The 144179-nt window shown below is 30.1% G+C and overlaps 3 protein-coding genes and 1 long non-coding RNA gene across 4 annotated transcripts; 2 read left to right on the plus strand and 2 right to left on the minus strand.

Annotated features, from left to right (window-relative positions):
* The first annotated feature begins 41066 nt into the window (after positions 1-41066).
* Positions 41067-43359, plus strand: LOC111028054 (KRAB-A domain-containing protein 2-like). The gene is made up of 2 exons (XM_022306583.1): positions 41067-41301; positions 41720-43359. Exons 1-2 carry the CDS (start codon positions 41173-41175, stop codon positions 43280-43282), a joined length of 1692 nt encoding a protein of 563 aa, XP_022162275.1. The 5' UTR covers positions 41067-41172; the 3' UTR covers positions 43283-43359.
* Positions 43360-51228: 7869 nt separating this feature from the next.
* Positions 51229-101200, plus strand: LOC111028051. Its single transcript, XM_022306581.1, has 4 exons — positions 51229-51871; positions 71178-71316; positions 95655-95967; positions 100903-101200. The coding sequence occupies exons 1-4, from the start codon at positions 51380-51382 to the stop codon at positions 101021-101023; spliced, it is 1065 nt and encodes a 354-aa protein (XP_022162273.1). The 5' UTR covers positions 51229-51379; the 3' UTR covers positions 101024-101200.
* LOC111028053 (52 kDa repressor of the inhibitor of the protein kinase-like) lies at positions 74137-75087 on the minus strand. The gene is made up of 3 exons (XM_022306582.1): positions 74986-75087; positions 74609-74889; positions 74137-74525 (listed from the first exon to the last, which is right to left on the minus strand). Exons 1-3 carry the CDS (start codon positions 75035-75037, stop codon positions 74181-74183), a joined length of 678 nt encoding a protein of 225 aa, XP_022162274.1. The 5' UTR covers positions 75038-75087; the 3' UTR covers positions 74137-74180.
* A 33539-nt stretch (positions 101201-134739) lies between the features above and the next one.
* LOC111028047 lies at positions 134740-140115 on the minus strand. Its single transcript, XR_002603871.1, has 3 exons — positions 139748-140115; positions 139585-139670; positions 134740-135913 (listed from the first exon to the last, which is right to left on the minus strand). It is a non-coding gene; the product is annotated as an uncharacterized LOC111028047 (long non-coding RNA).
* Positions 140116-144179: the final 4064 nt, after the last annotated feature.

The raw sequence follows: 144179 nt of genomic DNA on the forward strand, positions 1-144179 counted from the left end.
ATCGTTTTAACTTAACTATTTTAATATGCTTAAAACAACAACTTAAACATAGTACAATTCAAACACATATCCCTCAGCCTTACGAAAGTTTAAGTTTTGTAGGAATATTTTAACAATTATAACTGCAAACGTAATTTAATTAGGTCATTTTTAATAACAATGGTATCTTGAGGGTATTGGTTGGTTGATGGTCCAAATTATAATTAAATGATGCAAATAATATTTTAAATTATGCTGAAAGTTGTTTTTTTATATACGTACATAGAAATATATAATAGTAACTATATAACTTTTAATTAGTTTCCCTGTTAAATTATTTGAGTCGTACTGTTTTGTTGTGTTTGTGTCAAATAAATTGAAAATATTAAAAATAGTTTTCAAATGTCAAATACCGTTAATGTAAAAATCAAAAAAAATGTTTAATGTTTGAAAAAATATTAATGAGACCATTTAGATACATATTTCGGGAAACAATTCATTATATACCAAAAACCTCTTAAACGCTATTGAAAATTCACGAGTTTAATTAAACGTTGCTTTGTAAATAAATAAAATTAAGTCTGGAATTAAAACTTATGAAAATGAAGAAAAAAATCACAGTGAACAAACACATGTTGCCAAACACGTGTTGCTTAAAAGTTTTTGTTTTTAGCAGTTCTCCGTAATTATGTATGGAGATGTACAAGTTTTCAATAAGTTAAAGCACCTTTTGAAAACGTTTATATATATATTTATAAATATTAAAAGGGTACGATTTTACGTTTTAATTAGTATAGAAACAAAAACAAAAATTGAATAAATAACATTTTACTATTATATATACTTTCGTATACGTTAGGTTACACCAATTTTACACAAACTTTAATCTGTTAATATACTTTTGTTTTTAAATTTTAAAAGTAAACATGCTTTCATAATATGGTGCTTATACAGCGAATGTCACCATTGTAAAGATGATTAAAGCTTACAAACTGTTCGTAACAATGCACTCACCGTGCAATTTGTGCCTTGGGTGTGTGTGTGTGTGTGTGTGTGTGTGTGTGTGTGTAACTGTACTGCACACAATATTAAGCCCCAACTGGGCTCAACATTTTCTTGGAATAATCGTGGGCTAATTTCGATTTAAGCCCCCTGGAACCCAATTAAGCTGGACATCCGCAAAATATTAGATTCGCCGACCAGATCTGCAAACGGTAATTAAGGCCGTGCGCCGAGTTAATCGCGTAACGTCCTCGGGCGGTCGCCGGCCCGGTAAATGAACAATTAATCGGCCGCGGAGACGAGCGTGTAATACTACACCTAAACATTATAAATGAGTATGGCGACACGTGATGACTTGTTGAACAATATTTCTAACAAGACAAAAAAAAAAACAAAATTCATATATATTATATATGTCGTCTCATTGAAACCGACATTGTACAAAAAGTCAATGAAAAAATATTTCTGCAACATAATAATATTGGGTATTATGATTTTGTAATAAATAACTCATGTTTTGTGGTATACAGATCAATTTTAAATGAGACACAGAAGGCAGGTAAGGACATTGCTAATTACACATGTTTGTGAATCGTATTTTAATATCGTAAACGTATACCTGTGTTGTGTACTGCAATGCGCATATGACGAAAATTAACTACGGTTTTTAATTTGTACTCAAACACAACACAAATTACTCAATAAAAAAAATAATAAATAAATAAAACGCGATCAATATTTGTAACAGTCGGTGTTCCTAAAAAATCGCAATTAGGTACTTTTACGCACGCCAATTTCACTTCAAAAGATATTTTGAGTTTAGTTTTGTTCAAAACGGTTTGTTTATATTCGTAATTAAAACAAAAACGATTCTACACTGACTGTTGACAAGCAGAATACTGATGTATTTTATATTAAAACGGTTTATCCAAAAGGTATATATTTAGTAAATATAATGAAAGAGATAAAACAGTTTTTAAATTTGGTCAAATAATCCAACATTTAAAGACTGTTATAAAGAGTAAACAATAGATTACAACCCTGGAACAATTGGCGTCATAATATATGAAATGAAAATAATTGGCAATTAAAAATATTATTATGGTATGAGTTATTAAAAATAAAATAATGGTCGGAAATGTTTTTGACATTTTTTCCCTAAACGTCACATATGTTGGAATAATTTTTTGAACAATAAAAATACTATACATATTACTATATATAATTTTTCTTTTCACGTTTTAACTTTAAAATTATGAAAAACATAAGGCAATTAAATGTTGTACTCGAGAAAAACGTACAATTCACAAATTAAATGTGCAGAATAAAATAATATTTTTTATTATATTAATAAAGTAACTACTTCTAGTCCTCTACCCGTATAGCTGTGGGAAGACCAATAAAATATTTTATAAAAAAACCTTTATTTTTATAAAACGAATTAAACATTTTTGTTTAAGTGTTTTACTTTTTGTTATGTGCAATTTTTATAATCAGATTTACAGGTGACAATCATTATACCACCATAGTGTATTGATTTTGCAGATTCTGTATATAAACTGATATATTTATAGGTCGCTCACTTGCTGGATTGGGCTTTAATTTTAAAATCAGAAAAATTATTATAGGTATTTGTTGATAACTCGGGTGATGCTATAGTTTGGTGTCCTGACATTCAAGTGATGTGCAATATGAGTTTGTATATAATTCTTAGGGCATAGTTAATCGCATCTTAATATCGTATAATATATTTTATTTCTGAACGTTAAATTATCCTAACTATACAAAGTTTATCAAATACCAACCGTGTTATTATATGGTCTTGACAACGAAGTTTATATAATAAGGACTTGCGCAATGACGAATGGATTAATAAAATCCGTTTACGTGACTCCTTGTGTTGGTACTTATTTTTTTCATCCGACCGTCTGGCGCATTATATTTTTTTTCATGTCCCCAAACACTTTGTCAACATTAAAGTTATGCAACAGACGTCAGCAATGCTACTTTATTAGCCGAGTTTATCTTTCAGGATGTGCTTTAAATCTTCGTTAACGTCCAGACGAAATGATACAACGTTAACAATATTTTACTCTATATTCTCGTGTCGGATTTATGGTTTGGAGAGAAAAAAAATGAAAATTAAGTGCTTGTAGGTTTTTAAAACTAAAAGGACACTTTTACACACCACATCCCGAATTATGGTTACCATATTATACGGACTAACGTTAGATTACACGAGAGTCGTATATTATATATTATAGTATAAGCTAACCTATGGAAAAAAAGTTAGTTACAAGATCTTATTTCAACAGGTAGTTATATTTAATATAAAAACTATATTATTATAATAAATGGAACTCTTGGAGAGTATTGTATTGTTGTAACTAGCTACCTGTGTGATAATTTTGTAGAAAAAAAGTAAAATTTAGCATTATGAAATTGTATACTTTGTAATATCACTATATTCGTAGTTTGTACCCATACTACTCAAAATATCCACATAAAAAACAAGTTTCCAATGCTAAATTCAATACTTACCTACTCCGCTACTCATACATTGTTAAACCTTATGACTTGAGAAATATTGTTCAGGGGATATTCGCCCTTAAATTAATTTACATTTTTAATGTTTTTTTGGTTATAAATTGAGTAGATATTCTTAAATGTTAAGATATTTTATTAAATTCAACTAATTACAAAAGTAAATCACTATAAACTAAAATTATATAAATTAACATTTCTGCTAGAAAACTGTTTCAAGATTCTTACAACAACATTTTTAAGATATACTTTGAGATGCTAAGTGGAGTTAAGTTATTTTGTATTTTACAAAAATGATTGATATTATACGGAAAAGTAAGAAGTCAGGTGCTGAATCAAAGTTGTCCACGTCTATTGCCATCTTGTTCACTTATACTAGGACTCCTTAATGTACTTTGTTGGGTTAATAATACAAATGAGTAAACGCACATCCGTTTGTCTTTCACCCCAATTCGAAATTGAGGTCTTATTTATTATTAACAATATACTAATATAATATGTAACCAATGTGTGAGCACTGAATTATACCCTAAAGGTTCGTTTACAAAAAAAAATCCTTATTATTCTACTACTGCTGTTATAATCTGTAAGATGTAACCACTGACTACCATTCATAAACATTCCTGTTTCCTATAAAAAAATTCTTACATTTGCGATAAAAAAAAATAAGGACTATTTATCGAGATAACAATCATCCTCTTTCTCAAGTTGGACCACGTAAGAGAAATCTCCAAAATTTCGATTTCTTCTGGTTTCGAAGATTATCGTGATCGAACATCGTGGCACGGGATTTATATATTCGACATATAAAAATATAATGTCTAATAAGACAAAATATTATATTAAAAACTTGGGATTGTGTTTTACTGTATGTATGGACTGTGGAGTCATTATCTTACAAATGTGTACATAACTAATTTCTAATGATATCAAACCTATGAAAATAAATTTTTTTTGGAAGTACATGATGTCTTACGCGATTTGTTACCAATGAAAAGTAACAAACTATTTTTGAAGCATTCTTTGTTTTGTTTACAAATGTTTTTGATTTAATTTTATGATTTAAGTTGAAATATAAATTATTGTTAAAATTCGATAATAAACATAAATAATAAGAACATATTTTCGTTATGACCAAGATAACAAGATTTAGTCAACTCTTTGTGTTACTCGATAGTCGACACAAATGTATTTATATTTAAAACGTATTTATAACGTTTTAAAATTTCTTCTTCAATATCTTGGGTACATGTTTATCAATATGCATTTTATAAATGTTATGTATTTAAATTTTAAGTACAATCATCATCGATGCATAAATTGAATAAATTTGATGTCTGATTTTCCACTTACCTATACAATATAGTATTTTACAGAAAGTAATTTAATTCATTTTTTTCCTACAAAATAATTATTTAAAAGATTTGTGTGGTATCCTTTTGTCTGTAAAATATTATGTAACCAAAAAAAAACTCTATTTTACTAAAAAAAACTGTATCATATTAAATAATACATTTATTTCGTCCTTCCTAGAGTTTTTGTTTTTTTCTTATATTTATTATTTTGTTTTTAAATAGACACATTCTGGTTCATCTAAATATTTCCATGCACAACTTTGAAAGCCAAACAACTGACATTTTCCTGTAGGAGACGTTTCCCGTCATTTGCAGCAACCTCGTATGATATTCTTTGCACAGTAATTTATCAAAACAACATACCAAAAATGTTTTATGTTTGAAAATAAGACTTAGTGACGTCAACAAAAAAAACAGGTATTGTGTCATTTCAAAACATAATAATTTCACCGAAATGCGATCTAGCCTGTAATAAAATTATATAGGTGCCTCTAATCAATTTAGAAGAAAAATCAACAAATTAAATGTAATTTTTAATAAATATATAATAACTGACAAACAACTGAATACGACAATAACAAATATTTATAAAATATTATGCCAATACAATATTGTATGAGTTTAGTTAGATAATAATTTATAGATCGCCGATTCTGGTCTATTATTTTTTGTTATAGGATCATTGCCACAAGATTAGAAAATATTCTAATTATATTAATATGACACATGTTTCTAAATTGTTGATGGCATAACTGATATAATTATTTTCAAAAAAATATACTATTTTATGAATTAAAGCAATTGAATTAAAAAAAAAAAAAATGATTTATCATTTATAACACAAATTGTTATCTACGTTTATATAAACGAAAAACGTATTAAATTTTAAAATTGTATACTCAAATAATATTACTTTTATGGTCTTATGAAAGAATTTTAAAATAAAAATACGAATATATTTGTTTTGGAAATGAAACAAACAATCATTTAACACAAAAGTTATATCATTTCAAGTACAAAAAAAAGTTTAAATTTAACATTCGTACTTTTAATTTGTCTTATATGTATATTTTACTACAATATTTGTTTACAATACATCAGAAAAAACCTTATTTTGAGTTTTTATTCGGGAAAGTGGCAGCAGAATAAAGATGCCGACAATTTCATCTTACTAAAATTTATAGTTGATTAAAAAAAATACTAAATTTATTATATAAGTGTTTTGTACAGCAGTTCTATTATATTCTTAATGAAAGCGATGGAGCAAAATAATTTGTGTTTTTTCTTTTAAATTCACCACCTTTAAAATATTTTATTGTTTGGATCTTTTAATTGAAATTCTTAAGAATAAAGTCAAAGAAAATGTTAAAAAATAATTTTCTGACGTTTGGTAGTTATGTAAGATAATTATTATCAGTACTCGGTACAATAATATTATGATTATTATAGAAATAAATGAAAGATTTCTTGTAAATAAAAATTGGTTTTTGAAAAAATGAAATATCAAAACATCAAATTACGATTAAATAATAAGAACGTTATTTTACATAATAATGCGAAAATATTATAACATTACACAATAGGAGGGCTGTTTTGTATCCATATATTGACGAGAAAAGGTCTAAAATGAATTGGTATAATACGGTCGAGTCCTATTCATAAGTTGCAGTCAATTGACATTGTAGTTAACTTGAAATATTTTGGAACTTCATAACATTGAATGTGACGTTATTTACTCAAATGTAGTATTTTAGGTAGGTACTTTGAAGAAGTTTCAAAAAATCATAGCTTTAAGCTTGACACACGTTTTATATTTTATTTACACGTATTCGATATAATACTTACACTTACCTATGTACATTTTTATACTGAATACAACGACAAAACCGCATACCTACAAATCGCAGCACTTATAGAATCTTTTTTTTTTAAATTATTTTTATTCATGCCATCTATTGCTGAGGAGAATCTTATGAAGTTTTCTTCGCCGCCGGATATTTTGATCTAAGTACATTTATATTTTTGCTAACATCCATTGTGTTTAAAGACTCTAAAGTTCATTGCATCTTAAGTTCAAAAGTTAGTTGCTCGCATACTGTATGGTTAGGTTACATATTATACTAACCGGATACAGTAGTCTGGTCGGATTTACTGGTAGTAACCGTATACTAAATGTTGTTTGATCTATTATAGTTTGACACTAAAGATGTCTTATTTATCTCATGTTTGTACAATTAGTGTTCCTCCATAAATTACCTCTTTCCTTATGAGACGGTTTTTGGGTTATCCATACTTACGGGTTTAACTAACATAGTAGAGGTATTGTGATCAATAATTATTCTGACCATCATGATTGTTCTCGTTAAGATTTTCGTATTAAGAAAACTAGAAATAAATCGGTTTAATATTATAGTCATTACAATATTTTAATCTGCAAACCATACATATCTTATGAAAAATGTTTTTTTCCCTAACTTTTGTCTCAAATTTACAGTTTTGATTAACGACAATTAGTTAAATAATTATTCCATAAATAATCTAAGCAAACATAAAAAAAAATTTTTTACAACCTTATTAATTTGAGTTTCACATTTCGGTAAAGCTTTTGTGACTTGTTACATAATTTTCTACAGTTTTCCACTTTTCTACCATGTTTTTTTTTCTCACCAAAATAATACTATTTTATCTTTATCTGAATTTAATTATACCAACCCTAAGCTATGATTTTATTAATTTGTTTAAGTGGGTACTTAGGCATTTTTTTTATCATGGCTAATATATTAGAATATTGGGGGAGGGAGTTTTCTATCTGAAATTCATGAGACCATTTTTAATGATAATGTTACCAGTTGCTATGATGACATCATTATTAATTTGTAACTTCGATGAACGCATTAATAATGTGTTGTTACATTTTTTTCATTATAATTCAAATAGACACAATAATGAATCAATGTCTTTCCAAAGGAGGAAAAAGTTGTTTTTCATTAGATTTAATATCTTTGTTCTGTTGTCCGGCCGTTTCTATCTTATTGCAATGTATCCGATTTCACTTGTATCTTTTCTACTGTCTTCTTTCAGTTTTAAATCTACTACTCAACTTGATGCTATCAGGTTTAAGTATGTTTATTTTGTGTTGATACGTCTTCATATCATTATTTCTCCCAGTAAGTTCTAAGCTGTACTATTGTTGCGTTAAAATAATAAAATGTACAATCATTATTGTACCGACGTCAGATACATTCATTTTAATTATTATTGTAAGCTCCTCATAAATCTATTTCCACGGGAAACGATACAATGACTTTCAAATAATATTGTTTACATTCTGAACAAACTGGTAGAATATAAAATACCATTTCAACCATATTACACTAGTGCGAACAACTATATGTAGCAATGCATATTAAACTTTTCCTAACAATTGACCTTTATCATGTTAAAATATTATTGTGACCGATTATTGTAAACTGTATTTATCACGTTAGCATAGATCTAAACATGTTTTTCATTATTATGGTTAAAGTGGCCATAATTAATTATATCCAACATTCAATAACCATCTGATACCATCAGATCCCACCACTAATATAATGGAGCTAAAAGAAACTTATAGTTTAAATATTTTTAAGCCATAAGTTATCATCATATATAGTGTTTAGTATAATCACATCATAGAATATAATTAAAATTTTTCTATTCGCCGGTTCTTTAAAATTGGTTTAAAATAAATATTCAATTCGCATCACTTTCCCTTTAATTTTACAAGGGCATTAACAGAACTTCCATTGCGATGTGTATAATTCATTTGTAGACGTGTTGGTATAAAAGCACGTGTAATACTCTTTTTTTTCACCATAGTAATATTACCTGCAGCATTAAACTTAATTGACGGACAATTTTCATCAGATTTTCCGGTAATATCAATGTAATCTCATTGCTGCTTAAATTCGTTACTGAAAAACTGCCACATTTCTGTTAGTCTTTTATAAATAACCTTTTACAACGAGTTGTATGAGAATCTAAATTAAATTCCTCTACTTTACAAATAGCAGATCAGAACCTCCGGGTCAAATTAAATCTAGCATTAATCTTTTTTTTTTTTTAATACGTATATCAATTCAACATTTCCAGGAAGTCACAATATTATTAAAACCTAATAGTACTATTACATTCTAGCAATTTTATAGCTGAAAAGCTAATGCTTATCATAATAAGAGTATTTTGTCGGGCATGAACCATTTTTGTTAAATATATTTTCTTCGTATACTGATTTTTATATGCATTGAAAATATTGTTTTAATGCTTTGTGATAAATGATAATTTATAAATAATTATAAACATAAAAAAAATGAACATTTATAATTTTTTTTATTGGACTGGAGATTTTCTAGCCATCGATTCGTTGATTTTAAATTATTTAAAAGTACATGCAAGTCAGCCTGTTGTATTACTTTGTATACAAACAAATACTTAATTGGTATCTAAAAATAAACTGTTCAATACAAATATATACAGTGTCTAGAAATTTTGGTACAAACACAACGATAGCTTAAAGCACTTTCATATTATATCTATGTGATAAATATAAAATTTGTTTGTCTCCATGAATCAATTTAAAAATACATATGTACGAAATATGTAATATTGCATATAGCACACAAAAAAATTAAGTAAAAAACATGAAGTACTTTTCATATTATCAAACCTATGCGTAAATCATCCTGAGAATATAAATTGTTATTATTTGTGCAACATATTAAATTTAAAAAAAATATATCATCTATATTATATAATTATTAATGAACTTGAAAATATTTTTTCACTTAATAGATTCTGTCAAACTTTTCAATTACAAATTAACATGGAATAAATAGGTTTATTTAAACAAATAATATCTATTTCACAATAATAAAGAATTTCATAATGAATATTATATTATTACAAGGCACAGTGATGTAATATATCATGATAATATATTTTCTCGTTTCATTCAAAATTTTGATTAATATTAAAATATATTAATAAGCATTAATTAAAAATCGATTTAATCAAAGCAAATTATAGTTTAGGGAAATCACTAAACAAGGAATTTGTATTGATTACCCATACAAAGGCAGTACTCACATTTCTTATGTTTTTGTGACAACGTTTTTTTCTAAATATAATTTCATTATACTACTTGCAATTAAACTTCATTCAATACTATAGAATAGAGGTGGAGAGCATAAGTATTATGATTAGAAATTGTATCGAATAATTATCCCAATAAACTTTTCAATAAACACTTCTACCATTATATTATGATGTTCCATGAGTGATACATGTTGTTATTTTATCATCGATTTGGCTCTTATCAATTGGTCAAACTAGTAAAAATATGTTTGCAATGTATTTCAAATAATGATTTAAATGCATTGTTAAAAATGTATGTATTATTTTCTAATGTATTGGATAATATTACATGTTTAAAATACGTTTAAGTGCTTACATGTCTATAAGACCTCCAAACATTGTTTTTATATTTCAAATATTTATTAGTTTATTCTACAAGAAGATTGTGTTTGTATAATTGATAATCTTAGTAACAGTAATTCAAATATAATATGTAAAACATATATAAACAAGTATTTCAACACTTAACAGTTTATTTTGAATGCGATTTTAACCCAAACTCTGTCTCAAACCTTAAATTGGCTGTAAATTTGTACGTGTACTTGATATTATTAAAACCGTGTTTACAAAGTATAGAACGCATTTAATTTAATAATGTTAAGTGGATGTGTTCCGGTTTAATGAGTTACCTGACTAAACTCTATGAAATATTACTTCAATAATTTTTGAATACAAATGCGTAAATGTGATCAACATCACAACAACTGCGACGTTTCTCAAAGATGATTACTCATCTGAATAAGACCGTCTTGATGATATAACTTTAGCCGTAACCGACGATAAGACGTGTAGTGTAGTATTCGAGGGGTAATTAATTACACTGTACACACTATATAATCGCCGGAAACCCATCATCGTGTAGCGAATTAAGTTCGAGTGTCCAAAAGGTAATTTGAATATTGAAAGTTCGTCGCTCGTTAATTTTAAGACGACATTTCCCGTGCCCAAGCTGATGTTTCTTCTCCTATTATTTCAAGAAGTTGTATCCATTCGGAGACACGATATTATAGAATCACCGTATGAAAATCATCAACCTGAATCATGAAATGATAATAATTATTGAGACACAATTATACTTCAAATATAATACTTCTGAATTATAATTCTAAACCATATTATGAACCTTATACATTGTGGTAGGTGTATATTTTTTAAGTTGGTATATGAACGTTATAATAACACTACTTCCATTGTAATGCATATTACTTTTTATCTTTTTAAACATGATTATTCAACTCACAAATTATGATATTTGTTGAAAAATGCCAATTAAATTATAGTGGACAATTTTTCTTAGAATCGTAGGCAATTAACAATGGTTTTAGTGTCTAATTGTCTACAACGTAAACAAAAATCTGAGAAGGAATAAAAATATGTTGTTAAGCATAACAATGTACAGTATTTAAAACAAAAAATAACGAAGGGAAATAATGTCTGCCGCATATAATTATAAACTTAAAATAAAAATAATAATCGCATTGGCTCGTTGGATGGTAATTTGTTTCCTTTAAATTTGTAGTCGCAAAGTTTACACAGATTCGGGTGATAAATTATGTGGAAACGAGATACCGGTCTGGCTGTTTGGGAAAAACGAATCTGTACATCGTTACCATGGAGTTGATTAAATGGCTGCTGGCGTTTACGTTGGAAAAAGAAATTCGAGAACATTGTGGCATATCTTGTTGCGTCTAAGGGGGCGTATTTTTTGTATCTACTCGGAGGAAATTATATTTTTTCAAAGAGAAAAAAAATTATAATAAATAATATCAAATAATATCTAATAATTTAAATTTATATTGAATATTTTTATATTTCTACAGACTATGGCTTCTAATTAAATTAATATTCAATTTGGTTGTAGTTACTTAGATTGATTATGCATGACCATGAAAAATCGTTTAGTCCATCATGGCGTAGACTTAAATTGGTATTGCATAGTTTTTTTTACATTTTGAGTGAAGCAGCGAATGTAATGATTTTATGATGTTTTTTTTTTGGTTCTATAGTACCTATGCACGATAAACAGTAAAAAATTTGATCCATTTTTTAGCTTTGTAGAAGGTTTCTGGTAGAAAATTGGATCTAGTGTAAATTTAAAAGGTCAGAATTCTCAATACTCTTAATAATAGGTAATTGGGAAAAACATAAAAATCAGAAAAAGGAAATTTTTTACTCAAAATTAGTTTTTGACAGAATCTATTTGATTCTTTGCACCCAATGTAACTCAAAGACGAATAACGAATAACGAATAACGAATAACGGCGGATACAGAGCGTTTCCACCGAATATTAATACTATCATTTTCTAAACATGATAAAATATTTAAAATATGTTGATTCCTTTTGTGCTTTTCGATACAAACATTTGATGTTTTTATTTAGTTTTTTACTATAGAAATTAAAAATATTAAAAATGCATTAGCAGTTGGCACAATACATTTTTTCCATTAAATACAAGTATTACCGCGAACAGAACAGCCTGTCATTCAACAGGAGGTTCAGCACATGAACTTGAAATTTCTGGTCGGAGTCTTTTCACATTGGTCATTTACACCGGATTTCATGCATTTATCTACAAGCAAACGTATTGCGTTCGACGTTTGGATAAAATTAATGATCACTTGACGACCAACAGCCACGACTTCTCTGGCCGCCGTCGATGGTTTCAACCATTCTGTTATCTCTTAACGATTCCAACGATTTGTCATCCGAGTGGTTTGTTAGGCTGGACTTTGGTTTGCAGTTCAGTGTCGAATATCTCTACAGAAGATGAGTCGACTTTAGTCTTCTGTAGAGGTACAACTATAAGCCACACAGACGACAAATCGTTGGAATCGTTGAGATAACAGAACTGTAAGAGTGGCCAGTCACAGGTTCATATTAATTTCATCAACCGCTCTTGGTCTTGGTTGTACGACATAACAATATTAAAATATTTAACCGAATTAACACAACTGCGAGTTGTGTGTGTGTATGTGTGTATGAATGCGTATGAGCATATGAGGAGGTGGTGTCAGGGGATAATTTGCCTCCTGACATTTTTGCTGGGGACAAAGTTGTAATCTTAGTAATCTTACCACTCCAAATATTCCAGCAGTGAACCTTTACTAAATTATTTTATCATTTCCTCCTTAGTTTTTAACAAGTAACGCCACTGGTAGTGAACAAAGAAATAATTTATTAGATAGGGCGTGAAAATTAAATTTAGTAGACAATGGGGACAATTTTAATTACCATGCATTCAACTATGTATAGTTGGTATATTTCAAATATTGTATAGTTTGTTATGTATATAAAAATAGCTAATTAAATGAATCCATGCATCTATGTGAATAAATTAAAATTAAAGGCTTAAGGCTTATCTGAACATCTATAAAGTGATTTCACCCCATGTCTTAATAATTATGACTCAAAATAACTATCGTCAAACAATAAATTGATTTAAAATATTGTTTATTACAATAATGGAGTCACCTGTAATAATACTATGACATCGCATCGGAACAGACGGCGTGGGCGACGACATTTTTAAGACTGAGTAGTCTACGGTCGATACAATTTTCTAAAAAAACTACTCGTCGAGTGGACTGGACGACGTGATCAGTGTGTAGGTGTTTGAAATTGCTTTTCACCGTCAAACCTAATGGAAACGCCATACTATTATTATCAGATATAATATCCTCAACGTTCCGGTGATGATTTTGGGTTGACGAAGCTTGTGATGTGCATATAAATATTTGTGTGGAAACGGCTCTCGCGAGATTATTATTACCCACACATGACATTATTATGTCTAAATAGTAATATAATAATAATAATAATAATATTAATGACGTGACACACTGACATGTATATTACTACAGATATACATTTTGGTGCATGCGGCGATCCGAGGAGTAGCGAACATCAGTTCCGGGGTACGTTTCCGCCGTGGGGATGAGCATCAGCGACTTGAGCGAAATTGTCATTATTCAAAATGCCACAGTCGGACACTTGAGAATATTGCAAACGTATATTATTATTATTATTATTATTATTGTTATTATTATTATTATTATTACTATTATGACGGTGGTGGCGATGGTAGGCAGGCCCGCGAAGGAATAATTAATTACGTCCACGGCCACATAATCGTTATTATCGCTTTGCGGCTAAGTCTAAATTATGTACATTATATTGTACCTGCCTATTAAACATATTAAATTAATACGCGGTCAAAATAGTTATTATAATATCATATAAGTGTCAAAAACCTTTTCCTTTTCCTGTCTACTCGTTTACATACGTATAAACATAGTCCATCATATTGAACATCCACTCGTGACCTGATAATCGTTATACATCGCTATGCCAAATGATTACAACGATATAACTTTTTGCAATTTAATAATTATTTACTGCCTAATATAGTTATCCTTCTACTTTTAAATATTATAATGAATAATCGAATGTATTGTGTTAAGATAATAATATCGAAATCTGTTTGAGCTGTTTACTATAAAACCTGCAGTTTAAGTATAAATATGCGTTATCCTCTACTTTTTTGTTTTAACTCTGATTAAAAAGCGTCTACTTTAACATTTTGTTCAACCTTCGTTGGCCTAATAGTAATAACTTATTTTGTTCAAATGTGCCTCTTACTATTATCAAACTGAGTTTTAAAAACAATATTTATAAACGCCTGCGATGAAGGTAATATAACAATATGTATAAGCATGACCATATATTTTGTGTATTTATTCGTTACAATTAGATTAAAGTGTCCAAGTAAAAACTATTATTTTAAATACTATAACAAAATTGTGGAAGGACCCTCATCCCTTGCCACCAGTTGCAACAATCCGATAAGACTAAATATTTTAGTAAATAAGAATCAAATAATAGCTTACTGATTACACGCATGAAAAGCTGCAAATAGTATTGTATAGGGATCGCACTATCACTTTATCGTCCTGTACCACTTTAAGCACTTATCAAAATATGTATATTGTACAGATCAATACACGATTGTTTATAATATTCGCTCTATAGGAATCAGCAACCTAATTTCTGAAAGAAACAATGATATACGTTTTATATGGGCCCCCGGGACATTTCGATGTTGAAGGTAATGAAAAAGCGGACGGCGGAGCGGCTCGTAACTCAATCACTGACATACGTTTTGAAGTTCTCCCTCGCTCGTCGTTAGCTGTAACATTTGCCATCAGAATATATGTGACGCTGTATTCTACCGAAGAATATAGGTGATGCCGCGAAACCGACTAGAGGAAATCACTGAGAAAAACGAAAAAGCCACAGAACACTGGCCATACAGACCATAGTAAGTTATACTTTGATTTGAAAGACAAAGTAAAAATTATTATTTTTGGCACCTCTATTGTTGCATATTAGTCGACCCGGTATTATAAGATAATCAGAACCTGATTACAATTTATAATTTTATGCCGAAATACGAGTTATGCATCTCTCGGACAGTGAATATGGACACTTAATAGCGTAGTAATTTATCGTCAGAACATGGGAGATATCATGACATTTTGTTTGCCCAGTACCTACCTAATTTAATATCACACACAAATAATTGTTGTTCAGTTATTGAACTAATATTTCCAATAACGCCGTCCGAAATAGTAGCCAACCCGGTAGTTTTACACTCTTAAAACTCTTAATATCGTATAAGATAAAATGATTACAGATTCAATGTATACTATTTTTATATATTTCACCGCGAAGTCTTTGTTATATTTTATAAGTAGGTACCTACTTATTATAATAGTTGTGTTGTCCAGCCGCTATATACCATAAATTATTTTTATCTAACACAAAACACGTTTGACACACACATTTAAATCGGATATCGGTGTACAAAAATAATTGTTCAGATAGGAAGTCTTTTAAAATACTATGATTATCACGGGCCATGATAATAATTATTCATCAATATTATCATTGTTCTGAATAACGTATTATGTCCATGCGGGTCGTGGCCCTTCTTTTTGGCTTGTGATGTCAATTTTGATGTTTTATGACGTGTAATTACTTTCCAGTTAATTAATATACATAATTTTACACTTAACCGCACCGCCCGAGACGAGCTAATGGTAGATTAGTGATATCCCTGTTTACGCAAACACACGCGGTTATCGTATCGTCACAAGGATGATCGGCAGACGTATTGTACAGTGACTTGTGTGAGCAAATGTAATTATTCAAAATGTTTTAAGTAGATGGAGTACTACAATAAATTGTAAACGTAACGGATGTGGTGGCGGTGGCTCATATATAATATAATGGCTATTCGCTTTGTGGCCCAGCTACGTGTAGGTAGGTGCGGCGGCACGCCTTTTCATAATGTGCACTGTATAATAGTCATGTAGATCTCCACTCGCGGTCGGATAAACTCATTTCAATCGTTTAGAAGCCTTAACGTACCATATAATTGCATGATATCATTATAACCCTGTAGGCATAAAGTCATTTTCGAATAACCTAAAGATTGTATTTTTGAAAATATTTTTTTTTATTATCAAACGATTTTGAGGCGATTCCAGCGGTGGTTTCATTTTCGAAAAACGACGATGCCTACTTCAAAGCCGGACATCGAACCAGCACAACAGATACCATAATCATAATAATATACAAAGCACGTATCATGATAGGTGTACCGGTCAATACGTACCGCTGAGAATGATGATTTCATGGAACACATGCAACAACATCACCTCTTGCACCAACCGTTACAACCGCGCCGCGAGGCTTCTTTGCCCACAACTTCAGTCAGTTATTTTACATCGGCGTAAAATCCACAGCAATAATAATATAACAATCCATAAAACATCTCTCCGTCCATCTCTATCCCACACACACACACACACACACACACACACACACACACACACACACACTCGAGCTCGCTCTCGCACAAAATAAACGACGGGGAGGATGTTGTAATATATGCGCTGGTATTTCGAATGAGTTATTGTTTTTTATCAGTCGGTTATGAACCGTATATACCCCCTCGCGTGTGAAACACATAATATAATATACACATCGGGCACGTATATGACATCGTTATACGCACGCATGTACGTAAAAAAAAAAAACTAGCGTTTATTAGGTCGTCTCGAATATCGTCGAGTTGTGATTTTTATTGAGCGCCATCCCGTTTATTGTAGATTCGCGTGTATTTATTTATTCGAAATAATAATATGTAATATGTTATTATCGTGGAGCGCGCCGGAGAATTCGTCTTTTGTTTTTATTTGCTTCCACCCGACCTCCCGCCAACCCCCGCCGTACCCGTAATCGATTTTTCTGCGTTTCGTCGTTTGCGTTCGATTTTCGTCGACGCACACCTAATAATAATAATATCTTATCGTACGGGCGACCGGGGAACGGTACGAAATATTGTACACGACGATTCGCACATGCGATATCAGTGCCTTCATCGCGGTCGCCTCTATTCTTCGTATTTTATAATTACATTCGTTCGTTCAAATTCTGACTTTCGAAATGTTCGTCCAGGACCGTTATCCAAAACTATCGGATTTTTCATACGACCATAATATGTGGTGATACGACTACTCGATTTCAAAATGTGACAACCGTTCTTTTTTAGTGTGTCCATTGTTGAACAGATGATTGTTACGAAAATGTTGACGCATCTAAATCGAAATTCGCTGTAGAATTAAAAATATTACTATTATAGGGAGGAATAATAAAAATTTCCAAAAACTAGGATGTGAGTAAATCAATTATTTAAGGGGAAAATGGGGTGAGCTTGCTTGGTGAATTATTCTATACGGGGACCATATTCCATCAGTGCATATCGATGCTACTTACGTACGAAACGTACTGTAGATTCACTAATGCGTCCCATATAATTTTCAGACAATAAGCATTTCATCATATGCACCTTAAATTTAAAAAAAAATAAACCATATTAACTACATCTCCGATATGATACGATTTTTACGTTTTATTTTTCGTACACAACACTTTTCATTTCAATTAACATTGTTTTTGCACCATAAAAATCATAATCGTGCAGAATATAGTGCCCAATATTCGTAATCGTAAACAATGGCACGAAATCGGAAATTTTTGTTTTGTGTTCATTATTGCAGCCATCTTAATATCTCTCTTAAATTATAATATAATATTCAGTTTGATTCGGTACTGACTGAATTTTGAATTCAGATTTTTTTTTTTTCAGTCGAAATCATTTTTTACATACCCGTGGTCTATAAATTATATTATTTGATTACGTTTCACTCTACTTGAATGTATTCACATGAAAATATATATTTACCCACAGAAAATGCAATTTAGTACTGTTAAAAATTGAAAATAATAACTGAAAAGAAAAATTGAAAAGATTTTCAACAAAATATCTGTTTAAAATCACTCATCAGTTATTATTACTTATTAAACGCAGTTATGTATAATCTATTATTTTTGAAATTGCCTAGATTGCGTTTATTATATAATACTACCTATGCGTACTATCTAAATACCATATAATATTCATTTTTCACTTACCAAATATACACTCGGAAAATATTAATTTATTTCGGAGTCGTTGCAGGCGTTGTGTCGGCCTTTTTTTATTTCGTTATTTTACGTATTTAATTGCCCAGATACCGCACTGTCAATATAATACGTCGTATTCGCTCAAATACTCTACAATACAAAAACAATTGCATTATGCTCCTGCTAATGAGTATAACCACATAGGTACTGAACGTACTATAATATGTACTCAAACGCAGCTAAAGACGAAATAATTGAACCGTGTGCATAATACAAACATACGCTTCAGATATATTGCTACAGACATGAGTCTCAGCAAGTGTTTGCAACAACTTGCTATAATATTTTAATAAACGATGTTATGCCGTCCACGTCGTATTTCATATGCATATTACGATATCTTGAAACTTTGTTCACGCCCGAACGCGGTTAAAAAATTCTGAAATTATATTCGTAAAATCATATATTATGATATAATAATATAATAAACCATAATATCATTGAGTGTACGTCTTATTATATAGGTATATAAATGTATATATATACTATCGTATGGGCCCCCACACGAAATATCCAGTGTATCTTCTTGAAGAATAAAATAAAAAAATATAGTTTATAATTGGCTTAAGAGAACATCGATTTCTTGCATCACTGTTCACGCATTCCATAGCATTAAAATATAGTGTAATAGTGTCTTACGGTTAGCATTCAATTTCTTGCGCACCGATTGATGAAAGTTTAAATTTACCGCTTAATCTGCAACCAAAATTAATTCCAATGCATTTTATTTTTTTTTTGTTATTGCGTTTCCCATATTTTCTCTCACATCGAAATGTTAACAAAATCTTTTTGAACGCTTTAAAATTGTCAGTGTCGACGTGAACCACCATCAACATTACAAAAGTCCATCTCGATTACAATATACTTCATGTCGACATACATTCGGTTTTCCGAGTCCTAATCGCATAATTAGATCGGCCGTATACCGTTAAAAATAGAATACGACCAAATTCCAACGTTGCGTGCACACAGAAATGGAAAATCATTGCTTCCAATCCCCTTAATATTCACCTTCGTTTTCTATAACTAGGATACTAACAAAATGTATTGATTGTTTCGTATAACAATAATAGTAATAATGACGGGGAAAAAAAACATTTTACGATAAAAACACACAGACAATACACTACAAAACGAACTCGTTTGTGGGGAAAAAAAAGCACAGAAACTGCAATTTTTCAGTTGTTAAACGCGCTGCAGCCCATTGTCGTTCGATGTAAGTAATGGTATCGCTCAGAATGCTTACGAACCAGCCGAGTGGAATGGAATGTAAAACGAATCGCGGTTATCCGAAGTTCGTGCGAGATGCCCGAAATGGACACAACTACTAACAGAAAACACAAGCATCGACGGATCCTCAGTCCTTATTATAGTCCTTACTCCGTATAGTCCGCACACAGTAGTTCCGTTAATAATTAACGCACAGACTGTAAAGTGCATAATATCCCGCGCCGACCTGTTACCGTATTTACAGTCTGCAAACATTATAGGTAAACGCGGTATACGGTGTTGTTTTAATAACCATGGACACGTGTTTATCATCATGACTCGGCCCAACAGAAACGATATACATTGCTATAAACACTTTAACACTTACCGTCTAAATAAATATTTACCGATGTTAAATATGCCAAGTATTCGCCCTTAATATCATACGCAATTATCACTGCATACTATACTATGCAATATTCAGTGGTGGATACTATTATAATTCTGTTTAATTGGGTTACATAAAGAAAAATTATATTTTTTAACTGTGTATCCGAGTTGCGGCGTTATTAAAATTATTTTTTTTTTTCGGCGAAAATATTGCACCAACTATAAATAACTATTATACTTTAATAAACGATGTTATGATATATATATATATATATATATATTTTTTTAATTTCAACTAACACAATATTTGCCCACTTCTGTTTTTATTTTTTATTTTTTTTTTGTCTCATTTTATAAGACTCCACGTCACACCCCGCCTGCGTTCACTTTGTAAAACTTCTCACTCATTGGTGAAAACCAGGGGCAAAACTAATTATTACTGATAAGGAACACCCGGGGTCTGCAGATATTAATTAACCGACCGACAGTTCGCAATTTAATTAATTTTAAAACACGAGATAACGATATATTATTATGGAACAATGGAAGCCAAAAATGAGCAATATTCCAAAACCGGGTTAATGGGTTGTTTTTGTGGTGGAATGGAAATGGTATGCTATAAAGGCTTTCTATAATGGCGTTTAACGATGAAAAAAAATATATTATACGTAATAATCATAATAATAACAGATAGGAGTTTATTTCGGGGATATTTCACAAAAACCTTTTTAGAACCCGCGGCGTGTTGCACGCGCATTGTTATTTTCTATTTTTGACTAATCGGCATTGCACATTATTTTGTCGATAATTATTTTTTTTATTCGACACGATTATTACTAATTGTACAGTATTGTTATTGCGCGATCGACGAGTTGTGTCGGTAAACCGTCGTAATGCTCGCAAAGCAAAGATCTTTAGATAGATCGTTAGTTAGTAAGACACCCGTGTTTTTTTTCTACACGGGTATGACATTTCAGGCACAACACACGGTATACACCTGAACGACGTTACCAAACGGATCATAGGTGCCTATAGGTGTCCGAAACTGTGGTGGGCTAGAAGCGAGTGGTGGCTGCGGCAGTGCGTGCGACCTTTGAAACGAGCCTTGGGCCGGCAATATCCATAAAATTACAGCGTTCACTTCCGACTGCCCACTAGAGGTTTGGCAAAAACAACAAATTATTTCCATTTCTTGCAGGTTCTATCCCCCGCGTGTGTTTGCGGGTGTGTGTGTGCGTGTGTGTGTGTGCGCGCGCAATAGATGCTCGAGCGCTGAAATATTTATTTTACGGTTTCTACATTCGGTCAACACGGTTCCCACTTGTATACTGCAGTGGACCACACATTATCCATTTGCTGTTTGGTAACGATAAAAACGAACCCTTGTGAGTATGTGTGTGTCCGTGTACTCGTGGAGCTAAAAGAAACCAGAAGGGGGATTACCGCATAACATACCGGACCCGGATATGTAAAGATACACAAGGGAAGATTGGTAAATATTCCGACCGTTTTGTGTCTAGCAGTCCGGGAGCACTCACAATATCGTTTTGCCGCACGATATAGAGTTCAACATTATATTGGACCGTAGTATCGAACGTTTTCAATACTCAATATTCTTTCCTACGTCGGAACTACGACTATTTTTATTGTAAATAAGGCATTGTTTAACACGTTTCCCATAATAATAATATATGATATCCATTTGTGCGTGACTGTTTAATATTGTTGTAATAATAATTTGCAACATAAAAACTGTTTGTTTTTTGTTTTCATTATAAGTACTGTAATAATGTTTAGTACCTGCCTGGCTGCCTATAGGTGCACTGTACACAATATAATAATATTATATAATATTATACACTACAATTTAGCTGCCCGGCTACACGTCGTATTCATTTGGCACCATTACATAATAATTATAAACTTCAAGTTTAAAGGTTTTAAAAGGGTTTTTGATTTACGTTGTTAATTAATATTCTGGCTTTTATGGAATCTTTATTGGACCTACTATTCAGCGAAAAGCATTTAAATTGTATTATTTTGGCTTCGTATTGTTGTTTAAACAACAATACTGTTACCAAGACGGTAACTGTTAAATTTGTTAACACGTTTTAGCTATTATTAATATTATATTATACACAATATTACACTTTCCTCGATCGTTATATTATATACATCAGCTACGTAATTCAAAGGTCAAAACCACTATATCATAACATTATATTGCCATGACGTAACGTCCAGTAACTTATATTGTATAATATTTATATTTTTGTTTTGAAATATTATTATGGATCAACTCTGAAAGTGTTTTAAAATAAAAATGTATACTATTGCGTAGTAAACAAATTCATTCGTTCGAAAAATATAGAGTTGGTACCTATACCTATAGCTGCAGACTTGCAGTAGCAGTAGACTGTTGGGTGATTAGTCCATCAATATAGTTATCATTAACTGGATATAGAAATATTTACATGTCTATTGAAACGCAAGCATGTGACATAATCGGTTTAAATAATAAAAACAAAATCATAAAAGAGAGACCAATACGTTCTTGTTATTAAAAAATAAAACGTATTATACTGCAATTTGGACCATTTCTTAGTATAGAGAAAGCTTTGAAAGCCTATTAAGGTACAATAATTCAAAGTATTTGCTTCTCATACCATATTATTGTTATGACAAATTCGAGAGTCGATGGCTATAGCATAATAATATACGATATTCGATTTTATAGTATTTTTTATAAATTGTTTAAAAAAATTATAGGAACTTGTCGAAAGGATGTATGGACATGAAGACACTTGAAAATTCGACGAAAGAAAAAAATTGTTACAATAAAGAGTTTCAGCGATTTTATGATTATGACTAATAATTGAGTTAGAAATTCAGATAGACACTACACGCACGAGGCGTATGCTCTCATCATTACCGAAATTGATTTACTTGCAAGTACAGTATGCATTTGTTGGTTCTGGTTCCATTTTTACAGGGAGATGAAAAAAGTTCAAGCAGGAATGATTGCCTAACAGTCATTCCTATCTCCCTGTAAAAATGGAGCCAGAACTAACAACCACCTTTTATACATTTATATAGCTACCCGATAATCGAATGTACTGCAAGCCGAACTTTTCCGCTTCAACTTTTTTCACCTCCTGGTAAAAATGGAGCCAGAACCAACAAATTCATACTACACTTCCAATTTTAACTTATTTTTTACGCCCAATTGACTATCGTCTAATCACGGTATACCACCTTGTCAAAAGTACCTCAGTGGTTTTGTAATACCGATTACCGCCCAACCGTGTAGAATTTATTTGAAATAAATATAGTTTATAATCTACTCTTCTACTCACTGGCCACCGCCGAGGCACTTACGACGACTTATCTTTACTTTTACCCACCGCATTGTTGCAGGAGCCTTCGAACCGTGTGGCCACGCGTTAAATCATCTACTTACTGCAACAACAGTCCATATAATATATTTTATTAATTCGTTATCGTGTGTCGTCTCTTTTTTTTTTTCATATTGTATGCGAGTACAAAGACCTGCGCTCGCGCACACACATCATTGATTTACCGTCAGCTCTGGCGTTTACGGGTAGCAGAAATAATAATAATAATATCGTGCCCTCAAGTCTGCGGGGAAACTTTTGAGGTGTTGCGAAATTCTAATTTCGGAGCGTGACAGCGGAAATGCGAATAACAGGGACGCGCATAACGATACACGTGAATATGCGATGCATAATTAGATTAGAATATATCGTTCGTGTTATAATCTCGTAAGAACGTACACAAATAACCGGAGTTAAGTGTGCTGTGTGCTGTGCTGGTGCGTCTGTTTAGAGTCGTCGGAGGCGAGAAATGTATCAATGTGTGGTGCGTATGTGTGTGTGCGTGTGTGTGTTCGTATACCCCGAATCCGTAGAAACGCATTACAAACCGCACTCTTAAAAATAAAAGGCCGTATAAGAGTGATCATGATAATAATATGGTGTTTGCACTTTTCAGGTGACCGCAGGCAGATACTGAGTATATGAATAATAAACATAATCGTGGACTCGTATAAAAGTATTCGTATAAACTGCGTATTACAAGCCCTGAGGTAAACACGGCCAAGTTATTATTATGATGAACATAAATACGGACAGAAATATGAAAAAAAAATGATCAGCTGACGCACTCCACTTAAATCACTTGGATTCGAAGTAAGCACATACAGTGTTAGGTTGGACATTATTATATTTGTCCAATTGAAAGCATTCGAAAAAAAGGCATTATCGTAAAACAAAGGACACCACGCCAAGAAGTTTTTATTTAAAAAAAAAAAAAAAATGAAAAAACCAATTTCATAAAAATAACAATGTTAATTGTAATTTAACATGTACTTAATAGGAATATAATAAAATATTTTATTAGTTGAAAATAGTGAAAATATTTTTAAAAATTAGAACCGTGTGCTAGCTTTAATACCGGTTTCTGTTATTTTAACGAACACAATATTAACATATTTACTTAAAAAACGTTTTGTCATTCATTCAACTGATTGGTTATTTTTCTTTTATAATATTATTAATATTTTTAATTTTTGTACTTCTCAAGCCGTTCTTATAAGCCCTCAGTTGTTTTTTTATAAAAATAAATTCAGTACATTTGTTCATATAATTTATAAAATGTAATACCTACGTTTTAGTTTAGTGCACAATTTTTCAAATACCTCTATCCTATGTAGTATTATGAACAAACATGGATTATTCTGGCATTTAAGTAGGATTTATAATTATTATGCACATCCAGTAGTTAGTTATTGTATTCAATAAATAGGTACCTACAGTAAGTTTAAAACCTCAAATTATATGATAGATTGATAACGATAGGTAAAATCGTTTCTTTTTATCGTTGCTTAACAGAAAAAAGCGGTCTGGTTATGGCGTAGTAAACGATACCTTTAGTTGAGTTAAGTTATCTTAGATAATATAATATTTTTAAAAAACGTCCTGTTCAAAAAAAAAAAAAATATATAAGTTATAAGTTAAAAATAATTTAGATTTATTTTTATTAGCTAACCAATCAATACATATGCATTTATGTAATACAAATATAATATTTTATGGGTATGTATATAATTATTACAATTAGATAAATGTATTATACATTAAACATTAATATTATTATTATATAAATATGTATTATACCGTGATAAATTCAGTATAGACAAATATTTAGGTTTCTAAAAATGGAATTTATACTTCTATACTACTTGTATAATGCATTTTTGTTTGTTTAAAATGCTTAAAGTATTTTTTTTTTTAATATTCTGGTAAAAATCGCAGATTATGTTTTTTTTTGGCCAACATACGATGTATATGACATAGGTATTATGAATTCAACTCTGACATAGAGGATTATGAGCGAATTGTTTTCAATAAAAGAATACATTAAATGAAAGTTTTTTATATTAACCAATATCATTCTAGCTTAGTAAAATGTGTTATACGATAAAATTTCAGTTTTATTTATCATAAGTTAGATGTCGATTCAGAGTAGTTATCAATCAGGTCTCAATCATGTGGATTGTGCCTGAAACTCAAGGACACCATAAAAAAACGAGCCATGTGCAATACACCACATAGACATTAAGTATGACATAATTCGGTACGAAAATATTGTATTGTCATTTTATGTGCTAAGGTAGTCAGGAAACGTGAGCAAGGTCTTATAAATATTGTAGATATTTTTTGTAAACAATTAATACATTTCTGTCATTTTGAAAATCAAATAAAACTATACATTATTGTTATTTCTTACTAAAAAAAGAAAAAATAATTATTTTATTTTATGTTATTTTACAGTACAAGTGGTTTTCAAATATTCTCTTAAACTTATCCTTGCTAATATATAGCTCACACATATATATATTAATAGTTATTCAAAAGGCTATTCAATTGAGTAAAAATTACACGGAAAATGTAAATTCTATCAATGTACAATTATATGTAGTCTAGGTATACATAAAAAAATTGAAACAGTGAGAAATAAATGAGAGAAAAATGATTACTTTATAAGCAAGTAATTATATTTAAAATAGCTTGACTTGTGTGGCCAAGTTCTAGTAAATTTTGTTTAAAAAAATAACAATCATTTAAATACGAATACAAGTCCTAATAATAATAATAATAATAAAATAAACACTTTAACTTTATAAACATACATTTTAGTGTTTGGTAAGAATCAAAACCTTACGGTAAGTTATTAAACGTGTTTAGTGGGGCATCATGAGTTTGGGTGAATTACCTTTTTACCCGCATAATAAATGTAATGTATTTTGGAGAGTTTCTAATAATGTGTTTGAACGAGTGTGATACAATTTAAAAGATGAAAGATAAAATTTTAATAAGAATATTTTGCGTGATACTAAAGTTTCAAATTACATAATATCATAATGTATGGAGGTAATATGCCACGAAAAAAATTGAAAAAAAAACAAAAAATAAATGTATTTTTTTGATTTCGATAATATTTTAACTTGATTTTTAATAATTTAATCTTTTCAAGTTTTAATCATATACACTTATTATATTTCACTAAGATATTTTTTAAAATGTAATAATATTTTTAAAAAGGTCACCCAAATACATTACAATGTTTTAAAATCACTCACCCAAACGCGTTGCAATGTTTAAAAATTCACCCAAATGTATATCACAAAGTAAATTTAACCAGTACGATAAATGTCGGTATATTTTGTCCATATTTTTATTTTAATCGAGTGACCTCTACATATTAATTATTTTCATGTATATAGCACGTCATAATAACATTTTTACATAATATTTGGTTCAATAGTGCAAGTTGACGTGTAACACAATATTATTATATATATAGGTGCCTAAAATAAACTAACATAATATTGGATCAATATGCGAGTTAATGTTTTTGACTCCAATGCTATCAATTTCTATAAATATATTACACATTATTATTGTTTCATGTTTACCTACTATGTATGCGGGCAAACACTACTAGGTACAAAAATAGTAATTACGTTAATTGACCGAAATTTTTTACGGTCAAATCACCAAACGTGACGTGAGGATAATTTAGAACATTAAACTTTAACAAGTAATAACTAAGCTTTAACTCAGTGTAAAATAAGTTTGTTGAAAATGTGCATAGTAATTGAACTGAGCAACATAGTGTTTAGTTTACTAACATGGGCTAAATATTTTAAGTACCTAATTGTGTATCAATATAGGTCCATAGGTACTCCATGGGTAATCCATGGATCATAATAATAATAATAATAATAATACCTATAGGCTATAATACATACATTGACAAACAATATTGGACATATTTTCTGGTGGCACAAAACGACAAACGAGTATTTTTTAATCGCTATACCTATCGATGTATATTATTAACATTCGCTCAAACCAAAATAAACCCATATAAAAATATACTTGTATAATAAATACCAATAATATATTTTTTTGTGTTATTTAATTTTTTCACCATAAACTATCTTATAGGTACGTGTTTTTATAACGCGTTTGATAATTTATTATTAATAATAACATTTTTCTAAATGTGTCTATGCTGTGGCCTAGGGTGTATTTAAGGATTTCAGGTCATTCTTTTCCGCGGCTCTAGTGCGTCTCTGCATTCCGTAGATATATTGTGTTTGATGAGTGTAATGCGTATTAACAATTCTTAAAATATTGTTTTTACTACAGTCATATCACATTTTTTTTTAAATATGCATAAGTATTCAATGACACTATTATGTTTTAAAAAATATAAATAATTATTTGGTCCCAATTTATAATGAACAAGTATTTTAATTTTTGTTGAAATACCTATTGATATAAGTACGAGTGATGTCTCATAAATAATATGCACAAATAAAGTAAAAGATGAAAAATCATTTAATAATTATATTATAAAGTTTGGGCTGCTATAAACTGCAGAAAGGCAGCTCATAACAAAATATTAATTATTTTGCACCTATACATTCTGACCTTCTTCCTCAAATTGTCGATGAACAATAATTATTGATTACCTACTGTTTTATCCACGAGTACCACGTGTACACAGTATAATTTACAAGACACATATTTTTTTTAAATTTGTAGAATTTTTAACTATATAGGTGGATATATATAGAATTACCTATATACACTTTAAAAGCAGATAGTCAATGCTCGCAAGTCAATTTTGAGCACATAAAAAGCAAAATTCTATGCATAGAAGGTGAAGCATAACAGGTGAGGCTATATCAGGTAAAATTAAATGCTTTCAAATAATACTTACTGCGTGTAAACGTGAAATAATGTTACATTATACGAACATATCAAACAATATTAAACGTACCAATAACACATTCAAAATATTGTTAAATCTATATAATATATAAAAATGGAGCCTAAAATGTATAACAATTCATTAATTGAGAACGGCTGGGCCAATTTGGCTCAAATTTTTTTTTAATTGATCGTAATTAAGGTTTTTACGAAAAACAATTTTAGAAAAACCCTTTTTTAAAATTTTTTTGGATGGTTTATTTTTGAGTTCCCCGGAATTGTTTATGTTTTTTTGAATTAAAAAAGCTACAGAGAGCTTTAGCTTATAAAATTGTCCATATGCCATAATTAATCGTTAATGGGGCCTCCGGCCAACACCAACAAAATGGATCAACACGGAGAAATATGTCGTGTATTGAATATTAGGTATTAATATTTTGTTTCACTATATAAAGTAAAGTTTACATTTTGTAAAGTGATCGTATCGTTTTTATTCCGTTTGATTTTATTTATAGCCGTAAATACCCTCTCTTTACTTAGAACGCAACAATCGGCAGAAGAGATGAAATTTAGATTTTATCCATATGAAATATGATTATTCGATTATCACGACTTCATTTTCCATTTCCCGTTGTCGGCGTTACCAGAAAAACCGCGCTAGTACAATTTTATTTTATTTTACTAATCTAACGAAACACAATCCAGGATGGTTTAGATTCACAATTGGACCCGATAGGTCCGACCCGGGGAGTTGCTCAAACAGAGATTTTAAGATTTACGAAGAAAATATTTGTTTATATTCGATTGGTATTGGTTAAAGGAGAAATATAAATACATTTAGTAGAAATGGTTTTTTTTTTTGTTCATTGGTTGCCTGCAGTGGTTCATCGGGCAGATCAGGTCTAAGCATGCATAAAATTGAATTTTCGCACATTGCCTACCAAGGTGGCTGAGTTGCACTTATAACCGCTCATCAGCTTGTGCTCAATCAAAATAAATATAAAACATATCATTTCAATAATACACAGAAGGTAGCTGGCATAATATATACCGCTCGCAATTATCGACATCTAGTCTCATATAGAACTGGAATTTTTGACGGGCAACAAAGTGCACGGGCTCAGCTAGTCTATATTATAATATTATATCCATTACTCATTATTTCTGAACTTACAATGCATAAAAATGTTAAAAAACACATAGTTCCTGTCACTTTGTTCTTAATAATTCTTACTCGGAACTTAAAATGGATTATTTCACCTTCATTAAGCAATAAGTTTTTGTTATATTTTCTTGTAAAGCTCAAAAAATTATCAAAAGCTCATTTTGTATGTTCATATACTTCGTGTTATTTCTTCGGTGACAAGTGACATCATTGTTTCTTTTTACTTTTGTTTTGTTTTATTTTATCCAAATATTTTTCTTTGAATTACTTTTTTGAGACATCTTCTTGGAGAAAATACGAGTTTCTATACATTTTTTTTTTAAATTCTAAGCTCAATTAAAGTCATGCAATCATCCTAGTTATGTTTGAAATTTCAAAGTTTATTTTTTTTTTACTTCTAATCGCTTCTACTAAACCTATGATTTGGAAGCCCAATATATTATGATTATTGGACTAATGTTGAGCAGCGCATATTTCACATACGTAATGATAAAATACAAACAGCTAAACACAATTATAACCTACAAAATAAACAAGGAATTCGATTCAATAATATTTTGGTGTGCTATCGTTTTGAAGTAGGTACTTCCAAATACCTTCAATAAAAATAATACACTAAGGCGAAACACCGTAACACATAATACCCAAAGTCCGGTATGAATAAAAGTATCTTACCAACTAGATTCGATTTTCGGTCAATGCACGTGGGCATTTGAGCTTTTAGAGCACTCCTGGCCAAAATGGTGTTCACGGGCAAATATAAAATCAAACGTCGTCGTAAAACTAATATATTCTTCGATTCACCCAAAATCTAAATAACGTTTTGTAAAACCATTTTTTTTATTCATCCATAGTCTTTTTTTTTTTTTTTACTAACCTCGACAATTTGAATACGGTTTCGATGCCTCGTAAGCCCCCTAAGCGTTTGGGCCCGGATGCCATCCACCCTCTGATCACTCGGTAGTTACGCCACTGGTTACAATCTTTTTTATCAATAAAGAAACATTATACTAGCTGTTATTTGAATCTACATTTGGGTTCTCCATGTATATCATTCTTGTTTGCATTGTTGAAATAGCAATGTTTATTACGCAATTTCCGGTAAGTTTCGGGGTTTGGAATTCATTAAATTTCCCCGAACCAGAAAATGGAACGAATTTATTATAAATCCTTTTCTATTGTTATCGTAAGTTTTGGTAGTGATTCCAATATAATAATATACATTTTATGTTTATTAAAATATCATGCGATGGTGAAATCAGTATCAAACTATTATTAGTATCCAATATCGTTATATAACAAGACCAGCGTAATAACACCTGTATAATTTTAATTGTTTCATTTTATAAACATAATTAGTTGCATTCAATTAATATGTTCAGAATAACAAAATCAATCATTATTTCTCCTTATAATGCATTTCTAAGCGTGATACAATATTATATATTTTACATCAAATCAAATCATATTATTGTTTACCTTCTTGAAATGTATACCAGATTGCAAACTAGACATAATCACTTAACAATTAATGAATCGATAGTGTGCCACTATCATGGTAGACTTTACGTCATGTCCCAATGGTCCATTAATAATGTTCATGAGCCATTGAATCAATCAATGTTTATGCAATATATATAGCATTCATTTAATATAATATCAGATCTTAAGTCAAAAAAATCTTTTTTTTTTTACTTTTATTATATGAATGCATATAATACAAAATACACTTACGTCCTAGTAACATGTTTTTTGTTTCTTCATTTTACATCAGTTTTCATCCTGAAAATAATGAATTTAACAACCAGATTATAGAGTATCGGTAATATAAATAGTTAGTACAAGCAATAGCTTTCTAATTTTTGTAAACTGTGTAAAATAGCGAAATTACAGTTAACTTGATATTTTTATTACATTTTTAAAACTTATCAATTATATGTTTTGCAAATTATTGTTATATTTAATTATTAATTACTATAGAATCATTCAGTATAATATTGATGTATAACATATTTCATTAAAATATTTTGGTTAATTATTATTATGAATTTCGTAATTATTTTAATTTTAATTTCATAACCAAATAAAAGTATCAATGCTCATTTAATATGACAAAAATCAATAAACAAAAGCATAGGTAATGTCATAAGTTCAATACAAAGTTGTATTGAAAATTGTAATTTTATCTTATAATGTGGTCTGAATAATTATAGCACACGATACAATTTGTTTTTCATATAAAACCAAATAGCTATTCGATTGCACAATGTCTGTTTGCACCATTATTGTATATTTGTATTTATTAATTGAACCCCAGTGACCTGTACAGGAAATTCTTGCTAGTTTGATAGAATTTGGACAGGTAGGATTTCAGATGGTGTCTAATGCAATTATACAGGTAACACAAATGTTCAAATTATGGCTCACATAACACATTAAATATTTCACTATTTCACCGCCAAAACCAACTATAAAATAGGATTACACCTGCTAAAAATGGATAAAAAAAAGGCGTACATGGTGGTTTTTATGGGCTTGATATTTGTTACCGGGTGTTAAAAACGTATAACCATGGTTGGCTGAAATAACTCAATACACCAATGTTTGTTACAACTGAATGTGTATATTTTTATGTTATTATAGGAATAAACATTTACTATTTTTCTATATTTTTCAAGAACCCGACCAATAGTATTATTAACATAGGTATGTACGAGACTTTTACCATAATAATTCTTCTCTCTGAACAATGCAAAATTCATTTTCTACGAGATTTAAATTTATTTATACCTACATACCAAATGTTCATATATTTAATAATGTTTCATCTTGTTAAAATTGAAAACAAAGTACATAATGGAAGCAAAAAATCACTTTAAATAAATTCTAAATACAGTTACCCAATTATTTATTAATATTATTATTTTGCATTCCGGTTTTGAATACCATAACAATATAAAATAATGGAAATCGGGGTCGCTAAAAATCATTTCTTCTCAAAGAAAATGTCTTATGCAAGAAAAGTAAAATAGAATTCATATTCGTTGCACGATAAGATTAACTTAGTCGTTGTTTATATTTCTCTTTACGCGCCATTAACATAATGCATGATTAACCAAAAGTCGAACTCAAAGAAAAAAAATCTAGACTTTATAGCCTGAACAATAACGCGAGAAATTATTATTACAATATCTTTTACCCTGTAATTTTTTTTTTGATTCCGCTTTTTTTTTACATCGGAATATTTTAATGTCTTAAAACACTGTTCATTATTAGCAATGCTTTTAGATCACGAAAATAAGTAACATTTTTTTACCACCCAACACTTTGTCATGCACTGTCGGAGTACATTAACGTGATAATTTACTCGGTACGTGGAAAAACATATTTCCATAATATTATGTACTATGTAAATATACAAAACTATTAATTATTTATACTGTTTCGTTATGTCATCATAATTATGCCATTACGGTGGTCGTCACTTTGGTTTCATCTAAATGGCTATTGTCTTCAAGTTAAAACAGTAAAAAATCAATAATAATAATACATTTATGGTATACGAATACGTTTTATAGCCATACCCCCCTCCCCTTTATACGAAACAGATTTGAAATAAGATGTAAATCCTTCGTTTGTAACAGCTTATATTTTGGTGATTGTATAATAAAGGGCAATTTTGGTTGGTACTACGCTTGAAAATATTTTTGATTTGCTATACAAATGTCAAGAGCCGAGTATAAATATTATGTCTCTAATAATTTTTAAATTCAATTTTGAAGTAGAATTATGAAATTATTCACATTAGTATAATATTTTTTATTGCAAAAAAGCCAATCACTATAACATTATATAAGTTGTAAGTATATAATATATAAAAAAAAAAAAAACATTTTTTAGTAAAACGATACATTAATGTTGGTCATCTCGAGGGTAAGAAGGACAAAAAAAATAATTAACAAAAATTGTAAAACTTCCGAAGTTCGTGGTAGGTCATGCATATTTAACAGGGTACGCATTATTATAATAGCTTGGTGTCTACCCACAGAAATGTCCATATCATTATATTTACACATTATTTCAAAGTCCTGACTTTAATAGTACCTTCTACTCAAACAATATTTAACATTTTCATATGCGTGTTAGATAATTAATATACATTATGTGTTATTATAGTTTGACAATGTATAAAGTATAATATCGTTAATGGTACAATTTAATAACATTACATTTAATTTATTTTTCTTCGAGAAAAAACATTTTATTTTAGCTGCACTGATATTTATAGTATAATATACTCTAATTATTAAAATAACATAAATACCGTGATTTTAATATCAAAAGAATATTATTATAGATCTTAGAGTATTTGCATTTAATTAATTTTATTCGACCTGTTACAAGTCTTTACGTTATAAATCGCGATATATGGAAAAAAATAATTCACTAATAAATGACAGTACAAGAGTGAATTCAAATTTTTAAGTCCAAAATTACTAACATCATATAATTATTTGAAACATACCAGGCCATCAAAATATAATATCATCATTTTAATAATTAATTAATAACAAAGATCGATATAGCTAGCTTTAAGAACTATGAAATATTTTAAAACTGTACATATATATTACAATAATATATATATTTTGAACATAATAATATAATGATTGCATTTTAAAATAAGTCTGATAATTTATGAAATTTAAGAATACTCGGAGTGATTCTCTTCGTTTCAATAATGCGCTTATTAAAATAACACATATTTTTTTTATCTCGTAACATTGTAGAATCAGTAAGGAAATATGTTATACAAAAATCCAAAGTGATGTTGTGGGCTTAAAAAAAATATAAGAAAAAATAAAAATAAATAAAATTTACAACATTTCAGACAGTGGACTTGTGTGAAGTGGAAGTCTATTTAAGGAACACCATAATATGTAAGAAAAATCTATTTTTACAATAATTTCTAATCACTTATAGACTTTTCATTAAAGAGTGTTATTTTGTGGGTTATTAAGACTTGTTTTTTTTTTATTAGACCCAACCTTTTTAAATTTAAATTATTAAAAAAATGACATTTTCGAAATGTACAATCCATCTATATCAAAATGCATTTTCTGATTTGTTAAACTTTATGTACTAGGGTTAATAATCCTTAATAATTGATATACAACAAATATAAAACAAAGATGTTCTAATAAGTCTGCTACTGTCTTATACTCAGACGATTTTTTCACTTTTAATTTTAAAATTATAATATTTTAATATTAATTAGTATAGTTTTCAAACCATTATAGCCCCACAATCCTCAAACCTATTTTAACGAACTATTATTCTTACTTATGAGTACCGATACACATTTCCCAAAGTTAAATAATTTACTAACTGAAGTTTAAAATTTCAATTTCAATTATTGTACATACGTAAAAAATCTAAAAATAAATAACATGCCTCTATAGTAACAAAAAGAAAGGTTTTCTCAACTGAAAAAATAAATAAAGTTTTTATCGACACGGAAACAATTAATTAAAGGGGAAATAGGAAGTTATGTGTTAGTTTAGCGGATTACCCAAATTCACTAACCTGCACCACTGCATAAACTAATCATTTTCGTATCATAGAGGAGTAACTATAATTTAGAACTAAAAATTAGAATACCTAGTTAAATTATAAAATATCATCATGAGTCATATATTCTAACACATTGTTAAAGTTGTAAGCTTTTACTATTTTAATGAATAAAGGATATCGAATACGTTTAATTAATTAATTTTTTTAATAAACAAAATTACAATAATTAATATTCAAGCAAAACATTTAATGGACAAACATGAGTAGATATCAAAAGATATTTATTTATAAATTTATTATAGAATCTGGTTCCGAGAACTAAAGCTGACACTTGTGGCACTTTTATACATGCAAGTTCACAATAACCATAATTTTTTCAAAACTTTTTTAACGGAATTAGTTAAGACGAAATTACATTTTTTTGGAGAACTTTAAAAACTGAAGAATCATTGTTACATTAGCAGATAACACGAAGAAACCACTAACGTGAACTTATGATATGATATACAAACTACACATTAATCATTACTTTATTACAATAATAATTATATGATTTTATCAATAAATTATGGGTCATACACACGTCATAATAGTTGAATATCAATATTAATATTTAAAATAGTTAAATATTTAAATATGATATGAAACTATTTCCTAGCATCTATTTCAATTATTTTGTTAATTTAATTGCAACTAACTGTAAGTCGCTATTAGCTCTTGATTTGATATTTAGACTTAAACCAAACGATAATGTTACACGCTGCATTTTTAATACCTATGTGATTGCCAAACTAAACTCAAACTCATCTTACTGGGACCATACAAACGTTAATTTTTCCATCAAATCAATCGCAATACACGCTATGATTATCGTTTTGCTTTGCCAGCCAGTTACATTAAAAAAAATATGACGATTTAACATGGAGTTTTTATTCAATTAAAATGACACCACTCAAGTCCACCCGGTGTATTAGTTTTGGCTTGCCATTCAATTGCTCGATGGCGTCAGAGACGTGTGTGCGGTTGATTTTGGAGTGGGTTTTCAACAGTGGTGAAAACACATTAACTACCAGACCGTTTACACGACTGCGTAGGCTCCGCGTTATTGCTGTTATTATTATTATTACCGTGGTCGTGGTCCTCAAGTGTTGTTATTGCCATCGGTCGGTTCGGTAATAGAGTCGGGACTCGGGACCTCCGTGCACAGGGATTGAGTGTCGGCAGGAATTATTTGGTCGTATATACGCTTGTGTGGGAGCGTCGGATGAAGGTATGACGGGAGGGTACAACTGTGGAGCCATTACACATTTTGCCCCCGCCAGCCCCCGATCGCCCGACCACTCACCCTGTCGAGGTCCAACCATCCCCCGACCCTTTCATACAGAGGCAAGTTTGTTACACAGCAGTAGTGATATAAACGAGCCATATTGTTACCAGAATTTATGATTTCGACCTCGTATCGTACCAGTGAAGTTATGCGTTATCGCTATCACTGAGCCATTTTGTGCACTGTTATTTTTCTATTATTATTTTGATACCATCCAGCACTATTCCTACTACTGTTTTATAATCGCTTTATTTTCGAACTGTTTTACAGTGCCATTTGATATACGCTTTTCGCACTGAACGCCAGAAATATTCGTTCGATTAAAATTATTATTATGGCCGTTTGTCTAGACCGCAGACCTACTAATAATGGATCTAATTTTATACGAGTCGGCATTATGTTGATATATTATTATGTTTGTGATCCCACATGCATGTAAATAATAATATATCCAAAACCGCGTGTGTGTTTATCGAGATAATAAAATAATAAATACACACACCATGCTCCTGTGAAAGTATTGTTATAGAGCTAATCCCTATTAAATAATGTTCATAGGATTACCACGCGTGAAATATATATACATATATATTAAATTATTCCACTACCCAAAAATTAGGATAACCGAATACGGCCAAACGAAATGTGTACAATATTGTGCTAAACGATAACTCACAGGCATCCGAACACTGAATTTCTACCACAGGTTCATTTGAGTTAGCAAACAATCAGTGATAAAAAGTTATGGCTTGTAACTAGATGTATACATTATTTGAATAATGCAAATTACGTCTAGGTATGCCGATTTTATATTTTAAACCTTAGTAGGTAACGTGAAATTGAAAATAAAAACTAATTCGTAGAATCCATTAAATGTAGGTCCACTTTTATTGAAGTTTCTTTATTTATATTTGTGGCTTTGTTCGACGATATCAAGCAACAGTTTGGTAAATAACAGTTTTACAAAAAATGTATAAAATACAAACACTTAAATTGAACTAGAAATCGAGAAAATGCGTTTTTTTATTAAAGCATAGAGAATATATTTTATTATCAAATACTAAGTGTCATTTATATTTTTATGGCAACAAACGTAGAAATAAATATTGTGTTATTAAAATGTTTCATGACACAAACAAAAATATTTCCAAGATAATTTTATGACATAAAAACATTTCAGTTCGAGCTTTTATTATGAAAGAAAAACGAAGGTTCATGTTTATATATCACAGTAAAAAAAATGTTAAGTATAATATTTATATATTTTCATATTTTGATTAATTGATTGCAATAGAGGCAGAAGTACATGTTGAGATATTTATCACAAATAATAATATAGTTTATTAGAGAGCAAAATATTTAAACCAAAATGTTTGAATAATTTTGAAATGCATTAGTAGGTCCTATACTGCCTACATTAATGATTAGAACTATTTTTTTACCATGATATTATTGCCATAAGGCATTATTGTATTAATCATATTGTCATTATACATGCGTAATATAATATAATGACGCAAATGGAGACTAAAAATAAGTAGTAAATAGTATAGTATTATAATAATTTTCTCTCGAAATTAAAAAAAACATATTCATGATCAAATGTCATTTTCAAAGAATATAAGGTTTAGTTTTTCTATTTACAAGAGCTAACAAGTCATAAAGAAAACATGACTACATAAAATGCAATTTAAACATTAAACATCAACTGACGGAAAAATATATCATGAAAATAATATTAACAAGGTTGGTTTTCCTATATATTTTTTTTACATTATTAGATTAAATATTAAATTAAATTATATAGATTTAGTGATTTAAGAAAATTATTATGCTCGTATATTGTATTTTGATTAATGATCCAAATGATTTTAAGTTCTATTGTGACTAGTGAATGTGACGGTTATTTCTTGAAATCTTGTTTATTTTTACTTTGTTGGCATATTAAGGTAATAATAATTAACAGCATGATAGGAAATTCTTGTCATTTTCGTAGACAGAGCACTCTAGTTTTGTCTTTTGTTTTTAGAACTGTAATGTACTGTTTTTGTATTTAAAGCATTTGGAGTCTTGGAATTTTTTACATTTTTTGCCATTTATATAGTTGAGTACATTTTTAAATTTACATATATTTTTTTTAATGTTTATGAATGAGTTTATGTTCAAGGGTGAAGGATTGGTAGAGGAGACCGTATAGTTGCTTCATGAAAGGTTTGTTCATTGACTCTGCGCACTTTTTTTCGTGGATTAAAAATACATACATTTAAAATAAATATATTTCCACATTATTTGGATTTTGGATTTTGTGTAAGAGATTGATTAGAATTACCATAGTAGAAAAATATATTTTAATGGTCAATAAATAATTCCGATTAAAATAGAGTGCCCGTTCATGAAATAACAAACATTTATACCTAAGTATAAAAAATGTATGGCAAAATAACATATTTTATTTGAGTAGCATATTATACAATTAAATATTGTATATATTAGCTACTTTCAATAACATCTAATATCAGTTCATGCTGTCTTATAACGTGAAATGACTTTGTGAATATGTGATTAAATCTAAATCTAAATAATTGATATTGTGCATTAGGTGATTAGCTCTAAACCGATTGTTTTAATAATTATTGTATTACATTTAAATCATAATATTATTATTACATAAACTTATAGTAGAATGAATTAAGCCTAATTTATTTATGTCTCTTATTAAAAGATGGTATGCAAATATATGTCATTAATCATTATGGTATGTGTACATTGATCCAAAATGTTTTTGTTGAATAATTATATTAATAAGCGAATATTTTTCAAGTGAAATTCCAACTTTGGGAAATAATTTTCATGTAATCTAATGAAAATTTTAAATAATTAGGTTCTATGCATTACCAAATATATGTTTGCAATATTGAAACAACTATATTTTTGATTTTTAAATCTTTTTTGAAAATTCAGTTACAACAATTTAAATTTAAAAATAAAGCGAAAATATAAATTTAAATTGACGAGATGTACGAATATTTTGCAAATATATATAGTACTAGGAACGGGGTTGTTTCGCGAGTAATTTTGCATCCCTATATATCACGATTTAGCGTACCAACAGTTTGGTATGGTAATTAACATTCAGGATGGGTTAATAACATGAGTTAGAAAGCTCTTGGTAACCGTAAATCTAAGGAATTCGGATAAGCCCCAGCTACCCGGGCCAAGGCATGATTTATTGCCGGGAAGAGCAATGCATTACTAAATCCATGTGCGCGAAATTTATATGTATATTTTCTATAGATACTATATATTATGCATGTAAATATAATATATTATAAATAACAGGGTACCTACCTCCTACGCAAAATATAAAATTAGGTACTAACATGTATTTATACAAATTAATACAACTAACAGTGATGACTTGTGTGAGGTATTCATATCGGACATTTGCAAAGATTAAAGTTGGATTGGAAACTGTCGAATAAAAATGTATTGGTATCATAGAAATATTTAAAAGTTTAGTTTTAATTTGATTTTTTGGTTTAATATGAGATTATAAACATATTAATACTATTTCAAATGCAAATATATGTGTTAGTGTTGCATCACTAGTTTCAAATTTAAAACACGCTTGGTTTTTATTTTATGAAAGCATGAAATATTGATATTTCATATTGAAAGTAATTCAACGTTAGACCAATAAATAATCATAATAGATTTAAATAATTAGGAAGATCAGTCAGATATTCAGAGCAAAATAACACTTTCGAGAAATGAGAAAACGGAAGGTTTACGGTGTTTTTAAAAATGAGGTAAGTGCATGAAAAGAGATAAGTGTGTACGTAGACTATATTCTGATATTTTTTTTCTTAAACCAACGAATAGCTGTTCATATTTTATCGAAAAAACAACTTTATAAAAATTACTGTCCGTAATTTACTTATTTTCTATATTGTATAGCCCAAGTTTAAAAACAAAACATTTTTTTAGCTTATATTATGTATACAGAGTTAATAATGTTGGTGGATTTTTTTTTATATACATGAATTATAGTACCATATCAATTTATCAAAATGTACTTTAATTGTAAAAAGTAAAATTCTATGATCACTATTTTTTTTTTCAATGATTTATGTATAAGTAGAATGCTTTATAAATAAATCAACTTGAATTAAAATAACTTACGGTAATATACTCTGCCTATACACTTAACACTGTTGTGTATATGTCGTAGGCATATAGTCAAATCAGGCATTTTATCAAATGCCTAGGCATATAGTCAAAAAATTTAATGTTTATGCAATTTCACTATCCGCCTAGACATTTAGTTAAATGCCTAGTCATTTAATTAAATGACTAGGCATTTGACTAAATGCCTATTTCATGCCAGGCAAATAATAAAAAAACATTAGCTGTGTATTATTTATTAATATGAAAAACACGTAGATACTCGTATATGAAATAATATGTTTAATTTTGTGTTAATTATTATTTAGTATTGTTTTAAAAATGAAATCATAAATATATTCAGGTAATAACTAATTAGATGTGATAGACATAAATGATAGTACGAGTATTTTGTATAGCATATATAGTCAATATAGTCTATAGTACGAGTAGTGAGTACTATATATTCTTATTAAATAAAAATAAAAGTTCCATTGGTTTTTACCTTGGAAAATTAACGTGGGTACTAGGTTGTATGAGAACCTTATCTATATTGAGTACCGTGGGACAAATTATAATCTTATCGATTATAACGACAAAAATATGACGTTACCAAAAAAGATACAGAACATGCGATTGAATTGTACAATAATTTAGTTTAGTACGTCTATTACGTTTACGTAAATCGTATGTAGTGTGATCGTGATTGCATGTAATATTGTAACATAGGTATACCAATTGACATTTTTTGTATATTTAAAATTTTGATTGTTTTTATTTGTATTTTAAAATATAATATGTCACACAGTGTATTGTTTTATGAAAAATTAAAATCAATTTACGACAACCAAGATAAAAAAAAGCCATGGAGTCAGGAAGACTACGACAAAGCTCTAAACGAAATCAATGATGCGAAATTGAATCCAGGTAAAACTAAAACTCAAAACCAATATTATTTATGTCGTAAATATGATCTGATTGAAGTAGGAAATGTTAAACATATTATTTTAAAACCAAAAACTAAAACCGAAAATATTATTTATGTTGTACCATATGAAAACTATTTTGAAAAAATCGAAGAAAGCCATAAAGCGACTGGTCATGGTGGAAGGGATAAAGTTGAGCAGAATTTAAAAAATAAATACAACATTCCTCGAATAGCAATCCAAATATTTATTAATTTGTGTACAACTTGTAACAAAAAAAAATCAAAACCTTGTAAAGGCGTCGTTATAAAACCAATATTATCGGCAGATTTTAATTCAAGAGGGCAAATTGACCTTATTGATTTCCAATCAACACCCGATGGAAATTTTAAATGGGTCATGAACTATCAGGATCACGCAACCAAATATTTATATCTTCGACCACTTACTTCAAAACGAGCCACCGAAGTTGCACACGAACTTTTAAAAATTTTTTTGAAACAAGGAGCACCTCAAATACTTCAGTCTGATAATGGGCGAGAATTTACAGCGAAAATAATTGAAGAATTGGCAGAATTGTGGCCTGAATGTAAAATAGTACATGGGCGGCCACGGCACCCTCAGAGTCAGGGATCTGTAGAAAGATCAAATCAAGATGTTGAAAACATGTTACGAGCTTGGGTCGTAGACAATAAAAGTACCAAGTGGTCAATCGGAGTTTATTTTGTACAATGGCAAAAAAACATTTCACATCATCGAATTTTAGGTCGTTCGCCATATCGAGCCTTGTTTGGCACTGAACCGAAGGTAGGTCTTAGTTCTACAAACTTACCTGCCAAAATTATTCAAAAATTATCAAGTGAAGAAGATTTTGAAAATATTTTACAAGACAATTCAGAACATAATTTTGACAATATACCTTCAAAGAAAAAAATATATAGTGACATAAATAATATCTGCAGTGTTTGTGAAAAATCAGGTAGTGAACTAAAATGTACTATATGTAAAAGAAATATTCATTCTGATAATTGCAGCTATTCTATAAATAATAGTAACGATATTGAAAATATTTGTCTGCTATGTAATAATGAAAAACAGATAAAAGTTAACCGCATTGAATCTTACAAACGGCAAACAATAGCAGCTAAAAAAATGACAGAAAATAGTGAAAAACTATTTAAAGAACTAAAGGTTGGTGATCAAATAGTAATTAGTGTTCCAAAAGTAGACCGAGGACCTCTCGATAGTCAAAATATAAATGGGTTAGTGATAGACATTCGGAACGGCGTTTACCAAATTGGTACAGAAGTTGGTATAATAAAAAATTGGTGTTCAAGAGAAGAACTTCAACTAGTGTCGAATAATGGTTTAGAAGATAGCAAAATACAAAAAGACAAATTCGTGTCCATACGTGAAGCAGTAGCAAACTTATCAATTTTCAACGGTCAAGGTTTTGTTAAATGTCAATGTCAAGCAGGAAAGCGGCAATGTCAAACCAATAGGTGCTTATGTTTTAAGAAAAATCTTAAATGTTCCAGCAAATGCCACCAAATAACAACATGTGACAACAAGCAATAGGTAACAAAAACTTGTAATTATAATATACCTTTTTTATTTATTTTTTATTATTTCATTTTTAAAACAATACTAAATAATAATTAACACAAAATTAAACCTATTATTTCATATACGAGTATCTATGTGTTTTTCATATTAATAATTAATACACAGCTTTTTTATACATAAAATAGCAATAAATAACTGATAGAAAATATATTGAAATTTTTAAAATAATACAAAATGTTTTTTTATTATTTGCCTGGCATGAAATAGGCATTTAGTCAAATGCCTAGTCATTTAATTAAATGACTAGGCATTTAACTAAATGTCTAGGCGGATAGTGAAATTGCATAAACATTAAATTTTTTGACTATATGCCTAGGCATTTGATAAAATGCCTGATTTGACTATATGCCTACGACATATACATATTTTGATTTTCGAATTACTTATTTGTACGGTTTTTTTTTCACGATACGCCAATATTCCTAAAACGATTTAATACCCTGGACTAAATGTGTTTATATATAAAAGTGAAAAAGTGCTTGAAAGGAAATAGGTAGGTTGGTGCACCATTGCGTTTTTGTTTGTTATTTTTTTATCATCAAAGTATATTTCTCATTGAATTCAATTCATCGATTTAGCTTATATAAAAAGAAAACACATTAACCGAAACTCTGTTGTACACAAGGAGATTATAAATTGTATGAATAATTTGACTTCACTTACAATGCGATTTTCCTATTACAAATAGGTATTGAGCAATTTGATTTATCAAATGAATACTTTGTTTTCAACATTTTGCTTCAAAGGAATTAACTTTGCCTTTTTTTTTTGTCACAATAAAATGTTTCTAATATAAGTAAACAAATGTAAATTGATTCTAACAGTATGACAGTCGGTTAGTGTTTTACTTAAATCAAAAAACAAACGTATAACTAAGTAACTATTACTTTTAAGTCCTCTCGAACTACTTTTGCAGGAGATTAATATTAGATACAGTATTATTTATAAATTATAACTTGTAACTGCGATGAGAAATTAGTCAATCAAATTGTGGTCGTATTAATATTAGAAAACTTCGAAAATAGCGTTTTGTATATTTTAATTGGTAGTATTTAAAAAAAAAAAAAAATACAATAAATTTACAATGAAATTCCTACAACAAACTCAGACATTTCAAGATTTATAATATTTGTTTAGGCAGGCGTATTAAAATAGAGTTCAACAGGCCAATATGATATACTTTTTATGTTTAACCATGGTATAGTTTCGTGGCATACATATTATGACAATATAATATTATAAAATATATATATGAAATAGATTTCAGCATTACATTATAAATATCAAATAAGTGCTTCATATGTGCCTTATCGCAGTTACACAGGCAATGTGATAATGTAATATCAAACCATAATTTACTTATTGCATTATATAATATAACATCAAATAATTCTGTTAATTTTTTTAATTGTTTTATCACTAAAAATAATTATGACAAATAAAATTAGTAAATATAAGAATAAAAAGCAAGATAAGATACTATAAATTAGTTATATATTGATGCATCAAAACAAACCTTATCCTGTGAACGGACAATTTTATTTTGAGTAATTTATTATCTCATAAAAGCAATCAACAATGGCGAATTATTATACATGTATAACTATATACTATATTTTACAAAATTATAGACAGTCTAATATTATTATTAACTATATTTAATATTATTGCTATCGTAATTGGTAGTACTCATTTTCAAATAAATATAATATCATTGTTGAAACTAATTATTTATCTGTTTATTATTATTTAACTAATATAATATTTTGTATTTGAGTTCTTTAATATTTCATGGTGTCATATCAGATTTTTTTGAATTTAAATACCGATTGTGTTATAGAATACAACAGCTTTTTCAAGCTCATGATAATTATGATAGTACTGTTTTTGTGTTTTGGTAATCATAATACAATATATGTATGTATATTTTTTAAATATTTTTTAATGCTTAGATATACTAATAATTACATATTAACGTATTATTGTTCATCATAAGAGCAATAACAATACTTTATTAAATGAAGTGATATATTTTTCATTAATTGATATTGGTATGCCTTGACAGTACTATTAATAGTAGGTATACTGTTATATTATTTGCACCGGTGGATTTTTTTCCACAAATCTACTGCTGTATACTGTTGTCCTGCATTATGGTGGCATGGTTTATTTTTTCCGTTTTTTTTTTTTTTTTGAAAGACATAGTAACATAACCGCGTTGAAGACGAATTATACGGTCATTTGTTGTACCGGAAAATCTAATTTGGTACCCGCGGAGAAAAAAAAAGAAAACTACTGTTTGCGCACAGGCAATATTTCCTCTTCGTTTTGGACAGACGAAATGGCGGCAAGTGCTCTTACTCGGTAAAGTTTCTTCTCTCCTCGGCTTTTTTTCTTTTTTAAATTCCCATCGGTCTAATTCTCGCCTCAGACAGTAATTACTTGAGGAACGTTTAGTTTACGGGTCTTCTCTCTGCAGACAGTTTTTCTCAATTCTCTTTTGTCCACCACCCAGCCAGTCGAACCGGGAGCGCGGAGTGGAAAGAAAATGTCTCTCACCCCCCAATCCACGATACTTCTACGGGCGAATTTAAAAATAATTAATTGCTTGCGTTGCTTACGTGCTTTGCCTGAATTACGTTTGGTTCGGTCCCGTAGTAATGAAAAATTTTAAAAATATATATTTAAAAAAACCCTCATTGTGAATGTCTGTCTCATAATATTGATGGTTCTATGTACCTATATAACATTAAACATGTCTACATGGCTGGCCATGTAAATTCGTTTGAACATATTTTATGTATTGAACTTATTGCAAAATATATTTGACTTAGTTAGATTCTGGTCCATGCGATGCAACTAAATTTGTTTTAAAATAATTATGCATGTAATATTATATTTATTTGCGGCTACCACTTATTATTTTGTCAAATTATCAGTTTAAGTCGGTTCCAAATTAATTAAAAAATAAAACTATACGATATGCCAATTACTATATTGATATTAATAATTATTAAGTGTTCAGAGCTCTATAATAATTGTTAATAATTTGTTGTGAGTTACTTTGTTTTCAAATTCATACATTTATCAACTAATTATAAAAACATAAAAGTAATGAATAATTATTAATAATTATAAAACACAATTCGAAAAAGATTGTTTTGAAAATGTCATCAAAGGAAATTCACGTGAGATAGAATAATATCCAAAGTTTTTTAAAATATATCGAAAGATACTATTAAGTATTAACTCTTGTTTACTATACCGTCTAGAAGGTAAATAGACACTCCTGTAGTAATATGTCCATTGATTAGACTAGATCAGTATTATGTTAATTAAATATAAAACACATTTAAAATTCAGTTTGTACAACAAATAGCATTAATTTAAACAATTTAAAAATACAAAAAAAAAATATATATATATATACGGTGTACATAACACTATAACAGAACAGTAAAGTTGTAAAAAAAAGTAATATGAGTGTTGATGAAACATAAACGTTAAATACTGCATTTTAGATTAAATCGGAGTGTCATTTTTAATGAACTGTCTGTTTTAATCAAACATGTAAACGTATAAAAACTATATATTTATAAACAAAACAGTGGGCATAATTTAAGTAATTTACATTTAGTTAAAAAATAATATATAATTAATTCAAAGCTATATTTTGTGTATGTGTGTTATTATTATTTTAATCATGCAAATGTAAATAGGTGATGTCAAAAATATTAAAATAAGTGACATCTGTTTACTGTAATAAAATAACATTTTTTCATTAAAAATATTTCAAATTCAACACTGACTAAAAATTCACTAAAATAGTTAAAATACCTATAGATAAAAAAAAAATAACATTATGCTTAATAATGAAAAATAAATAACTATTATATTGTTTATCATCAATAACGATGATTTGTGATCTGCAACATTTTATCTTGCATTCTGTTAATCGACATAACGTCATTTGTACGAGGTTTAGTTTGTGTCTATAAACAATATTGTCCAATTGTTTTTTTTATATTGATTATTTTAATTGCTTAAGCATTTTTGTGGGTTTATTCTTAATAAGCATACTTTTATTAATAATAATCAATGGTGTAATTAATTGCATTATTTCCAATAAATTTCAAAAATAATTATACTGGAATTACCCAGCATCAATAATTTATATTAATTAATAACCTTTATTATTAAAATTATTTTTCGCATAAAATATATATAATTTCCTTTGAAGAAAATTCAATTTTTTTATAGTTATTGATTTTTATAACCCATCGTTCAATATCAATATTTCAATAGTGTCCAACACCTCATCATTTCATGTCGCTTTGATTAATATGCCGCGTAACCGTTAAATCAACACCGTTTTATATTTTTCACAAAGTTAACGATCAACATTTTTTTTCCTTCATCAAAAATGGCAATTTTTGATAAATAAAGTACATATATAATATAATATTATATAGGTACATAAGCACTATTTTTTTTCTCATCCAATTCAAGGGTTTTTCTTTATATTGCTACTGTCCCTAGAAAATGACGGTATACTAGCAGATTGGGTTACGGATGAATTGATCACTGAAAAGAGTTTTCTTTTTTCTATATCATCTTGGATATAAATGTATATATATATATATATATATATATATAAAAAAAAAAAAAAATAATAGCAACATGTCATGGCTGGCGTAACCAACAAAATAAACAGACCTGTAGAAATGAACCTTTAGAACGGACAAGTGCGCTTCTCTACCCTTTGTTTGTTTACATTTTCACACTTCCTCACTAGTTTGCAAAAAATATACAAACATCTAATGTGGTACAAGAAAATCCAAGAGGAGAGAAACGCACTCAGTAAGAGAGTAAAAATACAAACAATTGTCACTATTTTAAATTGAACAAAAAATATATGTTCTATAGGTAGATACTATTATGTGAACAGCAAAAAATATAAATACAATTTAGTAGGTATACATATAGTTAAAACAACATATACTCGTAATACTGGGTCACAGGAACCTTCATAATTTAGAATTATAAAACCTTTGCATGTTTATAGCTTTTGAATTTTGATACATATTATTATGAAGTTATTTGGGAAAATTATTAGATTACTTAATACAATAATTGTTATAAAAACAATATTCAACCTAAATATTAATTGGATTACATTTTGAAGAAGAAAAAAATTGTAATCAATTTAAGTATCAATTAAATGATTATTACTAGGTACTTGAAAATATTTTATCTTTGACTGGAAATATTTATATTTCATTAAATACGAAAAATAAAAATAAAAAAATGATCAAATGCAATTATTGTTAAGTGAATTCAGCATTATATATAATAGTTTTTAACGTTGTTCCATTTTTTAAGGACATTGATAAAATAAATAATAATTATAATACTAATGATTGTTATTATTCAGTATAGTGGGTACTTACAGTACCAACCTACCTAAATATATTTTGTCTTGAATTGTATTATTTAAATGGTCATTTTTAAGTATGAAATAAAAATGCCCAATTATAAAATGAATACAAAATCTGGGATACTTGTTTATTTTAATTAATATTTATTTTCAACCACAGTTCATAAATCAATGCATATGATTTTTGATACAATGGTAATTGTGATTTCGATTTATGATTAATGTATGCATTCGAACATTTTGATGTGTCACTGGAGTTTTTGTGTCTATATTACTATGCAATTGTTTCCATAAGATGGTCCGTTGAATAAAGTTTGCAATCGAGGGTTACACTTGGAAAGTTTTGAAGCGCCAAAAACCTTTATGGAAATATTGATAAAACAATAAAGATATTTACAAAAGGTTTAACAAAGAAGGTTTAACATTTCTAAACAAAATAAATTAAGCTTCAACAATATAATAAATTCTTAAGATAACAATAAATGAATAGAATTAACCGGGATAATGTTATTAAATTTGACGCTGTAGAAATTATTTACCTCCGTCATAATAACTTCAATGTAATATTTTGTTAGTATTGTTTTGGTTGGTTAGGTTATTATTAGTTTAAATGTCAAGAAAAAAAAACATGAACAGTACAATAATTTTCCAACATTGAATTGGTCGATATACACCTACAATTGTACATACGTATTATTATCGTACTTGACTAGAAAATATGCAATTGAAGTCGTAAATTGTCAGTCTAGATTATACTCGACTTTGAATCAACGTAGCGAAATATTTCTTATGTTATTAACTCGTACCAAGTATATGTTTCAAGGCGATTGCCAATTAAAATCTAATTCGTTTTGAGCCCTCCTCGCTGCGTGGCCTTAAACGCTTGACGACATATTTATGGAAACACACGATTAATCAATAGAATCTCGTTTAAGTACGACTGCAGCCAAAACGGGACAGGTCGTGTAAATACACAATATACATACATTACCTACGCGTCTGTGAGTAAACATTGAATAGCAATTCTGTAGCATATCATACCTACTCTAATAATGTTATGAGTGACTCGACTCAAGGGTGCGTTTCACTAGGTATACAAACAATTTGTTGCAGTCCACCGTGCAGATAGGTGTGTGTAAAATGTAAATACGACTTATGAGTATAATTGAACACAGTTCAATAAAAAGTCAAAATATAATCGCATGCCGAGAAGCTCCGATATTTATTCCCCGAGATGTGTCATGATTCAAATCGACCTAACAACCAGAAAATACCAGATTAAATTTGTCTAATGATATGATCGAGTCATATTTCTAACTTATCATAGGCGACGACCCCCCTCGGTTGTGTGGCTGTACGGTGTTTAGCCATTGAAAATAGCTAAGTTGCTAAATTATACAATATAAATAGAATTTTTGTAGTCTAGTCTCTAATTTGTTTAAATACTAGTGTGGTGCCGCAAAACCTCAATTTTTTAAACTCGGCACTCTCACGACTTCACGCAAAAGTTATGTAGCTTAATTTAAAAAAACTAAAGCTATGACTTTTGAATTAGCTACGTGCTATATAATGACAACGTCATTGTCTTGTAAATTTCAATAATGACCAGTCAGATTTAAACAACTAACGTTTAGTTTAAATTATAATACCGTTTATTAAGTAATAATTTATTGATCAAAGGAAACAAAAACTGAACAATTGTTCGCCAAAACTAAAGAGATTGTCGTATGCCAAATAATCAATATAATATAATGTACTCGTATTATAATATATATTATGATATTATAACACATAGTTTCAATTAGAAAAAATATATACGATTTTCTAACGCGTGGAGACACTGCAGCAGGAGTGGACATATATTATTGTACTGCCTTGTCTTAACAACGACACTGCAGTAATACAGTAGTGCCTATTATGGACCTAACCTATCTATTTCCCACACTTACGTACTGTCATAAATACAACACATTATTATTGTGTGCAAAGCCGAGGAAGCCATTTCCCGAGGAGCCATGAACACATCTAACTACACGTATATACCTATATAAGTACTTCGTGACGTAGTATCTATACGAAATATAATTCTCGTCCGTTTAACGGTAGTGAGCACACACGCCGTAGGTGGGTACGCTCCTATTTTTATTTCTCTGTGTTTTTTTTTTTTTTGTTTTCAATTGCCCCGGTAATGTCAGCATCCGCTGTGGAGGAGCTATAGGCTTCCCAATTGAATGTCGCGCCCATGTCTGCAGCGAATTTACTGTCATCGTCGTCGTCGTCTTTATTATTATTATTTAATACGGTTATAAAACACCGCCGCCGCAGACGCACCCAAAAATACCGATTACCTCACGGTGTCGGCCGTGAAACGCTAATACGGAATGACAATAATGATGATGATAATAATAACAATAATGATACTGATATCCCTACTCGAAGTCGGCTGAAAATCGGGTATTATTTAAGGACGAAAACTGTTCGGGCCTCGGCAGTCCCCCGCAATCCGTTTCGGCGCGTCGTCAGTAGAATAATATATTATTAGTTATTACCGGGCAAACGATATCACCTGACTGCAATTGTTTCGTAATCATTATTAATCGACGAACAAGACGATGATGAGCTCCTCGATGACCGGTCCGAGCGGCGGCGGTGGCGGCTTGCAGAAATCGTCGGCCGGAGGTCCACTGTCGCCGTCGCCGCAGTCGGCGGTCGACAAGTCGGCGGCGGTGTCGTCGGGCTACGGCACGTACAACAGGCGCGGTACCGCAACCACGGTAGATCGCCGTCGGCGGACCGATTACCGCGGTGGCAGGGACGGAGACCACCACGACGACGACGACGACGGTGACGACGACGACGACCGACTGTCCGAGCTGTCCGACTCCGGACACTTTCTGGCCAAGGGTGCGTTCCTCATCACGCCCAGCAACGAGCTGAACCTGGAGAAGGCGACGGCCATATGCGAGAAGATGAACTATAGAGGACCGTACTCTGTGACCAGGACAGCCACGGGCATTCTGTTCAAGTTCGCCGAACAAGACGACTATCACGTGACGTTCCGCAAGGGGTTTCACAAGGTGACCAACTCGAGGTTCTACAAGAAGGTAAGCGGTAATAATAACAATTGTATAATCGGATAATTATTATTATTAATTGTCTCGGACAAAAAAATTCAGACAATTTTTGGGCTGAGCGTGTTAAATTGTCTCTTGTATTTACCAATTAAAAAACCTCTGGAATTTAATTATAGTCCGCGAGAGAATTACATTTCAAAATAATGTCCCAGTACAAAATACTACGTATGTCTTTAAGATTTAGATATTCAGTTGTAATTTATAGTTTATAATATATTTTTATTTTATTTTATTTACTCCTTTAAATTTTTGTAATGTTTATGTTATTCTTACATTTTGTAACTGATTATAAGTCCTGAAAAATGAAAATACACTGGAACTAATCCAAAGTAATTTATAACTATCGATCTTAAATATAATTAATGAAGGAATTAGAAATATTAATGCAATTGAAATCTGTGTAAGTATCTTATTATATATCTATAATGTTTTTTGATATTTTCATAATTTTCCGAGATCCATAATATTATAGTTGAATTTGTAATAGTAGTTATTCAATTATTGTGAATATTAAAAAGTAGTTGTATAGTATGGTATTTGAAAATAAAACTAAATCCAATCATGCATTAGTTAAATTATGATTTTCTACGAATTTATTCTTTACATAATATTCAACTTTACAAGTAATATTAATAGAACAAACTAGACACTAGTAAGTAATTGGTAGACATATTATTATGTTATCCTTCATTTGTATGTGTATTAATTTGGAAGTTTAAATACTTAAATTGGTTTTATAACAATTATTTCATACCAGTAGGCGGTGGGCGTCTTTAATAGTTCTTTATTTTACTGCTTGTGAATAAAATCAGTTAATCTAATATAAAAATAAATAATGCGTCTCATTTACTTTTTTAAAAGATATGAAAAGTGAAATGTGCCATTAGTTTAATCTTTAACGATTTATTTTTGTAAAGTATGTAATAATTAAATTCTATTTGTTTATTGTTATAGAATTGTTTAAAAACAATTTTTAAATTGGAATGATCCCATTTTCGTATCGTATTAAAAGTTGACTGCCTAAAATGTCAATTGGTGCTTAAAATATTGAATTAATAAGAGAAACTTCAGAATCAACATTTGTATTTTTTTTTTATTCTTCTATTAATTATTATAATATTAATTTTAGCATTGTTTCATATTTCAATATCATATATAATATGATCGCATCTGTTAAACTATACATTTAAATTAATTTTCTTTTTTGTATATAAAATGTAATATATCATGGTGATCAGTTTAAAAAAGTTAAATTGTGTGTACAAAAAGTATTATTGTATACTCACTGAGTAGACTATGTTTGAGAAGCATTAGATAAACTTGTAATTTCTATTTTTTACCTCAAAACGTTATACAGGTATCATAATATTATAAATATTAGAATTTATTATTATTATTTTTATATTTTATTTATTTCACAAATAACAAATTATGTACAACAGTCGGCAAGTAATGCAGCTGAAAAGAAATCATTTTTAAAATACAATTTAAATTCACTATTAAAATGTTGAGTAAAGTACACAGTTAAACGATACGTTTCCAATGTTCATGTTACGTAATATATTATAAATTATAACACACTTCCAAAACCAACACTAATAAATGTTTAATTAAGTAGTTTACCCAGTAAAATCATTACTAGCATTATATAGAACATAATATGTTCCTAATATAATACAAGTTGACAATCGTCGATCGTAGATAGAATTAATTAATGTCTAGTTTTTTAATTCAGGAACTATATTTGTGCAATAAATATATTTGGCACTGATTTCGACATTTAACATTTTCTATAGTTATACCTAAACTATTCTGATATGTTATATTTAATTGAGAACATTAAAGAAATATTGTTTCATTTATTGTTATACTCGTAGCCCGTAGGTACCTAGCCTAATTTAGAGAACAATTTTAAATTAAAAATAACTACATAACTTATAAAGAATTTGATTACGTTTAATAATGTTATTATCTTTAATTTATTTTAAAAAACACAAACAACAATAGTAACCGAACTCATAATTTTAGCTTTGGAATTGTAGAGAAGAAAGAAGAAGGTTAAAAATATTTTTTTTTTAAGTTTAAGAACTGAAATTTTATGATGTTTCACTCAGTCTATTATTTCATTAAACTTAGCTCTTTTATAGTTTACTTGCATGTAGAAGTACAGAACGTGACTAGAAATCCCAAACAAAAATCAGTCGAGCCACAATAAATTACATTACACGGTTTATAAATTATGTTATACGAATTAGTTTTTTCAGTTATAAAGATAATATTATAATCACATTAGCTTGAAACAAAATATTATACCCATGTAAAAGTATAATAATGCTTAATGTAATTTTTTCTAAATAACAAACACGATTATTGTGCTATTCATAAATTTATAATGCCGTGTTCATATCTTAATTTAATTTTTAATTTATTCAGTTTTCCAAAGAAAAAGAGTTATGACCGACTAATTTAAAGTAATTTTTAAAAGATTCTATTAAGTCCTCTACAGAGTTTTAGTGGTCATAATTTAAGGTTATGTACACTGTACATAATATTATAACAAGAAGTAATTTGCAAGGTTTGGTTTTTAAATAGCCTTTAGTACATAAAATAAATAAGAAAATCCGGAACAAAAATTAAAAACATCTACTTTAAAAAACTTTTTTGTTTATTTCTTAATTTATTTTAAAGAAACAACCTCCCTCAAATTTTACTGTTATTGTGATATTAATGAATTTTAACATTAATCTTGAGAAAAAAATATTTAACACATGTTTTACGTCATCAAAAATTAACTTTTGAATTCAAAATGATCAAAACATAAATATAATTTAGTATACACATTTACAATACGTTTTAAACTTATAGTCTTATTGATATTTCGGTAAATTAAGTACTAATAAACATGGCTTTATATTTTTGTTGGGTATAAAAAAAAATACTAGCTTCGTAAAACGCATATTTTCTTATGCCATAGTAGTTATATAGCATAATATAATATAATATTCCTTTATTAAAAGTTAAAACTATAAATATAATTAATTTGTAAGCAAAACAGATGATAGTTATGTTTGAATAACAAAGCAGCTGAACAAGATTAAACGAAGTCAAAGTCTTTCAAGTTAATCATTGGAAATTTGTCGAAAAAATATATTTATAGTCAATGGATTGGCCGGTCAACATTATTTATAGATAATACCTCTTTGGCCACAATTTTCTTTTGAATCAGTTGTATTTATCGATAAATTCGTCTTGGCGAACTAAAGGGTATTCTTTCAGTAAATACTTATGCCGTGGGTGTGTGAAAGGAAATTACCCGTCAACTATTATAGTTTGAAAAATGACATAAAGTGTATTGTATTATATCTGTTTGTTTGCCTGACATTGAATAGAAAATGCCACAATCTAACAATATTCTCTCTCTCTCTCATTTTCTTGTTTATTTTTTTCAAAGAATTTTTTGGTTTAAACAGAAGTACATTTTTTTTATCATAAAGCTATGGTCAGGTTTTATTAAAATATGCCTCTTAAGAAAAATAAAATTGAGTTGAAAATGAAAAAATGTAAAATTGCAATCTCTTTAATAGCTCTTTATGTTATATACTCGTACTTCTTCTTTGAAGGATTTAATATGAATCGCGAATATATTATTTTTAAGTAAAATTATTGTTTGACTGTCAACGAAACGTTTAGGTATATATTTAAAATTAAACTTAAGTTGGCAATTGAAAAAAATATTATTTCATATTTTCTATGGTGAAAATGTAATAAATAATATATATGTATAAATAAATGTGTTACATAGATACTGTTGAGGTTAAGAACTACAACTTTTCTCGCTTCACTCGATTTTTCTCAATTATAATGTAATATTGCATTAATCTTCTAGCAGTTTGCCCAGCAACAGATTTTCTGGTAAGTTTTACAATGCCTACAACAAAAGGATCATTTAAAATTAAATTGCTTCAATAAAATTGTTATTAGCTTTAAGTCTTAATACAATAATTAGATGAATTCACTAATATTCATATATTTTACTGTTACTATTATAATTCATTTTTTTTTTTTTGTAATTGCTGAACGAATTGGCAATTATTTGCAAATGTTCAAATGGTCTCTTAATGTATGCCCCTTACACACAATATCCACTCTGTTGAATCTATAAAATTACTGTAATATTACTCTTAGAACACTTTTGAAGTATCAGAAAGTGTTCAGTGGAGTAAATAAAACATTATATTATTGGAGTAAAACGGCTTGTTCACGATTGAACGTGTTTTTTGCATGAGGATACACAGTATATTCTAGGTTAGATGGATGCATCAATGTTAGACGATGGTGCAAGACACTTAAACACATATTTATTACGTTTTCTGGTCTTTAGAAAGGCGTTTATTCGAAATTGCATGTCAATGCGTAATTATAATGATTCAGTGGGGAATGAGAGGGCTATTTTAAAATACATAGTGCTTTAGTCTGTCAGACTGTCTTTATCACCCATCGGCAAACACTGATTGGAATATAATAATTTCTCATTTATTAATCCATTTTTTTATATTACCCATAAGTTGAATATTAAAGACGGATTTATTTTTTGTCATCAGTCATAAGCTTGAACAATATAATCACTTAAATAGTTATAATGTTTTTATGAACATTCGTATATTGATTATTAAACAATTTAAAATAATAATACAAATTATAATTTATCATTTTAATGTTCATAATATTGTTGATTTATTTTTTCAATTATAACAGAAATAAGAGCGTATTTGTGGTGCATTATAAACTTTAATTATTAAATAATTCGGTCTAAAGTTCGATCTCATAATCAAACAATCAATGTGAAAAAACTTTGTAATCCTGTTTAAAAACGTTAAGTATTAAAAAAAAAAATTGTAAATAGCTTAATGTCATGAGAGTATAATCTTATACCATAAACAAATTTGTATGCAACCGAATTTTAATAAGCCAATCTAAAATCCCATTAATTCGTACACTTTAATAATGTTTACGTTCTATCCACTTAATTTAAAAATGGATTAACTATTACTTTTTGTTTAATACCTATACATGGTTTAGTAATATTATCGTTTATAAGTGGCTATTAAATATCAAATAAAAATGTAGAACAATCACTTTATGTCTTAGTATATAATATAATTGTTACGTTCATAAAAATATATTTCCAATAAATTATGTTCCAAGTATGTAAGCCTTGTAATATTATAATATCCAACCAATGTGAATGGTTTCGTTTTTTCTAAAAAATGAATTCATTAAAAAAAAATATAATAATTCAAACATTTTTTAGGGACCAACTATACTTGTTCTGTAACTAACTTTTATTTACTTTTGAATATTCATAATACATTAAGTTATATTATACTTTTTTAGTAGACATTTTAATTATTTATTAGAACAATGTCATTCACTGCTTCAATAAAAGTTGATGAGTTGAAAATCACGTTTTGAAAGTTTTAAACTATACAAACAACTCAACTTGCACTATCTAAGCCACATATAGTACTATCGATGGTACGTATAATTATTAGTTTTGTTTGTTTTCAAAAATATTTCATTGAAATTGTGAAATTTCACATTAATTGTGTGGACGCATGGAATAAAAATACCCTATAGTTGTTTTAAAGTTATCCACCAATTAATTTAACAATTATATTATTATAAGCAACGTTATAGGGAAATTTGCTATAGTTATTATAGTTAAAATTCGCATTAAGAACCTTTTTATTTCCGCTCGAATAATAGTTTATAATTTATAATAGTATACATATTTCCCATTACCTCCTCAATAATCATGATATATGTATCTATATTCTATATAGGTACATTTTATTGTAATATTTTTCAACAAGCTTACAAACGCCAAACGGTATTGTAAAGCGTAAATTAATACCATCAAATCAATCTCAGTGCACGAAATCGATACTAATAATATTATAGGTCAATATGAATTTTATGCGACGTCGGACAGGTATGATGTTTTTTCATTGGTGTACCTTCGCGTTCACCGATGATGGTGTGAGGTCGTATGGGATACGTGCACGTTATTTACAATACATGCTAACCACGCGAAGCATATAATAATCGATGGAAAAATGGATAAGTTATATAGGATTTCCGGAGTAAAGTTCGGTCTGTGTATAGGCACGAGCACTAATAAAATAAAACGGTCTGGCAAGTTAGAACGTTAAAAACTTTCCGCTCGGGTTTAATATCGTCCTGCATTATACGTAATATTATTATTATTATTATTATTATTATTATTATTATTATTATATACACATGCATGCGCGCCAGAGGACCCCGAGAGGCTTTTAGGTCGTTCCCGGGCCACCGATTAATTTGATGCATATTTTAGAATGGCGGCTTATATCCCGAAAGCACTCGCGATAAAAAAAAAAATGTAAGGGAAGCACGTCGTCGTCCTCGTGGAAAAGGGGAAAAATACAGAAAAAGACTATTCCCCGAAAATGGGGGATTAAAAGCGGCGCAAAGCATAAAATGCGTTCAAACATAATAACATTTTATTATATTATACACTATTGTGCAACACAAGAAGTAAAAAGAGTAGTGGGTGCACTAATCTAAGGTTTCTGATGGTTTTATCCTTTAATAATAGTGAACATAGATTTTTACGACGAGATGTGATAACGACAAAAAAAACCCCAAATATAAAATTTACGGCCTCATGAAGACGTATATAGTATCATTTTTTCTTGCGAACAACGTCTGTCACAGTTTTATTATTAGATAACCCGCTCGCGTCCTGTGGTCATTTCTGCTGTCCGAATTTTTTTTTTTATTATTACGAACACATTTTTGTGGGTGCGGCAGCGTTTTCGGCGGCATATTATTATATTATTACGAACAACGTTTGTAAATATTCGTGGGCCGTTTAAGGGAAAAGAATGACCATCGTAACTCACTTGGCATATTATTACATGCGAGTTGTCAGATCTCTTTATCTCGTATCTATTTTTAAGTCGTTTGTGCCCGTCGAGCTCTACATGAAAAACACAAATTTTCTCCCAATTCATTTTTTTAAATCACATAAGCTTCGTTTTTTTACGGTATAGGAATAACTATAGACAGTATATATGTCTTATTATCTTCGTATGAAAATAGCACAGATAGTCGAATTCGTCGTAGACACAGAATAGTAATAATTTTAGAAAAATATTCAAACAATTAATATAATAAATTATTTAAATGTGTTTGTTCCGGTTGGAAAACAATGGTCCACGCAAAATATATAATTTGTTGTTTAGATATACGCCGTTTGTATAGATGGTCAGATAATCCAGAATAATAAGCTTATAATAATATCATTACAACCATTATTATATTAGTACCCCCAAAGTTTAAATGTGATCATCAATCATATTGTCTTACACAATAAATCAGAACAAACAATTATTATTACTACGAGGTGGCGTTTATAAGATCATGCGGCGGGGAATGGAGAAAAAATAACGTTAAGGCAATATCATAATCTTTTTACAATATTATATACCTACATATAACGCAGTTATGTACCTATACTGCACGGCTGAATGCTAAACAAGTTGCCGTTAAACGATCGGAAACTCAACAAATGGGCGAAATGTAGCGTTTCGCAATCACACGGTCGGGCGGTCTAACAAGCTTTGGCAATTTGTATATTATCAAGGACGTGTAGCCTTTGAATTAACAGGCGCAACGTGAGCCGTTCCTTACCCCGTGCACACACATGGACGAAATCGATGTGCAGTCTTTGGACGATCTGTTCCGTTTATATATTCTACACCAGGGGTAGCCAACGAGTGGTCGATCTTTCCGGTAATATATAGGTCGATAGTTATAAAAATTAATTTTACCGTCACCGGTCGATCGAGTAATAAATAATCAGATAATGTGGATTGCTATATTCAATACTGTAATATTAAAATATTACATTATTATTATTATTATTATTGTCACGAAGAAACAATAAATATTTATTCTTTGGGGCTTAGACCTTTTTTTTTCGCTCATACAACAAATCTCTTACTAAAGACCTAAATTCTCCTGGATGTCGATCACAAGGGACTTAAAATTTCAAATGTAGCTCACTTGCTTGAAAAAGTTGGCGACCACTGTTCTACACGATGTGGTGCAACTACAACTACTGCTGCATCCATATGATGACGACGACGACGACGACAATAATATGCTTCATATTTATATATTGTACACACATCTTGTGCTGTTTTCGTAAGTTATCGCACGGACGGGACGATATAAACCGATTGTAATCGCCGCAATAAATAGAATAGACCAAGTTCGTTAATGGTCGACAATAAAAGCGTGCAATTTGTTGAAACGACAACGGCGATAATGTTAATCGCTGGACTTCTCGACCAGAGCCTTGTTGATTCAAAACAAAACAAAACGAAAAAAAAAAATTAAAGAAATTACTTCTATAGTTCGTATTGATAAAGAGTTAACTGTTGAAAAATTGTTGTGAGTTAACGAAAAATTACTGCAAATTATGTGTAATATTATGTCATTACTAACAAACTAATCTTGTAAATAGGACGTTCAAACTTCAACGATAAAGTTTAAAAACCAGAAATGTGCCCTTGATCGGTATCGTAGATCTGCAAAGTCTCTACAAATGTATAGATGGGGTCCCCAAACAAATTTTTGATCTGTTTCGACTATCCGCAAGTTCAACGATTTAGTGATCAGTACATTCATTTTTACAACAATCGGTTTATAGACTCATGCTAGGAAATACTCCGGAGTGTTTCCAAAGTTTTTTTTTTTTTTAGATAACCCTTAATATGATAATATTACATTTTTATACAATTCAGTTAATTACTATATAATATTATTATATTGCGGAGCCTGACGGACGTATCACCACGGGGTACTTCTTAATAGTAGTACAAACAAATTCAAGAATTGGATAATATAACTTTTGAGTAAATTTAAAAATCAGAATTTTAATAAATTCATTATTAAAGGGAAAAATGGGGATGAGCATGCTTGGTGAATCACCAAGTTTATGTATATATTATACCAGTTCTTGACAGTAATAAGCATTTATAATCGTCTTGAGTATAATGTTACACAATTCTATGGATGTATGAGACTTAGCTGAACCTGCAAAAAGACTTAGAACAACATTTTGGTATAAATGCATGCTAAAATATAATTATGAATCTTAAATGATTATCTTGGGCGAATTACCTATCTAGGGTATTTTTCAATACCAACAAGTATATTGAAGTTGTCTGATATATTACTGTCAAAAGTTATGTGTCAAGCCCTGTCATTGTGACTCACAAGTTTTACAATGTAGGTATATTGTAATCAAAAGGAATGTAAAATCGAATTTATTTATATAATACAATTTGCACGAAGGCGAAAGTACCAATTTTTTATTGCTTGCAGTGAGTTTATGTTTGTATCGTTATAATTTTAAATTGCATAAGCTTACAATGTTAAAATTGATAAACAAAAGCATAAAATATATATTGACGACTAGAGTACCCATACAATCTACATACTCAACTGATGTCTGATGTACTATAAATAACTTATGTGCCATAGATATTTTATTATTTTTAGACTTTAGAACATTCGCAAAAATATAAAATAAAACTTTCCATCCGAAGTGGCAGTTTTATGTCGAAATTGTGCAGTAAAATAGGTACCAATCCTTTATGAAGTCTAATACGTAATGTCAGACCAAAATAAAAATTGATTTTTTTGATTGAAATTGATTGAAGCTATAGGTTAGGTATCGTGCCTGTAAACTAAAAATTAGCTACTCAAACAGGTCTGTTTGAACGATTGATGTTATTTTACATTTAATAACGGTTTGTGTTGTAATCAATAATGGTGTTTAACACATGGTGATGAGTAATATAGTTAATTTTAAAATTTGGTTTTTTTTGTAAATGTGCGTCGACAATGCAAAGGAACTTGACGGACTGAGAGGAACCGAGTCACTCATTCATCAAAAGAGTGATCGGCTTTTGATCCATGTAACATATTATAAACCTAATTATTTTGATAATTCATCGCTTTGATCTCGAAAAGTAACCTGAAACTCGTTTTGGTATGCATTCTACGTTATACAATTTAATTATAATACGGTTATATTATTTTCATTATTAAATCCTTCTATTAAATCAATCTAGACTTTTTACACAACGGACTCCTGTATTTTACCATAATATTCCAATTTTAACTATCCACATGAATAATAATTAGTAAATAGGGACACACGGCTTCCCATACCTATTTGGTATAATATTATGTTCATTGTTTATAACTTATAAGTATAGATATTTTCATTAAAAACCCTAACTGCTACCCATTTCCCTATAGCTAAAATATGGGGTATATTTCAATTACATACTGGCATATCTATGCTTTTTTGAAACGTTAATTAAAATTGTATTTTTACTATGATTAGTTTTATATGCATAATTAAAATTATAGTATACAATAATGTATTATACAAATACACCTCAAGAGACACTATTGGACTTCGTAATCGGCTCCAAGGCCATAGTAAATATTCACCACTGGTATAGAATTTCCTGCGCACATGTGACCCGGGACGATATATGAGGATCTAAATCATGCTGAAATAATCTACAAATGTTGTTCCATATTTGAATGATAAATTACAATAATTGTACACTACACATAAAGATGTATTTTATCAACCGTTTACTATAGTTTTAATTTTGAGGTCCTAGTAAATCTGCCAAGTTGGAGCAAAAAGGCAACGTTGCAGACAGGTATAGTATAGGTATAGAGGATACGGAAATTAAAGATGCCCTATGTATATTTTTAATCAAAACCCCGACAAACTTGAGATTATTTTTACAACAATATTATGATAAAATATAGAAATACATAGAAAATTAGATGAAAAACAAAATCAATATTTTTAACGTAATAGGTACACTTATAGAAATATAGTAGCATGACGTTGAAGGTTTCAAGACGTTCGTTACATATTTTCAGGACATTTCACCAATTTTAACAAATCACCGTTTAATGAAATATAATTTTTTAAACCTCCAATATATTTGACACGTCTGGGTTTTTTTTATAAAAATACATACAACACCGGAAGATGAAAATGATACCTCACTTTATTAAACTCGTTAGTTACCGCGTCACGTCACCATGTCAGGCATAACACATTTGTATCATACGATGCCTATACAATATATATTTTTTTATACGCATAACACGTGGACGATTTGTACCAAATCGTAATCGTGTTAATAATTTCTATCCTACGGGGGTGGATGGAAAAAATTAATTTTCTGCTCGGGTAATGCATATCACTTTTAATATAACCATCTCGCCCGGAGCTGTATAATAATAATAATAATAATAATAATAATAATAATAATATGACGGTGACACGCCGCGTGACAAATTAATATCATCTACACATAATATTATTACTATTATTAAAATATGACGTCTGTGTAAAATATTATTTATTGTAATAAACTGTGCGCGTTGTATTTTTATACACGCTTGCAGCCGTGGTAACGGACGCATTTCCCCAAAAACTCATATGTATAATATCGTTATATTATTTTCCTCTCAGAACCACGTTACGATTCACCGTTAAAACGTATTTCAAAGTGTGCAATATTATTATAATAGTATACATTATATAGGATTAATGCGCGCGGTTTATTTGCCACACGGATATCGTCTTACGATCGGTTTAATTTGGCAAATAAAACATTTTACGTACACCCCCGTTACCGTACGGGTCTCGGTGTTTTATTTCAGCGTCCCGTCGTAAAATCCCGTTATCGTCGCGCCGTATATATTATATGATATTATTATTATTATTATTATTATTATTATTATTATTACTGTTCCACGGTATAACATTATATACGAGTTCTTCACGACCACGGTATAATGTATGGTGTAAGTGCGTATCGCGATGTTGTACACATACGTTGGGTAGCTAGATATCGTATATTATATATGACGATTACTTACTGAATACAACAGACTATATGCCGTATATACGCATTCACCGGCGGCAAAAAAAAAATGCACGTAAGTACCTCATAATATAATACAGCCGCCGGACAAAGGGTTTAAATCAATAAAACATTTCACAACATTTATATTACACATGAGTATTATATTATATTATTTTAAATTTGTATGGTGTTGGGTTGGTTAGCAAGCCGTTGCGATGGTTAAATTCGTATGCGAACTAAGTCGTCAACTTACGTCATTACGATGTCTTTCGTGTAAATATAATAATATGGCGACCATTTCGGTATTCGCATTTTCATTTCTTTGCCATGTAAATTCGAAAAAAATTAACAACGATGTGCGCCAGAGTTATTTAAAAAGCAAAAACAAAACAATTTAAATACATTATAACAGTTTCGTCGAGTGACCAACTACACTACCATCGATGCATATGATCAGTAATTAGATTTATTTCCGTTCGTTATACTTTATGTATAAGCATTGATAAATTATACAGTAAAATCAAATGTATTTAATCAATGGTGTAAGTTATAATAATAACCATACATAATAATAAATTGCATAGTTTATTATAGTTTTATTCTATATGATTGGTACGGTGTGTGATTTAAAATTTTTTTTAATGAACCATACAACTAATAAATATATGAGACATTTAAACGAACACAACTGTAGAAACCATTATTAATATCGCTACCAATCGTAATAAAACAGACATTAAGTATAATGGTAGGTTAAAAGCATTGATATTTAAAAAAAATTGTATTTGCAGGAAAAATATGTTGAAACGCATTGTTTTCCTTATAAGTTATGACGATTTAACTTAACAATTTTACTGATGGCTTGCACAAACACGTGTTTATCTTTTGATATTTGATAATTTGATACCCATATTGTTGGCATTTATTTCATAATATTTTACTATATCATTATACTGATCAAGTTAAATTAATTTATATTATGCTGTCAATAATATTATATCAAAATTATAAACATTTATCTAGATCAAGTAAGTAATTTATTGAACTATGGTACCAAAATATTTTCCATAGAATAATTTTACCTAAAGTGTTCGGTACCTATAATCGTTCATATTATTCCCCAAATGCCCAATTGAGACAAAACAAAATGATTATCCGCGGTGAATGCTATTTTTATGGTTCCAAGATAATAAGAATAATAATATCAACAAACCATTTATTTATAAGACGGTAAATTTGATTTAATTTTTCCAAATTCAAAAAGTTTTTAATATACGATTATGTATCCTTATTTTACGAGCTGTTTGTCATCATTTCTATAGTGCGGGTTGGATGTGACACGAGTGTATATAAGTTTTATTTTTCCCAGCGAGTTTTGAAAATCAAAAAACTTATCTCGCATGTAATTATAAATTCCAGATATTTTAACGAGTTTGGTACCGAATACCTTCTAGGAAATTTGAAACTGTATACTCTCCGCGTATGAACCATAATGTCAAAGCTAAAAAGAGTAGAGAGTGCCATAGACAGGAAATTATAGTATGGCATAATCTGTCAATAATTGTTGGTAAATAATTTTAGTTTCAACCTCAAGGTAGTATATTTTCAATACAGCTTTCAGTTTTGCATTACTAGTGAATAAAACCGCGCACACCTGCAATCTAATCCATGGAAAAATAGTGATATTCAAGTACTGATTGTAATGTTAATGTAAATATAAAATATAAAACGTAACAAAAAATAATTTCTTTAATGGCGATTCCTTGTTTTTTTTTAAAAAAAAAAAAAAAGATAAGATAGAAAAAAAATGTTCATATAACATAATAGAAAATATTACGTTTTTGTTGACGGTAGAATCATTAATGGTTGACGAGTATTGGATGAATAGGAGTTACGAGTTTTCTATTGTCTTGATTATAATAGAATACGGTTGTGACTAAGAGTGGTTAGGTAAAGGTAGTTTGAATACAACTATCTTGTGGACTCAGGACTCCGAACAACAATGCTCAAAAGGCAAGGCTATTAAGTTTTTAGCAAAATCGCATTTAAACTTGATAATGTTTTTCCAATTGTTGAAACTACAAATTTATCTACTATTCTGTGTATGATTGTATGGGCTACAATAAATTTTATTCTAATATAATAAACACGGAATTCATTTATAATGATAGTAGGTATTTAATGCTGAAGATTCGAAAAATAAAAATGAACATAAAATAATCATTTACCGACCCGAAAATATATTCTGCATAAATGTGTGAGTAATGTTAACCTAAAAAATATAGAAACCCGATTGGCAAGAATTCTTAAGGCTATCGGAACTGACTACTTATTAAGGGGCGTAAATGCAGACAGTTTCTAGTAACGTGGAGCATCATACAATCATCATTCAATTGACAATTTTAATGATCAAAAATAACTTTTAACGAACAACGACCGCGTCTTGTAATACACAAGGATTTTTTTTATAGATTATGATAATTTTATTTTGAAATGAACTTTAAATAATAACAGAAAAATACATTTTATACTACCAATACAAACATTTTTGATATTTAGAAAGTTTATTAGAAATTTTAAAATAGTGTTTTGACTATCACACTTCAAACACTAAAACAATAAATATGTCTAGTTCACGAGGCACGAACATTTTTCCTGTAAGGTTAGTCTTTGTACTAAAACACCTCTGCTCCGACCGACGGACTGAGCAATATTATAACTAATAACTGTAAAATATTAATTTTGGATTTTTGTCTATAGTGTTTTTTATTGGATGATTGACAAAATAGTCCCAGATTTGGGCGTTCTCAGTGGTTTATTTTATATTTACTAATCGCCAATACTTTTTGGTTAAGCATCAAAAATGTATATTTACATACCGAGAAACTGCAGTTTGCTGGTTCATGTGATATTTTTAAGTTTGTTAATAATTTAAAGTGGTGAAGCGGAATTGATTTACCGAGAACAAATTATCATAATCAAATTAAACGAAAAACAGGGAACGATGGTAAAAACAAGTTAGGGCCTTTTGGTATTGAGCCTTATACATAGTATATTGTATTTACTTTGATATACATAACACATATCTATATGACCTATCAATAAATGCATAATAATTGCATAATGCATATTATTGCTCAGCTACAACCCAACGTTCACGCCGTAACTAAATATATATCACATAAATCCAAAATCGTCTGTCGAACACCAATATAATGTTATACCTACGATTGTCTCCATTTTATTGATTTAACGCATCAGTGACGTACATATTCTGTCGGCCGAATTTCGATGTATCAATATAAATACAAATAATCATAATAATATGTTTATATTGTATCCTTCATCATAATATTATATTATTCAAAACGATACACCGAGCTAGGGCCGTCGGAAAAACATTGATTTTATCGGTTGAGAAATTGCTACCGCCCACACACCTTTGCCGCTGCCCCCCCCCAACCATGGTCATCCCCTTCCCGCGCCGGTGTGCAGTGCCACCGCCGCCGCCGCCACCGCTGCCGTCTGACGAGTACGCGCCATTCTGGGTCATATCGTATTGATATTTCGCCACGTTTTCCGCCGTCGCCGTGGCCGCCGACGCCGCCTCCACCGCTGCCACTGTCGCCACTGCCATCGCCGCCACTGCCACTGCCACTGGTACCGTCGACTGTGGTCATGGTCACCGGGGTTGTACGACCGCGGTTGCCGCCGCCGCCGCCGCCGCCGGTCTCGCTAATTAACATTAACCCACGCCACTGACGCCCCGCTGATACGGACGGAATGGATGTGCGGGGGCGGCGAGGGGAAGGCGCCTTCTTCTCCGCCCCTATGTTCTTATCTCTCCCGCATTATCTCGTGTGCGTTTGTTTTCCTTTTTACCCTCCCTCGCTAAACGACTCTACACGAGCACGCACACTTACAGGTATACGCGGTATACGATTATTATACCCATTAGACACCATTCGCACGCGATTTTTTCTCCTTTTTTCCTCTCTACCTTTCGCCAAAATCACTCTAAAAGATTATCCTTTAGTTGGTTGTTTTTTTTTTTTTTTTTGTTCTCGTTTGAAATTTTTGCTTTTCATTATAAACGAGTAAAATGTCGTTTTTTTTCTTCGTTTTTTTGTCTGTGTATTTTTATTTTTGTTTGACGGTTTGAAATGACAATGGAACGCATGCATCTCCGATCAATTCTAAAAGTTTAAATCTCCGTAGAGACCGTAGACTTCTTTTCTGTTTTCATGATTTCCGGTTCCACTCGCACTATCTTAAAGTATTAAATATTATATAATATATTAAGAGGCCATCATCATAATATTATACCCATATATTGTGTTCACAAACTGTACATTTATCAAAACTCATTTTACAATATTATTTTGAATTTGATAGTAAATTGATCTGATTGTCAAATTTAAAAGTTACAATATTTTCTAGATCTGTATGTGGAATTCTTGTGATATTTCAATCAAACATGAATTGAGCCATAATAAAATGTGTAAACAAATTACAAGTTAAAACGAACATAACTTGCTTTGAAATTGAAATTCCATACACGAAGACCTTAGGTAGTAATATTATTTTTAAGCTAGATAATAGGTTAATTTATTCACTTTGATATTAATAACAACTATATAAAATGGATTCTTTCGAACATAAAAATTGACTATATTATACTTTAGTAAGACTGAGAAAACACATACGGGTATGACGTTCTTTTCATAAAAAATCTTCAAAACTTATAAGAATATATCAATGGGACACAATATATTATGTACTATAATTTATTTTTATTTATTTTTTCTGATTTTCTGGGATTAGGGTCGCTCTTTATATTATACATAGGCTTTTGTAACTTTCTCTTTTCTTACATTTTCAATAAACTTTGAGCGTATGGTTATTGATTTTCTTTAAAGTAAATATTTCACTTTATACTTTATGGATATAGAAAATATGTTTGCAATACTTTTTTTTTCGTTTTCCATTGTAGTCATTTTACGCCACGTAACCACGTAATATAATAGACATAATATTTGTATTTACTGTACGTATCCAGACAGGAGTTAAGTAACAAGACCGGATATTATTCATTTTAAATTTTTTAAATTATATAATAAAATAATTATGATTAGTGAACGCGTGTTTTGAGTAATAAACAAGTTTCGAAAATCATTATAATTCTTTTGAAAACTGTCATATATTTTTTAAATGGGTACTTTAGAATGGAACATGTAGACGTAGAACCCACATTCAAATGTAAAATTAAAATATAATAATGTAGTGCATGTATGTTGTCATATATATTTTTAAACAAAAATCAAATACGGGTCGTTATAACTTATAACTATTTGAAGCTCGTTTTAAACCAAAATTACGAAAAAAAATTCATATATTTAATGGAAAATATTTATCATTCATTCATTCTAATATTAGAATAATAAATATAATCGTTTGCGATTTACTGTTAAAAAAAACCAAAAACACTAGATTAAAATCTCAATGAATGGTTTTCTATTTTATCCTATTGTGTAAATAACAAAATATTTATTGCGATACCATATTATAATAGAGTTAGACCATGACTTATTATTTCAATGCCACGTACTTTAAATTACTATCGGTTTTTTTTTTTATCGATTATTTATCAAATTAAATTGGTTAATATGTGTTAATCTATTATAATATACCTACACGTGTAATATCTGTAATCTGCAGCTATGTACTTAGTACTTACCGTACTGTATATAGTTTTTATATTGTAATCATTTGCGTCGATGTATTTCTGTTATCGTTTCGGAGGTCATTTGCATGCCGTGACTGTGTTTGATATTATTATTACACGGGTACTTGCATAATAATATTTAAAGTGTTTTAAAAAATACACTATGCTCAAACTTAGAACAATCTGTAGAACTTATACTTGATGCTGTGGACCCTTATTATCAGTGTTATATCATTTTTATGGGCACATATTGTTATTATAATATTTATTCGTAAATTGATATTGTACGATTATGTCCCAACGCGTCTACAGCCGGTGTGGTTTCATTAACGTCACTGGGATCCGATAAATTATTAAATAATGCCGGTCGGTGCTCTGCAGCAATAAGTGTGTAGAGGTGTGGGTGAGGGATTTTTTTGTGAGGGTGAGTAGTCGGGGCACGTGACGCAAAAACGGAACGTTTGAAAATGACAAATTGCTATAACTAAATACGCAGCCGCCGCCGCTGGCACGACACGGCGGTCATGGATATATATATAGAAATAAATATGTCGTGGGATTATTCGGGCAAAATGATTAATAGCCGGGCGGCATGTGATATCCTCCTCGACTCTCGAGCCACGACCGCTCCTCCGTTTTGTCACTCTTTGCCTGTAAACGTTTTGTGTTTATTTTCTTGGTTTTTTTTTACACCTAAACACACCTAAACAACCACCACGCAACAACGACGCCCAGAGAGGCTTTTCTCCTTGTTTTAAAACCACCGCCGTTCGTCATCCACACTGGAGCAGCGCGCCCCATCAACTACCTCGGTTACTACGGGACATAATATCTGCTCCTCTTTTCTTTTTTCCTTTTCACAGTATATAGGTAATAATATATAATTTTTGTAACGTCACGAGTTTATTATAATGTATTACGACACTTATTACTACAACCACGAAATTGGATCTCCATTAGGAAGCTGCGAGCTGCATGGCCGCGGGCATAACTCACACACGTATAGGTATTCATGTGTCATATCCAGGAGATAGGTTAGGTTAAACACTTAAACACACATTTTTACTTTCTCATGAATTTCGATAAAAATATTTTACTAAACCTACTGAGTGTTCCGGACAAATGTAAAACCAACAAAACAGTATAAAAACAATTTTATTTCTAAACGCTTGTAATGCTCACCACTGGAATGTTTATAAATTCCATATAGGCGTAGATAGTAGGTATTTAATTTTTCCAATTTTGACAACAACAGTTAAATATAAATAAAAAATATATTGAACTGGTTATGTAGACAAAGTCCAAAATTAATATAATTTTTAGTATTTTTAGTTCGATGGTAGTGATCATAATCATAATCAAATATTATTAAATGTTATTATTTGCACTCTGCTTAATTTTTTTACATTATAATTAAAAAATTATTATTTTCGAAAACCGAAAGTTTAAATGCTGTTATTTCTCACATGATAATCCTGTTACTGTTTATCACTGCACTCAATTTTTTTTTACATTTGTGTTTTAGATTCCCATACCATGCAGACCACAAAAGACATTTTCAGTTTTGGTTTATGAGATCCCCGAAGACATTCCTGAAGAAGACATTCGCCATTCGCTGTACAAATTTCAAACTGTCGTCGAGGTGGTTAGACTTTATCATGCCGGTAATTTTTAATTAAACCATATAATACGGAACAGTTTTAATTATCCATAAGGACGACATTTACATATAGAAAATAATTAAATTATACTACGGGTCCAATAATATTGTGTTATATTCAAATTTATAAAAAAAATTATAACTACCTAAGGGAGTTATGCTTTTTTATTGTTCAAAATCATATGATTTAAAATTATAGAACATACTTAAAATTGATAAGGAGTATTATTATTATTATAAAAATCAAACTTACGATTACTATTTTCACCAGATGCATTATTATATTATTATATGCCATGGTGTATACTATATATTGTATATACAGTTTAATGTTGGGTTGTAAATTTGTAGTAAAATTATTTATTTACTAAATAACAAACATAGTATTAATATATTTTATAATATATTCTACGGTACAAAATAAAATACATAATATTCAGTTATATATTTGAAAGGTGATGAAATTAATTAATTAAATAACTAGTTCGTGTTTACATAATGCTCGTACACGGGTAATCGGTTTCGGTAGTTATTCGAAAGTTTCCGAGGGAGTATTACTCAAAACGATAATAATAATAACTTACCAAGTTGGAACATCATTAAACATTACTAATGTAAACTACCAAAACAAATTCGATGTAATGCTTAAACGTCAAGTCATTTAACTCGTAAAACAACAGTATTAATTAATCAAATCTCTGAACACCATGATATTGCTTACCGCGTGCAATACAAAGTTTGACAATTTAAAATTGAATAAATTGAATTAAATCAATATATTAAGCTGCGGAAAATTATTTATTTTTACAATAGCTTATCAAATACAAATTTAATTTAGTAATGTTAAGAGTGAGTTGATTTCTATTGATAAATTCTTTGTTGTGTGTGTACTATTGGCATGAAACTACAAAATAATAATGTTCTGAACCAAAAATAAGTGGATAAACAGTAAAGTATTATGATTATTATAGTTGTATACCCATTCCTGCGAATATTATACTGGTAAATAGTAAATACCCATTAGAAGGTGTACTGATCTTTATACTCGTTTTGGTGCTTATTCTAAAATATGTATCACTTGTAATATAATAAAATTCAAATAGACGTATCATAATCTTATTTGCTAGTGGAATTTACTAACTATATTCAGTGGTCAAAGTGGGGGGGATACGGAGGGATGACATCCCTCTACTTTTTTGTATTTACATTTTTCATAAAATACTACACAAGGTATGAAGAATGTTATGATATCAGGAAATCTGAATTGTAAGGCATCCATCCACTTATCTTGAGCCATTTCGACCGCTGACTATATTAGCAAGAGTCGGGTCTTACACAAATCTTTACTGTTTCTATCTTATACACATAATGTACTTTACAATGAAGGTACACTACGCAATGAAAAATAAATTAATATATTATTATATAGTAAATGATACGCAATAAGTGATTTTAGAGTTGTTACTTGTTACGCGTTTTGCAAGAATTATAAACATTGAAGAAAATTACATTATTCTTTGCGTCTCTATACTCTCTAGTACCATTTTTTTCCTATTGTATTCTGCATTTTGATATTAAATATTAATCATTTTGTAATCATTTTATATTTTACAAAATAACAACTTCCATAACCTTTTTAGAAACAACAATAAAAATGAACCTTTTAAACTTAATTTTTTTGAAAAAAAAACATGTTCTCATCAATTCTTAGCATTATTTTAATTTTGTAGACCATAACAGTGACGTTGTTCTAAATTAAAATTCTATTGTCTAAATGACGTTTTTCATTGACAGGTCTGAAAACTGAACGCCACAGTCTGCCATATTTATAACATTTACAATCTAGATTTTAGACCGACCTTATAATGGATGGGAAACGAAACGTAGCTATGATAAAACAAAATAGAATGCAAAAATAATACGAGAAGATGAATTATTATTTAAAAAATAATCCATCACGTGGAGATGAAAAACGATTTTACCACGTCCAGTCGTTATTTGGACACTATTTCAAAAACTTATGCTATAGTATATGTATTGAATTGCATGCAAAAATGCACGTCGGTTTCTAGTATTCTCGGACGTTATCCCTTCTACCCAGTGCTCTTCATATTCCTCTTGTAAATACGTCATATCTACAAAATATTACACGCGTACTGGAAATATTGGTTTTCGTATTTGAATATATTTCCCTTTTCTTTTCCCTTATACATACATATAGTAAAACATCAACATGTACACGTCATGCGTTTTCCACGTACATCTTTCAATGGGAAAACTCGAAAGAGAGTATAAAACGAAATACTTTTGAAAACTATACGCAGCAAATCCCACTCACATATTATAATATATATATAATACACGCATGTCCGGCGGCGATGCCTCTGCGGGGGTGTCGGATTAGGCTCGTGGGGAGTTTTTCCTTTCTTTTCTTTCTTTCCACCACTTCCACTCTCACTCACTCCCTCACGTGCTAACCATTTACCCGATACGCCGAGAGACAATATCCCGGCACGCCGAAATAATGTTTACTGATTCTTATTATTTCGCTCGAGGGGGTGAACGAACGGTGGCTCTAGGGGGGTAGCACTCCAAAATCATAACAAGCTAGTCTACATGTATCCAAAAACAAAACAACCATCATTGTTTACATAGGCGCAATTAGAGTAAAAATATTGGGGGGGCTTCAGCCCCTCACATAAATTTTTCAATCTCTGCCTCTCAGAAGCTTTTTTCTACCCTTAAACCTAACCCTCTATAAAAATGTGCTCATTGGATGGCAAGTAAAATTTAAAAAATAAAAAATAAAACAATAATTCACTTTTAACTTTTAAGTATAGGTAACAGATTTAATTAGTTTTTAACATTTTATAATCTTATTTTTCTATTTTTATTAGCAAATGTATTTAAAATAATTTCGGTGTCAACAATTATATCTCTCTCAATATTAAGTATTGCCAATTTTGAGAACCGTTCTTGTGACATCGTAGACCTAAGATAATTATTTATTCTTCTCATTGCCGAAAATGACCGTTCGCAAGTAGCCGAACTGACTGGAAGAGTGATAGCTACTTGGATCATTTTAAAAAGATTTGGAAAAGTATCTTTAGATAATTTTTCTTTTATGGTTAAATAGCTAGGAACTCCTTTAATCATATTTTTCAAAACAGTCATCTCACATTGCAAATCATTAGGGATGACTTCAAACAAATTCTGTAAAGTAAAATACAATTATACAGTTTTTAAATGAAATAGGTACTTGATAAACATAAATTATATATATAAAAAAAAAAAACCTTATATTGATTTATAAGTAATGATGATCCCTTAAAGTCTAATTTTAACAAGTTATCTACACAAGTCGCAATTTGAATGCTCTCTTCAGAAAATCTCTCTTTCATTTGACATATTATTGTATCTATTACTGGATAAAAAGCATGAATCTTCCAATATTCTTTTGGTTCTAATGTAGTGGTACTTGTATTATCACTTTGGTGATTATTTTCAGCTGAAGTTGATGACATAACAACATAATTTTTTAGATTAGTGGACTCCCTTCTCTGCCTTTTAGAGCCACCTAAGCTCAATATAAAAAAAAATATATTATCATATTGAATTTAAAATATTTAATTAATTAACAGTATCATATAATGTAAAAATTTACTCTAGGTACCTTGAAAAGGAACATTAATTTCAATTACATTGTCTTTTGAAAATACAACCATTTTTTCCCACAGTTCACTGTAGTGAATAGAAGAACGATAACTTTCTAATGTATCAATTACTCCTTTTATCAAATTNGGGGTGAACGAACGGTGGCTCTAGGGGGGTAGCACTCCAAAATCATAACAAGCTAGTCTACATGTATCCAAAAACAAAACAACCATCATTGTTTATGACCCGACTGCTGAGAAAAGCTGTATATAATATTATGTAACTAACATTACAATATGCGTTTTTTTTTAAAAGCTTAATATTATCAGCAAAAGGAGCATTATGTACATTTTTGGAATTTCCACTAAATAATTTGTAAAGATATACAAAATGAATAATGGAATGCAAGTAAAAACGAAATAATTTGATTACAAAAATCAGCAAAAGAAAAATATAGAAATAAAAATATTTTTACTGTGCATAACTAAATAATTATTGTAGATACTTAAACAATTTCAAACAATTTGTTTTTTTTTTTTATAAAATTGTTTTGAAATAATATTAAATAGCGTAGCTCATTTTTGGCTAATTTTTATTGCAGTACAGCTTGCAGGCACTTATTTTTAAGGAATTTAACTTGTTATTGCTTTTTTCTTCGAAAATTGTATTCTAATACAATTTGAAAAATAGCTTATAGAAAATATCAAAAGTTTTGTATACAATGGATAATTTTATTGCAAGACACACATTGCGTACCAATGTATATTTTTGTATGATTTTCTTTTAATTTTGAATGGATCATTTTTGTCAAATACAGTGTGGTTATCGTGTTAAGAAATTACGATTCAAGCAGAATAATGTACAAACACATACTAAAATTTTCTCAAAGAGTTTCAACGTTTCGGAAATCATTTCTTCGATGATTTGAATTCAATAATAAGCATAACCTTCATTTTTGAAAGAAACATTATTATCTGTGCTATGATTTGTCGTTGTAATTATTTTATGTTTTTACACTTTCAAACAAAGTATACAATTTTAATTTTATATTCTGAATCAAAATATTTTTACACATGTGAATCGCAGTACAACAAAATTGAATTTTGAAGGAGTAGATAATTATTTATAAATATTTTAAGTCTAGACATGAAGAGTGAAATGGCACTGAGGTTGATCCACGGTGAAATGATAGTCCACTATTATAATATTACATTCTGCTCAACTAAAATATAAATGCATATTATAACTTATGACGAATTAACTACAAATCAGAAATTTGATACTAAAGTACCTCCAAAAAGTGTTCTGTATCAAAATATGAAATCAAAATGTATGTTCGTCATTCATAAATGTTATAACTTTAAAATAATATCTAGAAAAAAATAATATTGTTTAATAATGTCTTTAAAATACGTATTAAGTTAAAAAAATATAACTTTTTAACTTTGATACTTTTCCAGAAAATTAGTATGTACCTTTTAAAGAATTACATAGCCTATATAGGTGTCTATGGGTGTCTGCGTATACATTTCAGGTGCAAAACAAAATGCAATTAACATTATATAGCCGGCTCGGGCATTGCAACCCAATACACTTCCTACACTCGGGGTGAGTTATAGTTAATATATTATTCCAATAAAATAATTTCATAATAATAATATGTTGTACAAGTTGAATCACTTCAGGCTAGGATCCGCAGAAACAACAACAACTAAATTGTAATTCTTGGCCCTTCGACGCTCAAAATATCTTGATAACCCTTCGGACGCATAATAATATTATGCGGTAATAATCATTACATTTATATATGCATATAAAACAAGACTTTCTGATTAGTTTGAGTCAACTCGATACAAATTAGAATATTTGGGTCAAAAACCTAATTGGCAGATAGAAATGAATCTTAGAAAAAACCAAACGAAACAATTCGGTATAATATAATAGGTAACTGTAAGTTTTTTTTTATTGTTTAATGCTTTTATATGAAAAAAAAATGATGATTTTAGTCACCAAATAATTTTGATTTGGGTTTGAATTTCGAGTGAGGGTGTAATATCAAATATTTATAAGTATGAGGTATTTTGGAAATCATTTTTGGGATTATAAAAAAAGTTAAAAAGTTTCTTTCAACACAGCTTTAGAATTTTAGATACTTATACAGTGTCCCAAGAGGTCCGAATAAGATTGTGTATGGGTCAGCAGTTGGTATTTTATTTTAATATTATGATAATATTTATGGGTTTTGGGAATCATTCGAGAAATCAAATAAAAAAAAAAAAGAAGTTTAAATTGTAAACTGTCGAAAAGTTATTATAAAGTAATTAGATGATTTATAAACATTTCAACCATACAAAACACACGGTAGAATATTGAGACAACAATTCTATCCATTTAAAACGATTGCCACCCTTGTAAGAATTCGTGAAACGGAGCCCCGAGAGGCGATATTATATAATAACAACTACGTGCAATTATAGCTGTCCAGTACATACACTAATATTATATACAGTAGAATGGGTGCCTTGGGCATTGGAATTCGATGCGTCTTTTCTCTATTTCATTATATATATATATATTATATGTTATGGTCGCTGTAATAATTTGTGTATATATATATATATATATATATTTGTGTTGTAAGGGGTATAATGCGCTGTAACAGTATTGTGATCGCGAATACTTGAGCTGTCTTCTCGCAATTGTTTACCCCACATATAATGAATAGTGCGCAGTTCGTCGTCATATTTATTATATAGATGAGATGTTGAGTTGTATGTACGATTTTAGCTGCAATGAAGATTGCATGTGATTTTGAACTATTTTCGTGAGTAGTAGGTAACCATACTATTATGACATACGATTTTCGTTTTACTTGGAAATTTGCAACACAAATACACAATTAAACAAACAAGTATTTTCCATACGATACATGTATCGCCACAGGATACTCCTTTAGTAAGTAAAAAAATTCGACATTCTTGGTGAATCTCCCTGTATAAATAACGTCGTTACGTTTGAAAGTTTAGAAAAATAAGTTGATTTTACATTTTTGTTCTCTCGTTTTCTAATTTTTAACGAATTGAATGTACTTACCTAACACAGACTGGCGGATGAGACTACTTACATAATTGTTATAACGTTTTTAATTAACACAAATTTAATATTGTTTTTGTTAATAACCTTTACTATCAGTGGAGTTTATCTATCAATAACAATATTATATTATTAGGCACTATAATGACAGATAATGCGTGTATGTCTAAAAAAAAACAAACTATGTTGGTTCAATTTTTCTTAATTTTAGGGAGTTCAATGTATTACCGGTTGACTTAGTTTTCAAAAAAATAGCTATTTTGTGGTTGGTTAAATATTTAGATCAATGTATAAAGAAAAATGAAATTAGTAACAAAAGAACTTTTCAATCTTTCGATGCTAAAGCATCAATATTTAAAAAATCAGTTGATCAAAAATTTGTTGATTATCTTGGTCCTATATATTACAATTCTATGCCTTTCTCTATAAAGAAGAATGTTAATACTATTTACAATTATAACAACTCTAAAAAATTAATTAATGAATGGCTATATGTATCATTAATAAATTGTAACGTAGGTTATCCTTATATTCTATTTATGTAACTCTTTTGTATTGTAAAATTACGTAATAATAGTATTTTAATTTTTATATCAATTTATAACTCTCTATCTTCGGCACAAGCTTAGCTTAAAGAAGATAAATAATTCAAATGTACAATTAATGTAAAACTGCATATTTGTTTATTTAAAAAAAAAAAATATAGCATTTTAATATCGTACAAGACAGTCAAGAGGTAATTTAATTAGAATTTAAATAACTATTTTAAACATTTGTAAAATATTAAGTACCTAATTGTATATTTTTTTAAAAAAATGTGTGATATTAAAAAATATTAACTCACTATGTATATATTGAAATCGGACGCGGATTATTATTGTACATTGTTGTATGCATTACACGGAATGTTTGTAGAATTTCTCAATAATTTTCGGGAGAATGGTAGAAAAATATAATGTAAATACTAAAAACTATCGATGTACCACCAATAATAATAACACGTAACCCGATCGCGGAAAGTCGAACTATGTGTGGGTCCATAATAACTGTCTGGCGCAGAGTAATAAGATAATCATTTTATACGCACACACCATGGCCGTGGTATGGTATTTTCAATTTCTCTTGTTCGCCATATTGGTAAACTATTTCTAAATATATACATAGCTACGTCAAGCGTTGGAATTCGTATATTATGCTGGTGAATTTTCCCGGTGTATATAATATTACATTTACACCCATAGACAATAATAATAATTATTATCACTTCTCGTGCTTACAATGAACAACAGTGCACTGCAACCGATTAACTAAATACTACGATTAACTGAAAAATATCAAATTACAATGAGTATATACACATTTAGCTACTACAGCTAAACCAATCTAACTTTTTGATTTAATTTAAATTTAATTTAATTTATCATATGAAACTTACCGGAGAAAATCCATCGTTACATTGGTACAGTATATTTTATACTCTTTTCAATCCAAAAAAAATTATTAATTATATTTTATTTTGTTGGTTGTTTAATGGTTTATTTTTAAGGTTTATTTTTATGATAAATAATCTAAAATGTTGGAACTATCTATTGAATTATTAAAACGAATTAAAATTGAATCGCTAAAAGCATATTATCTATATTTTTATTCATAATAATATTATAAAACTCAGATTAAAATCATGTCTCAAGTTTGATTCTAAACATTATTCAATTACGCAATAAACATGCTTGAATGTTAAGCTATTAAAAAAAGAAGGTATTTTTATATTATGATTATTATTATTGAATGTATGAATGTGTGTTATACAAGAATTAATCTTTAATAATGAAAAATGTTGTTCAATAAACCTGAACATTACGTACCAAAATATACAAAATACATACATATACGTGATTAAAATCTCTGATTAAGCAAAAGTTTGGGAAATCTTAAGATCCAATTCACTTGATTAGAACGAGAGCTCACTGAGCAATAGAGATTATTGGTCTGACTTAAAACTTATACGTATAATATAATTTACTGTAGGCGTTTAGGCATACTGAAATATTATATTATTATTGAATCAAGTAAGTCTTGCGAGAGTCTTGTTCGAGGGAGATCCTATTACGAGGAATACATTTCACGCAACACTTTATAATAATATAATAATATACTCGCACGCCATGTTTGGTTATAATAATAAAATTATGTACACGGGGGATTTCAATTTTGGTTTACGACACGAGAATATTACAGCCAAATTTCGTTTTCAGACACACTCATACAGTGAGGCTGCTCAATAGATTCGTTGTGATTCGAAAAAAAATTAAAATAAAATATTTTTCTGCTTAAGTAAAAGTACCTCAGCGTTTTTAATTGTTCACAGATTTGTTTTAAATCTAAGTTTTGATTTTTTTTTTCATTCTGGAGTAGAAGACTTTTCTGCACATGTTGATCGTGGCTGGTCTTATTAAAATATAATGTTTTAAAAATACAATTTCGTACCTTTTCGGTTGGATAATGGAATAGATTTTATAATAAAACCGTTACTTGCTACACAATAATTCTAATCAACCGAATAGAATTAACTGAATATACTTACTAAATTAATAACTATGGCGGAATTGTGATACATTTACATAGGTATATTATATTTAAAACATATTATGAATAGTTATTTCATTGTAAGTTATTGACGTTTCCATAACCACAGCAACTGATCTGATAATAATATTTCGATTACCATTGATTATTTTTGATTATTTTTAAAACAATCACGCGGGATGCGATATTCTATATTATACGAGTGCACTGTTATAATAACAATAATAATATGATATGGAGACACACTCACTGTGTGCGCGTAAAAGGAATTTCAACATTACACAGCCGGACGTAACAGCGGGTAGCTGATATGGTGTGTATGGTAGTGATGAATGATGGGAGAGTGGAGGAGTATATCCGTTTCTACGGTTTCGACAGCAGAGCTGGCTATTGTCGTCACGATTTTCCAAATCCATTATCCCCGGGAAAATTACTCTCGCAGTTACTCTTCTGTACTACACACACACACACACACACACACACACATTCAATAATATATAATACGGCTTCATTTTATTCTCGTATTTTTATCGTTGCGAAAAATAAGTTTGAATGACGTACACAAACAACCCAGCCCAAAAACGCATAGAAATTACCGATCCGCGCTGGGAGTCTCGTCGTAACGAGGTTGTTTGTTTTCGGTTCGGTTGAGGTTCTTATCGTTTCAAAACGTTACTGCCGCATGCATATAAAAGCCTTGATTCGACCGGATGGATTCGATGAATCAATATCACACATGTAGAAAATACGACTTGTATTACGTTAGGTTAATATAATATTATGTTGGATGAAATATGAATACGTTGGTAGCATAATAAATTTGATATTTACGAAGGCATCCCGCGAAATGCTGGACCGCTAATTATTTTATCGTCTATTCCTAATAGATACTTATAAGTTATGACTTACTAACTAATCTTTTAAAATTCTATTCGAGGGTCAATGTGGAGCTATACTTACAAATGTATTGGTTCTACAACGATGTGAGTTTTTTTATCTTTTATTTTGTCTGTCATCATCTCTTGAAGCAGTAGGTCTACTTCAGTTTTCAACTTTAATGGTGATATCTGTTAGAAAATTGGATCTAGTTGGTACTCGGGGGCTCAAAAGTAAAAAAGTTTCAAGTACTTTTAAGGCCATCTCAACGATAACAAAATAGATGGATATGAGATATCCCAATCTGTTTGATACGACACTCTAAAATATATATTTCTTCATTTTGCTTACATCGTATTTCTCCACTTTGTATTGGCTATCATTGTATACATTATAATACCATATTATAAAACAAAACAATTACCTACCAATCAACAGTTTATTGATATTACTTTTTTGCCTATTTTATGTTCTTTTATTAAATAAACTAGCAAAATTAAATGTTAACAAAATTAAATTTATATTAAATTATCAAATACAATTTGTTTGTTCAAAAATGAATTATTGATAAAAATTATTCACCTAACATTTTCCGTTTTTTTTCGATTTATATGTGACATCATTTTTTATTTTGATCATTTTTATTTAATGGAATTTTTTTAATAATTTATCTTACAATATTGAAAAAAAAAATCTAAAATAGTTAAAAAGTTTTATTTTTATTTTTTATGCATTCAAAGATCAATTTTCTACAAAATTAATCAAGATCTAGATTATAAACATATAATTTTTTGGTAAAAATCCATAAAATGTATAATTTGAGCACGTCAGATTTAAAAATTGAAAACAACATTTATAAATATCAGATATACGAAATCCCAATTTTTTTAAAGTCCTATAGTTATTTCAAGTTAAATTGTTGATGAAATGTTAAAATATTTTACAAAAATAACATGCAACGATTTTAGATATGTTTTGTATTTTAAAAGATATTATATGTACATACTTGAAATTGTATGTTACTTGCATACTATTATTATTTACTATCCATAATACAATTTATAAAATATAACTAATAATTTTAAATTACTTATAGGACGAACCTCTCCACCCAATTATTATAAGATATAAATCAGTAGGTACTTATATATAAGTTAAACAACAGCTACCAAATAAAATAAAATTAAAGAATATCATAAATATAATGACTATACATTTATTATAAGTTTGTATAAATAAATATTTATACATATGGTTTTTGACAAAAATTAGTTCAACCTACCATCGTATTATTAATAAAAAATCAAATTCCTATTAAAATGGATGCCCCTATAAATATTGAAATCATATTTCATATCATTGAATTTAAGTTGAAAATATAAATTATATTGACCTACTTAATGCAAGATACATTTTTCACTTACTATACAGCAGAGGGACTTCCCAAGTTTTTATATTTGATACAACACTTCTCCCAAATTGCTATAATTATTAATTTTCATAAACACTTGTATCACTATTTTTTAATTTACGATGTTCAGTGTCGTGTTACTTGAAGTTAAGTTTTTAATACACACAGCACAAATTCATTGTACGTATTATGCCAAGCTGATATTGGTTTACTATTATTATGCACTGTACCGCGTTGGACACACACAAATTATTATACAATATATACAATAGTTATACATCCTTACTACCCAGTTATTTCACGCAGACAATATAAAATAGATACCTTTTGATTCGTTAAGTACAACCCAATTCGTTATGTGATTATGTTATCTGCTTAAACAACAATTATTATGGATGAAATATAGAAATAATTAACATAGTAATTTGGGACAATGTATGTTTATTTTACTTAACCCGCCATTAACGCACTTAAATAATAAATTATGTCAATGACGATTTTATTTTGAAGTACAATAAATCATCGTCATAGACGGACGAAGAAAAAGGGACACCCACGATATCTGCCTGATGAAATTGTTCGGGTTCGATAAAAATTAATACCCTCCTCACATATGTTTACTATTTCGGTGTATATTGTCCACAATGATAATATATTATCATTACTGTAAGTTGTAGTGTTTTAACAATACCCAATTCACCTGCCACTCTATCAACACAATACATATCAATTGTTAATAATAACAACTCGGCTGGTTGTCATAAATTACTCATAATGATACAATTATCCGCTGTTTTAATCCGACTTAAATCCTATAGAAGCGTGACGACGAAAAATAGGACTACGAAAGGGAGAAACAATATCGTTTTTCTCATATATTGTTTCTGCATTTGTTTTAAAATATTAACTTATTATTATTATAAAATACAACTAGAACACAGTTTTGTAAAATATTATTTGTATACAATGGGGTTGTTGATCTATTATAACACGTGTGTCAATCGTTATAGCTTGATAGTATATTTTTATTCCCATTTACTGTAAAGTGAATTCAGTCTTTAGAATATGTAAATATTTTTAAATTTGAGTTTTTTATTTTTATTTTTATCAGGTACTTACACATATTTTCATCACACGTTTATAACATATTTTTTTCAAAATTGTTCTCGAAAAATACCCATGGTCGAACCACACGACAACTATGTACCTAAAATGCCTATTCTTAACGCCGTGTCGTCCTTATTTTGTTATTGAAAAACACCAACACAATAATATTATTATTATTAAGTCACTATTCAATTACAATATTATCAGATACTATTTATTTTTTTAATTTTGTATTCATTTTCCTTTTTATTTACTAAGCAAGTTCAAAAATTTCCAATTAGGTCCATTAGTTCATACCAGACCGATCGGTTTAACTTCAAATATAGTATAATATTATTATGGTTTAGTACACTGACATATTCTACGTATGGTCTAATAGTGTTAAAATGTGTTTTTAACAGATACTAAACTGATTATTTTAAAATTATAATTTGACTGGGTCATGACTTGATGATGTAAACATTGAATTATTTTAAATACCTAATATTATTATTTAGTGTCTGTTACTTAGAACCATCGTATAGATAGCTTATTGGTGGACATATTAATATATGCGTATTTATACATAATTAAGTTCTAAATTGTATTTAATGTGTCTACACAAAATCATTTAATAAGTAAAACATAAAAAATTTAATTACAAAAAAATTTCTCATAATGAAGTAGGCACTTAAAATAATAATAATAAAAAAAAGGTTAATTATTATTTACTATTATAATTTAAATTACAAAATATCCACTTTTATATAATACAAAACTTTATATTTATAATTATAACGCTTACTAAAAGTTGGTTGAACAGCCTTCCAAAAAAATACGAATTCGCAATAATTATAACATTAATATTACTGTTACCTTAAATAATATTGTTAATAAAATATTTTTCAACCAAACCAATTCGTAACATTTTTTTAGACGTACGATATGTCTATGAACTATATGTTTTGGTTTTAAAATCTCCAAGCTTTAGAGCTTAAATCAAATGCATTTGCAGGGAAAACGTTTTTAAAATTAAAATAAGTCACATCATATCAAATAATACAGTATCACATTATAATACCTGTGGTTATTGAAACACGTGATAAACAACACGAGTTATGTTTCCGTTTATAAAACGTATAATCTTACGTCGTCAAAGCATTTTGCGTGAGTGGGTTAATAGTGGGTGTGCCAGGTATAGCATGGTGAGAAGGTAGAACATTATAGAACCAACTACATGTGTACGGTTATTATATCATAAATTAAATTTTTGGAAATAATATTATAGTCAGTTGAAACCTTATAGATTATAATATATCATTATTATTTTCGTGATATAAATAAACACAATACTGGAAAGTTCCAAAATTTTCATCGAAATCAGCCTTTGTCATAATAGTATCAATATTATAAAAACAACATCAATCATAATAATTGTCATCAATTTACGGAGCGCATATTACATCGATCTGTATTGTTGTCACTGATGGGGAGGTGTGTTGTGTGGTGTGTGGGCGTGTGCCCTTGTAGGGTGGAGTGGAGTAATAACACCTCTCGTGCCACATGGAGTATTCATGTAGATATCCCTGAAATTCTGCTGATCATCAATAAGCTTCTACAAATTGTTCGCAGTATTTAATGTCTACCAAACGTCTTTTAAATCCATAAATATTTTTCAATCAGATTCAAATCAGACCTCTAACTTTTTACAACTACTACAAATATATATTCTTTTAAATTTCAAAGCTCATACATAGTTTTATGCCGAATTGGTTAGATTATTTTAAATATTTATATCTTATAATTATACCGTGTCACTGTTTGGATAAAATTTGGATAAAATCGTTTTTATATTTTGGTAAATATGAGGTATTATAATTTATAATTATAAAGGCATCACAGTCGATCAGTGTTACCATAATATTGTATTGAAGATTTGTACGTATACTGTTTACAAAAAGAGGCACAAGGACAATTCAACAAAATTTAAAAAAAAACTAAAGGCACAGAAAAAATTAATATGAATATTAATATTATGTGTCTAGAAATAAAGTAAGTACCCATACCGAATAAGTATAAAATACCATCACACGCCACGCCGTATGAATTAATTTGGCCCACTCTTGAGCTTGACATATTTTTCGATTACGTATAAGTGAACGGAAACAAATTACGATAGATGACTTCTGATAACATCGATACCCACCAAATTGCGATTATGGGCAATGCAAAATTACTTAGAACTCTTTGTTCACCGAGAGATGGGGTTTAAGAGCATTACAGGGAGGTGGGTGGTTTTTCGCCATTACGATGGCGGGGTTAACGCGGTGACGTGGCGATATTATAATATGGGCGAGTTCATTCCTGTTCATAATATAATAATATATTGTTACTATCGTCGTCGCAATCGCCATCACCATTATTATTATTATTGTTATTGTTATAATTTTTGGTCTACAAAAAGGAACACTTTAGGTGAATTAAAAATAAATATTAATAGCGCCAGCGCCCCCGCCGAGTCCATTTGTACTGATTAAACCAACATTTCATTTATTTACTTTTTTATTTATTCTGTCCTTCGCCGGAGTCGGTATCGCTTCGCACTGCAGTGTATATATATATTATTATGCCGGCTATAATATCCGCTTAACATTATAATACGCACCGACCGAAAATCTTTTGCATTATGTATATTATTGCTCGTGCACAAACACACACGTTACGAACGATAAAAATATACGACGGTGGTTTGCGCATATACATATATATGCACACGCACATTTCCTTGGTGTGTGTGTGTGTGTGTGGGCAAACATATCGGTTATTTTCCCGGCCCCTGTGGCTCAGCTCGTACGCATATTATATACACATTTCCTCGAACGTATATTATACCGTACACAGCAATGCTGGTGGGCAGGTACATATTATTATTATTATTATTATTACCACTACTGCCTAGACGCACCTACGTCCGTCTATATGTGTATTATACGCGTTTATCGGACGTGGTCGGACCGGTATGTGTAAGAAACCGCTCGGGAGTTTTCGGCGAGGACTCTGCCGCAAGGGGGTTGATTTATTTTATGTACGCGCCCGCACACACACACACACACACATACCCACCCACACAAACCTGTACATGTATATGTATACACTCTCCACTCTCCATTGGTGGCGTACACGCGCGTTGTGTCGGCTACATCGTTTATCACGTCAGTTGTCCGCGCGCGAGTTCTCCGGCGTGGTGCAGGCGAAGTAGGGTTGTACGAGCAGAGTCGGTTATTAATACCTTCGACCGACTACCACTGCTTTCTCTCTCTCTCTCTCTCTCTCTCTCTCTCTATGTCTATATATATACCACATTATACCGCTGTATATATACCACTCTCTCTCTCTCTCTCTCTCTCTCTCTCTCTCTCTCTGTCTGTCTCTCTCTCTCTCTCTCTCTCTGTCTCTCTCTCTATATCTAATACTATACTCATAAACACACACACACACACACACACACACACACACACACACACACACAAGAGTGGATATGGCGGCCAGTGGCGGCGGCGACAGCGCGCGCAACAGCCGAGAGGCGCGCGGAAGAGTGTTTGCGCTTGCACTTTTCCGCCGCCGTCAACGAATCATTTGTTTAAACCCGTCCGCTGGACAGACGGAGGTGGAGAGAACGAGACTAACGACCGGCCGCCGGTCTAATAAAGAATTCCCGTAACGTTCGTGACCTTTTCCGCGCTCGTATTTTCGACGACGAGCCGGGGGGGGGGGAGAGTTCTGGTCCGCCACTCGACCCCTTCACACGACCGACGCAACCCTGCAAGTCAGCCCTACGGCTCACCTGCACCCCCTGCACCACACCCCGTCCAACGGTTCTGTCGACGGGACGAGTGTGCTACAGTTCTTACACCGAAATTCACAATTCCCTACCTCTACACCCCATGTTAAACACGACCCACCGGCAGCTAAGTAGACCGCCGCGTTATTGTTTTAAACATTTTACTCGGTATTGTCATAATACCTAGATTTATAATATTAACCAGATGACGTAATAATTCACTATATTATGCCGAGTTGCATTGGAAATGTATTAATATAATGGTTCACTAAAACTTAATGGACCTGATCACATTATTTAAGGGACCAATAACTCACTATATTGATTCATTAAATGTTCGTGAAGCCTGAAATTAGTGTATTGACATTTAACATCTTCCAAACATTGAAACCACCAACTATAAGTAAAATAAAAATAATAATAAATTAATAAGTAAATAATTATATTATATTATTATATTTATCAGAATTAAATTATGTAAACTATGATAAACTAAACTACAATGAAAACTAAATAAAAACCCGAAAAATGTCAATAAAATATATATCTTACATTCTTTCTCAACAACTTGTTCGTACGAACGAATGTCATTTTCTAACGTATAAGGTTCCTTATATATATTCCTTCCAAAATATTAACTAAGATTCAGTAAACAAGATCGCAGTACTTATAAATTATAATACGATAAGCATACTAAAAATAAATAAAACAATGATAAAGGAGTTAATCACGAGTACTTTTAATAGAATTTTGAAAATATGAATTAGTTTTTAAAGTCTTTTTAAATTTTATTTTGTGTACTTTGCTAAGTTTGTATACAAACCATAATCACACAAATAAGTACCTGCCATTTCATATTTTTCTAGTCGACATTTTTTATGGCGACAATATATTAGAGCACAGATAGTAAAATTGTTACAAAAAAGTAGGCATTCTGGAGTTTTGGCTAATTGTTTGAAATAAATTACGTGACGAATCTAGTCCCTAACTACAAATATAACGGAAACTTCGTCGTCATCGTAAAATATATTATGCAATTGTCGCACGTGTTTTTTCATCGGTACCTTCCTATCTATACTTTATCGATTTGAGTGGAAATGTTCACAGACACGTGGAGTAATAAGACAACTCCTTCCCCATTTCCACCCACTCAATGTAGGTAAACGCGTTTACACCCACAAAACCATATTATGCGTACGTGTGCTATTTTTATCTTCAGTGAAACAATCGCCTCTAGTCATAAAACATATACAAGTATATTATTTTTATTTCATATGTTACACGTTTATGGTATAGGGCAATAAAAAATATCGTAAAAATATATATATTTTTTAATTATAGTGCTCTGTCTTCATTTTTATACTGTCGCAATTTTTTCCACGTCCACTGACGATAAATTCCAAACTTTTATATTTATTTTAGATGAATTATGTGGATATACGACATTTTTTAATTTACATTAACTGTACCAGTTCAATTCTGTAAAAATAATGCAAACAAAAACATTTTAATCATAAAAAGCATTTTAACAATATGATATGATTAAACCGTCAGGGTATAAATGTCTCCCTCACTTTCAAAAGAATAAATAGCTATTTACGATTTAAAATAAACTTTTAACTGTAAGCATTCAAGTATTACAATATAGTTGTTTATGGAATAGAAAATATTCATTTGAGGAGATTTTCAAAAATACCTGGAGAAATTATTGTTGAGTTCTGAGTGGATACAAAAATATTTGTCAGGCAATTGAAACGCATGCACTTGTACAAATTCTACGTAAAAAAAAATGTAAAAGAATTATAAATTGTTATTTCCCTCTCTATTTGTTATTATTTTTATTTTTATTTTTTTTGTATAATATATATTATGTATTACTTTTTATTGTGTTACGCTTACTTTTAAAAGCTATACAATCATTTTATCATTATTATTTTGACTTCATTAAATTAACCTAAATATGAGGTACTTTGGTTTATAATTTAAATATTTATATGCCATTGAATTGATTATAAAATCAATCTTTATTTAGTTATTTCGCTTTATAAAAGATAATCAGTGTATGTGGTGGCTATTGATTACATAAATGAAAAATATAATTCATGAGATAAGCTGTAATAGGTAATAAAAAAATACTGAAAATTAATTATAATTTATGAAAATTACTTTCTTAAAGAGGACTTTAATAAGAAAAATAATTCAATGGTTGTCAGAAGACTGGATTGAAACATGAAATTATTCTAGATCAAAAAAGTCTAATCTATCTTTTTACGATATTGAAAAATTTACATTCTATGTAGGTAATACATTTTAATCATTTTTTTAATACATTTTCCAAGAATTCTATCTTGTTCTCCTTTTTATTTCCCAGCTTCAATTATATTGTACATACAATATGCTGCAGGTTCACAAATATTGATAAATAAAACATAAAATCATTAGTTTATAATATTATATACTATAACCTAGAACCTAGAACCTAAGAAAATGTGTTGGAGGTAAAAATTATCTCCAATAATAATACATTTAAGTAATATATATATATATATATATACCTTAATACTTATACTTACACTATAACCATTTAAATAATTAGGAAGGAAGGTAATTTGAAAATTTAAAAACTTGACAACACTATTCAATGTGTATCTCATAATTTATAATCCATTTCCTAAGTTTATTATATGATAAATTATGAAATCGATCAATAATGTTTAAACCAACAATATTCCACTATAGCATTTTTGAAGAGTTCTATTTACCTACGTAGTATAGTAATCTGTAATCACTATAATCGTAATATATTATTATAGTTTCCACTCTAGATTTCACCATAATGTACATTAAAATTATAATACCTAGAGGCCAGTATTTACTAAATAATGTTAAAAAACAAATCACCCCCCCCCCCTAGAAAAAAAAACAAATAGCGATTTCCAAAAGTTTCACAACCGGCATTAAGCGATATCGACAATTTAATACATGTTTGAATAATTTATGAATTAATTACAGATATGAATATATTTTTATGAATTATAAAAATTAATTGTTATTATTCATAAATATACCTATTTTCTTATAACAGTCTGCCTAATAACTAAAATCATATCGTTTTGTACTGACTATTTATTAAAATTATTTCTGGTATCACTAATATAAGGAAGACATATTAAACAAGTGTCTACTACAAAATAGGCCACCTTCTGGTATTATAACTTTAAAGTATTTTATTTTACTCATTTGTTTTGTTTAGGCTTAAATTTTCTGGTACCTATTGTTTTGGCCTCTTGAAATTTATTTTTCTCAAAACAGTCAAAACTTAATTTCCAAAGAAAAATGTATTTCTGTATAATAATATTGCCAATATTAAAGATGTTTCGTGTTTGTTTTTTTTACGGTGAATAATAATTAGGTAGGTACCTATGTAAAATTATATCATAACACTTAATGTTATTATTTACTAGGATACACGCGTATAATATTGGTAAGCTCGATTTTCGTGCAGCCGTTGTATCAAATATCAAATTTCTGATGAAGTAACGTTTCAATTAGGTAGAAAAAAAATGAACCGACCGTCTTATTAAAATGATTTATACACGCGCTGCTCCATTACGACGTTATATCATATACACGCCATATATAATATGCACAGCATGCAGTTTATTATCCACAGCGTCGCCTTATATCGTCAAAAAAATCGATTGCTGTTTCGGGTGGAATAATAATACGCAGAAGAATAATGGACGGGTCGAACAACAACGATGGCACTATGCGTTTTGCTTGTCGCTTATGTCTGTCTTGTAATGTGAAATCACGATTTAATACTTTATGCGTGTAGGTAAAAACGATTAGATTACTACACTACACCAATAATATTGTTCGTATACAATATACCAGTGAAGGGTGTAGGTAGTTTGGTAATTTGTCTAATAGGTATGGTCTATGGTTATAAGTCGCTTGGATGTTAAAAGTCATGCAACAAGTCTTTCACATTTATAATGAATTAGGAAACTGTATTATGCGATACAGCATTAGAATTTCTATTTTCCAAACCGTTGTCTACGGGAAAACAAAAGTCAACACGGTGGTCGTTGGAAATTGTGATTGTAGCACTCGGAAACCAAATGTGGATGTTAAATATTTTCGTAAAGGAATAGTGCAGTCTGGGAGTGATAGTGATTAAAGGTTATGAATATTTATGATATCAATACATTGTTAAAAATGTAAAATACAATATGTTTAGTTAGGACAAACCTGTACCTAATACAGTAATACACCTAGACACCTAGTACTTGGACACGCTCGGAACCTTTATTGCACGGAATACGTTTGTCGTGTTGTGTGTTATGTTGACTGCTGAGGTCACCACGATCATAACCGCGTGTTACCACTGCGGTACGACGCGGCGTCGACGTGTATTTTCAAGGCGTGTTAAACGATATCAACTATAATATCAATGTCCTTTCCATATCCTTATGACATAATAATATTATACCCAATGCAAGCCGGGCACAACTCGTCAAATATTTTTCTAGCACCATCCCAGCGATAGGGGCGAATTTATTTTACGAACATCCTTAGTTGTCTCTGCGGACAACGCAGCATCGCTGTCAGCTGGTGGTTGTACGGTGGGTGGTGTGGGTGAACTGCAGCTCATCACGTAGTGCGCCGATAGCGTTGCGGGAGGTCGTAATAATAATTATAGAACATAACATAGAAACGCAGTGTGCAAACACTCTGTGTGTGTGTGTGTGAAGTATATTATTTTATACATGTATTTAGCGCCTAGATAATTGAATTCTAAAAATCCGGTGGGCGTCACAGAGGCGGCGGCGACTGCTGAAACGGACGGCGGGTGGCAATGATAGAGTTTTCCGTTCCGCAATCCCCCGTCCCTTGACCACCCGCACCACCCGCCGTCCCACTGCCCGGCGACGGTTTTCCACTTGCGACGCGTCGCGTCTCCCGCTGGCTGGCTCACCACGCGTATACATAATAATAATAATAATAATAATAATAATAGTAATAATATAACCTTTCGCCACTGCTGCCGCCGCCGCCGCCGCCGCTCCGTCGTCTCAGAGAGCTCTCGGCGCGTCGCGTCGTTCTAATTACACGACCGACTAGACGACGGCATACGGTTTTCGCGACTGTCGCCAGGCGCCGAAAACGCTGTCGGCCGATGCCCCCGCACGTCATCAGTGTAAACGTCATGTGATACTGTTAAAAATGTATAAATAAATATGTGCGATATCGTTATACCTACCATTCGACATGTAAATTCTAACGATATAATATGATATTATTGATCCCTACACCGACAGACCAGTCAAATTTAATTCCACAATTTTCCTCGAAATTCGAAGAGGTCTGAGGCTACGGGAATACGTTTACTTTTTTTTTTTTTTTAGTTTTCCAACTACTTTTTTGGCATACAGATTTACATTTTTTTTTATTATTTCATCTTATTTCGTGATTTACATAACTTAAAATATGAGTAGGTACCTGCATCAATGCTATAAAAAGCTAAACTGATTTTTTTTTATTCTTTATGCTAGTGTTTAAACTTAACCTCTATTTTTTGTACGTAACAATAGAGGCAGCATTTGTTTTAACTTATTTTCCAGTTGAAATAATTGTATTTAAATTTAAAAAAAAAGATATTCCTTGAATAATTACATTAAAAAATAAGCATGGAAATGTCTCTTATCATTATTTGTTTCTTTTGCAAATTAACCTTTTTCAAATGCTTCAAATATATTATTATAAAACATTTAATTAATAAATTAAAGTAGTTATTGGAACTTTTTCATCTCGAATCTTCGTCATACTGTCCTGTTTATATTATACAACATTACAACTCCAGGCGCGGACACAGAATTTTATTTTGGGGGGAGGAGTCATTATTCATTGTATAGTAAAAAAAAAAAAAAATGATATTTAATGTATCATAAAATAATATTCATCACAATGTATCTTTAGTTACCTACTAAATGTCTGTACTAAATAAAGTTGTAAACGCCCGTCTCGTATATACTTTTGGCAAACTTGTCTAAAACCATATGATCATCAGTTACAAAAATATTTCTATGAATATTTAATAATGCTAAACCAACGAGACGATTACCCGAATCGATAAAATTATTTTCAGAAAAGGGTGTGACTGTGCCTCTCTGCCTTTCGGCGATCGTTAGCGACAGGTTTATGATAAGTAGGTATCTACGATTCCCAGTATTCGTTTTACCACTGTACAATTTTGCCCATTAACTTATATGATAGGCGGACAAAATAAAGATATGAATTTAAAATAATAAAATGAATTTAAGACAATTTTAGCGACTTTCATAGACCATGGAAATATTTTTTAGGTTTTCTTGAAATTTCTTTGGGGGTTGCAACCTATTCTGTCCCCCCTCCCCATATATACGGGTCTGTAACTTCTGCGTCATTATTATTATAGCCACCTGTTAGAAATAATGTTGAAAGAAAATTAGAGTCGTGCATTTGTTGCTAATTTTGTATCGACGAGAAAACTGTTTTTTAATTTAAAATACAAAAAACACTATATTTATTACTTCTCATATTAGACTTTTCTAGTATTAAAATTTGTTGTTCTTAAAACGTCATTAATATTTGGCCATATACCCTATATTAAATCAGCTATCATTAAAAATATTATTATTTATTTAAAAATTGTATAAAAACACATCAAATTTCACATCGTTAATGACTAGACTATAGACTAGACTCGTGTAATAATACTATTACTATTTTTTTGGTTATTTAATATTTTTATAATGTTTGATCGACCTTCTACTAGATAATATTAATTTGGTTTTTGGTCGCATAAGATTATCTTCGTTAAAAACTGCTCCTATAAATGTTTATATAGTTGTCGTTAAATCGAAATTTGTAATCGATTCGACAGAACTTGAATGTTTTTTTTTATTTTATTCATTTCTCTCGTTGGCAAATGGTGATTTTGTGTATACTCAAAGAATTCATTTTTTTTGTGTGACAAAATACACGGTAGTCCACTTAAGATACGTTATAATGGAATTTTTTCAGAATAAATAGTACATTTCACGCAAATACAAAATAATACTTGTTTCCGTACAACATGTTTCTCCGAAAGTAAAAAGAACGAATCTCGAATAAAAACTTTTAACAAATAACAATTATATATGTGAAATGCATATTCGATAACGTTGACAACATTTGTTGAATTCTGTATGTTGTATAATCGACGAACACAACTTAAATAAGTCTGTTACTTATGAACCACATCGCGTACAATGATTACTATAAATTGTAATCGAGTTAAAAAAAAAAAAAAATGATTCGATCATTAAAAAGTGACATTTTTTTTTTTTTAATAATTACACTCGAAATTACATATTATCGCATTAATTAAATATGCAATAAGTATATAATCCCCGGTTATTTTTCAAACGGGGTTTTTCACCGTGGACACGTAAGACGAGGTGAATTGGTTAACAGTGGACACTGAATTCAGTTTTAAAAGGAACTAGGTATAACCCGACCTATGTAGGCATATGTCACGGAAACGGTATCCTCGGAAAAGTGTAAATGCCTCGCGACAAATGCCTACGTTATATGTTTTCCACGTCCTTACGCCCCTGCACCTCAATATCACGCACTATGTCGCCGAACCCCTCGCCCTGTCCCACCTGTACTTACACACACCCGCAGCAGAGACCCATCACCCCGCGCGATGATCGTCGCGGATGCGGTACCGTTCTCACCACAAAGTTGTTTTTTTTTTCCATTCCAGGGTACCGCCACGCGGCCTTGACCGTGGCGGACGGCAAGAACGCGGCTACGTCGCAGACAGCTGTTGAACAGCAACAGCAACAGCTCCTGCAGGCCGGACCGGCATCGTCGCTGGCGGCGGCGGCGGGCGGGTCCGCGTCTGCGAACACGCAACAACACCACCCGGCGCCGCCCGTGGTGCGCGTCACGCTGGCGTCCGTCGAGGAGTGCAACGTGCTGCTGCACAACGGCTTGGACTTTTACGGGGCCACTTTCTTCCCGGTGGAGGCCGCCTCGCCCGTCATACCGAAAAAGAAATCGTTGCCGCCAAATAGGTATTTTATTATTATTATTATCATCATCGTCATCATTATTGCGGTTATTATTCGCATGATACGACGACGAGACACACGATCAATAACCGATAAAAATAATTTACAATATTGTAACGATGTTAATAATATTACGAACATTGGCTGTAGTGTACTACTGCGCACTCCATTGGTCACTAGTCTACACTCTAAACGCTTGTAAAAGTTAAAGACTAGTCGTCAGAAATTAAATGTTTATGCGTGTTGAAACAGTCCGGGATCATATCCTGTTTAAGAGCAAAAAAGTTTATGATGCCATTCAAATGAGTAAAATCTTAAACGATAACAAATCGAATTGTAAAAAATATGTTTCGCCGAACATTAAAATGTTTTTGTAAAAAATGTAATACTTTTCAAAATAACAATAGATATTAATTAATTATTAACCACATCATGCACGTATTATTACAAGTATTATAGGTCAACAAATCGAATTTATTCGGTTTTTTTTTTGTCAAAAGTCAAAATTTTGAGACATTATTATGACGCATATTCCGCCGGTTTGACGAAGTCAAAGACTCTATACGCCCTCGTAAATATGCATTTATTTTTTATATGCATTACGTTGTTATTTGTATAATGTGTCTAATGAAAATTGAAAACAGAACTATATTCACATTGATATTCACATACATTTTCACTGAATGCTGTTGCTGAAATAAAACAGTGCCCCTCCAGTAATCAACGTATCTACAATGGAATAAGTAAATAAACAAAGTCAAATAATAATTGCCACTCATGTAATAGTTTTCAATGTTTGGCACATAATTCGAACAACAATATAATATCGTTTTCGAGTTGACTGGTGGCACAGACGGCTTATTGGATTTTATTCCAGGGCCGCGGGCAGCACAGCGAGCATCGTACGTAATATGGGTCACACACGACCGTCAGCCTTTCGCGTGGTCTATTGAGACCCACACGTCAACGATGATCACGATATTTTCAATTTATTATTATCGTGCGTCCATATTGGATCCCAAGGTTTCCGAGCCTTTTTGAAAGAGGCTAAAAGGCTGAACGGATAAAAAAAAATATATAATATTATTGTAGCACTTCCACTTTTGGTCTACAATTGCTTTCGCGAAAATATAATATAAATATATTATAATGCAGTTTGACGATATAATAATCTATGCCTCTGCGATTTAAATAATATTTGCATCTCAACATCCTATGTCGCCGAGAGTAATTTTATCAATGAAAAAAATCTATGAGCATTTCGTGTTGTTAATTTTGCCAAACGCAACCTAATCTTATATTAGGTTATCATAACTGTATCAAATCGTTTTAACTAGAACTTGCTTACTGAAATTTTAAAAATTTTGATTTATTCAGTTAAATTAATTAAATTAAACTATTTTAATAGTTATTTTTTCATTAGATAAAGTTAGTCATTAAGTATTCTTAATTTCATTAAATCTTTGTATCAATTAAAGTTAATAATTGTGTAAGTCAACAATCGGCGAATAAAAAAGTACACTTTTCCAAGGTTATAGATTTCCCAAGTAATGAAACAAAATATATGTGCTCAGTGTTTGTAATTATTGATACATTTATTAATACATTTATAAAACGTTATATCTTAACCCTATATGTGTTTTTGAACTGAATTGAAAACAAAATGCATAACATAAAGTATAATGGCATTTAAATCAATAAAATCTTAGAATACATTACATTTTAATAATTCAAAATAATTGGCGGAATGTTATATAATATAATGGTTATGGGTTATTATATGCAAGTATAGTGATGATAAAATGTATATAATTGTATAAATTCTAAAAAAAATACTTTTATTGAAAATTGTTAGTTAAATTTACCTTTTAGCTTGTATTATAATTATTTAGTTATCGATTAAGGAAACTTTATGCGTTTGTAAAGGTATAATGTTGAGTGTACTACTTTTTGTCTCTGGTTTTTGTCATTAAAATTTTTTTTTTGTGTCAGTTTTGAGTTTTCAAACGAAAATAATATTTAAACAAGCGTACCATATTACACAGCGTTTTCCCGTAGGTACGTATTATTATTATATTACATCCATGCGTGTTTGTTCAAATAGTGACACACACACACACACACACACACACACACACACACACACATTGGTCTCGTCACCGGGTGCACGACTTTGGTAATCTACTTTGGTAAGCTACTTGAGCTGCGAAATTCGCAGGGAGAGCAGATATCGTCTTTAATATAGATATTATATATACAGAGTAATTCACTAAGCATACTCGTCCCTATTTCATCTCCAATAATAAGTTCAAATTCTGAATTTTTGGAATTTTTAAAAATACTTACTTAAAGACAATAATTTCAAATGTTTGAGATTGGTTTGCAATATTAAAGTAGTACTCTGCCAAATGTGGATGTATAAACTATCGTTTTTAAAATAGGAATTCCATTTTATATTGTAAATTATATTGCAAATAATTTTTTTTCAAATGTTGATGTATAAAAGTCAAAATTAAAAAGACTAGTATTTTAAGTTGTTTCATTTTGTATACTAAGGATTACCTATATTGTCCATGAACATAGGATTGGGAAATATGGAGTCTTGAGTATGGTGGTTTGAAAAATGTACTAATTTATATTAAACTATCAACATTAATAATTTGATAAATGGACCAAATATAACAAATACTAGTTTCAATATTACAATTATTTTATATTTTAGTAAAATTATTTTCAAGGATAAACCTCTAAACATTTTAAAAACTCTTTCCAATTTTTAATTAGGAGGTACCTGCACAAAAAATAAAATTAAAAAAGAATGTTCTTTCAATAGTCTACGGTCAAACCATGGGAGGTTTAATTTGAAAAATAGAAGCTTATATCACCACAAGTGAAAAAATTTCAATTAATTGAAAATGTGGCCTTTAAGTATATTTAAAAATCAAAATTTGAATTAATTTATTGTCTGAGGAAACAATTGGGGTAAACATGTTTTGTTGATCACCCTGTATAGCGTATACCCCACGCGATTAGTGTGTGAAATGCGCAAAACGGCGACGGAGATAAAGGATCGAGTTAAAAATCCACAGGGATGTTGTAGGTGTGTATGATATTAATATTATGTGTGCTTGCATATGCCTACTTATTATTACTATATTATTATAATAGGCATGATGCCCACCTCTCTAATTATAATGCATGATAAAGCCGGTAAAAATAACTACCATCGTCGGGTCGCATCATATCGTGTACCTACGCATAATATGGATGTATACCCCTACAGTATACACATCATAACATAATAACAGGAGTTGTTGTTGTTTTTGTAATAATATAAAATAGGTAATGTATTTGTATGTATAATAATAATATTTTATACGCAATACGCATAGGTACGTGTTTTGTTGAAATTACTTTTTGAGAGATGTCACACAACATTATTATGCGAACCGTGCTGGCGTTTTCTTATAAATATAATATATAATAGCAGTTTTCCTTTCTTGCGGAATCCCCATCACTTGTTGTCCCCCGAAATAAATCCGCGAGATAAAACCCAAACGAATTGGTTGACGTTCTCAGTTTTGGCGCGTACGTACATTGTTCTCTTTGTTCGCATTGTTCGTGTGGTTCAAATTTTCAGATTCAAATCCGGAGAGTTTTTTTTCAATTAATGCTTTTTCTGGGTGGTAAACTCTCCGGTCTTCACGCATCCTTGCATCGATTTGGAAATGTAACTTTTATAGCAAATTATATGATTTTATTAAAATACATGCGAACCACTCCTTGCAGAAGAAAATCACTACTTATTCATGTTCCTTATCTACACTATTTAGCCCTAAATATCGATATTTTATTTAATTGTATCATTTTAAACAAGTTAATTAACAATCTGTAATCTGTTTTAAATTTATAATATTTTTTATCACCAAATTTGTTATCTGCAACATGTACATTTTAATGGGTCTTTAATCTATAGGTATGTATTTTTAACACTATTTTATTAATATCTAAATTATTATTTTTCGTTATTATTGTACATGTAAATGTATATTCAACTATCTTATGTATATCGATATAACTGTTGAGCTATCATACTTTGCACTGGAAGCTAAAAATAAAAAAATAAACTAAATAAATAATCTGTACAATAATAATATGACGATCAGTAAATTTGATAAACTAATGGATAATACACGGCATGTACAACATGACGAGAAAATCACCAATAGCAACACCTCTTAATTAAATTAAAAAGTCTCTACACCATTTGCGTTTTGGTCGAAGTGGTGGGTTTTTTAGAAGCATGACCAGTAAAGATAGGAGAAAAAAGTTGATATTTTTGTTTGTGTTTAAATTTTGTGAAAACGTTTATAAATTATTTAAGTTGGCTAGTTCCATAGTTTTATTTACCTTTTAGATAACATTTAGTTATATAGGTATATAATGAATGATAAAATATGGACCGGTAAACCATGTAAAGTCTACGCGACATTGAGATAGGTAAATATTATATTTTATCCAATAGTATACTTTTGTACCCATACTAAATACGCATGGAACAAATAATTTTGAGTTTTCCCTGCGGGCAATCACACCACACCCAACCACGCTACATAATATTCTTTCGGAACTCACAAACAGTCCGATTTCAAATGGTATTTCGTATTATAATTGGATAAGTAATTAAAACTCATCCGGGATGCTCAATTTATTTATGTACCTACACGGGTAACGACAGTAATTATTTTATTATTATATTGTCCGGATGTGTCTGACAGTGTTCAACACGAACGAATATACATTATTGATGATGTTATATCTGCCTGAACTGATACGATTCGACGAGTGTATATACAAAACTAAACTACAAAACAATTTTATAGCTTACATTTCGTACTATTTGATCACTTATGTACCGTAAATGATATTGTTTTCCAGCCGTCTGATGGATCTGGTGACTACCAGTGGTCACCGTATACGTGACCTGTTACCAGTGTTCGACTCTGCCGGATTCACGAAGATTCCGCCACCGGCCAGCAAAGTGGTCAAGCCTCACTAGTCGACGATCTTCTTCTACGTCCTGTCAACTGTACGGTTGAAACACAAGCGAGCAGCGAATATTCATATATATGAATATTGTTATATTTATGTATATGATTTTTTATTTCAATTTTAACAAACAAAAAAAAAATATACCAACGTCACATCAAATTACTACAAAACCATTACAATATTAAATAGCATTTTCTAATAACACGCAACGTTTAGTATATCATAATATATTATAAAATTATTATCGTAGTATAACGGTTAGATGGTTATATAAACATGTTTTTTTCGTGTATTATTATTATTATTATTATTATTATTACTATCATATTTTAATCCAATAAAAAGTTCATTCGAAACGACGTTGCGTTTTATTTTATACAAATAATATGAGTACCTATATTATCATAATAAATGTCTGTACGTAACAGTCGTTCCGCGGTCCCGCGCCAAAGACTCCGGCAAAGTTTTCTACGAATTTATAAAGTTTTCGTGCGGAACAGCCGCCGCCACGGGTGTGTGTGTGTGTGTGTGTGTGTGCGGGTCGTCTCGCGTTAATCGTCAATTCAAGACGTATATACGTCTTTATTTATAAAATATATTATTACGAGTACGTATATGCAAGTCTCGAGACAAGTCTGCCGTCAGAGATGCTGCAGATGTAGTTATGTGCCGATTGTTCATTTTGCATTTAGTTTTACGGCACTTCCTCACTCTCTGCCCCACTCTAAGACCACTCCACACCGCTCCCAGCTGGCTCTCACTATTTATTTCCCTCTCTGAATATTATATCTCAACCGTTCAACCAGAAAATCATACTTAAGTAGTAGTTAAGCGCTTGCGCTCTTTCGCACTCCGACCTATGCGAACCAGCGCTGTTCAATATTACACTGTCGACGTAATATACGTTAACGGTACACACAAAATATGTGCAATACCGCAGTACCGAGTGGTTAGTTGTTGTCATTGAAGGTGGGCATGAAGAGTTACACTTGTGGTTCGCCTAGGGTGGATTTATAACGATGAGCTTTTTAATTTTATCAATTCTGTTGTTTTTTGTACGATGTGAAGATATATATTTTATAAGAATGGTGCAGACCGTTATACATATTTATTTAGGAAAAAAATCAAGTTTTTTTAATAACCTAACATAACCTACTTCATAATGGGAAAATGTAGCTTTTTGAACTTTTTTATTTGACAAGCGTTCATTGTTCTATGTTTAGAAAATGTGTAGTGGAATGTTTTCATTACTAACATTTATCCAATAACGCGAATAATTTATCAACGTTTTGATGGTTGGAATTTGTATACAATATAAATTATTATTGAATAATTAATGATTTATTTATTTTTAATTATTATTTATTTTTATTTGTATAATATGTGCTCAAAATTCGAAATAGGTTTATCCTATGAAACAAATATTACATGGTATAAGCTTAGAAGTAATATAACGTTCACTATTTTAGTTGAGTCGAATTTCACTAGAATGCCACAAGTAGCGCATACTACTATGTCGTGGAAAAGGTGAAATTCGATTATTACAATGCAAGTCGATAAATTTGTCGTTATGGTGTTGACCAGCGTAGTGAATAGAGAATTCGCAATATTATTACATCCTTGCTTTTGTGACACTATTTATTATTATTATGAAGCATGTGCAATAAAGAACACAGGGATAACAATTCATAATCATTAAATGCATTAAATTATAGGTACTGTCTTAATTTGTTATTAAAATACAACAGGAGTTTAAACACAGTCAATTTATAAAGCCAATCAATGTATGATATATTGTTATATTATTATAAACACATGTTATATTTCGATCATTATATTACTTTCAAAAAACACTGACCATGTCATTATTACTTTTAATTTATGTATGTATTTATTTTTTGTACGCTGTTTACGTGAAAATACATTTATGCACAGGCGCGCAACTGAATATCCTCTACTATAAAACGGGAAAGAAAAATTAATTTTATCTGTTTAAAAAAATTGGAATTTACAATAAAAAAGGTGCGACCTTAATCACGTATGTGTTAATTTATATAAAATTTAATTTCTAGAAAACTCGAGATAATAGATATAGGTTCATAGAACCAAACACAACAGTGGATTATTATAATAATATTACTATATTAGTAAGTATATTTTATTCCTCTCTGAACGCAGTATGAAGTTATTAAAGTTTGAACGTCGTTTGGTAGACATTGTAATTAGAAAAAAATGAAAATCGGTAAAAGAACGGTAGATAGTGGTGGCAATTTATTATATTTTATGTCGTGAAAGAATATTACAGTTCATATTTTTATGTCCCGATATAATACACAACAAGAAAACGGTGAACTCAATTTAAACATTTTAAACAAAACACAAAAATGTGTTTACAGGAACAATTCGAGTAAATGAGCAAATTAGACTTTTAAATGTGTTGTCTACATTGTGAGTGGAAACACAGTATAGTACACTAACACATAAATATTTTAGTACATAATAATTTAATATATAAAAAAAAAAATTTGATTAAATGACTGTATGCTGATAACCATTGCCGTTGAAGCGTTTTGTTCAATAAAAATAAAAATAATATAATAATTTAGTATGCGCCAATGAATAATATTTCATTTTCTCATTATTTATATTGTGTTCAAAAAGAATCGTTGAATTCTGATACCTTTATGTAAATGTAAACTCTTAAATTGTTTTCTTTATGTTAAAAACCTAAATTACTATTTACCATTATAGTTACACACGTAGGTATTATTGATTAGTAGGGCCTACATACAAATATTATTATTTATAAAAACAATTCTGTTTCCTGCAATTAATGCAAATAGTAACATTACTATAAATCACATAACTTTTGAGATGTCATGTTAATACAACTACGTTCTGAAAAAAAATCAATGAACCACGAGAATATTAATACCGTAATCATTTATAGACGTGTCATCAATTTAAACGAATCTATAGAAATGTGCTATAGAATTATAGTAAGAAATCGTGCATACCACAACATTATTGTATATCGAAAATTCAAAAATGGGACCAAAGAGATTCCTTAAATTAATACATAGCCATTCAATGGAATTATATTAATAAATTCTAATAGCAGTGGTTCTCAACCTGGTACCTGGTGATTATTAACAATATTTCAGGGCTGCAGTTAAATTTATGTTGTTAACATATTGCACATTATATACTTATAATTATTGTATAATTATGAACGGAGAGATAAATGTAATGATGTGTGTTTTTTTTATCCATATTTTTTTAGAATATCTAATATGATGTTTCTCATAGGTATTGTATACTGTGACCAAAACATCTAAAAATTATTTGAACGCTGTTTAAAAAAAAAAACATATTTTAAGATAAAATGTGGACAAAATTAGATATTTTACAGAGGAAAAAGATTCAAGTACTGTTTTTTTTTTAAATTTTAAAATATTATTCATGGGTATTTGAAACTTTTAAAGTACCCATATCAAATGTTTTCAGCAACAATTAGTTCAACCTACTGTATTACTAATAGTAAAATAAATACTTAAAAATCAATAATATGTCTTCACCTGGAATCGTTTTTCGTTTACAAATTTAAATTTAACACATATATTTTAGTGCAGCCTGCAGCGACACTTCATGTACAGCATGTTGCATTACTTTCCCACCTTTTTAATCAATGATTTATACAATTATTTTTATTAGGTACTTAAAAAGTAAATTATAACTGATAATAAAACCAAAACTACCAGATAGAAACTAAATTTAGATGAAGAATTTCAACAGACAAAAACACCGTTTCAATAAACTTACCTAATACATATTGTATATCAATTCAAAAATGAAATGTTTTTATTTCTATGCATTTATTAGCAATCTATAGAATAATTGATAATAAGTAAAAAATTACTACTTTATTCAATAACAATAGTATAATATATATAATTACAGAAATTTGGTCAAGAAGCATTATTACTTGACAGTTAACTTTATAAAAGTACAAGTAATGTATTATATTATATAGGTACCTACTCATAGACCTCCAAATTTGGTACAATATTTTTATTCAAACTGTGTGATTTTTCGCTCACACAAAAAAATTAAATTATCTTATAACACGTCAAAATATATGATGTTTTCCTTGACAGCCTGGCCAAATCATTGACGTAATACATTCAAACAACACCAGCAGCAGAACTGTGTATGAAAAAATTGCATAGCATCCTATTAAAAATCAATTTCCAATCCTCCCCACTTCAAATGTTCCGTATCTACTTTCTACTATCCGCTCTTCTCTTTATATTTTCATTTTCTGAGAAATTGAATACCAATGACAATTTAAAAAAAAATCCAATTCTTGAAATTAAAATTAATCATTGAATTGAAAAAACGAATTAACATTTACACTTTTATATTTTTTCAAAACAATTTAATCAGAATATTTATCAAAGATTTTAACTGACTTGTTTCTTTCATGATTATAATAATATGAGACTTCAAAACATTATAAAACGCACGAAAACCTGTGTCATAGAGAGTATTTATATCTCGTTTCATATTAGTTTAATTTTATTTAAAAAAGTTACTCGTATTATCTATAAAGTAGGACGGAAGCTATCAAATTTCATAAATACAGAAAAAAACCTTAAAACGCGAAATTATTTTCTGACTATATTTATTAACAGATTAAAAAAATGTTAGCTTGAAAGAGGAGATCATCTTGTATAGAGGCTAAATTTTAAATATAATGTTAAAATTTGTTTTTGAAACTCATTTTATATTACATTTTACTAATTAAATTACAAATTTTATTTTATTTTACTAATTTATTAGAAACATACAATTTTAATCAGCCTTATAGCCGCTCTAAAGAATATATTTTATTTTATTTTATTTTATTTTAAAAAATATTGATGATTTTTCAAATCCATTAATAAACTCCTAGAGATAATGACTGAGCATTTTTAAAGTTTAAAGAAGGTTTAAATATGAAATTTGATCGCTGTCGTTCCTGTTAAAATAGTTGTATTACACTTGGTAAGAGATGTGAGATCCTTAAGTTTTACCGTTAATGGAAAATTGACATATATAATATATATTAGGGTAGAATTATCCCATACAACTTTATGTTGTATAGGTAGAAGCATAAATTATAAATAATAATTTTCGTTTCCACTTATAAATTAATTAAGCTTTTCTGTTTCAGATACAATATAGAATGCCTAATTAGCTTAATGAATGTTTTGGAAACTTTCAATTCTTATAAATGTGTAAAAATATTGTTTTATTTTTTTACTCAACGTGGAAGCATTAAACTGTAATAGGTATTTGTTTTTTGCATTCGAGAATGGGAAAGTACTGAAGGACTTACTAAAAAATCAAACAAAATACATTTTTTTCCTTCCACTGTGTTTGTTTCGTTATTTTATCGTTTTGTCATGCTACCGTCACATACAACAGTCACGTATGTGCTCGCGACCATATTCATATGGAAATTACGAACGAGAATCGTGATTTGATTAAAAGCCACCTTTCACCACCACTCTGCTGCCGCTTCCGCTGCTGATGCGCCACGACTCACACGCTCTTCGCGGTAACATCCCTACGCAGAGCACGTTCAGCGTGGTAGTTGGATATTTTCGCCGTACGGGGCCCACTAAATAATAATGCATTATATCAACCTGGAAATGATTTTTTTTTTTTACATTTTCATAATCGTTGTCCGTCGACAGTGTTTTAAATGAAAACCCCTTCGATGGTGACCTGTTCTTACTCATGACGCTAGTCGTGGATGGAATCACGAATAAATTCCCCGTAACACTGAAGCAGCTGACAGATAGTTACGGTGAGTTGATTGACCAAACTAATGTATTTACATTTTGTGGGTATTTGAAATGCATATTAATAACTAATAAGTAATTTATTAATAGTGGTTCCAATGAAAAAGGTATTGCATAATTTTGTATAAGATGTGAATATAATTGTTGAACCTTTATAATTATCATGGTAATATAAATGTAAGCTCTGATAGCATTTTTTTATAAGGGATGTTTGGAGGGTGACACTATATTTTTTTGTCACCTCCTCGTCGAACATACACCCAAAGTACACAATAATTATCACCATAAGGATGAATGAGAAATACCTTATTTTCTTGTGATAGGTGAAACCAAAAAAATAAGGGTTGGGTAACCTTTTGGTTTAATAATTCACTTTGATTATAATTCATTCAACATCATATTTTATAATTACTGGATAATGGATCCATTGAGAACAAAATGATTTAATTGCTAAAACAATAAAATGTTACACTAATTTGAAATCCGCGAATTGTATTTGTTATGAATAATGTTATTTCAATTGATCAATTTATTAAACTTCATTCGAGCTTATCACGTACGGAAAGTTGGAATGCTATTGTTGTCGCAAAAAATAAACCCTTAAATACTAATTTCGTTTATCGAAAACAGCTCAGGATGCCTCAAGATGTACCGAAATTGCCTATTTCCTGCGCCGGCCAATGGATAAAATATTATTAAAATACAATAATGTTAATATTACAAAAAAATTGATGAATAACAACTACTGTTTTTGTATTAACTTGAATACATTAATATTATAGACTATAATATAATAGTTGAAGGTCTTGGACTCAAAACTTGATCATTAAAAAACCTACTATAATAATATAGTGGTACTTACTCGAAATAAGACATCATTTCTACACTATATTATTTTAATATTTAATATGCATTATATTACAAAAGTATAATAGGTACTATGATTTTAATGCAAAATAAATTTAGTTAAAAATGAAGGAAAAATATATATGTATACATCATTTTTAAGCCATTATATTTTTTAAAACATGCCTATATTTGTTTATTTGTGATGTTATATAATGCACTTTAAAACATTTCATCGTTATTTAATTTTTTACATCACAATAATTATTTATGACTTCTGTGGTGGTATTCTTCTGACGGTAATATATTATTATTTTATGAGACAACCTTATTTACTTATTTGTTTACATAACACCTACGCTGCCGTCGTATTTATCATAATATTATGTATTTATATTTTATCTTCTATCTCCGTAGTTTTTTCACATTATTAACTATTATGTTTTTAAAGAGATAATATATTGTTATTTTTTCTCTAGAATTTCTCCATGGTTAACCTTGAAATTTTGCATTCGAAATTTATTGTTCACCTATTCTCAGAAAAAAGATATAATACAACAGTTTTCTTTTTTCTTAGTATTTTACAACTGAACTCTACATTATAGTAAACACATAATATAATAATATGTATTTTATAAGAAATATAAACGTTAGAACTTTACTATAGTCATAAGATATTCTATCAATATAAAATTAATCGCTGTTTGAATGTAAAGAAAATCGATTAATAAAACTGTGGTTAACCATAAAATATGTAAAAACTAAAAAGTTATAAATATTATAATATTGACGAGGAAAAATTATATCTATTAAAATATGATGATGATGATTTAATATTGAATGTGTATTCCAGACAAATTATTGAAAGTACCAATAATATACAATATTATTAGTTCAAGTTTGTTTTGACGTGAAATTCCTGAAAGTTTTAGAGTTTTGTCGAGAACAGAACTAAAATTTTAGAATGTGAATTCAAACATTACATTGCTTTATATAGAGAAAAACGAAGGTAATTTTACTTCCATTGTGGGTTTCGATGAAATCGAATGAATTGAACAATCAAAAAGTATATGAATAAGTCAGTTAACCTTATATTTAAATCATCAGACTAAAAAAAAAATCTCCATATTTTATTGTTCGTGGAATAAATATCCTAATTGGCCTTCATCCGCAGATCTACGTTTCAGGACATATTTTTTCTCATTTGCTCATTGTACAACGAGAAAAAAAAACGTTTATCATATTTACGGAGCGTGCAAAATGTGAATATTGCTGACGACTTATCCCTGAAGCTATTATTATTACATTTTTGGCCGACTTCTAGTGCCACAGTTCATACTCATTACACTACAAGTATAATATTAATGCGATGGGACGGGGTAAACGGCATGGTTGATACACCGAACCTTAACCACATCGCGTCCTCTTATATGTTAATTGGGCTCTGTAAACATATTATACGACATTATATACTACAAAGTCGAGTGACTAAACAACCGCTTTCGCAAAAACCGCGAAATAATAATTATATATATTACGAAATTTCGTATTGAAACAAAATAATATTACGAACTCTGTATACCATTATTATCCGTGTACGGCTATAATTATTATGCGTCTCTTGCGCGGCGCCCGTTACCATACGACGTCATATACGCAGTACACCAAGTCTGGTACACAATGCACAATATCGTATGCACAGGCATTATTGTATGATTATTATGATATACGTGCGCTGCACTCCAGATATATATTTCCCTCTTATTCTGGGGCTGTAATAATGCATTCTCGTTTTAAATTACAAAGCGCTTTAAATTTAATTTTCCGTGGGTTAAATTAACTTTTAATCTCGCCCCGGAGTTCATTTAGCACAGTTTGGTAACTTTCGCGTCGACGTTCTCACACGCACACGCGCGCGCGCACACACACACACACACACACACACACACACACACACACACACACACACACACACACACACACAATCACAGACACTCTCGCGCATCCATATACGTGTAATCGTAATCCCATATAATGTTATGTTTCGTATAAGCCGGTCGCCCCGAGTCGTCCGCATAGCGCACGCGAGTTTGTAATCGTCGTGATCGCGATTTAATGACGGGACCTGCCATCGCGAATAAATCGAATGGTGTTTTAATGCGCACAATCGAAACGATTGTCGTGTGCGGGTATGATATGCCGAAGCGGTATCCGCTCGAACACACACGAACCCATGTGAAACGGATTCCATCAAGCCAATTACCGTCATGCATGTGAAATAGCTGAATATTATAATAATATACTAATATGCCTTAAACGTTTAGTGATATTGTAGAGAATTATCGAACATATTGCGCAGACGACATAATGAGCGACCTCGGTTGATTATGTATTTTGTGGAAAACGACGAGCTTCAATATTTTTTGTTAATATTTAAAAAAATTGTCATTCGCTCTCTTACGCGTAAGAATAATTATTGCTTTAATCAATGCAGTAATACTTAATTATACCTATTTCAACCCAGCTGGTAACATATCTCTATACTCATCTGTCACAAATATTAACGCCTTAAGCGATGTGACAGATTTTCGTCTGGTTTGATCGTACCATACCCATCGTTTAAATAATATGTTTTTATCGAATTTTGTCTTCAGTTATCATTTCTGACGACCGGCTCCGGCTAAGAATACTGCTTTAAAGTACTGACCGCTTACCATAACGCAAGCTATGCGAAATTTTTAGAATTATTATTTAACGCCAATGAGATCATGACCTTTAGTCACGACCATTTAAGCTGCCTAAGATTACTATTAATATTAAAGACAAAGTATATACGGTAGTTATTCAACTCACAAATTTTCAATTGTTGAAATATAAAGTCAAATTTTTAAAACGATAATGTAATAAGATTTTTATTACATCGATCAATTACACTGTTAAAATAGAAAACAATATTTAAAAATTAAGTTTCAAGAGCAATGTATTTGTAAAATTCAACAAACCATAAAAGAAAGGTAGGATCGAAAATAACGGAATTCCCTTTTTCGTAAGTGTCAGTACTTTTATCTTGCGCTCATAAAAACAAATAAACTATAATCTATAGCCGCACCTAACCTACGAGTATAAGTTCTTTAGTAATCATAAAAGGTAGATTTATTAAGCTTTTTTTTATCTACACATAGGTACGTGGATAATAATTTTGAATACACATAATACATTAATTTTAACTTCTTGGACAGATTTTATGTTTCAACTTTCTGTTATATATCTTGCTATACTTCATAACATCTTTGAACTTAGTTTAAAGACCATATTATCAATTACTTAAAAATATTATACCTTCTTAACCGACTTTATTTGCGGTGGGGGGTAGAAGGACGAGAGTTACTTCTGTTGTAAGTTACACACGTAGAAAACGTATTATTTAATTCATAAAATTGTATCAATTGAAGTCTGTAGATGTCATCATTCTAGACATTTTCGGTAAACCGTTTACTAAATAATTATTTATTCTGTAATTCAGTTGGCGAGTGTAATATTATAAAATTATAAGTCTATAGTTCAGAAGCAATTCATTTATCAAAACAGATTTAATTATTAATCTTTCAACTGTTTTATATTTAAAACACAAAATTTGTACCTCTCATTTCGACTAAATGGATTTACCCGATGAACATTAGAAACTACAGTTTATGTAATAAATACCAAAATATTTGAATACACAAAAGAACTTGTCCTGACAGAATGACTGATTTCTCATCGCCTTGTTAGAACCGCTGAAGCTATAATATGAAATTTCGTGAGTAGTCTCGTTCTATGGCAAAATGATTATATTTTGTATTTTAACTACTAAACTGAATCTACATTATTCGAAATGTTGATGTTGAAGAAATGTATCGAACTTTAAAGATTTAACCGAGTGTTGTATGTTATGATTTATTATTGTTTAAAATATAATTTAGATATGAGGAGTTGTCAACGAGAGTTGAAACAGCCTTTTGAACTTTTCGGTGCCTACATATTTCGTGTTAACTTTAAAACTTTAAATTCCTTACAAATGACTGAACATACAAACGTACATCAGTAGTTTTACATTCGATACACACACACACACAAATTATACACATTACACATACCACGACACATCCGAGAGCGCATATTATTATTATTATTATTATTATTGTAGAACACCTACGTATTACTACCGTTTAATCTCTCGCAATATTCCAAAGTTTTTCAATATTATTCTCCCGTTTTCCCACTACCTCTCCTGCGTGGGTTACATATATATATATATATATATATATGTCATGTGTGCACCCGTGTGTATGTAACGTACGAATATTGTATAATATAAATTGCGACGTGCGGCTTCCATGGCCGGTTTGACAACGACAATCCCTCATCGTTTCACATACGACACATCCGTGAGACACCGTCGCCTACATCATAATGATAATAATATCATACGTATGTATACGTCACGTCCTATACGGTACGACCTGTAGATTTATACTGCTCGTAGGCACGCTTCTATGTGTTTTCTTGAATATTTCATCGTTTGTTGCCTTAGATGCGTTCCTCAGCGTAATACGTATTGCTGCATTCCCGTGGTTCATTCAAACGGGATACGAAATATTGCATCGTGTTTAAGCGGGCACGCTTGCGACGGCGGGTAAAAATAAACGAGAAAAAAAATGTTTCGAGATAATATTGTGTTGGGATTTTCGTCGCAGGCGAGTTAAGACTATAGAGCATCAACCGGCTGATGCTTGTAGTTACTTAAAAATGCGAAAAATGTTATCGAGACATCTCATTTTAAGTGATTTTAACAACATATACCTACTCATATTAGCCAGCTGTATATTATTAAAATTATAACAATATATTATAATAATCCACTACTTATTACGTTCTCGCTTAAGTTATTATTATATTCCGCGGTACCCTAACCCATCATGTAAACTGAACACATTTGAATTAAGGTAATTTTCATAATTGTAATAAGTATTGTTGCCCGCAGAGTTTGTGTGGCGGTTATTAGTTTTAGGGTAATTCGGTACACACGTCTGATAGAACATCTTTCGTAAAAATGACACGACCTTTGGTATTTCGCTTAGCTGATGGGCGTGATAGACGACAGTATGACAAAAAAATAGTACTCGTACTTGTTGCAACAGCGCCAGTGGAAGAAATGAAACTTCTTCCCAGAGGGTATGAAAAGAAGGTTCTTCGAGGTAAAAAAATTAAATTTGTAATGAAAAAAATAGCTCCCCTTATTGTGATTCTGTTGTTGCACGCAGATCTTGTCTTGCATTATAAGGCCTGTGATTTTGCCAGTTAGATTGTGGTAAACAGACAGAGACGTCCAGTCAGTTTTTCCAGATCACCGGCCCTGGAATACCGGAATATTTACTCTACTCGCAAAAGGAACACGGTGACTGGCCGTCAAAATCCAATCATCTGATTTCACCCTGTCGAATAAGCAACGCCCGTAACGCTTTTTGGTCGCAACGGCCGAGCCCATAAATCTATTTACTCTAACCTATAAAAGTTTCGCTTTAAAAACGTTCAAATGCAGTTGCCAAAAACGTAGGCATACATTAAATACTATCAATAAACCGATATCGCTCATATTACCAACACCTAATAGGTGATAATGTTACTTGCCTCAAACAATATACGCCTCCTATTGGTGTGTATAAAATGTTTTAGAACATTCAAACGTATTTTCAATGGAAACTAAATCCGAATCCCCGGGGATAGTTTTTTTGTTGTTGTTGTTATTGTTGTTGTTCGCATTCGAATTTAAAAGCTTCCTCTTCGACAAAACGCACAACAATCCCTTTACAGTATACACACACACACACACACACACACACACACACACACACACACACACACACATATATATATATACATATACCTGTGTAGTTACTGCATGCTTACGGATTGATTTTAAAACGATCCCCTGCATGCATTTTAGCTTTTTTTTTTCGCGCAAAATGTTAAATAATCGTATCCATATTGTGTGTAGTGGTTTTCAATCATCCCGCCCGCAAGTTATTATTGTATCACGATCAGGCGTAACAGAGGTTTTTTGTCTAAATATTCGTTTTTATAAATAAAAAAAAACCCTACTGCATGTTAAAAATGAAATATTTTAATCATTATTTATCTCAAACACTTTAGTTCATATTTATACTACAATATGTATTTATAATTATAATATGTAAATGAAAAAGTTTGGACGTTTATCTGACAGGTGTTGTTGTTTAATACAAAAACTATTTTTATTATAAATATTTAAACCAAGATTTTAAATTTAATTTATCATATAATTTATACAGATTTAAATCATTTTATTACGCTGATTACCATTTTCAGGTATCTGCTATTTTCCTATATATTTAACGATTCACAACCAAGCATTTTCCACAAGTAGGTATACACGCCTATAATATGTGTTATAACAACATAATAATTATGACCAGTAGTACATTTTAAAAGGGGTGAAACGGCGAGGGCTTTCAATTTATAGTAACACTGTCGACAATATGGCATCAGGTCTCGGATCGACATCGATTTTTATTTCGTATTACTCACGGCAGAAGCACCATAGTCCGTATAATAGAAGATTCGGTTGATTTGGCCGAAGGTCTCCGGTTTGACTGTTTTTTGTTTCAAGGGATGCTACGTCAGCCGACGGGTGGCTGCATGACAACCATGGTGCGATAGTGGCGTCGGGGTGGAGGAACGTTTTAGTGGCGAATTTAAAGGGCGTCGAAAACCAATTAAACGATTTATTTCCTGCCCCTACCCGCCCGAGCAGTATTCGTTCTGTTGTTTTTTAATCAACGGGAAGCCCGTCAAAAAGTTCTCTCTCGGCGCCACCACTGTAGCCTCCATATTCACGTATCCCACTTTCATTTCTCCTCGTCCAACACGACTCTTCCACCACCTCTTCATCATCTATGGGCAAAAGTGTCATTCGGCTTCTTTCATTGCACCACCGCTGCATGCTACTCTATTTGCCCGATCATTCTCTTCTTTACTGTGCAGCTACACCCTGAGAATGGCGACCGATTTCGCAGAAATTCTTTGTTTATAAGTTTATAACAATTGCTTTCAACCGAAGGGGGCACCGAAATAAAGAGGGAGAGTGAAAGAAAAGGAAAATAAGAGAAAGAGACGGAGGGAGAGAGACTTGCCGTGGAAAAAAATCCATTTTACTTTAAAGTTTTATTAATTATCCTGCCACAGTTTTTGTCGGTGCCACCGGTGATGTTGTTTTAAGGAAAAGGGGTTTTCGGATGCGTTTCACCGTCGCATGGTAAAGATTTGTAATTAACGAAAGAAAGCTGGTTGAATTAAAACAAAAATAACGCGTTATACCCACGTCCACTGACGTTATTATTATACTTGTATCGTTGTAATTTTTGACTAAACGGTTACATTTTACGCACTTATGAAAAAAATCCAACCCTTTTGAAACACAGTTTCAACATTTTTGGATTTTAATATTACACGAAAATTGAAAATAACTACTGTAAAATATAGTAGCGAGTTCTGTTATTAAAATTTGAAAAATGTACACAATTCAAAAACCATTCTGACTATACTGCAAAGTAGAATATATACACAAAATTTGATAAATTAAATCTTCTAGTTCAATAAAACTCTCCTTTGCTCTTGCTTATACGTGACTTATAATACGAATGATACGAGTATTATTGTGTAATATCCATAATGGTCTCTCTCTGCAATAAAGAACATTGAGTACAACTGTAGAAGTCAAAAAGTCAAAATATCGTTTATAATATGATACAGGTTAAGTACACATTTGATAATGTTTATATTACCTATATTCATATTTAATTACCAATAAACAAATAGATGATGAATTTAGACATTGTCCTTAGATAACATTTTTATCCATCGGATAATGATAGAAATGGAAATCTATAACAATATTAACATCCAATTTGTATTATATTGTATTTAGTTAGGTTAAACACTCCATTTAATTTTTAATTTTTACTTCAGACATTGATGCAACTTTTATTTATTTACTCATTATGTATAATTTATGAATTGTTTATATTTTATTATAGTTATTATCGTATTATTTAATGTAGCCTACAGCTTATAATTTATATTATGTATAGTGAAACTTTTAAATAAAAATATATATTAAGTACCATAAAATACTTAAATTAAGGAATTAACGTTAATGACTCGTCAATTTTCGATCAATAATATTTTTCAATAAAATTAGTAAATTTCTGATATTCTCTTAGTAACGTGCAATAGGCAAGTGCGTCGCTTTTAATTTATAACCTATTTTAAATATTTTTTTAAACAAAAATATGTACAAGCATTGTTACCGCCTACTGTTGTCCAGTATCAGATATTATAAGGTTTTTTCATGGTCAAAGCTTTGGATGTATTAACGAAGTATTTTATTTTTACAATATTGATAATATTGCCCATATTTCCGGACAATGCCAAAGCTTTGATGATATCATCTACAGACTACTAGTGTTAGGTATTAATGATATTGGCTAGACATTTACGTTATTACCTTAATTACTTCATTTTCTGTAACATATATTGTAATATAAATGAACACCTTTTATTTTCCCATTCCGTCCTTCAAAAAGATGTTTTGAATGATGAACTTCCATTCCATAGTTGAATGTTAGTTACAAGTACTTTACAATACTGGTAATAATTATTATCTTCAATTAAAATTACTAAAAAAAAAATGTTTTGACCCCTATTGGCTATTATTATACATATGTCTTCTTTAGGAATGAACTCTCTGACCACGTTACATTCAGTAGAAGGTTGAAATTGAATTTTGGTTTATTGAATTAATCTTAATTGTATTTGCTGGACAGAGCAGAGCTTCTTTTTATAACTTCTCTTTGAGTTGAAATGTTAGGTAGTTTCTTTGATGCATAATAAGCATTTCTGTGACCTGTTACTAAATTGATTATCTTTGCCACATGCCCACATGGACTGCATAATTTAATTTTGTTTGACCTTGTATTTGTGACGATAATATTACACATGTAAGACTACTATTAATACACCATTAATACTAAATAATATAATTAACATTAAATGGTATGGGCTTTTTTAAATCCCATATTAATTAAAATTAATGATAATTCAATGATGAATTATTTGTAGATAGTAATAATTGTAATTGAGATGAATATTTTAAATTTAAACTATTGCTAGTATTATATTATAATTTACCTGATTATACTGTCCTTCCCAATTTAGTTTTCCATGAGTACTAATAGCTGTTAATTGGTATGATTGTGTTCGATTCCTTTCAAAATCCAATTAATCTAAAAAAAAATGACTGATTTACTAAATATTTTCAGTATCATATTATACATTTTTCTTCGATGATCACAATCCACTCCTGAAATAAAAACATTTTGTCGGTAGTGGTGTTAAGATATCTATGAAGATTGGTGCAATACACCCGTTGGTACTGTAGTTGTGTTTATATAAAGAAATCGCGTGCTATATATTTTATCAATCGTAAAGTTAATGTCCCCCATGGTTAATTTTAGTTTATTCAGATAAATTCCAGAACATTAAAACTTTCAATGATATCGGGAACATTATACTGAAAATATTGGAGAAGTCGACCTTAGCCTAATATCAACTTAATCAATACTTCTTACTATTTCAGTAGGTAACATATGGTCGAGCTAAGCTCATCCTTAACAAAATATTAAGGATTTTTCAATCAAGCCGATTCGATTAAATTCTATAATTAGAAAGGCTAAAAATTATAATGTAGTTTTTATCAGAATACTAACTATATTATGTATAATTGTATAACTGTGGTCTGTAAGCCACCCCTTCCAAGCATTTGTGAAATATTCACCACTAATGTGATAATTTATGAAGTGCAATTCTAAGTTTTAAGATATGAATTATACCATATAATATATTATACTTCACAAAAACATGAATTAAATTATACTTGGTTTACGAGTATAGCTTTAAGTTTATTTATTTTGTTTTAAAACGTGAACATTTTGTTCTTTGAGACTCTTACACCATTATATTATGTAGCCAAAGAATAATTTAAAAAATATTATATTTATATTTAAGCATATTGTGCAAACTCATATTAAATCAACAAGGCACGGATACACGTCGCATTTTTTAACAAAATCAGTAAGTACTGCAATTTAGAACTATACCTATGTGTTACATACCGATATCGTTATTATAATATAATATTGCTATAAAGTAATAATGATTAATTCATAACCACTTTATTTCATAAAATAGGTATTGAATTTCATATAAATATTCAACTTGAATAATTGGACCATATAATATTGTGTATTGTAATGTTAAAATATGCACAATTTTCTTTGAGTACTACAGCTAATCATGAATTCATTTCACGTTTTCAACCAAACATTTTTTATTTATGTCAAATACACCCGGACATAAAAAATTTAATTTTTATTCTCGTTGTTCTAAACATAGATATTATTATTATTTTTTTTTTTTAGTTTTAGTGTATACAATGGAAATCACTAGTTATTGTAATGTTAATCTTACTTCTCACATTTAATTTTTTTTTTATACATATCACCCTTGGCTTTGTGGCCATTAAAAATTTCTACATCTGTTATAATATTTTTAAATATAAATTTTTTAATGTATGTGATATTTTTATTAGAGTAAATATTATGTAAATGAATAAATAAATTTACAATACCTACTTTATTTTAATTTAATTCGTCCAATTTTTTTTCTGTAGGAAATACTATTAGAAGTTGCTAACAAAGGGATTCAAACATGTCATCAGGACTGCATCTGAATTGTATTCCATTTCTCAGAGAAGCTTTTCCAACTTCCATGCAGTGTACAATTTTATTTTTATTTTTTTATTCATGTTGATAAAATAGATTTATATTGAACATTTAATGCAGGGTTCACCATCAGTTTTCCTTGCAGTAATTAAAAATACCATAAATTCATGTCACCATTTTTTTTTATATAAGAGTCTAAATTTACATTTTTGAAAATTGTCTTATTATTTTATATGTAAAAGTACATACAGTTTAGTACAAAGTTCCTAATAAATTGTTATTAAAAGTATATTAAAAACAATTTAACCTCATTATACTTGCAATATGAGTATTTTGATATCAAATTTTGATGGATAGTAAAAATAACGATTTTAGTTGGATTTTGGAGTAATTTAACAAAATATTGATAGTAGTTTTAAGCTATTTATACGATTCTACGTTACTTCGGAATTAATTTAAAAATTAATAACTAACATTAATACCACTGTAGGAAGTTTGTATTTATCATATAATAAAATGTTTTGTGATTTATTTTTTAAAATTAGTTCAACCACCTTTACTTCTAAAATAAAAACTAACTACTTAGCTGACACTATTGACCGGTTGTCTCCAAACTTTTTTGTTCAAGAGCCATATAAAGTATCAAATGCTCTTATTGTTCCAAAAGTGTATAAACACATATAATTTTTAATTTTATAGAAATGAATATATATATTTACAAAAATCTTAAAAAATAGTTAAATATCCTTAACTGTATAATTATGATGCAGGTGATGATTACAAGTGGACATGATGAAGATGTTGGATATTACCTACACACGTGTTTAGGGAGCAGGGGGAAGGCCGTAACAATTTTTTCAAAGGTCGCATTAAAACCAAGTGCCACAGTTTAAAGAATCTTGCCGTTGACCATCGGCAGACCATCTCCGTTCTGAATCGTGTTGTTATTTACACAATTATGTATCATTATGTCAATGGTTATTAAAATTGTACAATAAACATGTCATGCATTGGGCAGACCACTCTAAGAGACGGCTTGCAATTATTCAGACTCTTAAAATTATGTATACTTTTTTTTTTGTCATGCTATTCAGATGCACCTGTTATAAGATATTTTATTTTTAGTTTTTGCTTTGAGGTAAATTTTACGTTCGGTGAATATTTATTTCATTTATTAGTTTACGATTTTTACGTATTTTGTTGAAAAGCAATGTGGGTTTTTGAATTTGTTGAAGACATTTAGTTTCCATACTTTCCTCTATTGAGTGAATATTTAGTTGGTTATACTTAATGAAATAAATACAACATTTCAAACAATTTATAAATTCCAACACAAATTATTTTATAAGAATAAATGGAATCTATTCATATTGAAACGGCGTGCCACTTTTTGCGATGCGCTGTTCTATCAATAGAAATAATACTATAATATATATGATTATACTAATAAACAAGTAATTAATTTAATTACATCTACAAGACTATATTATATTATACAAGTTAATGTGATTTAGGGGTCGATGCCGGGCTGTTGGTACCCAAATATAGGTGATAAGACTTGCTTACGATGGCGACTATGGTCCCGAAAATTATCTGAGCTACATAGTAGTATTGTCAAGGATGAATCCAAGGGGAGCAATGGATGCAAGTGCCCTTACAAAAAAATGTAATATTGTTAATAATATTTTTTTATAATTTTTCATTCATTATTAAAAATCAGCATAGTAAAAATGTTTTTAATATAAGTGTAGTACATAGTCTCCAAACTAACTTTAATAAAAAAAATTAAAAATATAAGTTGTAACAACTAAACACATTTGTTTTGATTAAAATTTCTGGAATCAACAGATGGCATAGAATCCGCCATCGTCATTGTTTCATTTATCCAGAAACATTCATAAAAAAGGTTACTATCATGTTACCTACCCAAATTCATATTGAACATTCTATGAATTATAATTATATGATTGCACATAATGTATTTCTAGTAGTGGTGTGTTATTACAGCATTATGAATTTATGAGTCAAAGGTGTCATAATCCCTCCTATATAATGAATTTTATTTTATTTATATGATGTAGTTTCGTTACACAGTTTTTTTGACAAATAAATACATTTTGATGTGCATGTGTAAAATAGTTAGAACTAAAGAACCAAAAATCAAGTTACAAATTATGGTAATAGGTATGTGTTATACGAAGAAATCACGAATAAGACAGAACATATTTGGGGATTAGCAAAACGCCTAGGGGTCTTCAAAAATGACGATTCCATCTATGACCCGTAGCAAAATTAAACATTTTAAAACTGTAAGATACTCCTTACTTTGGCAGCACCTCAAAACAAACGAAAAGTTTCCGGTCCATGTAAACCGTATAGTAAAATATTAAACCGGAAACTTTCTAAATGTATACTTCATTGTATAGAATGTTCATAATCACTTTTTTTAAGAAAGTTTAAATTCGAAAAAATTGAAAATGCAATTACTTTTATTATTTGCCGCTTGTAACATGTATAATATAACAACGACCGTTCGTCACTCGAATAATACAATGTGTATGCGACTACTGTCTACTACCATACCACTGGAACACTACAAAACTAAAGGCAAACACGGAGCACGTCCTCTGTCACGCATATATTATGTTGGATTAGGAGACCCTTTTCGTCCGGTCAGTATAACAGTGTTATCTTTTCCGGCCAGTGTGTGGCATACTCACGTATTATTTCTGTCGTCATGAAATAACCCATGGACCGTAAAAACAATAATAATATCATACTGTGGCAGACGTTTTAATTCCGAACGAGGTAAACGTCAATGGACGATGTTTTGTTTTGTTTTCTATAATGACGGTGTTCGGCAAGATAACAAGTTCGAATTCACTAACAACGACAAAAAATATCTACCAAACAATAACAAAATATGCTTCTATATTACGATTTAAATTATTATTATTACAAAAACTGCTATAAAAGTTATTAAAAATAATTATACTGACAATAGTTAACTATTATCGGGTACCCACAATTGTGAAGCATATATACTATGTTACAAGTAATACTGCTGACAATATCGATATTGTGAACATAATAAAATATCTTACCATTGTAATATTCTGTATTTTATAAATGTATGAGGGTTATTAATAAAGATAATCGATATCTCCTCAATCCTCATATACTAATACGTGGGTACCGCTTTGGTATAGTTAGGTACTATAGTTACTATTTATGCAAAAAACATTTGAATTTAAAATGTAATAGGTATACCGGTTAGATCAATAAAATAAACCTGAGTAGGTTGGTACAATGTTTTCATGCCGAGATGAAGTACAACGACGTGAATAAAATCATTACGTACACTTTAATATGCACATTAGCTTAGGTCACAGTTTTTTCGTTCTAATGTTGTCATTTGTAAAATGGCTCGTCAATTTGACGATTTTCTCACTTTGCACCAGAATCTGCGGGCGTAAGCGTAATATAATATTATTAGTTTAATACGAGGCACACTAAATGCCGCCATGCGGAAGAATCGTTTAGCGGGGCACTGGTGAAAACTTGACCGGAAAGTTTTCAGATAATCCGAGAAAGAATAATATAATGCACTCCTATATATAGCCGGAATTTTCATATTACCTAATATACGAATTTTCTCCATCAGGTTGGACAAAAAGTTATGCAACACGGAACAGGTGCGACTGTTTCAGCAGTGTGTGCGGATATAGTAATAACATAATATATTTCTATGCAAATTTCTGTTCAGCGGAGTGCTGTGCCGATTTCGGATGTGCACCGGTGGTTGGTGAGGGAGGAGTAACACTGCGACGGACGTGGCATCGTCGGCGCAGACAAAATGTCGTAAAGTTATAACGGTTTAGTAAGTCTGGTGATACTTAAAATACGAACATTTTAATATGTTTGTGTATTTTATTACGGGATCGACAGTCGGCGACGATGGAATTAAATGGCGATTTAAGTTTGAGTTTTCTCCGAATGCTTAGAGTTCTGCTTACGAAAAATTTAATGTATATACAGGGTGATTTTTTAAGCATGCTCACCCCATTTTTATGCTTAAATTAAGCATATGTTCAAATTCTGATTTTTAGAATTTTTAAGTGTAGTTAAATTCGATATTTTCGTGTACTTAGATTTTTCACAACATTTAAGTATTGACGATATCAACTTTTGTTTTTCAAATGACAACCTATATGTTTTTAAAGCAAAATGCGGTTCAGATCATTTTTCTGAACATTTTGACGTAAGTATTGTAATCGAAATTTGAACTAAAACTTCCTTAGTTATTCTTCTTTACATACTAAGGAATAAGGATAAAAGATAGACTATTATACTAAAATGCTTTGCACAATAGATATGAGCTCGATAATTATAATTCGGTATGCAATATAAGATATTCGTCAATAATAACTACCTAACCGAATTAAAATTACCGAGCTCGTATCCACTCACAAAGTATTTAGTATTTAATATATTACTATCCTTATTCCTTAGTATGTAAAAAAGAATTACTAAGGAAGTTTTAGTTCAAATTTCGATTATAATAGGTACGACAAAATTTTCAGAAAAATGATCAGAAACGCATTTTGCTTTAAAACATATAGGTTGTCATTTGAAAAACAAAATTTGGTATCGCCAATCTTTAAATGTTGTGAAAAATCTAAGAACACGAAAATATGGTATTTAACTACACTTAAAAGTCCTAAAAATCAGAATTTGAATATATGCATAATTTAAGCATAACATTAGGGTGAGCATGCTTAAAAAGTCACCCTGTATAATGTATATATAATACGATATAGTAAGTATAGGCAGTATTAGGCACATAACTGATAGGTATAAAATTATCAGTTATGATATCACAATATTATTCAAATCAAACACTTTTATAAAGTATGGCTTAAATGATAATTTAAATATATTTATTCCTTTCGTTTCGTAGACATTTGAGTTTAATATTAATCGGATTTAATTACCTACATTATTATTTGAACGATAAGTTTTCATAAATAATATATTATAATATCTGCTTGTTACATTTTGAAATTTTAACTGGTTTATCAAGCTAAAATATTGTTTGATATTGTTGTTTATTTAACGTATGTTAAGAATTAAAATTGATTCATTTCAATACGACTATTTTAACTGCCTACACGCTTTCTATCGGAGGCTTTAACTATAATACAAACTATTTTTCAAAAATTGCCATTATTTATTTATAAAATAATCTGTATTGTAAAAAAGCTTAACAGTTTTGTTTAACAATTCATAATTTTATAGACCAATAAAAACTCTACTTGGTTATATTATTACATTTCAAAACTATGAAAAAATTTAACTCAACTATAAATTTTTAGTTATTAGTGTAATTTTATAAAGTGCAATGGTTATCATTGGTTAAGAATAAAAACAAATGTGAACCGATATTCTGTGTTGGAGTTCCATTATCTGTATGCACTATACATACATTATACCCGGTGTGATTTATTTTGATCTGAACGCACTTTCATTAAATGAGTGAACTTTTATTTGCTACCTACCCCCTTTAAAAAAAAAAAAAAATATTATTCTGAACATTTTAAAAATCGAAATGGTTGGAAACTTAAAACAGTCTGTTGTACCTCAGAGGTATATTATTTTGATTTTTCAGTTGTAAAAAAAAATAACGAATTCGAAAAACGGTGACATTTGTGATGCATCCGTTTTGTTTTGCTTCGGAATTGTTTTTTTTTTTTGTAATTTTATATTTTAATGTCACTCGAAAATTAGTATACACAAAGACGTGTAGGTATATTATTATCCTTCAGCATGATAAATTATTGTCGATTTATGACTGTTTTCCGAGTAAAGATAATAATAATCCATTGACTAAACAAACGACGCATAACGTATCGGTCAGAGTTGTCAGTTGTGGCACACAACTTATTAAATATGCCTAAATAGTAAATAATAATATTGTGTTCGACCAACACGGCCAGCATTATACAGGGTGATAATGGCTTCCCATACTAACATTAGGAATTATCTCGGTAGTGAGTGTAAACAGAAAACTTATTTTTCGTTTAGAAAACTCGGTACTTCAGTACTCACAATAGATTCTCAATATATTTCTCAACACGGACCTAGAACGCTCTGGAATACATAAAATCCTCAACAATTGTTATGATGTATTTACAATATTGCAATGGAAAATTGATTGAAATATATAAATATCCATCGCAAGTGGGTACTCTCCAAAACTCCCGAATTCACGAATAAAAGACGTTTTGAATTCCACACGCAAATATGAAATCATTCTAAAAGGTTGTACGAAAAACTTCGAAACACCCTGTAACCATTCACATAGTAGTGTTTTGATATTGTCCGGTGACGGGAACTATGGTGACCAGCCTTTTACGCCGACATCGAAAAAATATAATAATAATATTAAAAATAAAAATCTGAAAGCCGCTGTGTGGGCGCGAGACATCATGTGCTCAACGTTCCCGTTAAAATAACAAATGTATATTATTATGTTTCACTCGAGTGGCAAGAGATTATATTGCGGTAAAAAAAGTTCATGAACCTCGAAGAGGTAGTAGGTATACGACACGGCGGACTTGACCGCAACTGCGTATAGGTATAAACTTAAAAAAATATTATTCCACTGCAATAGGGACAAGCGTTGTGTATTGGAAACAGTTTATCAATACGTGCACACATTTTTATATATTATATCATAAGTGTTGTTTTTAGTTGTTGGTACACGGTAGTAGTTGTGTGTTATTGGTACTTTGGCTCGCACGACATGCCAACTAATATTATCATACACGACTTTCAATAACATCAGATAACAATTTTTGAGTAGAAGACGAATATTCAAAGCTTGTATACGTAAATGCGTACTTCACACGTATATTGTACATTATGTATAGCAAACGTGTTGTTATTGTGTGTGTGTGTGTTTGTGTGTGTGTGTGTGTATATAGTCATATAGACGTGCAGAGTGTTTTAAACTCGTGTGCTACTAAAGGTCGAATTTTGTTATCATTTTTGCACAGACGTTCAATTTTGTCACCTTTTTTTGTATTATTATTTTCTAAACCAAGTGCGGTTTACAAACTGTAAAATTGAATACATTCATGTATTGTTATAGGTTAGTTTAAATTTTTTTTTTTTTTTTTATGTTATGACTCAATACCAGTCCTTTGTTGGGACCTTTTAAAATCCATTTTGAAGAGGCTAATATTTAACCACATATTGTTGTCGATTAGTAACTGTAGTGTTCATTTTAAGATTATTATGATAATTAAAACTAATGACATTCATGTCTACGATGCCATAGGAATGCGATCACTCTGCAACATTATTACTGTTTATCGCTCTCTGTCAAAGTGTCAACGACGTCTAAAAGACGTCGAAAAGAATATTGGGTAAATAAACAGACCATTTGAAAAAGCATGGTTTAAGATGATAAATATGTGTGTATGTATTTTACATCTAAAATCGTGGTAAAAAGACCTATATTATAATTAACATTGTTATAACATCATAACTATTTTGTTGAAAATAATAACAAAAAATAAACACGTCTCCTAGTCACATAAGCACATGTTCGATACTTACTATAGCTCAGTATAATAGTAAAAAGATGAGTAACACTTTAGGTAATAAAAAAATATGATAATTTTCTTGCTACCTTGGAGACCACATTGTACTTCTTCTAGTTGAGATTGTTGTTACAGAAAAATAATTACTTAAATGTATATTTACATTTTAAATAGACGTGTACAATTAATATCATGCAATTATTATTACGTTAGCAATGTATAATGGGGTCCCGTCGATATAAAACTTAATTATAACGCGATCAATAAACTCAAAATATATTATAATAGTTAAAGTAATTGTATAATTGTAATTAATTAAAAAATATTGTGAAAAACGGATAAAATTGTGAGTTGAAGAATAATAATTATTGCATAATAGTCATTTTGAAAATTAAAATCGATATTATATTATTTTTGCATTACATTGTTCAATGAATTATTATCCGTATGGCAGGCGTATCTTGGTAATTACTATTTTACTACGTCGTCATCGTATTTATATAAATAATGCCCAAATACACCGATGAACCACTCTGTTGTTTACGATATAATATATCGTGTAAGTGTTATGGTATGATTACACACAGTCTATGACTATGCGGCTTTACCTGTGCCAGGTACTGCAGTGTAGTGAATGTTTAAAACCACAAGTACTTTTATCTACAAAATTAAAAATATTTTTTAATCCATAACTCTCAGAGACACGTAAATTAAATACATTTGGTATTGAATGTTTTGTACTTGGAAATTGTTAGATAATATCATATGAAATTAGGTACTACAAAATACTATTTTAATTTAACCATGTTTTATTACAAGATATTATATTATGTTCTCAATTTAGTATCTAACGATAAATTTATATTATCATGACGTCCATTGGCTATTATAAAATGTTTTTTTTCCATAATAGGTTATGTTTTTAGAGTATAAAATAAAAAATGACTTTTTAGATAATATCCCATAAAATAGTACTCAGTAATAATATTGTTAAATTATAAAATACTATACTTTTAATGGGCTTTAACTCGTATGTTAAATATAACTTAATAATAATTTCAATAATATTTTCAATTACTCATAAGTTTTTTAAGTAATGGCATATAATATGGTTTTGTAACAAATATGTCAACTAATATTTTTGAGCTATGATAATAAAGCTTACTTACAAACCATTGGCGATTTTTGACCGAAAGTGTCACAATACTCTTGTCATTTTTTATTGACTGTATAATATTACCACACAGTGCAGTTAACGGCTATATCAGACATAAACATATTTTGTAACATATCAATTTTATATAATATTATTAATAATCGATAAATGTTACTACTACAATCCGATTACTTGTTGGATCGTCGTATTTTATTCGAGTTGATATTTAGAAAAAAAAAACATTACTGCCGCTATTTGTAAATAAAAATATTAGCCACCAACGATGTATTTCGTTTGTGTAAGTAATGGTTTCCAGGCCATTGTTACAGTGTCTCTCGAATAGTTGTGGGCACATATTATCTTACTTTTGTTTTACGAACTTTTCACTCGCACCCATTAAGCGTAACTCACATGTTCAACATGGTGGCTTGGAGGGGTACAACTAGTCTCAAAACGTAAGACTTTTAAACATTCCACATGATTACCCGTTGTGGATTTATGTATATAATAACATAGATATACAATATATATATACATTAAATACAGCTCGTAAACAATGGTAGTGGGTAGAGGTTTACTGCAGTAGAAAATATATAAATATTATTTCGGTTTAAGTAAGTCAAAAAATAAAAGTAGGTACCCTCAAATACTAGAAATGTGTAGTGTTCTTCGACGCGTATTAGTGTATATTTCCAAAAATATATACGATAGTAATAAATTATACTATTCAAACAGGTCCGATAACGAAAATTCCGGATGCTGTAGTTCCTAAAATATAGATACTCTGGTTTTAATTAAAACACGAGTTTGATTATATTTTGCGTTACTCGATTTCGCCTAGAGTTTGAAAACCAATTTGATTTCTGTGTGTGTGTGTGCGCGTGTGCGTGTGTGTGCAAAAGAGATGAGTCAATATATATATATATATACCTACATTTTTCGTATAATTATATTCGTGGTACAGATTTTATTTTTAATTAAAAAAAGCGTCATTTTCTTTGGTCTTATTTTGTTAAAACCTTTTTACTACACAACTGATCCAGTTATCTAAGTTTGAAATTATCCAATTTATTTTTGTTTGGATTTAATCTATTATATGTTTGATTCCTTTCTTAAGTTTGATGTTATATACTGAGTAGAGTGATTCCCTCCAATCACGCTCACCCCCCATTTTCCCTTACCAATAAATTTATTGAAATTCTGATTTTTGGAATTTGTATCTGAATTTAAGGAGTAAGGACCATGTTTTCAATTATTTAGTTTTTTATACCTTCCGAGAAGAGTCCTTTGGTGATTCAAACATATTTTTACCAACCTTATTTAATATAAATTGTAGAATTTTTGATTTTTGTTTTTAGTTGTTTATAACAAAATATTGTTATAAAGATTAATATTTATGAGTTATGTAGTTTTGATACTAATAAAAAGTACAAAATGTTTGATATCTCAAAATTAGCGAAATTTTTTACCTCGGTAAAAAGTTCTTTCATATTAAGACCACATCAGTATACAAAATACATTTTTTAAACTATTAATACACGAAATAAAATACTACAAATTACATTTATTTTTCAATAATTATATTTATCCAAAAAAAATATTTATAATACCGTGCATTATTATAGTCAAACTTGGTTATCTTGAACTTTCTCAACTCGAACTTTTAATTTCAACTTTGAGTCTGGTCTTATTTTTAAACAGTGTATTGTAAAATTGTTAAAAGGGTAACACCTATGACTATGACCTACATTTCATGTAGTGCAATTACGTTACGTTTTTCGCATGTAAAAAAGTAAAACTGATACAATCGTGTTACATCCATTAACAGCATTAGGCCCCTGATAATGGGTTGAAAAATATTATGAAAGCAATGATGATTTTATCATTTTGGTCATTAGTATTAATTTATCAACATTTTATAATTTGTACCTAAATATTATTTGAGTACACTAAATACTACATGTATTATCCAATGACTTTAACGGAGCCTATAACCAAGTAAAAGTTAAGTTAATTTTAACTTTTTAACTTAACTTTTACAAATTTAATTTTCATTATCTTAATTTTTAACTAACTGATTTTTATTAATACACACTTAACAAATAACGAGTTACTTTTAATCAAATCCAATTTCGTTCATTTATAAATACTTAAATAATAAATATAATACAATTATTATTGATGAAACGAGTAAATTAATATATTGCATAAACATTTACTTTCTATTATTTTAAACCATGTAACTAACAACTCGTATATTAAATAAATAATAATAATAACTTGACTTAAATTAATAAGTTAAATATAAATTGTCAAATAACTTTTAACTTTTAACTCAGTTAAAAATTATTGTTAAATTGCCCAGGCTTGCCTTGAATATCGTTTTCAGATATTTGTAACAAAATTTACAAATACTATGATAATTTATATATTTAATACTCTAGGTAGGTATACATTTTAATAACTCAAAAATTGCTCTTTTAAATTTAACAAAATGTATCGAAATAACATTTTCAAAAAAATCATTTGACTAACTAATAACAGTAAAAAAGGTTTGTTCTTATTTAAAAATAATAAGTTTTTATCAAAATTCAGAATTTTAATATAATCATAACATTCATAACATAATATTATTATTATCATTATGTATTATTGTACCACATTTTGTATTTTTAATATATAATTTATATTAATGTCAATATTGTACTGCTATATATATTTTACCATTGGATATTTGTATCTTATGATTCGTTAAAATTTTAAATAAATAAATAAATATATAATCAAAGAAATAAATGGGGATGAGTATACTTCATGAATCAAATGTTGAGACATCTTAAAATGTACTCATATATTTATTTTACTCTTTCGTGTACATCTACTATATTTTAATTACTTATTTTTAATATCTACATAATGATATTTTTATATTATAAATTCAATTTGTCAAATAACTTTTTTTAATTTCAACACTTCATTTTTAGAATAAGCAAACAATATGTGAGTACTATAATTAGGGTTTAGTCAAAAAAAAATTGAATTATTTAATAAGATTACTAAAATCACCACTTTAATTATTAAATATAAATAACATAAACTGTAAATATATATATATATATATTTGTACATATAATTAACATGTATTTAAACTATCATGTTACATTTTTTATGTAAACATTGGCGTTTCCAGTTCAAATATACCGAAAAGTTAGTACCTATTTAACGTTTCCAGTATTATTTTGGTTACTGTTTTATTATATTTAAGACTTACAAAATAAAAATCGATTGAGCACCAAATGCAATTATTAGTGGTGTCCATCCTCTCTTCAAAGTGATTAATAAACTTTTGGACAGCTCGGCGAGCGGCAGTGATTACGCTTCAAATAGCACTTGGTGGCGAGGTAAACACAGGAAACTCGTCCGTTGCAAATGTAGGATACAGATGTAGGTGCCTACCTGTTGTGTAAATAAAATAACGAAAAACCAATTTAGGGTTTTTGATTAAAAACCAAATACTGGAAAAAAATCCGAAAATTCGACTGACAACGACGGCCTGAGGGCTCCACACTCTCCGGCGTGTATTAAAGGACTCGGCTTTGTAAATATGGTTTTGACCATAACCTGACCATTTAATAATATATAAATAGCAATAATATATGACGTTATCCAAATGGATAACGTGCAGGTTTATATACTGCTGCTACGATTATATAATGGTACCCACCCGGTACCCACGCACAAAAATATTCGAACCCAAATGATTTGTGGGTTAAAAAAACCTATTTTATTCTTTATTTCAAAGCTTTTACGTTGCGTGTGACGCCAATATAAGTATAGTATATCGATTTTAGTCACGATTGAAGATAACTATAATAAATTATAATATAGTGGCCGTTCGGACAGTGTTGAGCTAAATAATATTATCATCTTCCGTGGTCGAAACCCATATTATATTATATAATACAACGCGCTCGTGTGCACAAACAGAGAACTATTTTTGTAACGGAAGAGAGGAAATGTGTGAACAAATTAAGCAAACGTAATAAAAACGTTTTGTATAATATTATTCCTATGTTGTATGTATGTACCTTACAATGTTTTCTAAGGGTCATCAATAATAGAATATAATTTAATCGAACAAATAGGACAATATTATTGCTCCGAAAGAACAATATAGCAAGGTACAGATTTTATGCCTTTATGGAAAGTATATAACATTAATTTTCTCGACAAATATTGTATTATGTAGATAATAAAAGTGACTCAATAAGGAATTCTCAAAATAAATTTTTAAACACTGCACTTACATATTTTTTGAACTTAATATAACTGCTTCGTTAACAATAAAATATCTGAAGTTTGAAAAAAAATCACAAGCAATACTTTCCTAACAATACAATTTTTTTTTGTTCTTTGTTAACAAAGTTCTATCACATTTGAAAGTTATAATGATTTAATACCGATCACTATATATTTTGTATGGATAATTTTTACTCTTGCTCTAATTTAAATTCAGCTCACTTCAGCTCATTAGATTTGTATTCTAATCACAAATATTTGAATGTAACAATACAAATAAAAATAAAATTATGTTCACCGAATTTTCAATATTCTCTTCAGTTAATCAAATAAAACTTTATATCGTACTATTAAAAATATTCGATGTGATAAATATGACTACCGACTACTGAACATGTTTCGTTTGAAGCTTATAACCCAGCCTTGAAGTCAATGACAGCTATAATATTATAATCCCGGTTGAATTCGTGGGTCAGAAATAGTCTTAATAAATTTTTTTTTTTAAATTCATCCGGTGTATAAAAGCAAATATGAGTCGCACCTTCTAGAAAACGACTTTGCATGCAAATTGTACGGATGATGTGTAATTGCAGGATGGGTAGGCAGCAGAGACGAGAACGTAGTAAATTATGTAGGAACTATCAGTAATAGAATTTTCTGCCAAATTGACACGATTCTTCTGTCGTTGATGGGACTGGCAAGTGGCATATTATAGCAGCCGTTGTGTTCGATCGACCGAAATCATAATACGGTCCAAATCAATTTTGAGAAAATCGATTTGGCTCGTTCATTGTATTACGGAGAAATGCAAATTACTCCCGACGAAGAAATTACGGAGACACGTGTCGCTGACAAAATTTAACACTTTAAAAATCGGTTATCGTCGGCTAATGCTTTCAATCGATTTTCCTGTAGAAAATGAAATCACGAACCGTGAAGATTACTCTAATATTGCTCGCCAGCGAATACCCATTAACCTTTAATAATAGACTGCGTGTATATTATAATAGAATGTGATAATTGATTATTGTTTATTTTACTTTTACACTTTATCTCACTTATCCTGTTGTACTCCTGTGCAATGGATACAATATAATAATAGTGCACAGGTTGAGACGATTCACACGCCCTCGGTTTACAAATCACACACAAGGTCGATCGGTATTTTTGAGTCGAGTTTGTCAACTTACCACAATCCAAAGCCCTGTAGGTGAAGAGTGTGGTGGATTAATATTTCGCTTCGTTTGTATGGGGCAGTGTCTAGTGGATATTCTCTGGTTGTTGGTCTTTTTCGACGATAACGTTGAACGTGTTTTAGGTGTCCTGAGACATTTATGTGCAAATAACTCGCAAATCTGATGTCACACCTGACAATGAGAATAATAATGTTTATAATGCTTATTTGAATAACTGCATTAAATGATATTACATGGTAATATATTATTTAAACATTATCGTCGTTAAGTGGGTACCTATTGATATTCAATAATACATAATCATATTTTTGGTGGGGGCGAGGGGGATTTGCAAAACTTACCCTTTCAGAGAAAAAATTAAATCTATGAACTTACAGACTTTACAATTAAATTATAATTTTGTGAAATATAAAAATTTACCACAAGTTATGAATACTTTATTGCATTGTTTTATGCAGGATTGTGTGATGGAAAGATTGACTAAGAGTTAAACGTTGTTATCAAATATTTGAAAAGAATAAAAATCATTTCCATACAACCAATATTGACATTTTCTATATTAAATATCAGAATCGGAAATTCGAGAATGGTCTATCGATGACTAGTGCTATGACGATTTCACATATTGCATTCTAAAGTTTCATCCATCGCGATTATGACAGTGTTGATATTTATCTTCTAGACCGCTTGTTGGTTATTCTAAATCAAATTATGAGGTAGGTGCCTGTGCGTTTGTCACTGTATTATTTAAATACTTACCTATGTTTTTAAATGTATTCTTAAATTAACCGACATCAGAACAATATGCATTTGTAACATATTGACATGAGTTTCCGTGGCACTATCTGCTAGAACCAAAAATAATTCGAAAATACTGCAAGTCTCCAGCCCTGATTATAAGTTATAACACTTATAACTGAAGACCGGCTTTAATTGATATTGCACCTTTGTTTGCACACAAGATAAATCAAATCTGATCAAATATTATGTTATATAAGGTAGTTATAGCTATAAGAGTTATGTATATTCTGCATATTTCTTTTCAGAACGTAGTTTTTCTTTGTACAAACCTATTTTAACTTTTAAATAATATAAGATATAATTGCTTAAGAACCTAATTGGGAAATATATTTAAATATCAATTTTAGTATAAAAAAATAAGTTTGATAATTTCTTTTGTATTAATTAGTATTATTATACAAGAGAAATTTACTTTTTTTTGTATATTACGTGCCACTAATCTTTGAGTGGCAAAAATTATTTATACTAGTGAAAACTATCTCAACGATATTTTTTTGATTTTGTATCAGCCAGAAAAAATATTCGGAACTCTATTAAATATTGTAATAAATGCATTAATTTCAAATTAAAAAAATCAAACGTGTTGATTATATGACCAAGCCTAAAAATATATTTTAATTGTTGATTAAGAAAAACATTTTTGTTATCTATGCAAAACGCGGGTGATTAGATGTCGCTCTGCTGTACAGTAGGGCACAAGTGGGTCACTGTTGTAATGAACGGCGTTACATTTGAATTCAATAATATAAATATATTGTATACGAAAAACTGTTCTGAGCCTAGACGGTCTGTCAGCCTATGATATTACATTGTATATTTGATGATATTATTATGATTAAAGTCATTTATTTTTTACTTTTAGGAGTTAGTACTACAGTAGGTTAACATGATTTTTGTTAAAAACAATAATGCTTGAAAGATATGTATTTATAATATTTTTAAACTGCCATTGTAACAATATATTAGGAGCCTCGTAGATCTGAAGATGGATACCTACTACTCATAATATTTTAATAAATATAATATAAATAAAACAACATATGGTATAAGCCCCTATTTGTATCCTAAGGTATAAAACATTTCCCTCTTTTTTAAGATAATACAAGTACAAAAAAAATAAATTTTCAAATTTAATAATTGAGATCATTGTTAGGTATAACATCGACAATTACAGATTATGCAACGTTTTCATACATAAAATGCTATCAAATATTATATGTCTATATGTTTGGTAATAATATTGTGACAAAGATAAAATCCAAATGAATAAATATTTAATATTTAAGTTATTTGATCATTATTAGGTACTCAAAACTAGCAATTCTTCGATGTGGGTTTACACTTGCCAGTAAGAGGATCCGGGCCCACATGATATTCTGGGCGAACGACGTCGGGTACACATGAATACATGATACATAAACTTATATAATATTATTATGTTTATACGACAATAATGAAGCTCATCAAATCCTATTATTATATTATAGTATTCGGATTAAGAACGGGGTTGGCACTCGGGAGAACGGCTGTAATGGGAACTCAGGAGCTGATATGATTTTACAAACCATAATAATAATAATAATAATAACAACAATATACTCTCGCTTAATACTATATATATATATATATATATAACTCTAGAAAATCTCTGCTCTGTGAATCGCTGTAATAATATAATACATATAATATATTATTATTGTCGTAAACAACTACCTACGTTGCATTGCTCGAGAGAATTTAATTACGACCGCACCCTCTCTAGCCTCCTCCCTGTTAACACTATACACCAACAATAATATAATACAATATGACGATATTATACACAATAATATACGGTGGGTTGGTATTTACTGTTTATAGACATAGTCACAGCAGAGCGCAAAGTCCGCGGCTATTGAATTCAACATAGTAATTTACATATATTATTATTGTTCTTATCACAACAAATACTCGCAAAACTAAAGTTGTACTCGTGATTCCGTGATGTGTGTAGTCTGAAAACCGAATTCAATAAATTGCCTGATCATCGAATGTTAACATATTTTTTTAAATTATTATTCATCTTAAGCAACTATGGTCATAACTCATTATAATTTTTAAAGGGGTTTACGGTTGGCTCAGTAACACGCATAGGTGATGCGAGGATCAATCATTGAAAACCCAGGTGGTCACTGGTCACCCATCTGGGAGATGGTAACGCTGGACGATTATGCTTGACTGCAACAATACATTATAGTGACTTCGGCCGACCACCACTCCACACCAATCTCCAATTATCGAACATCTATTAAAATAATATTGTTATCAAAACTTATTTTGTGAAAAATACATTTTTAATAATATTATATTATTAAAGAGTGATGACTCATGAATGCATTTTCTCCGTTGAAAAAAAAGAGTTCTTCTTAGCACAAAAATGATTTAATGTTTTTTTTTATCTGCAATATCTTAACTATTTAGGTGTTCACGAATTTTGTGAACTTTAGATAATTCTTGTTTTCATGACCATGAGAAAAACCAATGTCAATCGATGAACAAAAATGTCATGTATGAATTATTGTGTATATTTCCTTAAAAAACACTACAACTTTTTTCCGAACACAAGAAAACGGTCACACCGCATTGTTGCCAATCACTGATATCGTTATTAAGTTATTTACTAAGCCCAGACCTCCGAAAATTGTTAGTAAATTAATGACCTTGATTATTAAAAATGTATAAACCAAGGACAGTGAGTCAGGTCGTTAGAGATTTTTATGAGCTTTTTTGATTACATCAGTGGCTCAACTGGGTAAAAATTTTGGGAACAGAGGGAAATAATTTATTCACCAAAACCTAAACTTTAACCTAATCGTTTATTCTTACACTAGTCTTAAAACTCATTTTATGGCTTAGAAACAAATCGCAGGTACCCATTTCCCTTCCCATATCGTTAAATAACATTAAGTGCATGAGAGGTCACTAAAAAAGGTGGATCATATAATAACTTGTTTGAAAACATTAACTAGAATAAATAAGATTGATGTAAGATAAATGTAATTAACTATGCAAAATAACTAGAGAAAAAAACATTTTTTTAAACTTATAAATGTAAAATGTCTTGTAATCTTTCCCTATTTTAGAAATTTTAAACACGTTTAATATTAACACATATCGTGGAGCATAATATATTTATTAACTTATAACATAGTATATATAGAGCATAATATATTTAACCCCCCCCTCCCCAATAAAAAACCGATTACACAACTGAATCGCTGCATTAATTATTTAAACATGTAAAATATTGTGTTCGTTTAAAAAGTGATAAATTTACTACGATAAGATACCTACTGTAGACTTATTATTGATTACTGATTAGGTACTGACAGTTTAAAAATGTATTTTCCTTTGAATAAAAAAAGTAACTATAAAATAAATGTCTTATATTTACCTCATTAGTTAAAAACACTTTAAAAATGTCATATATTTAATTGAAATATCATGTTGAAATACTTAGAATCTCAAGCAAAAAAATTATAATACTTATACTTACTCTGAATAGATGGAATCTCTGCGCGAAATAATATACAAGTACATTATCACTTCAAAAAACACGATTTACAATTAATACTACGGAACGGGTAGTTGTTCGATAATTATTATAACATATATGAACCGAAACGATGCGCATACTTAGGACCCATTGAACAATTTATTTTATTATCTAAGAATCACGGTGGTACGATTTAAGCGGGTGCATTATTGTAGTACACCGTGTGAATGTTGGTGGCATATGGCCTGTGCAATTTCTAAAATGCCGAGAGATCGAGCCCGACTCTATTCTTTCGTAAACTTTTGGAGAAAAGTTGCGAATATATACTTTAAAACTATATAATATATACCAGACCGGGCTAAGCCCGCACGGTAGTCATCACTTCACATACGGCTTATAATCCTTCTTTGCCCGCTGGCTCGATTTAACTTTCGCAAGAACTAACCAAATAGATAAAAAAAAGAATAAAAGGCAACATATCAGATTTAATTTATATATATATATATTATAATATGCGCGTGTGTGTGTGTGTCTGTGAGCGCGCGAGCGTATATAACACTATAATACCCCGAATTTGGTCCGGGCCACTTATTTTTCGACTGAGTATGAGATAGGGGACTAATGTTTTATACGCAGTACAGCCGCAACCCAACTTAATAGCGGCTTATTTACAGATTTTTAACGAAAATATATATCTATAGACAGGTCAAAAGATCAATATTACGCCGCTCCAATATTGTTATACCAATTACTGATCAATAGACTAAGCTATTGCATGAACCGACCGACTATAAAATAGGTTCGTCGTTCAATACACGTCTCGTCATCTATCACTGAGGCACAGAGTAATAATCCATTGGTCGATAATTATTAGCTGTAAAGATTTTAACGAAATATTTCATTTTTTTTCTCACTTAATGTTGCAAGTAATGGTTTTATTTGAGAAATTCTACTTTCTGACCATTTCTATTTTGTTTTCTCCATTTTTAATCATACAGGTTTTATAGGCAACTTTTAAACTTAATTTTCTCAAAGATAATATTTTTTTGTGAAAATGTTTATCAACATAATATACGTGATATTGTACAAATATTTAGTTAAAAATGTATAGTCATTACATACACTTTGAGTGAAGTAAGTATTATTATACCTATGCACTATGCAATATTCATAGATGTTTTGGTACTGGTCATGTATGCTACTTAAAATAGCACAAAGCTACCATTTAGTTACCAGTAAGGTCACTGCATTAAGATATAATATACTTTTTTATTCTCGATAGTAATATATTCATAATTTTAAAATTGTATTGTAACTTCTATTTTCTTAAATTTATGCTATTTGTAATTCGTATGTGATTCAATATTCAAAATTCTTTTTAGATCTAATACCTATATTTTATTTGTAAGCCTTGATTGATGTGAGATCATTCTACTTTAGTTTAAATATGAAACTTTCAATAACAGTTAATCGTCTGATTATGTGACCCTGTTGGTACTCTACGGTTATCAAGTCTCATATAAAAAAGATATAATAAGTCTAAAGTAGTATCGCTATAGATAGCATACAAAAAACAAATATCTTCAAATGCGAAAAATGTATTTTTATTACTATTTCAATCCTGGAGGATTCTCTGACATAAACACTTTAAATAAAAAATCAATAGTAAAGTATATATAAAGATTTTGAATTAGGTTTTATAAGTTACTAATATAGCATGTAGGTATGTACCTACAAAATGACAACAATAATGCATGTATTTAAAGAATATTATGACGTAAATTATAGTCGACTAAAAAGTTAGGAGTGATGGGCTTCCCTTTCATGTGAATTGTATCCCAAAACATTATGCCACAAAATAACGTATCTTTCTTAGGTATATTTATAGCTATGAGAAATTGTTTAATATGTTATAACGAAACGATAAAAAAACAATATTTTTAACCTTTAGGGCTGTATCAATATAATATTCAATGTTTCTATTGAAAATCTTAAGTCTGGGTAAAATGGGAAGGAATATAATTTATTATAATTTATGTAATTAGAATACCCACTCATTTAATATTTCTTCCGGCGAAATTAGTGTAGTTCTTAAATAATATCAAGACCCAATTCGTGTAAAAAAAGATCTTGGGGCGCAATTTGCTATGGTTCCGTTTTGAAAGTGTGCTGAAGTACTATAATATAATAAATGTGAATTGTAATATCGTTGTATAGTTTTCCATATTTTGGTGAAGATGTCGAAAAACAGCAAATCCACATCAAACGGTCGTAGGATAGAAATGTTTGCGTTCGGCACTGTCAGTTTTTGTCACGTTTGCAAAATAAAAAGTCCCATAGTATCGACAACGCCCATTCGCCCTCTCATCGGCGATGCCGTGCCAGAGAAATATATATATATTTTCCAGGGCGGAACTTACCGTATTTTGTGTTTAAGCAGCTACACCGACGATGGACGTGGCGGCGAATGTCGTCGGCTTAAGGAACCATGTGCAGACGAATTTCACTGCAATATTACGATGTGCCTATTCAATAATAAATATATATATATACATTTAATGCGTCAGGTGCGTGTTTGTTTACCTGTTTTCGCTGTGGGGAGTATGGTTGGTTCGGAATACGTGTATACAGGGCGACGATCCGTCGCTGAAAACCCGGGCGGTCACCCATCCGGGAGCTAGCGGCAGACGCTTGACTTCAGAACTCGTTAGCGACTGCGGCCAACCACCGTGCCACGCCAGGCTCCAAAAATAATACACTGTAATATTATAATATAAACATCATGTTTTATGTGTGTGTGCCGTTCGTCTCCGCCATAGCGGTTTGTTGGCCGAACGATGGCGAGCGGGCGGTACGGCGGTTGTTGCTGTTGTTGTGGCGTCTACGTGTACTGTGCGGTTCGTTATAGGATTTCCATCGAACTGCAATAATAATTTAAACGTGACCGAAACCCCATCGCTTATAGGCTTTCCGGTTTCCGGTTTTAACGAGCTCCGTCTCCGCGTATAGACCACAGTCGCGGTTGTCAACTGCAGCAGCCGCAGTGCTATCATTATTATAATATTGTTCCGGAGCTGAGCTCGTACAACGATAACATCATGCTATGATGTATTATAACCACCTATATTATTTTTTTTATTTTATTGTAGGAAAAAAATACCCTCATGGGCCATTATTGGGTTCGCAGAAGATATGATTAATTAATTGTTCATTTGACATCCCATTCTAACTATACGTTTTTATATCTTGTTTTGAAGATTGGCTGCTGTGATGAATTAGATGATGTTGTCAGCGGATCGAGGGCGATTGCTTATGGTATTTCGGCTAATGATTCGGCCAGGTTTTGGCTTGTTGGGATATTGCGGTGTGTCCGGCATTCAGTGAGAATCTGACCAGCACCTATATAATTATCGTTACTGCTTCAGTGTTATTTAAACTACGGAGACAATTTCGTTGTTGGAAAAAAAAACCGAAATCGTTTTCATTTCACAAAACGGATGTACTCACAACAACTGCACTTACGTAATATTATGCGCGGTATGCGGACGAAAAAAAAAAAAGGTATAGTTCCACGTGTCCTGCGGGAGGGAAATATAATAATACGAGAAAACGGACAAGCTCTTCGCGTTATTATAATAAACAGTATGGTTCGCATATGTGACATAATATTATGTGTAATATAATGCGGTACGACACGCACGTCAAGACGTTAAGGGCCGCATAACTTACAAATTTTCTTTACGTTTCCAGGACAATACGCGTGACTGTATTATTATAATATGCATACAACGCAGCGCAAATAGTGCAATTTACTTGATATATTGTGTATGGTGTGTACAACGGATGTGTGGTGTAGGTGTATTGCGTGTACAACAAAAAGTCGCCGACTTAAATTAAGAGTTATTGGACTAAAACAGCTAGGGACAAAAACCAACTGGTTATTTTATGTTATAATAAAATTATATTGAACAAAGTGCCTCGTCGTCGACGGGGTTACAGTTATTAGCTATTGAAATGCCTCTGATCCATACAAATGTGTGTTCGATGTACTTTACAATAATTACAAGCATACGCTTATAACATAATATGATATAATATAATATTTTTACTCACAAATACAATTCTTAAAAAGCACGTGATTAAATTTGTTTATCTACTAAAATTAACAAGTTGAATTTGTTTGCAAACATTGTTACACATCGAACATCAAGTAGGTACGTACATGACTAAGAGTGACTATTTTAAACAAGGCATCGAAGATATATGTAAACGTTAATTTTACTAACAGTTTAAAATTTAAATTCAAAAAAATAATACACATTGGGGCTATAGTCTCATCACAAAAAAAATATTTATACATAAATTACTGTAGATAAGTATTTGTTCTCGTTTGTTTGTTTGTCTAAATTATGAGATATAACGTTTGTGAGAAACCAACATTTTCAACATTTCATGGCAAACATATGTTTATAATGTAAGGAAAATTTAAATTACCTATATGATCTGCTAAACTGCTATGTTATGTACTTCGGTCTCAAAAGATGGAGAACGAAGAAGCATGGTCTGTACTTAATATAGACACAAACAAGTATGTTTTACTATTTTATAGTGAAACCAGAATTAGATGTTAAACGAATAAATCAATTGTTTCTATAGTAAAACCTATCTAAAGAGCCACGTCCACCATAAGGATAATCTTCTTTGGATTTTTTCCAACTTATCAACAGATCCACTTTCTTGCTATTGAACTAATTTCGTATGTTACGTTCTTATCGTTTTAAAACACCTAAGCAGTAAAATTATTTACGATCTAAAATCGAACATTTATTTATAATTTAAGAGCATTACAATAATATGCCAATATCAAATATTTGTATATTCTAAACAACTTTTAAATTTTAATTTGGACGGTTTGCAGCATAATAATTAAAGTTTAGTGGTATAGGCATTTCCTCTTCTAACATAAGTTCCTAACACAAAATATGAACTCCTACTGTAAAATATCCTCAAACTTTTCAAAATTTATTTGTTAAAAAAATCCACACCAAACTATGCTATAGAAGATAATAAATATCTATAGTTATCCTAATCACACACAAGTTGTTAAAATAATAATAATTTAGAAATTAAATTTTTGTCATAAATTGGTCAGGTTGTTAAAATACGTTTGCTATTATATAGTACAATAATATAATATTATATTAAGCACTGCGTTTAATAATTATAGGCAGAAATATAATTGTGTGATTATTAACGATTATTAATGACTACAAAAAAAGTCAATAAAAATAATATTTATATAATATACCTTCTATGTAATGTGCCTTCTATGTAATATACCTTCTATGCATTTCATGCGTAATTTCCTGAGTTAAATGGGATAAAATGGAAAACGTTACGTTTGTAAATGCGACTGACATCGCGTGGTACACGGGCGAATAGAGTTCCTCTCCTCTTCCGAAAATCGACTTAACTACAAATCGCTGGACCGTCGAACGAGGGTCTGATCGAGCGTACGGACACAGTCGACTTGTGTGTATGTGTGTGAATGTGTGTGTGTGTGTCAACTTATAATTATATATATATATACACACACACACACACTATCCTTGTATCCTTTCTGATACGGCGGCGGCGAGGCAATTGGCGGAAAAGGGTCGGCGTGCGTTATCGCACTTGAATGGACAAAACGGAAACCGTTCACTTATATCCGTCGTCGTCGTAGTTGTTGTCGTACGTGCACACACACACACACACACACACACACACAGTACAGCGTCCTTTGAAACATAATATATTTACGCAACAGCATCGGCCGACCGACCTATCTCGTTGAAGCGCAACGGTCCGTTACAAATTTAGGATCTATACAGGCAGTAGAGCACCTCTTCCTCCTCCCTCTCTTAAATAATTAAAAATTAAGGCCAAAAATAGTTAGATATAATATGACGATAAAAATATATTATAATATAATATGATACAACTCGAGTAATTACTAATTTCCCAAACAAGCAATAGGTATTCAGTAAGAAAACAATAATGTGTTGGTATAGTTTAAATCCAATTAATGTGCACATTGTAAATGCCGATTGGCTGCGTTTCTTCAGACATGGGTCACTAGCCAATCGATGGTGATCTTTAGAGGGACATTGATAGTCAGTCGATCTCATAAAAATGAATTATACTAATGTAATATCACGTTTATCGCGTGCCTAATCTTACATTTTTGCAGGTTTTCAAAATATTCCGGAAATTTTTTACAAAGAATTTGTTGGTAAAAATTTTAACTTGAAGTCAAAAAACTAACAACTAGATATTATTTGCATGTTTAACTATGAATTGTATGGAATAAACTACCGATACTACGTATAACATAATCACATTGCTCCTGGATATGGACAAGTTACAAGTTAGTAGCAATATAATAAACTCGTTACTGCGTAAAGTTTGCAAAGCTTCGTTTTTTTCAATGAAAAACGTACAGAATGGAACGGTGGTGAAATAAAATATAATATATGTATTTAAAAGATTTTCCCCGGATAATGTCGAAAAAGAGCAGCTTTTACTTATTGGAACATATTGTATTATACGCCGAGATTGATTCGATCCCAACGTTGCGCTGTATAGATATATATTATATTACATAATACCTGTAGGTACTAAACGCGCGGGAGGGTAGATATTGATGGAAAAAATACGAGTATTTTGCTGGCCGGCGAGTGAGGGTTATCGAACTCGTGGCGGGCGTATAACCCAGATTCGACGGGATTCGATGAAACAAATGTGCCAAAAAAAAAAAAGAGGGAAAGGAGAGAGACACCGATACAAGAGAGAGAGAGAGAGAGAGAGAGAGAGAGAAAAAATAATACGCCTCGGCGCTGGTGTACCACCGGGGGTGGGGAGGGAGGAAGGTGGCGGGGAGCGAACTGTGTTCAAGACGAAAAGCAATCAAAAGATCTCGTGGATCTAACCGGGCGGGACGACTAAGCCCCGAGAGCTTAACCGTTTCCGGCGC

The sequence above is a fragment of the Myzus persicae genome, unplaced genomic scaffold (assembly GCF_001856785.1).
Source record: "Myzus persicae strain clone G006 unplaced genomic scaffold, MPER_G0061.0, whole genome shotgun sequence".
NCBI lineage: Eukaryota > Metazoa > Arthropoda > Insecta > Hemiptera > Aphididae > Myzus > Myzus persicae.

What these genes read in the sequence shown, in the direction of transcription:
- LOC111028054 (XM_022306583.1), top strand. Translation starts at nt 41,173, where the DNA reads ATGATAGTACGAGTATTTTGTATAGCATATATAGTCAATATAGTCTAT. An exon ending in ACCTTGGAAAATTAACGTGG is followed by an intron (nt 41,302 to 41,719) that starts GTACTAGGTTGT and finishes AAAACTAAAACT; the next exon opens with CAAAACCAATATTATTTATG.
- LOC111028051 (XM_022306581.1), top strand. Translation starts at nt 51,380, where the DNA reads ATGATGAGCTCCTCGATGACCGGTCCGAGCGGCGGCGGTGGCGGCTTG. An exon ending in GGTTAGACTTTATCATGCCG is followed by an intron (nt 71,317 to 95,654) that starts GTAATTTTTAAT and finishes TTTCCATTCCAG; the next exon opens with GGTACCGCCACGCGGCCTTG. An exon ending in AAATCGTTGCCGCCAAATAG is followed by an intron (nt 95,968 to 100,902) that starts GTATTTTATTAT and finishes ATTGTTTTCCAG; the next exon opens with CCGTCTGATGGATCTGGTGA.
- LOC111028053 (XM_022306582.1), bottom strand. Translation starts at nt 75,037, where the DNA reads ATGGTTGTATTTTCAAAAGACAATGTAATTGAAATTAATGTTCCTTTT. An exon ending in AATTAATGTTCCTTTTCAAG is followed by an intron (nt 74,890 to 74,985) that starts GTACCTAGAGTA and finishes TATTGAGCTTAG; the next exon opens with GTGGCTCTAAAAGGCAGAGA. An exon ending in TACTTATAAATCAATATAAG is followed by an intron (nt 74,526 to 74,608) that starts GTTTTTTTTTTT and finishes TTTACTTTACAG; the next exon opens with AATTTGTTTGAAGTCATCCC.